This window comes from Girardinichthys multiradiatus, chromosome 19, assembly GCF_021462225.1.
Source record: "Girardinichthys multiradiatus isolate DD_20200921_A chromosome 19, DD_fGirMul_XY1, whole genome shotgun sequence".
Lineage (NCBI taxonomy): Eukaryota > Metazoa > Chordata > Actinopteri > Cyprinodontiformes > Goodeidae > Girardinichthys > Girardinichthys multiradiatus.
The window spans coordinates 41,524,308-41,668,486 of NC_061811.1; the positions used below are offsets into that span (position 1 = coordinate 41,524,308).

At 42.2% G+C, this 144,179-nt stretch overlaps 1 protein-coding gene across 6 annotated transcripts; it reads left to right on the forward strand.

Annotated features, from left to right (window-relative positions):
- Nucleotides 1-5,834: 5,834 nt before the first annotated feature.
- Nucleotides 5,835-106,679, forward strand: prkd1 (protein kinase D1). 6 transcript variants are annotated; one of them, XR_007042560.1, is made up of 22 exons: nt 5,835-6,560; nt 24,979-25,117; nt 35,167-35,298; nt 35,409-35,578; nt 35,683-35,706; nt 36,418-36,625; nt 36,900-36,977; nt 43,442-43,628; nt 43,704-43,827; nt 44,598-44,675; nt 46,720-46,887; nt 49,024-49,135; nt 51,547-51,599; nt 55,176-55,248; nt 67,551-67,657; nt 73,400-73,561; nt 75,985-76,083; nt 76,944-77,104; nt 77,328-77,434; nt 91,513-91,598; nt 97,063-97,148; nt 105,658-105,791. XR_007042560.1 is itself a non-coding variant. In XM_047393108.1 (22 exons), exons 3-22 carry the CDS (start codon nt 25,003-25,005, stop codon nt 105,886-105,888), a joined length of 2,475 nt encoding a protein of 824 aa, XP_047249064.1. In that variant the 5' UTR covers nt 6,450-6,560; nt 23,840-24,002; nt 24,979-25,002; the 3' UTR covers nt 105,889-106,679. The 6 variants fall into 6 exon arrangements, 5 of the variants coding, with proteins under 5 accessions (XP_047249060.1, XP_047249061.1, XP_047249062.1 ...); XM_047393108.1 differs by lacking the exon at nt 91,513-91,598 and adding an exon at nt 23,840-24,002 and having other exon boundaries at nt 6,450-6,560; nt 105,658-106,679; XM_047393104.1 differs by lacking the exon at nt 91,513-91,598 and having other exon boundaries at nt 105,658-106,679.
- The last annotated feature ends 37,500 nt before the right edge of the window (nt 106,680-144,179 follow it).

Genomic DNA, 144,179 nt, shown 5'->3' on the forward strand with positions numbered 1-144,179 from the left:
TCCAAGTATATAAGAAATTTTAGCATCATCATGGGGAAAGCTATCAGGAGAACGGTTAAAGACGAGAGTACATTGCAACAAAAAACCCTTACAGTGATCAATGTCACCGGAGAATTTCTCCGGAATAGGGGAAGGGACATCACGAGAGTGTGGAAGACGTTGAGAATCAGGAACTGCCACAGCACCCTCAGAGGACTCGGAGGTCTGAAGATTTAAAGAATGCTGGAGTAAAGAAACAATATGACTTAGTTGATGATTATTCTGTTGGATCTGTTCAGAAAGTGAGCGGAGAGCTGAATCGCGTGAGTGAATCTGGTGAGAATGTTCAGACAGAGTTCTACTGAGACTTTCTGCTGGGTCTGTCTGGCCTGAGTGTTGTGACATCATTTTTGACACTGATCTGACCCACATACAGAAAGAACTCATAGTAGAGAAATCTCATGGTGAAAAGAAGTTTATTATCTCCTAAAATCCTACAGGGAAGTGACAGGAGTCTGGTCTCTCCAACTGTGCGAGGGGAAAGAGCAGGTAAGAAACAGTGACGGTAATATATATATATATCATAAATAATGATTATTGTTCTTACTAGAGGGAGACGGGATCCGCCAGGGGAGACGGAGTTAAGGAAACTGGAAGCAGAGTTCACAGCACTCATACTTTCTGTGAGGAGTGAGAAGAAGATGAAGCTGAAGTTGCGTTGGAGGGTGGACAGGTCTGCAGGAGGAGTATGCTTGTCGTTGAGTTGCATAGGTCCAGGGAAAGACTGAAGATTGCTCGGTCCTGGAGTGCACGCAGAATCTAAACAGGAAATCGAAAAGCTCCAAGCGCTAGACGAACGATTGGAGGATTGTCGCACACACAGGAAACAGATACCTAAGGCAAAGACACATGCGTCAGAAAAGACCGAAAACAGACCGATCAAAAAACCAGAAATCTGGCTTGAGCTGGTTACCACGTAGGCTCAACACTCAGGCGACGAGTTGCAGGCAGCCACGGCTTAAGTAGCGTTCACAGCAATCAGAAGATGGAAAACACCTGTCCACATTCCTCCTGTAGCTCCGACACCCTCTGCTGGACGAATAAGGTTAGCAGCAAGCAAAAAACAGACAGACTCCCAGATCCCGACAGGAGGTGCTTTGCTGGTGACACTGTTGGGGATTTCAATTTATCTCATTTGAAGGCATACTGAACATGCATGGCTACCACAGCATCTTGCAGCGGGATGCTATTCCATGCGGTTTGCGTTTTGTTAGACCATCATTTATTTTTCCACATGACAATGACCCAAAACACACCTCCAGGCTGTGTAAGGGCTATTTGACCAAGAAGGAGAGTGATGGGGTGCTGCGCCAGATGACCTGCCATCCACAGTCACCGGACCTGAACCCAATCGAGATGGTTTGGGGTGAGCTGGACCGCAGAGTGAAGGCAAAAGGGCCAACAAGTGCTAAGCATCTCTGGGAACTCCTTCAAGACTGTTGGAAAACCATTTCAGGTGACGACCTCTTGAAGCTCATCAACAGAATACCAAGAGTGTGTGGAGCAGTAATCAAAGCAAAAGGTGGCTACTTTGAAGAACCTAGAATATAAGACATATTTTCAGTTGTTTCACACTTTTTTGTTCAGTATATAATTCCACATGTGTTAATTCATAGTTTTGATGCCTTCAGTGTGAAGCTACAATATTCATAGTCATGAAAATAAAGAAAACTCTTTGAATGAGAAGGTGTGTCCAAACCTTTGGCCTGTATTGTATAATATAATATAATATAATATACACACACACTGGAATATATATATACAAAAAGTGTGTGTGTGTGCGTTTGTGTGTGTGTGTGTGTGTGTGTTAATTGATACTCTCATCTGTGGCCCCCTCGAGATCTCTCTCTCAGCAGAGTCCAAACTCAAACTAATTAAAACATATCAATATTTTATAAGACAGAAATTAGAATCACTTGAGACAATGTAAAATATTTCAATTGTTATAGAACTTCAATATATGAAAAAATGAGACACCATTTTCTGAAGCATAACTTTTCATCTACAGTTTCCATCTTTTCTTTTGAACAAAGAAGTTATCGTTCCCTGCATTGTGGTCAAGTTTTGATTTCATTTAAATAAAAAATTTGACAGTTCGGTTGTTTTCGCGGTTATTATTTAAAGGTCTGTAGATGTTAAAATTAAATTAAATCATCTTTATTGGTCATTGCACATGTATATTACAATGAAATTTGTCCACTGCATTTAACCCATCCCTTATAGGGAGCAGTGGGCTGCTATTGTGCAGCGCCCAAGGAGCATTCTGGGGCTAAGGGTCTTGCTCAGGGACCCAGAGAAATTAAAGACTGCAGACTTTTCATTTTATTGAGTTGTCTTTATTGCCTGCAAGTGAAAATACAGTCCTGTCCAGGGTGTACCCTGCCTCTCGCCCATAGACTGCTGGAGATAGGCACCAGCTTCCCCGCGACCCACTATGTAATAAGCGGTAGAAAATGACTGACTGACTGAAAATACAGTAGTTATTAATATTTTCCTGAAACATAATCATCCATCACTGTAATTAAATTAAATTAAATTAAATTTATTTATATAGCGCCAATTCACAACACACGTTGTCTCAAGGTACTTCATAAAAGTCAGGTTCATACATTCCAATTAATCCTAACCATTGAACAGTTCAGTCAGATTCAGTTACTTTTCAAAGTGGTTAAAAAGTTTTTCTATCTAAGGAAACCCAGCAGATTGCATCCAGTCAGTGACTTGCAGCATTCACTCCTCCTGGATGAGCATGTAGAGACAGTGGACAGTCACTGGCGTTGACTTTGCAGCAATCCCTCATACTGAGCATGCATGTAGCGACAGTGGAGAGGAAAAACTCCCTTTTAACAGGAAGAAACCTCCAGCAGAACCAGAACCAGGCTCAGTGTTAGCAGCCATCTGCCATGACCAACTGGGGGTTTGAGAGAACAGAGCAGAGACACAAAGAGAACAAAGAAGCACTGATCTAGGAGTACTTTCTATGGGAAGCAAAAGTAAATGTTAATGGATGTAGCTCCTTTAGTCGTTTCACCTAGAAAGAAAGAACAGATAAACTCTGATCCAGTTTTCAAGGTTAGAGTCTGAAAGAGAGCACATAGAGTTAGTCACAGTAAAAGCTCAGTCAATTGCTAACTGCTAATTTAAAACTAAGGATTAAATATTCAAAAGAGTTGTAGCTATTGATTGGTCTGGGACTAATCAATAAATCGGACTGAAAGATGGTTGCTACTCCTCCTCCTCGCCCAGTATTTCGAGGAATGTGAAAATTTAAATAATTAGTAGGAGTTGACTCATTTATAGTAACATAATCCTCTTGCTGCAGCCAGGTTTCTGTGAGGCAAAATAAATCAATCTGACTGTCATAAATCAGGTCACTAACTAGCAAAGTCTTTGAAGAGAGAGATCATGTTCAGTAAGCCACATTTAATTGTTTTATTTTTTTTTTTAGTCTGAGTTGTGTTTATTTTTATTAGACTTTCCTGATTTCCTCGTTTTAGATTATTTTTTAATCTATTCAATTTTGGCCATGGGCGAGACACTGTCTTAATAGGGTAATGGGTGGGTAGCAGTACAGAAGCTGCAGAGAGGAGTGTTAAACTACGACCCTGCTTCCTGGTCTTAACCCTGGGTTGTCAGAGGTTTGGAGAACTTATAAATTCGGCCAGATTCCTAGAAAGAAGAGCTGCTCCATCCAAAGTGGGATGGATGCCGTCCAGGCACGTAGGTAGACCTGAGGCTTCTGGGGCGGAAGCCCCGGATGTTTTCTGAAAAGCCTCGGACTTCTTGATAGAAGAAATTTAGAAGTAAAAAGATGCAGCCACAATATGGTATTGGACTTCACATTTTTATTTAAAAACAATCAGATTTTTTCAATTGTGTTCCATATATTCGCCTCCCGCTCCACCTAACCTGACAATGAGTTAAAAGGAGAAGACAAAAAATAGTTATTTGCGCACTCGCGGCACCGCGAATGCGCAACTACGCGCCAGCAATTAATCACAGGTGGACAATTGATTAGTTAACTTTTTTATTTTTCTGAATTACACATCTAATATTATATAAACTAAACTAATTAAACAAGGATACAGTCTTACTGAAGGTGAGACATACATACTATATGTATACAGTTATTAATAACTGTAATATTAGTACTGATAAGGTCCAGGATGAGACTCACCACAACTTAACACCCTTTCCTCTCAAAGTTTTTAATAGGAAGAACTGCACTAATGTCTCACATGCTCAGTGCAGAACAAAAGACTGTGTTGAAAAATTTTTAATTTATTATTTTTGGCTAGCCAAATTTCTCCAGAAGTGGAATGAAGGGCTGAAAAGATGGTGATACAATAGAACAGGTTCATAAAAAAAGGAACAATTAAAAAAAAAAATGTTTCAAAAGCTCTTGGCATGATAAAATAAATGTGTTTTAGGATTTTGCTAATTGGCTAAGATTTAGGAAAATCAACTTTATACCACTTTCCTTTTTTGAAATATAAGAATAAAGACAATGGAGCCTCAGGAGTGGAACACTTTGATGAGAATGTAACGTTTAAAAAGGTAATTTATGTAGATGACAAAAGAAGCACATTTATCTGGCCCAAAGTGAACATCTCTGAGTTTAAGAAAAAGTTTTGTCAGCAAAAATTCATATTAAGTTCTTTTCTAAGTACCTCAAAATGGGTCATTATTTGCTTCAGCAAAATGGTTTTTCATCAGGCATAAACTCTGTTTCTCCTTGTCCTTCATTCAGCTTCTAACAAAAATAAAAAGTAAAATTATTGCAAACCTTTTTTGTTTGATTCACAATAATTTACATTCAGTCTAACACCAGCCGAGATAGAGAACTGGTACAATATGTCCTATATTATTTAAATTTTAAATTACCTATAAATTGTCTTATTGGAATCTAAATATTTCGGATTTGGGTTAAAGCCCCCAATGTTTTGAGATCCTAAAAACGCCCCTGATGCCGTCTCTCCGAATCAGACCAGGTTTTCCGCAAAATGTTTGCCAATTATCAATGTAGCCCACATTGTTTTCTGTAGGCACCTCAGCCACATTTAACTGACGCTCCAGCCGTTGTATTTCAGTTTGTGTTTACTGCAGCTGTATTTTTGGGTATTCCTTTCTGATTATACATGTTTCTATGTTTTCTTGTAAGTACAGCTGTTTCACAGGGAGCTTTGGGGACAGAACAATATTTCAATTTCAGTTGCATGTCTACTCGTTTTCATATTAAGTCATGAACCAACTTTTAACTTTTTAAATGTTATTACTTGAAATTGTTGAATGTAGCCAGTGAGTGCTGTCTAATTCAGTTGGTAAAGGTTAAACATAACTATAGCTTATAACTGAACCTTATCTGATTGACTATACATATATATATATATATATATATATATATATATATATATTTATCTTAAATAACAAATAACATGCTAGTGGTAGCCTACATGCTCATATTAGCATTTAAGTTCATTTTAGTGTACATTTTGTCGTTAGCATACTAAATGGACTAAGGTAATGTTATCCTACTGCTATTGTTTCCTTCATCTTTTTCTGCATCTTCAAATCATTTAACTGTTCACCATTTTCACTTTCAGATTACTTCTCACATTTGAATGTGTTCAGCTAACTTTAGCTAATTTTTTCCAGTTTATTCAGCATCTTCTGCTGCGTCCATTCAGCTGATCAGCGTTCGCAGGAACAACAGTTTTCCAGTATTTATTTATTTATTTTCAAAAGTTTCCATACTGGTAAAACGTGCTTCTCATGTGCACCAGTTGATGTATTTTCGAAATTGTCTCGTACGTGAAACTCCGACTTTCTAAGGTAAAACAGCTATACTTAAAAATCAATATCTCAGTCCATCAGCACAGGAGATTTCCTCTCGTTCTCTCCTTCTCCCCCCTCCTCTTCTCTTTCCCGTTTTGACGTCTATGACTCTGTCACCCGCCTCACCGGTTTTCAGGCAGCTCTCTGGTCCAGTCATGTAGCCATTCTCCGTTCACATACGCCCTCTGTCTCATCGTGCCGTATCTGTGAATTTTTAGACTACTTAGTTTTACTGTAGTTGATTAATTGTGTTTTGTGTCTTAAACTCTTTTTGCGCTTTTCCGACGCGTTTCTGACGCTTTGGTGAATTCCGTGCGTCAGGGCATCCCACAATTTCCACACTTTAAATCTCTGGTTGCGCTCTCGAGTACCTTCCTTTTATTATCCCGGTTGAACGTCGGGCATCCGTCACCGCCGTGACCTCTTATTGTTTCTTTGCAAAGTTGGAAACCACAGGGGATAAGGCTTCCATGAGTGCTCCTCCGTTGATCCGGGCGCCCAGCCCGCTGCCGTTTTTGGGAGGAACGAGCAGCCCCAACAGCGAGGGAGGAGGTGGGGAAGGGGGGGACAGTGTGATCTCCTTCCAGATCCAAATAGGCATGAGCCGGGAGCCGGTGCTACTAGATATCTCGGAGCTGAACCTCAGTCAGGTCCGGGAGGTGGCGTGCTCCATTATCAACCAGAAGGTAACCAGCAATTTGTTCGATGCTAAACAGAAGTTTACACACACACACATCCATATTTTATTTGACCACATCTCAAACAAACTACATCAACTTAACATATGAACATTTTTCATAATTCCTTTGAATTATAATCACAGCATGATCCCTTATTTATTTATTTGTTTTTTTTCTGTTTCTATGATCTTTATCAGTATAAGCAAACGTTCTGAAATCTAGTAAATGCAGTATAACAAAGTCAAAACCTCAAAATCTTTAAACATGCAGATGGAGTCATTTTTTTTACAACTTTTCCTCCTGAAGAATGGTTGTTTTTTTCAAATGTTCTAGTTTTCCTACAAAGGTATCAGAACCAGATGAGCATAAATTTAAATAGCACTCTGATCTGATACTGACAGCAGTGCAGTTGGAACACTTTGGACCACAAGAAAAGAAGAATTATGTAGGAGCAGTTGAAAGTGAGATAAAGCTTTACCATATGAAAACAAATAACTAAAAATTGCATGTTTTGAAGCAAATAGTGTGTAGTACATGTTGACATAAGCTGGCTGAAATAATGCTCCTGCACATTCCCTCTTTCATTAGGAAGACACATTTGTCTGTTTGTAAATATTTCCAGTTATGTAAAGCACAGTCATTGTGAACAAACTAAAAGTGTGCAACCCATCACTCTCTTTTTAAGGTAAACACCCTTTGCAGAAATCCGGTTCGCAAGATATGAGCTGCATGTCTGTTAAGCAGCTGACTGCAGGCTCTACCCAGGCAGATAGCCTAACTAATTAATCAGCTAGTTTCTGCTTGTTAGAATGTTATTATGCTATAAAGGAAACAGGTAGTCTATTCTATGCAAAGTGAGAATTATTTTAGCAGTCTATCGAAATAAAAAATCAGAATAAATGTATTCTACAGATAATATCATTGTAAAAACAATGTTATTTTATCATAGCAATAGAAGAAATATTTTTGCTTAATTATCTTCAATAAATGTAATTAGACCATGTTTCACATTATTGTTACGTAAATATTGTGATAACATGATACTTTTACTCTATATCAGACAGTGAAAAATCCATACTTCCTTAACAAAATACGTCCATGCGGATCTAGTCTTAGGCTTGGTTTGAATTATACCTAATGTTTTAGGGTCAGCGCATGTTAACAGTGGGGTAAATATGCCATATGACATTTGAAACTGAAAGTAAATGATTCATCCTTTTCAGTAATATATCAAATTAAGATCTTAACAGAAATCAAACTTCAGATGCTTGACAATAAGACAATGTGATCATTTTTAAGTTACTGGGTTGATTCAGCAAAAGTTGACTGGTTTTGACACACCATACACAGCTGGAAGGCACATACAATGCCATGAAAAAGTACTTGGCCCCTTACAAATTTGCCCTGTTTTTGCTTTGCTGACACCTTTACATTTACTAAAATGATAAATGGCCTCAACTTGTATAAGGCTTTACCAAGTCCCCAGATACCCCAAAGTACTTTACACTACAATTAGTCATTCATCCACACATTTACACACTGACAGTAGTAAGCTGCACTATAGCCACAGCTGCACCGGGGCAGACTGACCGAAGTAAGGCTGCCATACACAGGCACTATCGAGCCCTCTGACCACCATCAGATGGCAAGTCAGGTGAAGTGTCTTGTCTAAGGACACAACGACTGAGAAGTACAGAGCGGGGGTTCAAGCATGGACAGCCTGTTTAAGTTCAAACCACATAATTTCAATTGGATTGAAGTTCTGACTTTCATTAGGTCATACTAAAACTTTGATTTAGTTTTTATTAGCCATTCAGAGGTAGACTTACAGTGTGAAGCCTCTGTGCATGGGTGGTGCGCTTTACCCCTGTGCCACTGCTGCGCCCTTCACCATCTTCTTTTGAGGACTACATTTCCAGAAAAGAAAAGCAAATAAATTTTTTTTTTATCAAATCTTAAATGCCTTTTCATTTATTTTCCACTTTGGACTTTTACTGTCTATTAAACACCTGATTCATAAAACATCATGCTTGTTGTCTAACTATCCCAAGATAAACTGAATGTTTTGGTAAATGCACAATTCAGTAATATAATATTTAAAATAGGGTACAATGAGAAATATGTTGTGACTTTAGCAAATTAACTAAAGTAAATGTAAATATTTCAGCGCTGGCCCGACAGATTTTTTAACTGGTGTCCATAACCACTGTTAACATCCCTGATCTGAGCAGATGTTGTCAAACTCAAATATTTTGCTTTGATGTTAAACACATCACCTAAGTGAGTCTGGTGTTTATTTAGTTGGTGCACTTGCCAAGCATGTATTCCCTTTAGAATCCATTGCTATTCATGTGAATCGATTTCCTTCTTCTTGCCTTTTTAAAGCCTAGTTTATCTCTCTGCAACAGGGAATATTCCAATAAATATTATAAGAGGTTCTTCAGCCTTAAAAAAAAGAAGACACCATGATAATCCAACACAACTTCAGCATATTAAACCTGATGATGACTAACATCTTTAGTTCCATTATGTAAAAATATAACAGAGCTAACCTCTCCTAAGTAACTACAACATGAAGACAAAGGAAAATAAAAAAACAAACTAAAGTGATATCTCAGAAAAGGTAATTTAAAACATGAAAAATCAGTCCCCATTGATGCCAGTTGACCTCGGAGGAGTTGGAACTGTGACCCTAAACTGGCCTACTGGTGCTAACAGATTGCCAGAACAACCTCTTACACCTCTGCCATGAGAGCGACCATAAACCTCTAAGGTTCCAAATGCCTTGGTAGAGGACCCAGCAAGAAGTGGAACCTATTGGAAGGGCAAGTTTATGAGGGGTCAAAGTAACAAAAATTAACTTGAAATTAATTGAAGGTGTGAAATAATGAACATAGTTAATTGAGTGCCGTAGAAACCAACATGTGATTAATTTTTGCCTCTGAAAATTAGAATCCGAGAATTTGGAGGTCATTAAAATGATGGTAAAACATGGAAAAAATATTAATGTTACAAATATTACGGTTTTCAAATTTAACGGTGCCTGTTTCCATTTACTGCCCTAATTTTAGCACCTCCATTTTTACCGCTTCAGTTTTATCATTCATCATGCTCACAGTGTAATTTTTGTTACTTCCGGTAGGTCGGAATATGGCTGCAGCCCTGCAGCGACATGCAGGTGTGGATTTCTTTCTGTTAAATTTATTCAGAGCCTTTATGCAGTCAGGCCACAGACCTCAAGAATTCTTGCCTAGTAAAGGAAACTGGGCATCCTTCTACAATTAGACGTATCAGAGGAGCTTGCCAGCAAAGGCCTGATGGTTGAGCCTTGAGTCCTGGGACTGATCGTAGCTGGGCCTGAAAAAGGCCCTCCATGTGGGTCCACCCTCTTGATCGTAAAGATATTAAGGTTGGTTGCCATGTGGGATACATGGCATAAGGCAAGGCAAGTTTATTTTTATAGCACATTTCAGCAACAAGACAATTTAAAGTGTTTTACAACTTTGAGTGGCAAACAAATAACATAAAAAATTACATTGCAGTGGCATAATAAATGAAGGTAAAGAAAAGTTGTACTACAAACTAAAATCAATGAATTTTAATATTTTATGACTGAACGACTCCCCTGTTGGAAAAATGCAATTCTTTAACTCATTTATTGATGCACTCAGTGCTTTTAGGTTCATAGTTATTATCATAAAGTCAAAAATGTCTCCTTGGGAAGACAGGGGCCTGGATGTGCTTATTTCTGGTATAAATAGCTGGCTGTAAGGACTTGGACTAGTTTCACTACAGTGACTGACAGAAGCAAATGCACAGCAAACAACTAAACTCGCCATAAATGGCAAAAACACATGAATGTTCAAAAACACAGAAACCAAAAAAACTGTGCAACAGAAAAATGCTGCAAATATGAAAACATCAAACAGCAAAAAACACAGCAAGTTAAGAAAAGCTGCAAACTCGCTTCACAAAACTGAAAGACCAGTAGAGGGGAGTCAACCACCAAGTCACATTGGGTCAGACCCTCAGTAAAGACATTATTGGGAATGCCTAGAAGAAACTTGGAGGGAAGAAAGAAGAGGTACGTTATCCTTCATGTCTTTTTTAAACAAGTGGTCGTAATATTTTCAATATTATAGAACAGAACGTGGTCGACTACCTCTAGTGGTCTGCTGCACTTCTGTTTTGTGGAGCGCGATTGCAGCTTTTTTAACACTTACTGTTGTTTTTGCCATTTGCGTTTGTTTTCATAAATGTAGCATTTTTCTTTTTGTTTTTTGTGTTTGTGTGTTTTGGAGTTTGCATCATCATCATCATTTGGCATTTGTGGGGCGTTTAGCTCTTTCCACCTTTCGGCCACCATACTTCACTGGTAGGAAAAACACTGGAGCTAGTGTGTGAGGTCAAAATAATAAATGTAGTTGGACTCTTCCCCATACCTTGTTTTGCTTGTGTGCCTTAACTCAGCTCCTGGATAAAGAATGTACTCTCTCCAACTTTAGGTTGTCCACCGAAAGAGACATAGAGTAGGTAATGAATGTGGATACTCAAAACTCCCTGGGTTAGTGCCTGTATGTTAGATTTAAATTTGTTTAGTGAAATAATAAACTTTTCTTCCTTGCGCCTTTTGCGGGTGTGACCAATGAAAGGGATGGTTCTGACTTAGTTACGCCTATGTGCCAAACAGCAGTTCAGATTATCCAGACAATTTCTGAATGGTGACCTGGAGGCAATGCCATCTGGGTACTTCATTGTACTCTGGGATTCATGAGTGTCCATGTGGGAACGATGGAGGTATGTATTAGAATGTAATTGGGTAGAACAGTTTTGAGCTATGTTTTTATGCAGTAATACTGTGCACGAGATTGGTTGTCTATAAGAAACACTGTGTTTAAGCATAGCGTGGTCCATAGGTGTACGTAGTAGCTTGGGGTAAAGGTCACTGATAGGTCTGTAATCATATAATCTAATCTGTGGACCTATGTCTTGTACGTTTATGATTCATGTAAAAAAGGGGCAGAGCTGACAACTGTGCACAATATGTTGAGTTTGATCCGGTGGCAGGAGAAGCTGCTGGACAGACCTAGTTGCCGTTGTGGTACGTTTAGAGCGTCTACTGAAGGACCATGTCTAGGTGATTTACAACTCAGGTAGAGCTTCAACATAAGTAAGAAGGGCTTTAGTGCTTTGCTTGAATGATTTAAGAAATGAGACAGCAAGCTTACAGTAGAAAAACCAGGAGAAATAGGACACAGAGTATTCGCAGAGTATCAGGCGATGTAATAAAAGAATACAGCAATGAGTGAAAACAACTAGACAGCTTATATACTGATGGAAATGTGGAGAAATACATAGAATGCAGGGGTGTGCAATCAGAGGATATAGGAAACAACTGAGGAGGGTGAAAGCAGGGAACTGAGGGAAGGAAACTAATAAGCACAGAAGCTGAACAGAAATACACAGAAACACTAGGGAGAATCTAACAGATAATAAATTCACTAGCAAGGCCCATGCCTCAAGGATATGAGTTTAAAGGTTTATTAAAGAAAGAAGTTGAAGGGATGGAAGAACTGGAAGTAAGGATGAGATCATCTGAGGAGACAGGTCTGAAGGCCTGGGAGGAAGATACTCCACATGGGGGTACAATCTTCTGGATATTGCCTTACTTGGAGCTACAGGCTCATACAACAGAAGAAATGCACATTTAACAAGGTGATTATCTCTCTCTTCTCATCATTCTCAGTTCATGCAGTTCTTTCCTTATTCACTTTCCCGGTTACTGACTCCTTTCTGTAACTTTCATATGTCCATACTGAGTGGAAAATACCCCTCAGCCTGAGTGCACAAATCACTATAATAAATTAGCAAAACAACTAATAACTATTCTGGTATAAATACTGTTTGTGACTTTTGTTCGTTGCCCTGTTTCACTGACTAAACTCTGTGACAGAGTCTTCAAACGCTGAAATGCTTACTTTGGACGAATCCTTGTTGACACTGTAGCTCCATATTCCCAAATCAGGGATTGTGTGCTTGTCTTCCTATTTGCTGTTCTGTTCGTTCATAAAAACTTGGTTTAGCATTTGTGTCCTCACCTTTGGTAAAACAAAACACATCCAAGCCATTTGTTTTTTTTTACCACTTTTTTGGTGTTGACAACACTAGTAACGTTTCCAACCGTGAAACAAATCTTCAACACGGCCAGGATCAGCCCAGTCCAAGGCGGTGCACTCAACTCTTCTTCTTCTGCTGAGTCTAACGTAAACAGCAGCGCGACCAGCTACCATAACAGCAGTTGTTGCGTGCAACATGCTCACTTGGGCTTTCTACCCCCGGCTACCGTAGTAAGTCTACACACAAAATTTCTCATTCACAGAACGCTAAAATTGGGGACAATTCCGGGAACAGCTTTAGCCGGCGACAGGCCGTCTAAATTGGGGACGTCTGGTCACCCTACACTACAAGACACTTGGTTTTATCTAAGACGCAAATTAAAAGTAATTCCAATTTGGACTCTGGCGCTTTATCCCAAGTTTTGCTGACATGATGCTAGGTGGGGACGGACCGCAAAGATGACTTGACTGACGTACCCGTCATCTGCTGGCATAATGCGGCACAGCAAAAAAAACAAAAAAACAACAGCAACCCGAGACTAGACTTCATACTTATGCATGAGACACACAAACGAAAACTAAGCACATTATCTCTATAAATGTTAGTTAGTTTTGTGAACACTCATTACAATTTCAGTTAGTCTTCATTTTTCTGCAAAGTCTGGTTTTTAGTTTTATTTCAGTTAATGAAAATGTTGTTTTACTTCTAGTTTTCATTATTTAGGTTAGTTTTCGTTAACGATAATAACCTTGGTCGAGGATGAGTAAACCATGAAGAGAAGGGATGCTAGCTGCTTTAGACAAGAGATTAGAAATGAAGGATTTTCCTTGAGGAATGATACAAATGGCATAATTAAGATGAACGAGAAGTGTTAACAACTGTTGTTTGGAACATCTGTCAATGAGCAAGAAGTTTAAGAGGAGCAGAGTAATGCGATGAATTTTCTCCAGAGGCAATGATGCTTGAAAAGAGGATAAGTCCAGAATAATACCTAAGAACTCGACTGAGTTGCATAAACCGATAGTTTCCTCTTTTAGAGAGAATGACGCCCAGGCCTAAAAAGACTTTGGTTAGAGCAAAGACCTTGGCCGGGAAGAGATAATGGTGAGGTTACGATCAGGAAGTTGTCAAGAAGGTGCAAAACATAAGGGAGTTTGTAGTTGTTAATGAGGATCCAACATAATGCTTCTGACTGAGTCAAATATTTTTTGGGCTACTTCTACAGTCGAAGGTGAGCTGTAATGCAAAGTACTAAGCTCCTTTCCAGAAAACACCAAAGAAGCGGTAGAAATCAGGGTGGATAGGGAGGACTTTAAAGGCGCTGGTGTTGTCTGCTTTGGAGAGCCAGGCTCCTCGGTCGGCTAACCGAATGAGTGCGATGGCGTGATTAGTGTTTGCATATTTCATTGAAAAATCTGGGAACGGAATAGTGCTGTTGATAAGAGGAATGTGAGATCCACGAGGAGCTGACAGGTCTATGATCAATCTTTTCTTACCGGAATATTTGTGGGTGGCGATGCCAATGGGATAGGAAAGGGTGGCTGACTGAATGGGCATATCATATATCCTTCCTTGACCTCTTTGGCTAAAAGAGTATCCACGGTATATGGTTCTGAAAGAGCAGTTTGGAGATTGTGACATTGGTTGGTGGAATGACTTCTATGCCCATGAGAGCATTTACCTTAATTGGTGTGGAACGTTGCCAGCTTAGTCAATCCGCCTGTGACGTGGGATTGTGAGGGCATGAGTTCCTGGCGTGGGCACCGTCACAGAAAGTGCAGGCGTGTAACAGTCTGCATTTGGAGACTGAAGAGCCAAGGACATTGAAGATTTTGCAAATCATTCTATCTGCCTGATACAAAATAGAGACAAAATAGTGACTGAATAATTGATTGAAGGCGTGTGTCACTGGGTTTAAGACTAATGGGTGGAGGAGGGGCGATGGATGACACCCAATCCAGAACTGAAGAGCTGCGAGATGATGGACGAGAGCGGAGAGGGATAATAGCGGTACATGTGGTGTCTGGGTGAGAAGGAGCATCACAAACACTGCATGATAAGGAGGAATGAGCAGCGAAAATACGGCAGTATAGTTCAGAATCAAGAGAACCCCAGGATGTGCCCTGATTAAATTGCTGTAAGTGACCAGCAGCCTGGGTAGCAAAGAGGATGTGATATTGATAAAAACTATTACCTCTGAAGCGGACAGCCATGTCAAGAATAATGGAAAGATGGTCATCCAGTTCTGGCCTACAGTCTGGATAGACCGAGCAGATAATGTCATTGTATAGTGAAAAAGCCAGGGCAAATTCTGTAGGGGTAAGACCCTTAGAGCGAGAACCTAGTGGGTGGCTTAGCTGCATGACTCCTAAACTAGTCTGCAATTCCCTGGACTGATCTACATAATTTCCATGAAGGATTTGTTGACCTTAGATCTCCTTCCACTTCTGAGAGCATTGCGGCCGCTGGTCTTGGACTTTGATGAATATAGAGAGTTGATTTGTGGTTGAGGCCAAGGTGAAAGAGTTGTGGAGTGAAGCTGAGATTGAGGATTAAGGCTACGACAAGAAACTTGTCTGATGACTGGAGGAGGAGAGGTTTCTGCAATGAACGGATTGTTGAGAATGTCATTTTCTGATTTGGGTGGATTGAGTTCAGAGAGATCGGCGTCCATGGTGAGTCAGAAACGTAGTTTGAGCACTGTAAAGCACGGAGGTAGTCCGTCAGTTTAAAGAATGTAACAGACTGTGAATGTAGGCTGAGCTTGGAATAAGTAGACAGTTGGGTAATTAGAGGTGTGGTTGAGGCATGGCCCTGCTCCCAAACCTAAGTTAACATATTAACCCAAAAAACACAAACATCTGAGAATCCAGTTGGTTGGTGAGGTAATCGAAGGAGTTTCACTGTTTGGGCTACATGTGATATGTGAACTTAGAGAATGCTCATGACATGTCCCGTGATCCATTTGTAGTGGGTACTGGAGGAAAATAATTTGTTAGGCATACACAGAGCAGTAGCAGAATGGCCAAGCTTTATCATCCAGGGGGAGCTCTGACTCCTTTCGATGCTCGATTGTTGCCATCAGAACTACTGTATTAGGAAGGTTTTCAGGGCACATCTTACAAGGAAAAGATCCTGGGGCAGATACAGAAGTAATATCATAACTAAAACAACTTTAACTCACGCAGCAATCATGTTACAGCCTCACATAGGCTGTGAACACACATATACTCACACCTCTGCCCCTCTATGACAGTAAAAATGGAACTGTGTGGAGTGCGTATCAGTTAGTAGTGCTTTCTCTTTGTTGCCTGGCAACTGATGATGATTGGGACTGTGAAGTGTCCTTGTTAGAGCCATTATTAGAGACACACACATATAGACAGACCACTGCTTTCCAAACAAATCACAAATGATGAAGATGTGTCTTTTGTTGGTCATATCTTTTCCTGCTTCTATTATGTCCTCATTTTAATCCATTGCCTTTTTCAACTCCCTTTCTATTTAACACCCTTAAATGCTATGGATAAGTGTGGTTGCACTACCTATTTTAACATTTGTAAGGCAGGAATAGCCTATCACTGGGAGTTCAAGAGACAGTTACCCACATTTGTGAAGTCTGGTTGTTGGCCAACACTACAGTACTTGGTGCCCAGTGACTCTTTTTAACCTGTTCTATTCAGAAATGTCAACACCTCTGATAAATAAGTCTTTGCCAAAGTTCTTTAATTTGTTCTTTCTTGGTGCATTTCAGCATGCAATGTGTTAAAGGCACCTACTGATATGATTGTGTATTATTTTGAATAAAGCACAATACTGTAAAATCACAATCTGAGGTCATTCAGACTGACAGCTATATGACAACAAAGTGCATCCAGTATAATCCTTGGTATGTGAAGAACAAGCGTCAGCAGACAGCTTGGGTACACCAAGAACAGAAGCAGTTTGAGGCAGTGAAAACTGAAGAGGTACCCTGTTCTGCTTTGTGTGTATCCTTGACATAGTCAGTAAAATCAAGGGAAATGCAACAGTTACTCATGTTTCTCAGGTTTCTGCTATGAAACTGTTAATCTTTACTTTGGGTAAATGCTGCCCTAGGGTAAAATTATTTTTGTTATTATGATGCTAAATTATTCTCTGAAGCAAGATAAATACAATCATGTATACAAATTACAAGCTTGTTTTAAAGATGTAAAAGCCTGGATGACTTAATTTCTCACAAGATGTTTATTGTTCACTTTTGGATTATAGGAACTAGACTGGCTTACTAAAACTTTGGAGTCTGAAAACAGCACTCATTAAATATTTTAAAGTAAACAACTGATAAAAATTATTTGTGTTAATTTTTGCCTCTGTTTGTTATAATCATTAAGTTTAAATTGTTACAATAGATCAGCTGTTATAGGTGGTAGTGGTTAATACTGTGTACAGTGGTCACATTTTTGTTTTCAGTTACTTCAGAGCTTGTGAGGAGGAGTGTAACTAACATTATGCAGTAACCATGTCTAATGGCAAACACTTTGATCATAGACCGTACAACTTAAATTTTTGGTGCGTTAGTATTATCTAAAGTAGATGAAATGAAGCATCTTCAAGACCGCGATCATCAAGACTTTATGTGTAGAAAAAAGTCTTGAAGCTGAATATAATAAAGAAAGATTGGAAAGATGGAGAGGAATCAGCCGTGTGTTTTTGTCTCCATGACAACAAGAGCTGCACTGCTGCTATGGTGACAGCACAAATAAAAAAATGTATCTATGAAGTGTATCATCTGAGTAGAGAGGAAGGTGAAGGTCTGAACAATGAGGGTGCTCAACCTCATATACTTTCTTTTTGTGATCATTTTCTGCTCACGTCACTCCATCTCCTCTTCTCATTCATTTCATATTCTCCACTTTGTTTATAGCAAGACATTTCACATATAAATGTAATTTCTATATTTCAGAGTTAAATTTTTTTCATTCATTTTTTGTATAGTGGATTAAACAGAAACTACTTAGTGCTACTAAGTACTACTACAGCTAAATAATTTAAATGATAAATTACTTTACAGAATGTGGTACATTATAAATTAGCCTCCAATAAGAAAACAAAATGTATCTGCACTTTTTCTCTCAATTCTAACATTTATTGCTGAGGCGCAATGGGCAAAGAGCTTGCCAACTGTCAGCAGAATCACTAACTACAGCTTTCCAAACTTCATGTGGCCTTCAGATTATTTCAAGAATAGTGTGTAAAAAGCTTCATGGACTGAGATTCCATGGCCAAGCAGCAGCTTCGAATGCTTACATCATTAAGTGCAATGGTGTTAAGCATGCTGCCACTGGATTCCAGAGCAGTGGGGACCTGTTCTCTTGAGTGTTGAATCCAGCCTCTCTGTTTGTCGATCCAAAGGATAAGTCTTGATTTGGCAGTTACCAAGTGAATAGTACTTGCTGTTGGAATAATTGAATATAGATTTATCTTATATATTTTCCTTTTCTTTAACTTGACTATTTGATCTTTATAACCTTTCATGATGTATGTGTGAGTAAGGATGTGATGAGTTTGTCTGCAGGCAAGGATCAAAGGTGGAGCTGAGAAGGAAGCAGTCACAGTTGAGGAGGTCATAAAGATGAAGGCTGATTGTGCTGAACAGAAGACACACTGATCTTAAGATGATGGAGACTGTGGAAGTGTGTTGTTACAAGATAATGGTGTTTATGACCTGTATATGATGCAGCTGTTTTTCCCATCCTTAGAGAGCGACATTCATTGTAACTAGGGAACCCCCAAAGATAATAAAAAGAGAGGTACGGACAGATGGTTTTCAGAGCGGTAGGAGATTTGTAACTGAAAGCACATCCCTGTCCGTTCTTTTTGCAGCGAGTAAAGTAGCTAATTCTTTGTCTTTCTCTTCTTTTTGTTAGGATTATAAGTATTTTAGGTTGTTTAAACCTGACACTTTCCTGACTGCATTATGTCAAATGTAAAGTTTGGCACAGAGGTGATTATGGAGTGAGGTACGAGTTGGGATCAGACCCTAGTTCAAGGATATCTCAGAAAAGGAAATTCAGACCCCAGTCAAAAGAAGACTTAGTGCTTCAGCAGAACAAGTCATTTTGAACAATTTCATGCTCCCAACTTTGTAGGAACAGTTAGGAACTTATTCTTCCAACATAATTGCGCACGAATACACAAATCAAAGTCCATCAAGTCATGAATGAACCAGTTTTGTGTGAAAGAACGTGACTGTCCTGCACAGAATCCTGACATTAACCCAAAGGAACACTGCTGGGATGACAAACAGGGGAGACGGTGAGCCAGGCCTTCTCCAACATCAGTGCCTCACCTCATGAAAGCACCTTTGGAAGAATGGTCAAAGATTCCTATAATTACACTCCTAAATCTTGTAGAATGTTTTCTGCACACAGTTGAAACACTTGTAGCTGCAAAAGGTGGGCAACATATGAAATCGTATAAATTAGAAATGTTTGTACAGTTTTTGAAGGGAGACTTTGGGTAATTTAAATGCAAACCACATATGGCTTCGTGATTTCTTGTGTATACCAGTCATTATAAAGGTTGTTGAAATATAATTAAAAATATTTTTTTTGCAAACACAAGGTAAATTCCTTAGCTCCCTCAGGGGCAGTTTTTCAGCACCAGGTCATCAGTGTGTGATGACCAACTCAGTCACATAGGTGCTGCAGTTATACAAGGCTATTGTAGTTCTGCTTGGAAATTACGAATTATGCTGAACAACTGGCCTTTTCTTTCATGGAAACAATCTTAACCTTGTCTCTGGTGATATATCTTGTGGTCGGTGCACATTTGTTTTGCTTATTATTATTTTTCACAATTTTACAACTGAAAAAAAGATTAAATTCATTCATATTGAGTCAAGTATAAATATTGTCATTGTTTTCTTAATTGTTTTGACCCATATGCAGAAAGACACTCAGGAGGCAGGAGAAAAGTTTCACAAGTTTATTTTTACAGGAGTGAGAATGGAAGTGGAAACCAGGACTGGAGGCACCAAACTGTACGGAGAAGGAGATCAGGTAAGTTACGCTGGAGTTGGATGGGTAATTACTGGAAACAGAATTTGAGTCTTTGCTTACAGTTGGCGGAGAAGTTGATGGAGAACGATGTGGAGCCTGGGAGGACGGCCTATATGTTGCTGCAGAACCAGGGAGTTAGTCCAAGGAAACGATGAATGCTCTGATGAAGCTTCAGGTGAGCACTTGACAGTTGAATAATCCAGACTATTGTTTATATGAACGGAGTTTACCTGGTGAGGTTTCAATGGAGTTAATTGGTGGAGGGTGAGCAGGGTTCGCTTGCCTGAGGACGAAGGATTTGAGCTGTCAGCTGGAACTTGAACCAATCAGGTTTCTTTGGAAGCTTGAGTTCTTTGACTGAGGCAGGATTCAAACTGAGAACTTGGAGCCAGGACTGAAAGTCACAGGAGCTTGAGGCTAGGACTGTAGGGTTCCTTGGAAGGAGCACACGAACAGGTAAGTAAACTGTGTGCTTTAGCTTAGACATAAACAATACAGCGTGGCCAGGAGAAGTTACCACAAAGGCAAACACCGAGGCACTGGAGTGCTGACAGCTCCACCTTCTTATACTCCTCCATGTTGATGGAAATGAGAAACACCTGCTACCCCCGGCACCTGAGGTTCTTGGCGGCATCTAGTGGTGAGTAAGTGTTAGCAGCAGGCAACTAACAATACATGAAAACTCCCAGACTCCGACATCATCCCCCCCTCAACGGTTGCCTCCTGGCGGCCGAGAGGAGGAAGAATAAGGCAGAGAAGCAAAATAGTCGGTGATCAAAGAAGGGTCACAAATAAACGACTTGAGGACCCAAGTACGGTCCTCCGGACCATAACACTCCCAATTGACAAGATATTGCCACGCCCTACCCCGCCGACGGGAGTCTACGATCCATCGGACCGTGTAGAAGGGATGCCCCTGGAAGTATGTAGGGGGCTCGGCTGGAGGGCACAAAGTGCTGGTGAGCACAGGCTTTAATTGGGAGACATGAAAGGTTGGGTGTATACGAAGGCTGGCAGGAAGACGGAGATGGACTGAGGTAGGACTGATTATGGACTCAATTTCATAAGGACCTATAAATCTGGGTGACAGATTGAATTGAATTGAATGAATTGAATTGACAGTCTTCTGGACATTGACTTCAGGGGAATGTCTCTAGAGGATAGCCTAACCTTTTGTCCAGGCTGATAATGAGGAGCAGGTAATGTTTTTCTGTCAGCAAACGTTTTGTTCTGCTGGGCGGTGCGATGAAGTCCTTGGATTGTAGACCTCCAAACCTGTTTACAGCGGCGGATATGATGGTTTACAGAGGTGACAGCTATATCTTTTTCATCGGCTGGGAACAGAGGGGGCTGGTAACCCAGCGAGATCTCAAATAGTGAGAATCCTGTGGCTGATGAAATGTGAGCATTGTGGGTGTATTCAACCCAAGGTAAATATTTGCTCCAATCAGCTGGGTTAGTGGAAGTAAGGCATCTAAGGGTTGATTCGACTTCTTGGTTCGTGCGCTCAGTTTGACCATTGGACTCAGGTGATAACCTGATGTGAGTAATACCTTGGCTTCCAGCGCTGCACAGAACTGTTTCCTTACTTGCGAGATGATCTGGGGTCAACGATCAGAAAGGATATCCTGAGGGATGCCGTGCAGCCGAAAGACATGCTTGATCAGCAACGGAGCCCTTTAGAATGCCGAGGGAAGTTTCCTGAGAAGGATAAGGTGACAAGATTTTGAGAAACGGCCTATTATGGTTAAGATTGTAGTCATACCTTGTGAGCAAGGGAGTCCAGTGACAAAATCCAAAGCTATGTGGGACCAGGGCCTCTTGGGAATACTGAGGGGTTGGAGATAACCTGCTTGGGGGTTGGTTAGTGGATATGTTACGAGCACTAACTGAACAGGCTTTGACATATTCTTTAACATTCCTATGTAACTATGGCCACCAAAACTTCCTAGAGATGAGGGCTGTGGTTCGACTGGTTCCAGGATGGGCAGAAAACTTGGAGGTATGAAACCAATGGATGAATTTAGAACGGACTGCTGATGGTACATAGGTATGATTAGGTGGACCAGTTCTGGGGTCCAGTTCAGACTGTTGAGCCTGGACCACCATGCTCTCGATCTCCTAAGTTAGAGAGCCTGCAATGCAACTAGAAGGGAGTATAGTGGTTGGTTGTTCCTGAGTCGTCGAGTGAATACTGGCGAAACAAGGCATCTGGCTTCACGTTTTTATCCGCTGGTCTATATGAAATGGACAGGTTAAACCGGGAAAAGAACATTGACCAACGAGCTTGACGGGAGTTCAGTCGTTTAGCTGATTGGATATAGGAAAGATTCTTATGGTCAGTCATTACCAGCACAGTGTGTTCTGCACCCTCCAGCCAGTGGCGTCACCCCTCCAAAGCGAGTTTGATAGGCAGAAGTTCTCGGTCTCCCACATCAGAATTGCTTTCAGCACTGGAAAGTCTGCAGGAGAAGAAAGCACATTGGTGAAGTTTGCCATCCAAATCAAAGTATTGAGACAACACAGCTCCTACTCCTGTGTCTGAAGCATCCACCTCTAAAGTGGGGATCAGGGTGAACGAGGATGGATTCTTGGGAGAATCTCTCCTTTAGTTGAGAAAAGGCTGTGTTGGCTTCTGAAGTCCACTTGAATTGTTGTTTAGTTGACGTAAGTGCAGTTAGTGGGACTGCAATCAGACTGAAGGTTCTTATGAGTCATCGGTAGAAATTTGCAAATCCCAGGAAACATTGAAGTTGTTTTCGTGAATCGGGAGTGGGCCATTTGAGTATTGCTTTGATTTTTTCAGGATTTGAGCGAACCAGCCCACCATGTAATATGAAACCCAGGAAGGTGACTGATGTCTTGTGGAATACGCATTTTTCAGCTTTTATAAAAAGCCTATTTTTGACGAAACGTTGAAGAACCTGGCGGATGTGATGTTTATGTTCAACAGGGTTCTTTGAATAAATGAGGATGTCGTCGAGGTATTAAAAAACAAAGATATTCAGGAAGTCTCTCAGAACGTTGTTGACTAAGGCCTGGAATACAGCGGGGCATTGCTAAGGCCATATGGCATTACGAGATATTCGAAGTGGCCAAGGGGGGTCTTAAAGGTCTTCTTCCATTTATCACCTTGGCGTATCTGAACCACGGTGTAGGCGTTTAGTGAATATGGTAGCTGCTTGTACTGGTTCAAATGCAGATGATAACAAAGGGAGAGGGTACTTGTTCTTAACCGTGATTTGATCGAGTCCCCTGTAATCAATACATGGGACTTTCCCACAAAGAAAAAAAACAGCTCCTAATGTGGAGGATGACTGGCGGATTATTCCAGCTGCTAATGACTCAGAAATATACTTCTCCAAGGTTTGTCTTTCAGGGCGTTTAATATTGTACAAGCGACTGGACGGGAGCGGTGCCCCCGGAAGGAGGTCGATTGCGCAGTCATATGGACGATGGTGTGGAAGTGACGAAGCCTTAGACTTGCTGAATACTTGTTTTAGATACAGATATTCCTCAGGTACTTGTGATAGATCTGACAGTTCAGGTACCACAGAGTCAATAGGGGAGGAAATGGGCGAGGCAGCACACTGGAGACAAAAAGACAGGCATTTAGTGGACCAGGATTTGATGCGACCCTCTGACCAGATCAAATGGGGATTATGTTCATGTAACCAAGGGAATCCTAACACTGAAGAGCTTTGTGAAATGGGGAAAATGAAGAACGTGATTTTCTCATGGTGGTTACCTGAAATGATGAGTTCAACAGGCCTGGTGCGATGGTTAACTCGGTGGAATGTCTTCCCATGCAGTGCAAGGACTTGATGAGGTGGATCTAGAGGTTCTACATCTATGTTTGCTTGTTGTACTAAGGACTGATTTATGAGGTTCTGTTCACATCCAGAATCAATAAGCGGTGACAGACTTAACTGATCTGTGTTGAATAAAAGAGTAGCTGGCAAGGATAATCTAGGGGTTTTTAGGCTTATCTTTTGGTCCACCCACTCCCCCTTTAAAGGTGACGGACCCTCTCTTTTGGTCGAATTGGACAAGTTGCAACGGAATGATCTGGTGATCCACAATATAGACATTGATTGGACTGTCTGCATCGCTGTTTTTCTTCAGGGCTTAATCCGGTCCGTCCCAGCAGCATGGGTTCTGGTTTCACAAAGGCAAACACTCAGGCACTGAAGTGCTGACAGCTCCACCTTCTTATACTCCTCCAGGTTGATGGAAATAAGAAACACCTGCTACCCTTGGCACCAGAGGTTCGTGGCGGCATCTAGTGGTGAGTAAGTGTCAGCAGCAGGCAACAAACAATACCCAAAAACTTCCAGACTCTGACAAATATATTTAAGTTTCAGACATTTTTGTGCGATTAACAGACTTTTTTGTAAATCTCCGAATCTTTGACTTGAAATTTTTAATTTCACAATTAGACCAGGCAGTTTTTTAAATGCTTGATGGACTGAATTAATAGTACTAAGCTAGTCATACTAACCACTCAAAGTGTTTTACATTAGAGACACATTCACCCAGACACACTAACAAACAAGCACTTATTCACAAACTGTAAGCAATGTTTGGTAGGCAAATTGAGGTTAAGTGCTTTGTTCAGGGACACATTGACATGTGGCAAATGGAAGCTGGAATAAAACCCACAACTTTCAGATTGTAGAAGGACCACTTTACCCATTGATCCAAAAACAATGTGTTTGGTCTTATCCTAGATGAAGTATGTCTAAATCTGAACTATGCATAAACTTGACCTAATGTCTAAATGAGTGTCTATATGTAGCCTCAACATAAAAATGAAGTCTGTTGCTCAGTGGGTTGTTCCCTTGTTAGGCTTACCTCCCACCCCTAGGTCATGGATTTGTGGATCTACATTACTTGCTTTGAATTTTCTTCTTAGCAGCAATTTGAATAAAGAATCTAACATACAGACATACAGTGATAACAACGGTATGGGCTATTTTTGATAAAAGAAATAAATATGTGGCCATGGATGACTGAACTAATTTTTTATATTTATGAGAAAGAAATTGGGTCAAATATTGTTTTAATCCATTACTATAGGGCAATGGGAATCTTCCCTATCAATAATTTACCTTTGGTAGGACAGTACAGCAAGGCTAGAGCAATTACAATTAATGATGATATTTGTCTTATGTAGTTTGCAAAAAAACACCAACAACCCCCACCCTGCTCAACAGCTGACATACTCTTCTTGGCTAAAAATCATAAATACTTCTCTTTGTCAGTTGCCAGAGTGTGGATTCTATGGGATGTATGAAAAGATTCAGCTGTTTCGTCATGACCAGACATCAGACAACATGCTCCAGCTGCTGCGCTCTGCCTCGCAGATCCAGGAGGGCGACTTGGTGGAGGCCGTTCTGTCAGGTGAGAAAGGTGGAGAGGTGACATGGTCTGCATGTGTCAGTGTACAAACATGCACAAATTTGGGATATACAGTACTGTGCAAGCGTTTTAGGCTAGTGTGAAAAAATACTGTAAACAAAGAATGTTTTCAGAAAAATAAATGATTATTTTTAACAAGTTACAAAATGCTAGGTGAGCAAACCCAAACATACAGCCAGAATCAGAATCAGCTTTATTGCCAAGTTCGTACATACAAACAAGGAATTTGACTCCGGTACACTTTGCTCTTTGCTCTTTGGTTTTGTTTTTGTATTACAGAATATACATATTTACAATGTACAATATACACATATATAATAAAAAGGTTATTTGCAACATCTGTATGCTGTTGTTTTGTACTCTATTGAATGATCAACAGAGAAACAGCCTGGGGGAAGAAACTGTCGCTGTGGTGGCTGGTTTTAGTAAACAGTGCTCTGTAGCGGCGACCTGAAGGTAAAGCTCTGAACAGTTTATGTGCAGGGTGTGTGGGGTCTGCAGAGATTTTAGCAGCTGTTTTCCTGACCCTAGACCTGTATAAGTCCTGGATGGAGAGAAGGTCAGCCCCGATTATTCTCTCTGCATTCCTGATTATTTGTTGCAGTCTGGACTGGACCTGTCCTGTTTTGTGGATGAGCCAAACCACACTGAGATGGCTGAAGACAGGACAGACTGAATGATGGCAGTGTAGAAGATGACCAGCAGCTCCTGTGGAAGGTTGAACTTCTTGAGTTGCCTCAGGAAGTACAGTCTCTGCTGGGCCTTCTTTCGAACAGTGTCTATGTGTGAAGAACATCTCAGGTCCTCAGAGATGGTGGTTCCAAAGAACCTGAAGTGGTCCACGGCCGATACAGTGTTGTTGAGGATGGTGAGGGGGGTGTATGGGGGTGGTGTTCTCTGAAAGTACACCACCATTTCCACAGTCTTGAGTAGATTCAGTTCAAGGTAGTTCTGACCGCACCAGTGTACCAGCCGATCCACCTGGTGTCTGTATGCAGACTCATCACCGTCCTGGATCAGTCCAATGACAGTGGTGTCATCTGCAAACTTAAGGAGTTTCACGGACGAGTCAGATGAGGTGTAGTCATTTGTGTACAGGGAGAAGAGGAGTGGGGATAGAACATACCCCTGGTGGGCACCAGTACTTATTGATCTGGATCGGGAGAAGATGCTCCCCAGTCTCACCTGCTGCTGTCGGTCCGTCAGGAAGCTTTTGATCCACTGACAGGTGGAGGCTGGGACGTTGAGCTGGGTGAGCTTCTGGTGGAGGATGTCTGGGATGATGGTGTTGAAGGCCGAGCTGAAGTCTACAAACAGGATCCTGGCGTACATCCCTGGGTGGTCAAGGTGTTGCAGGATGAAGTGTAGACCTAAGTTAACAGCAACAGCCAAAGACATTAAGAAATATCTTCAGCATAAGGAAGAACACGATTTACTGGAAGTGATGGTATGGCCCCCACAGAGCCCTGATCTCAACATCATGGAGTGTGTCTGGGATTACATGAAGAGACTGAAGGATGTGAGAAAGCCTACATCCACAGAAGATCTGTGGTTAGTTCTTCAAGATGTTTGGAGCAACCTATCAGGTGTGTTCCTTCAAAAACTGTGCAAATTTACCTAGAATAAATGATGCTGTTTTAAAGGCCAAGGGTGGTCACACCATATTTTGATTTGATTTAGATTTCTCTTTTTTTTTTTTTTTTTCTTTCTGCTCTCGGTGGAGGAGGACGCTTGTGTTTGTCGATAATGTCAGTCGAGGATATGGAAGATATGTGTATAATTGGATGTTTGATATCAGGATTTCTGCTTTTTGGAGTCAGCGGTTACCTGGGATATCGAGAAATTCGGAGATTGTCAGCAGCTGTTCTGGCAATTTTGAGGCTGCCTGGCATGTGTGATGGGATCTTCAGGGCGATCAGCACTCAGACTGAGATGTTACGTGAGCTGAATCGCAGACTGGATGTGATCCTTAGGATCGCAGGCAGGTTGCGGTTCCTGGACTCAGGGGTGAAATGGGATAAATCTTGGAGAAAGTTGTTCGCTCGGATCTGGCGAAAGGCCAGGAATTTGGCTGTTTGGATTTGCCTTTGAGAAGCACCAGCGAGACTCTCAAGGCTGACGGAAAATTAAGAGTCAGCCTAACCCAAATAATTATTGTTTTTTTTAATCTGGCTCCGCTGCACGACCTTGATGGCTGGCTATCTTCAGCCTCTCCTGGAAGTTATGTAAACATGACACTCTGCTCCCTCTGCCCCCTCCGTTCCCAGAGGACATCTGTGGACCTGCTCAGAACTTTGTGGCCGGTTGATGAACATTCCAACGTACCATCAAGGACAATGGCCTCTGGGATAGTGCTTCATGGACTTACTTGCACACACTCACTTGCACACACACACATGCTCAAGATAAACATATGCACCCCTCACACCACCTTCACCGTTCCCGGCATGATGTTGTTTTGTAAACTTGTTGCTTCTTTGTGCTGAGGTTTCTTTGCAATCTCAAACTGTATCCTGCTAAGGATAAAATGTGAAATATGATTTTGTCCCTCTATTTACCTAATGTGGCCTCTTTTCTCATCTAGCAAGGGCTGCGCCTGTGAGTGGGCAGCAAAGCCTCGGTGACCCGTCCTCCCCTTGTCTTGTGTCATGATGTATGTTTGGATGGGTTGTACTGGAATTCTAATTTCCCCTCGGGGATCAATAAAGTATCTTTGAATTTAATTGAATTGTTCATTCACTGCATTTTTATATTGATGAAAATAAATGATTAACACTTCCATTTTTGAAAGCTTCCTTTGTTTACAGCATTTTTTCACACCTGCCTAAAGCTTTTGCACAGTTCTGTATATATATATATATATCCAAAGGAATTACAACTCATGTTAGATGTTTACACTCTTCTGTGTACCTGTTGCACTCTATTAGGACATGTTCAATGGTTTCTGACTGACCACATTTACTGCATGCTCCCGTGGATGTTTTCCTATATGGTAGAGAGATCTGTTGAGGCCTGTATGGCCAATTCTCAGAAGTGTCAATAATCCCTCCACCTTCTGGCTGCCATCCCTAGACCTATTACCCCCCAAATTCTTTTGGCTATGACATTGATGTCTCCCGGTGTCATCATTATCCCATTGTTCCTGCCACATGGTAAGGACCTTATTCTGAATGATAGATTTCCTCTCAGCTTTACTCAGTGGGATGCTTATGTCAGTCACATCCAACTTCAGAGCCTGTTTAGCCTAAACATCTTCATTACCCTCAATGCCTACATGGGCTGGGATCCAGACAAATTAAAGATAGGCCATTTTACTACACACACCATTTTACTACCACATATGTAACATATTTTAATGAAAGATTAACTCTGCACAATTTGCCCAATTTTATGCTCAACAATGCAGCTTGGCTATCTGATGCAACTACAGCTTTCTGTATGTGCGCAATGCTATCAACAAGCAACCAATTAAAAGCTAACACAGTAGCAGTCATTTTAACAGCATTCACGGCAAGGTAGTCATATGTTCTTTTTATCATAATGCAAGATGTTTACTGCTGCTCCTGTCTTGCCACTGTTTGGGTCCTTAGACCATCCGTGTACAACACAAGGCTCTCTTCAAGCCGCTCAAAGTTTTTGAACAATGACCAATCTGGAGTTCTTACACTCTTCTTTTTCAATGTCTGCTAAATTCTGAGCTTTTATATCCCCAACCCACCCAAGACTCCTAGTGTTCCCAACAGTCCTGCAGCGCAGCCTTTGCTGGGTGAACGAGGTTATGCCCTTGGAGGTTGATCCAATACATAAGCATTAGCTTCTTCTTAACTGTAGCAGGAGCTCTTCAGCATCAACCTGCAGCTGCAGGAGATTACCTAAAACATACAGTACAGACCAAACGTTTGGACACACCTTCTCATTCAAAGAGTTTTCTTTATTTTCATGACTATGAATATTGTAGATTCACACTAAAGGCATCAAAACTATGAATTAACACATGTGGAATTATATACTGAACAAAAAAGTGTGAAACAACTGAAAATATGTCTTATATTCTAGGTTCTTCAAAGTAGCCACCTTTTGCTTTGATTACTGCTCCGCATACTCTTGGCATTCTGTTGATAAGCTTCAAGAGGTAGTCACCTGAAATGGTTTTCACTACACAGGTGTGCCCTGTCAGGTTTAATAAGTGGGATTTCAAGCTATATAAATGGGGTTGGGACCATTAGTTGTGTTGTGCAGGAGGTGGATACAGTACACAGCTGATAGTCCTACTGAATAGACTGTTAGAATTTGTATTATGGCAAGAAAAAGCAGCTAAGTAAAGAAAAACGAGTGGCCATCATTATTTTAAGAAATGAAGGTCAGTCAGTCCGAACAATTGGGAAACCTTTTTAAAGTGTCCCCAAGTACAGTTGCAAAAACCATCAAGCGCTACAAAGAAACTGGCTCACATGAGGACCGCCCCAGGTAAGGAAGACCAAGAGTCACCTCTGCTGCGGACAATAAGTTCATCCGAGTCACCAGCCTCAGAAATCGCAGGTTAACAGCAGCTCAGATTAGAGAACAGGTCAATGCCACACAGAGTTCTAGCAGCAGACACATCTCTAGAACAACTGTTAAGAGGAGACTGTGTGAATCAGGCCTTCATGGTAAAATAGCTGCTAGGAAACCACTGCTGACAGACAACAAGCAGAAGAGACTTGTTCGGACTAAAGAACACAAGGAATGGACATTATACAAGTGGAAATCTGTGCTTTGGTCTGATGAGTCCAAGTTTGAGATCTTTGGTTCTAACCAAAGTGTCTTTGTGCGGCGCAGAATAAGTGAACGGATGGACTCTACGTGCCTGGTTGCCACCGTGAAGCATGGAGGAGGAGGTGTGATGGTTTGGGGGTGCTTTGCTGGTGACACTGTTGGGGATTTATTCAAAATTGAAGGCATACTGAACCAGCATGGTTACCACAGCATCTTGCAGCGGTATGCCATTCCATCCGGTTTGCGTTTAGTTGGACCATCATTTATTTTTCAACAGGACAATGATCACAAACATACAGGGGTTGGACAATGAAACTGAAACACTTGTCATTTTAGTGTGGGAGGTTTCATGACTAAATTGGACCAGCCTGGTAGCCAGTCTTCATTGATTCCACATTGCACCAGTAAGAGCAGAGTGTGAAGGTTCAATTAACAGGGTAAGAGCACAGTTTTGCTCAAAATATTGAAATACACACAACATTATGGGTGACATACCAGAGTTCAAAAGAGGACAAATTGTTGGTGCACGTCTTGCTGGCGCATCTGTGACCAAGACAGCAAGTCTTTGCACCACTCAAGGTGGCAGCAGGTTGCAGTAGTTCTGTTACTTTTGATTCTGATTTATTCTTTTTTGGGAACTATTTCTCTTGTGGTGGATACAGATGATTTTTTTTTTTGGACGATTGTCAACTCGGATGCTGTGCAGCTTGGAGGATTTTTCTTAATGCTTTCTAGTTTTGGACATTTGTTATGATGCATTGCCATGGCAACGGGGTTGTTTCTTACAACCGGGAGCCGCTGATTAATATCTCAAAAGCTCAAATAATACTTCAACTACAACCCCAAATCCCTGATGAGTTGAAAAGGAGATGCCGTGGATGCAGAGCAGGAGCTAAGAGAAGAGAGAGAAGGAGGAAGTTCAAGCCATCTCTTCCGTCGATTATGATGGGCAATGTGAGATTGTTGGGAAACAAGTTGGATGAACTCCAAGCCCTACAAAGGACCTAGAGTACCGGGCATGCAGTATTATGTGTTTTACTGAGACATGGCTGCAGGATCATATCCCCGACTCCAGCGTCTCTCTGCCGGGCTTTTTAACCATACGAGCAGACAGAGATTTAAAGAGGAGCGGCAAATGTAAAGGAGGTGGACTGGCAGTACTTGTGAACAACAGATGGTGTAATCCAGGACATGTAACTGTGAAGTGTCATCTCTGCAGTCCAGATATTGAACTGTTGGCAGTAAGTTTCCATCCATGTTATTTACCCAGAGAGTTCACCAGTGTTATTTTGGTAACAGTTTACGTTCCACCTTCCGCTGTTGTCGACACTGCATGTGATGCCATCAGCTCAGTTGTTGCTAAGCTACAGACACAAAACCCCAATGTTTTTGTGGCAATTTCTGGTGATTTTAACCATGCTTCACTCTCTGCTACACTTCCAACGTTTCAACAGTTTGTCAGCTGCTCTACCAGAGAAACATTGGATTTGTTTTATGCAAATGTCAAGGACTCATACATCTCTACAGCAAGACCTTCTCTAGGCAAATCAGATCACAATCTTGTTTTTCTCTGCTCGAAATATAAGCCCCTTGTTCAGAGGCAACCTGTAATAAAGAGGTAATAAAGAGAAAATGGTCACAGGAAGCTGAAGAAGCTCTGTAAGGTTGCTTTGAGGCTACAGACTGTGCCAGCCACATGGAGAGGACATCAATGCCATGACTGAGTGTGTAACCGACTATATAAACTTCTGTGTGGATAACATCATCCCCACCAGAACTGTGAGATGCTTCCCCAATAACAAACCTTGGATCACCATTGACCTGAAGGACCTGCTTAACAAGAAAAAAAGAGCCTTCAGAGAGAGAGACAGAGAATTATTGAGGAGTATACAGAAGCAACTTAAAGTCAAGATAAGAGACTGCAATGAGGTGTACAAGAAGAAGCTGGAGAGCAAGCTCCGGCAAAACAATATCAGAGATGTGTGGACAGGGATGAAGAAGATCACAGGCTTCAAGCAGAAGGATGGTCAGACCGATGGAGGTCTGGACAGAGCCAATGAACTGAACACATTCTTCAATAGGTTCAGTTCAGAAAACAAGCTCAACATCTTCCTCTCCTGCTCACAGCCAAACAGACATTCCACCTTCCTTTGACCCACAGTTGCCATCATCTGCTGGGGAAGCAGCATCAGAGCCAGGGACTTAAAAAAGCTCAACAAGGTGATAAAAAAGGCTGGCTCTGTTCTGGGGAGTCCTCTGGAAACTCTGGAGATCATTGTGGAAAAACGGATTCTTCATTAAATGAGGAACATTATGGAGAACCCTGAGCATCCTCTTCATGAGACTGTCCTACAACAACAGAGTGTCTTCAGTCAGAGGCTTCTTCAGATCTGCTGTAAGACGGAGCGCTACAGGAGATCCTTCCTGCCCACAGCCATCAGCATCTACAACGGCTCTTTGAGGAAACCCTCATAATGAGCTACAACAACATTTAATTTCCCTTTGGGGTTAATATTATTATTATTATTATTTGTGAATTGAATTGAATCAAGAGCCACGGTATCCAGAGTAATGTCAGCATACCACCAAGAAGGATGAACCATATCCAACAGGATTAACTGTGGACGCAAGAGGAAGCTGTCTGAAAGGGATGTTCAGGTGCTAACCTGGATTGTATCCAAAAAAACGTAAAACCACAGCTGCTCAAATCACGGCAGAATTAAATGTGCACCTCAACTCTCCTGTTTCCACCAGAACTGTCCGTCGGGAGCTCCACAGGGTCAATATACACGGCCGGGCTGCTATAGCCAAACCTTTGGTCACTCATGCCAATGCCAAACGTCAGTTTCAATGGTGCAAGGAGCGCAAATCTTGGGCTGTGGACAATGTGAAACATGTATTGTTCTGTGATGAGTCCACCTTTACTGTTTTCCCCACATCCGGGAGAGTTACGGTGTGGAGAATCCCAAAAGAAGCGTACCACCCAGACTGTTGCATGCCCAGAGTGAAGCATGGGGGTGGATCAGTGATGGTTTGGGCTGCCATATCATGGCATTCCCTTGGCCCAATACTTGTGCTAGATGGGCGCGTCACTGCCAAGGACTACCGAACCATTCTTGAGGACCATGTGCATCCAATGGTTCAAACATTGTATCCTGAAGGCGGTGCCGTGTATCAGGATGACAATGCACCAATACACACAGCAAGACTGGTGAAAGATTGGTTTGATGAACATGAAAGTGAAGTTGAACATCTCCCATGGCCTGCACAGTCACCAGATCTAAATATTATTGAGCCACTTTGGGGTGTTTTGGAGGAGCGAGTCAGGAAACGTTTTCCTCCATCATTATCACGTAGTGACCTGGCCACTATCCTGCAAGAAGAATGGCTTAAAATCCCTCTGACCACTGTGCAGGACTTGTATATGTCATTCCCAAGACAAATTGACGCTTTATTGGCCGCAAAAGGAGGTCCTACACCATACTAATAAATTATTGTGGTCTAAAACCAGGTGTTTCAGTTTCATTGTCCAACCCCTGTAGTTTTCCCTCTTGCTCAGGACCTTTTTTGCAAGTGGGAATACACTCATGCAAACCCTGATCTTAATCAAACAAGCAGACCGAGACCCACTTTTTGAGGTGGTCTTGGTCGACTTCCAAACAAATTGTAGTACGGTTCACTACCGATGTGAACATGAAAAAGCCTTAATTCAACCCAACTACAGGAAACTTCTTTTTTGGATTTAAGAAGCAGGACATCATGGGGAAAAATGTACCTCTTAGTTTTGCTGGCACTACTACTGCATGGATGCAATAAAAAAATGGGCTGTGAAAAGATCTGGAGCAACAAGAAGATACAGTGCTCTTCCATATTTAGGCAGATGCACGCATAACCACAAAGACTAGTCATATTCATTATTTCTAGCGAGAAAATGAAAGAGAAGGGGGTTTGAGTGGTCTCCCGAACAATGCTGCATTAAAGTGAAAAAACATATCTAAAGTTATCTAAAGGACACATTAAACAGGTTTTGCTCCATTTCAGGGTCTTTGCTCTGGCCAGGTCATTTATGTCCAATGGAATCAACGATCACCACATGCATGGCTTTGGTTATAATTAATAGTTCACTGGCAAAAAGTACAAAAGTACAGTTTATAATATCTACATTAACTGATCATGTCAAAAATGTCTGGTGAAAAATATTATATATTATTATATATATTATTTTCTATTTAATGCCTGCAGTTATTCATCACATACCTACTAAACACTTTTTATATGCTTTTGGCCACCATAAACAGATAACATGTAGCAGGAAATGAGTGACTGGCTGAGATAAGGTAGCACTTTGTGAAGTGCCTTGAGATGACATGTGTTGTGAATTGGCGCTATATAAATAAAACTAAATTGAATTGAAAGTTAGTGGAGAAATCCTACTCCAATCGCCCAGTTAACTGAGCTTAGCAGCCAGATCGGTCTGTATACAGAGCTCTGCTGCTCCGAAAACTCTGAAACAACATTTCAAAGTTGGCTCATTCTTGATGAACTAACTGCACAGATGAAGTTTTTAGGTATCCTTTCTTGCTTAAAAACATCTTAAAATTACTTTTTGTGACAAATTGATGGTATAAAAACAATAAATTTGGACACTCACCTCCTTGATTACCATTGCTGGTGGCTCAATGCCTTGTTGAACCTAACCCTGCCTTTTAACAATCCCTGGGTAATCTGAAAAGTCCAACCCCAGACAAAGACCTTTTTTGAAAGCAAGGCTCAGAGAAAGGGAAATTATTCAGGTAGATTTATATCATAATGCACTCTGGGTATTTCAAAAGCAATGGAAAGTAGGCTTATTTGCTTGTTACGAAAATTGTTTATGACCGCTTGAGGTAACACAGGATTTAGGCATAATGTGAAAACAATTTATTAAATTAATTTTGCCCTGCACTTAAAGTTCAACTCATCTGGTGCCTGTTGCTTATACCTAGAAACTGTACCCTTAACGGGGAATTGCACCGAAAATACATATCCACATTAATTACCGGAGTTTGACAAACTCAAAAACAATGGACGTTTTCCATAGCAGAGAGTGCTAAAATCTCAGCTGTTCATAACTGGGAAAGTTTGTGTTTTAATCACCAGCCATTCAAATATCAAAATAGCCTTGGCAGAAGTACTGAGCTGGTGTTTCTGTTAATAATATAACCCAATCTGTCCTCTCTAAGAAAACAAATGAATTCACAGTTATTCATCTCCTAATATGATATCATCTTCTGCAGCTTCAGCCACAATGGAGGACTTCCAAATACGTCCACACAGCCTGTTTGTTCATTCATACAGAGCTCCAACTTTCTGCGACCACTGCGGTGAGATGCTGTGGGGACTTGTACGGCAGGGGCTCAAATGTGAAGGTAAGAAGGTTTTAAACTCCAAAGGCCTATACTGTATATTTATTAAAGAAGGCTAAATGTGGGTGTACTAACTGAGTAAAACAATTAACACTTCGACTCTTGTTCTCCAGGATGTGGTCTTAATTATCACAAACGCTGTGCGTTTAAAATCCCCAACAACTGCAGTGGGGTGAGAAGGCGTCGCCTTTCAAATGTTTCCCTGACAGGAGGAATAGTTAATCTGGGCCGCCCCCTCTCAGCTGAACCTTCACCTCCCCAGTATACAGATGATGCTTTACTGGTTAGTGTTAATATAATAAATAGAGAAAAAAATTAAAAGTGAAAATCATTTAAAAAAAACACAACTCATCGCATTTTTTATTGTGTATTTTCTTTATGACACAGTCCCCTGTAAGTCCCAATTTTGAGGTAAGTCCCTCCATATTTTATAGAAATTCCTTAATTTAGTAAAACTAGGGAGTGTAAATCTGTGTAATCTCTGTAAGCTCGGCATGAATGCTCTTAGTGCACTGATACAATTACAGGATTTTAGTATTTAGTGTTCATTTTTGTGTCCAGATTTATTTAGTTTTCACCTAAACTTACTATGTGTTTACATTGTGTTTAACATAAGAACAAAGATTTTGATCTATAAAACCTTTTAGAGTAATATCTGTATTCAAATATGGATTTGTCATCACTAATTAGGAATAGAAATGCTCATTTAAGTATTTATAATGGAATGTAGATGAACTTGAAAGTAAAAAATAAAGTCCATTATTACTGTTATTGGCTTAAGGTGTGGTTGGATATGTAGTTTTAAGCTTGACAGTTGTGAGTTTTACAATTCTTCAACAGAATATAGGTGTGGAGTGTTTGCCTTTGCAAATAGAAAAGTAAATATCAGATTTTGTTGTTATGTTGGATCTGTTGAATAGAAAATTAACCTAAGAACAGGTAAAATTTAGTCTTTTAGGATACAGTACTTTTACCCCGTTAACAAGTGATGATTCCTGTACTTTAGTAACAAAGTACAGGAATCATTCCCTCGCTTTTGTTTCCTGGAGTGTGTACGAATTCTAATTGCTTTAAAAATGTCACGTCACCAGCCAGTTTCTTGGTTGTTTCTCTTTGTGACAGAAGAACCAGTTAGATTATTACTCTGGCAGGGAGCGACGAGCTAGCACCCAATCATACATTGGACGCCCCATTGAGCTGGACAAAATCTTACTGTCAAAGGTCAAGGTCCCCCACACATTCCTAATTCACTCATACACCAGACCAACTGTATGCCAGCACTGCAAGAAATTACTGAAAGGCCTCTTCAGACAGGGCCTTCAATGCAAAGGTAAGTACATTAAGGTTTCTTTAAATCTTTACCTTTATTGTTGCTCTCAAACTAACAGTGGTACTTAAATGACCTAACATTTAGTACCTTAATACAGTGGAGAATCGGTAAGAGTAACTACCTGGCTCAGTTACCGAGTTACCCAACAGTGTCCTTGGCTGTTTCGAACTCATATCACATGACGCCTATCAGCAGAAGATCAATCATAAAGAAACCATGTTATTTTTAGGAAATCTTCTCATGTTGACCTTCTCCTTTCTTGTGTCTTTCTCAGATTGTAAATTTAATTGTCATAAACGTTGTGCTCTGAAAGTGCCAAACAACTGCCTCGGAGAAGTTTCCAGAAACGGAGGCAAGTTTTAACACACAAAACCATCAGAGCTCATTACATTGTTACTTATGGCACTAATAGGTGAATAAATTTTCTTGCTAAAACAAACATTTCTTTGGAACAACCCTAACAGAGCAGATTAAGAATGCACAATAAATTGACCAATGTAAATTATTTTGTAACATATCGGTATTGGTCCAATAAGTAAAACTGGGCCAATATTAATAACCGATGTTTGTTTCCATCTTGTTGTCGTTTGTGTATGTGTTTCTACAGTGGGAGAGGAGGGGGTTAGCAATGTGGTATTTATTTGGGTGTGTGACATTGGTTGTGATGCAGTGCAGGATTGGGGGATGTTTAACTCAAGCAAAGAAGCAATGTCAGCAATGTGGTAAATTTTTTTACGGTGTCGAAAGGATAGCGGACTATATATAATATTGTTAAATATTGGTTTTTGGCTATTACAGCATCATTACTATCAAAATCCATATGCATTACTAGCCTAAACTGAAACTTTGAAACAAAAAAATATATTAAAAAGTAATTCCAGGGGTATTTCTGGACATGCACTCTATAACCAAACTTAGTTTACAATTTTTTTATACAAAAATGAATGGGACAAGTTGAAATGTAAAAAACACAATTTAATATGAGCTAGTTTTTCTGGCAAAGTAGACTATTTCTATTAATACATCATATTCAGCTTTTATAAAACATCAGTTGAACTCAAATAAAGACATTATAATTAATGACAGTCTGTTAATTAGGACAAAAACTATAAAATAATGTAATAAGAAGAAATAGATAATGAAGTTATAATTTGTATCTTTAGTGCAGCTCTTGTTGATCACTTGAAACTTGTCGGGTCTGGGAGACTTTGTTTCCTCTTTTGCCTGCTGCTTCATTATTCCTCCCCTATGTGGCGTCTGAACATGGTGGCTGGGTGCTTCAACCGGTGTAGACACATCAAGCCTCGTCAGGAGAGGGTTAAGAGGAGTCTGCTGCCGGCACTTCGATGCCTGAGTCTCCGGCTGGCAGCGTACTGACTCCTCCTTCCTTGGACTCTACTGTGATCGAACCCTGCTCACCCTCCACCGTGTTCACCTTCCAAGCCACTCTGCAAGAACCCATCACACTGTGCCAAGCTCATCTTCCTCCTGGATCAAACTCTCCTCCCGAGAAGCAGTTCATGCAGCACAGATCAAATTTACCTTCCTCTGGCTGATCACAACTCTCAGACCCCACTCACTCCTCCCTGGCGTTTCATCCTCTCATCCTCTGTAAGCAAAATTTCCCTTCTCAACTTCCAATATCCTCCAACAGTATAATAATTTTACCAGTCCTCTTCCATGTGCAGTTGAAGACTCGTACTGTGTTCCTGGTCCCAGACCCCTGACTTAACTTCATCAGATCTGTTACAATAAACATTTTAAACTTCTTCCTGTCTCCTGAGTGTGTTCTGCATGTGGGTCATATCGGTGGCAAAAACGATGATAGAACGCTCAGGCCATTCTGACACAGCAGACGTACTCAGTAGAGTTCTTTCAGATCAACAACATCAAATTCCGTCTCAAGTGTTCACTTGTGTTTAACCACTCACCTCAAACCTTTCCTCACGATAATGCTAAGATTTCATTCATTATTGGTTAACTGACAAGGCGCTTAAGATGGGCGGAGGCCCGCTTTACTGATTATAATCAGTTTGGTTGCACATTTGATGAGTTTGTAAAAGAATTTCAGCAGACTTTCGCTACAGAAATTGACCACAGGTGTATCTCGCTGTTTGTGGTCGCTTAGAGAAATTAATCTGTTTCTGAGTTCTCTATCACGTTTCGCACTCTGGCAGCCGCTTCTGGCTAGGATACGTGTGCATTCAAAGCAGCCTTTCTTCAAACTCTAGATAAGTCTTTAAAATATGAGCTTGCCGTACTTGATGACTCTTAATGAACTCATCTCTTTAGCTGCCAGAATAGATAACAGAATTAGAGAAAGAAAGAAGTCTAGACTAGAGAGATCTGCTGTGAGACCCCATTTGGCTCTTATGACTACAACCTCTCCATGGCCATTTTCCAACCTATCTGTCCCAGAACCCAGGCAAGTTGGGTGGACCTGTCCATCCCCCGAGCTGTAGAGAATCCAATCAATGCATTTATTGTGGTTCCCCAGATCATTTCATCACCTCTTGCCAGATCCGGCCAAAAGAGAGGGTCTGCCATGTCTGCCAGTTATAATAAGGAAACTGGCAGACCATCACATCAACTCAAAGACCCCTCATTTCATTCTACCTGCTACACTAATTTTCAACAATGACAATCTCAGTCTCTCTGCTCTAATCCACTTTGCATGTGAACAGAACCTTATTGACCTGAACTTAGTTTCCCAAGCCAGGATCAAAACTGTGCCACTTCCCACACCTCTCCTTGTTGCCGCCCTGGATGATAATGCTCTTTCAAAGATCACACACCAAACCAAACCCCTTGAATTAATCATCTCAGCTTACCAAAGAGAATAGATTTCCTTTTTCATCTTCCCCATTACACAGTCATCTATTGTGTTAGGTTTTAACTTGTTACAGCAGCACCATTCACATCTCAACTGGTCAGAACTCCGCATTGACTCCTGTTCCACAAACTGTCTCTCTTCCTGTTTTCAGTCTGCCATTCCTCCAAGTCTGCCCCCGGTGACACCAGAGGAAGCGGAACCCATCGATCTCTCACAGGTACCAGAAGAGTATCATGACTTGAAACAAGTTTTCAGTAAGAGCAAGGCTTTATCATTACCCCCTCATTGCCCATACGATTGTCCCATAGATCTTTTTCCTGAAGCCCCATTACCTTCTAGCAGACTGTACAACATCTCCCGTCTGGAAAGACAAGCCATGGAAACGTACCTCAATGATTCACTAACTGCTGGTCTCATTTGTCACTCATTGTCACAACTGGGGGCAGGCTTCTTCTTTGTGGGTAAGAAAGACGGGTCCCTCCGCCCATGCATTGACTACAGAGGTCTCATTCAGATTACTGTAAAGAATAAATATCATCTTCCCCTCATCTCATCTGCATTCGAACCTGTTCATGATTCAGCTGTGTTCACTAAACTGGATCTCCGCAACGTATACTACCTTGTCAGAGTCCGCCAGGGGGATGAGTGGAAGACCGCCTTTAAGACACCATTAAGTCACTTTGAATATCTAGTTATGCCTTTTGGTCTTTACAATGCTCCTGCAGTCTTCCAAGCTCTAGTGAATGATGTCCTTCAAGATTTCCTCAACATCTTTGTGTTTGTGTATCTTGATGATATTCTCATCTATTCCAAAAACATCTCTGAACACCGTTGTCATGTCCGGTTCTCCAACGTCTCCTGGAAAAGAGATTAGTTGTTAAGGGAGAGAAGTGTGAGTTCCATAAACTATCTGTAACCTTTTTGGCTTTATACTCGGGGGTGGGCAGGTGCGATAAGACCCGGACAAGATCGAAGCAGTCCTTCATTGGCTCGTTCCTGACACCCGTAAACAGCTCCAACGATTCCTGGGTTTTGCCAACTTCTTTTGCAGGTTGTACGCAACTACAGTCAAAAAGCCAGTCAAAATCACATTCATTTGGACCCAAGAAGCTAACTCTGCCTTCTTAGCTCTCAAGGAGAAGTTCTCTCAAGCACCCATCCTCATCCAGCCAGATCCACTTAAACAATTCACACTCAAGGTTGATGCTTCCACCACAGGGGTGGGTGCAGTATTGTCTCAACGTTCTGACTCTGATGGAAAGCTTCATGCTTGTGCCTTTTTCTCCCATGCTGGTCTGGACCGATCACAAGAATCTTTCTTACCTTCAATCTTCTAAACGCTTGAACTCCCAGCAGTCCCGTTGGTCCTTGTTCTTCTCTCGGTCCATTTCCTATCGTCCTGGCTCCAAGAATATAAAGCCTGATGCTCTCTCACAACAGTTCTCATCCGACGACTCCGACAAGGGACCAGAACCATCTTACCCCCGGTTGCACCATCGGATCCCTCACATGGGAGATTGAAAAGCTTGTTCTCCAAGTCCAACAGAATGAATCAGACCCAGGTACCGGTCCACATAATAAAACCTTCGTTCCATTCTCAGTTCGTTTCCGCCTCCTCCATTGGTTTCACTCCACAAAATTCTCCGCTCATCCTGGTTCTAGTCGCCCCATTGCACTCATTTCCAGACGCCTTTGGTGGCCCTCAATTCAAAAGAATGTAAAGGAAGATGCTGGTCAGGACAGGCTTAATCTGGGAAACATGGAAAGTGGGATGGGTACGAAGGTTAGAAGGTAAACGAAGATGGACTGCGGTGGGGCTAAAAAGTGACTCACTCTCATATGGACCAATAAAGCAAGGAGCATGTTTCTTGCACATGGATCTTAGAGGGATATCATGGGAGGAGAGCCAACCTTTAACACCGGGAGAATACTGAGGTGCGGGTGTATGTTTCCTGTCTGTATGTCATCGATTTTATTCTGCTGTACGTTGGAGGGCTTTGACCGTGTCAGACCAGACATGTCTGCAACAGCAGATGTGATGGTGGACTGGTCAGGACAGGCTTAATCTGTGTTCTCCCTCAGGTTGCCCCTGTGTTCTGGATCCCGTTCCAGCTCGTTTCCTGGTTCCTGTGCATACCTGCATGAATTCAAGTTGTCTCATTTGGACTGAGGTTTCCGGCTGGCAGCGTACAGACTCCTCCTTCCTTGGACTCTCCTGTGATTGAACCCTGCTCACCCTTCACCGTGTTCACCTTCCAAGCCACTCTGCAAGAACCCATCACGCTGTGCGAAGTTCATCTTCCTCCTGGATCAAACTCTCCTCCCGAGAAGCAGTTCATGCAGCACGGATCAAATTTACCTTCTTCTGGCTGATCACAACTCTCAGACCCCACTCACTCCTCCCTGGTGGTTCATCATCTCATCCTCTGTAAGCACGATTTCCCTTCTCTACTTCCAATATCCTCCAACAGTATAATAATCTCACCTGTCCTCTTCCATGTGCAGCTGAAGACTCGTTCTGTGTTCCTGGTCTTGGGCCCCTGACTTTACTTATCAGATCTGTTACAATAAACATTTTAAACTTCTTCCTGTCTCCTGAGTGTGTTCTGCATGTGGGTCAAATCTGTGGAAAAAACGATGAAAAAACACATTATTTGAGGTATGTACTTCTTCATAATTAGGTAATGTGTTTCATCTATAGCTGGAGCTATTCTAGATGGATCTTTCAGCAAGTGAGGTCATTGTATTTTCCTCTTTCTATTCAGTTCAAAGAACTAAATTCAGTTCAGTTTATTTATGCAGAACCAATTAAATACAAATGTAATCTCAAGGCACTTTACAAGACGAAAAGATCCAGAGATGCATATTAAAGTCAAACTTATCAATTAAGATAGATTCCACTTCAGTTCATTCATTGACTTTGTAGGAAGCCCTCATACTGAGCAAACATGTGGTGACAGTGGAAATAAACAATTAAGACCTCGAGCAGATCCAGGCTCAGTATGAGAGGCCATCTGCTATGACCAATTGGGGGTTGAGATGGAGCAGACAGTAAAAAGCACCGAAGCACAGATCCAGGAAAACATTTTATTTTGAGCAAGAACATTGTACACACTTGTAGAGGACTTGTCAGTCATCCATCTATTCATTCACACATTCACACACTGACAGTGATAAGCTACATTGTAGCCACAGCTGCCCTGGGGCACTGTGGCTGCCATACAATTGGCGCTTCTACCACTGTTGCCACCGTCACCCACAAAAACAGTTCTACGATATGGCTGCAAAGATGCACTTTAAGCTGTTCCTCAGAGGGTGAGAGCAGCAGTTTGAATTCAGCCCCCTTGGCACCCCATAGTTCTAGTGAAAAAGGCTTCTTACACCCAGCTTTCAGTATTTTGTGGAAGATATTTGACAAGAAATGCTCCTTTGAATGGTCCTTGATGTATAATAACAGTAAAATGTCTTCATCATGATCAAATCTACTATTTAATGTTTGAAACGTAAATAGCCACAATTCCTTATAATTTCATTGGTCAGCGCAGACTGGTGATTACTGAATTCTGCTTTCATCTAATCACTTTTTCTCCTGTAAACCTATTAAAGATGCTTTAAGGTTTTGTTTCCACAATTCAGTTTCCTTCCACAAATTCTAGAGTTAACTTACTACAAGTACTGGTTTCTACTATTTTTTTCCTTGAGTATATCCTTCCTATGTCTACAAGTACATTTTATCTATCCATTAGTTCTGTACGTGGTCCAAATTCCACCATTGAAACTCTACACATATCTGTATTAGATCTCTAGATATAATTGTTAAATTAGAAAGTCATTCCATCATTTCTTTTCTTATAGGTTGGTAATTTTTTGGAGTTCCTTTACAGTTTTTCTTTTTAAATGCTATTAATTACAATTTGATTTAATAATATCTTTGAGTTGAGTTACATTATTTATATTATTTTACTTTAATTGTTGTTTTACAGACCTTCTGAGCCCTGGAGCAGAGTCAGATGTGATGGTAGAGTGTTGTCTTGATGACCGACGTGGTAGCCTACTTGATGACATGGATGAAGCACTAACTTCAGAAGGGGGATTGATGCTGGAGACTGGATCCGGTGACCTTAGCGACCTGCGTGACCCTGACCTAGATGATTCTAACCGTGCCATCAGGTAAACGTTCATGCAATTTATCCACAGAAGTTCTAGACCAATTTCTGAGGCTGTGCTTTGTATGTCTTCCTGCAGCCCATCCACCAGTAACAACATTCCGCTGATGCGAATTGTTCAGTCTGTCAAACACACCAAAAGGAAGAACAGCAATGTGATGAAGGAAGGATGGATGGTTCACTATACCAGCAAGGATACTCTCGTATTTACTTTTTAACACTCCTACTTTTCTCCTAACAAACTGTGGAATCTTTCACTCAGTTAATAGCTGTTCTTTATTTTTTTTTAACCAAAAGGCATATTTTCCTTGGTAGCCAAGTTTGAATATCAAATGATCCATAGTGTTTGCTCCTTGTTGTAAGAGGTTTTTAAATTTTTTAGTAAATCAGGGCCACCGTGTGGTTCTGACAGCTTTCTCATGAAACCATAATCAGACAATTTACCTTTCATAGATACAATAGCTTTTCTTTTACTGGCTGTGCAGACCGTCTTTCACTTCACACGAACACCTCTGGTAGGTTGAAAACACTCAAGACCAAAAACAAACCACAAGAGAAGCTGGAGTTCTGAAGATGATTATTACATGTTCAAGCTTACATACTGTTATTATAAATACAATGGAGGTCAGAAGCAGTGTGTATATGGGCTGCCCAATATTTCCTTCCAAGTTTCCTTCCAAATAAATATTCATTGTTTACTTTATCCAACCTATCAGTGAACATTTAGCTGTTGTAAACGTAGCACCTTAACTGAATTTCTACAACTGCATCTTCTCCCCCAAATATTTTTGGATTGTACATGTTCATTTTCAAGTTTTTTAATTTTCAAAACACGTTTTCCATTATTATAACTTTTGTTTTCTATTTAAATTATTAAAACCAAAAAAGGCTTCTGATACAACAATTTCTTAGTTATTGATGGTCATGTCTACATTTTTCTAACATTTATTTTCCTCCCCTCTTACCGTTTCAGAGAAAAAGACATTACTGGCGGCTGGACAGTAAATGCATTACGTTGTTTCAAAACGATACCGGAAGTAAATACTACAGGGTAAGATGAGCTCCTTCAGCAGTTTTTCCAAGCTATTCATGAGAAGGAAACAGCCTCTTCATGACAGTAATATGTGTTGAGTATTTATGTTGAACCCTAACAGAATTCAAAAGGATTTGTAATGAGAATTTTTTGCATGTTTTATCACCACAGAGTCTTTGTGCCTTAAGAAATATAAAAATGATCTACATATACCTCAAACTAATAACAATTCTTGATATCTTACAGTGTGACATAATCAAGTTTTAAAAACACAAGCCAAAAATGTGCTGCAGTTTCTGGAAAACTCGATTAATAGAAAATTGAGTGGAAGAAAAAACTGTGGTAGAAAAGGGTGGACAGGAATCACTGAAACAAAGGTGTTTGATGGAGATTGATAATGTGTTGACTGCAATCAACACACAGACGTATCCAGTACATGTACTACAATGGTAGCGTTCCTTGTGGTACACTACCCTTGATCCAGAGAATGTCAAAAGTGTCTTAAGGGGGCTAAGGAGAAGGCCTGGGATGTTGTTCAGTGGTCCAAAGTCAGTTAAAACTTAACGCCTAATGCCTCCTTTTGCTGGCAAGCCTTAATTAGATATGATTTCATTTTCCAGCATTACTTGGCACCTGCCCACACTGCCAAAAGTTCTAACACCTCCTTTAATGATCATGGCTTCATTGTGCCAGGGTCATTAAAGGAGGTAATTAAAGCAAATTTATTTGGGATTTTGTCAAGAAGATGATAAGAACCTGACCCAAAAGTGCAAAAAAGCTGATTATCGCTATAGCTACAGACTGATTGCCTCTATGCTGTACTGGGTTGATGCAGTAAGAAGCACAACCAGTTATTGAGCACATATACTACACTGACTTTGGTATATTGCACAGAAATATACACTTTTAATCTATCCAAATTTAGTTTATGTGTTTTATGTGTTTTTTTTTAAAGAATTACTGAAGACTTTAACTTATATTTACATATTTTAGATGCACCTCTACTTAATTCTTAGCTAGGTCAGGTCTACTTTTAACTAATAAATAACACTTTAACTAAATGTCATATTTTATTTAGTTCTTACCAAATGCAACAGTTTTAAATACAAAAAAATCATAAGTCTATATTGCGTATTTTGATGGGCCACAATTTTCTTGCTGCTGCCTCATCAGTTTTTCATGTAATATCTTAAATATGTAGTAGATTAAAACTTACTTTGGTAGATTAAGAGGCATACTATTGTTTTTATCATGTGAAAATGAATTCTGTGTAGATTGTTCTGGGCGAAAGGAAACAGTCTTTCTGAGCAGCATGTAAGGCCTGTCTGGGAACAAGTTTAGAGAAGGAAAAGTTCTGAGGAAAGACTAATGGACTTGCCATTGTAGAAGCGAACATGTAGGCTGGATAGAAACAGTCCAGCTGGAAAGAATTATATCTTGAATCCTGCCAAGTCGCTTTGAGATTAGAGTTCAGTGTGCCGAAACATGTGCGTAAATAGACTTGGTAAATCGGATTTGTCAAAGGTTTCACATACACAACAATGATATGACTTCTGTATATATACACCCTGACTTATGTCAGGGATTTGGGATTCTTTGGGATTTTGTATTATGATGTATTCAGAGATGTTTTCTCAATAAAAGTTCCCCCATGTTGGCTTTGAGAGGAACCAGTTGTCTTTTCATCACTTTTATAATAATAAAGTTTATTCTCCTACAATATCTTTTGAAGTGGAATCTGCAGCACTTGGGTAAAATAGCTTAATTTTTTTTTCCAGTGGTTGCCATGGTGAATAAAGATGTCAAGGCTTACTTGCAATGGCTTTGTATAGCTAATGCTCATGCTCACTCTAAACTTGAAAATACTCAGAAATGAATAATTTCAGATAAAACGTTTTCACATTTCTAGTAAATAAACTCAGATCATGGATAATCCTAGAAATCATAGAAGCTTCTATCTGAATTAGCCCTCTCCCAAGGGTAAATTCAAGAAAGGCTAAACACCACTTTGTATCTTCATAAACTGCACTCCATTTACTTCCTACTCTTCACCTGTCTTCAGGAGATTCCTCTTTCAGAGATCCTGTCTCTGGAGGCAGCTCAGAACTTCTCTCTGCTTCCTGATGGAGCCAGCCCTCACTGCTTTGAAATCACGACAGCATCGTTGGTTTACTATGTCGGAGAGAATCTAATGAGAGGCGAATCATCCATGACTGGCAGTACCATTTTGGTAACACAGATTTTGATTCTGTTTAATGTGATACAATGCAAAATAGGCTGTCAGTGTTTGCCTGATTTGTCAGACTGGGACTTACGGTAGATTTTATTAGCATTGCTTATTTAATCTTGTGGCATAATAGTCACCGTGTTTTTGCATTTCTGGCATTCTTGACAGAGAGGAAGCTATATTCTTCTTTAATTTTTGCCAATAAATCAATCAATCAATCCCAGTGCTACATTTTCATAACTTTCAATAATAATCATGTTAAATATAGCAAGTTGTTACGTTGCTCTTAATAGCACTTAAGAATCTCTATAGTTCTTCGTACGTTTGAGACCGAAACAATGTCATCAGTATGTAACATGAGGCCTAAAATTGACAAAGAAAACAGATGAATGTAGAAAAAAGGTCTGACCATTTTAGTGCTGAGAAAATTTGCCTAGTATCAATTTCTCATGTTTGTAAGAATGAAGAACCCAAATGCAGAGTGTGGCTGTGGCAAAAAATATGCTTTTAATCACGAAAATATAAGGAAGCTTACAGGGGGGATGGCAGGACGAATAAATCATGGAGCATAGGTACAAAAACAGGCAGTCAAACGGGCAGGGTAATGGAGAGACTAACGGAGAAAGCAAAAAAATTGTACAAAAAAACAGTTCTATGATGTGGCTATAAAGATGCACTTTAAGCTGTTCTGGGGTATTCATTAATTACAGATTTAGTCTGCTTGATCTTACAAACTAACAAGATTTTGTAAATTACGTTGATATTGTGAAACCAAAGAAGTCATTGATGGAAGATTAACTCAGTTGAAATAAATACAAAACAGTTCTTCTTAATCTGTTGATACATAAAGGATGTTTTTCTAATAATGCTGGACTTATAAACTACACATCGTAACATCACACTATAAATTTGGCTTAAGGAAGAAGAGAAAACGTAGTTGTTTTACTTAGAACTGCAAGAACGAGAAAAAAAAAAAAAGTTTTTTTAGTCCAAGACATTTTATTCTTCCTTTGTACTATGTTTATACTATTTTATACTCCAAGTGCAGAACTCCTAGGGAATCTTCATAGGTCTCTGCCACTACAGCACAACCACCTTATATTTTTGGACAACACACAAGAAAAAAGCTCTGCCCAGAACATCAAGAACAAGCTCCAAGTACTTCTCAGTACTTCGCTCACTAGTATTTTATGTATTTGTTTGTTGTTTCCTGCTGCCACTTTTATAAGAGAGCAACTCCTAAGCATCAGGGAGCCCTCTCTGGACAGTTTCTCCCCAATCTGCATCAAATCAGAGTTTTTTGGAGATCCTGGTTGGAAGTACAGAAGCTTAAAAATCCTACAAAGCAGGTTTACTGAACGATCTGTGTAAGCTGGTGTCAGGAATTTGTGGAGAGGAAAACTCCCTTTTAACAGGAAGAAACCCCCAGTTGGACCAGGCTCAGTATGAGCGGCCATCTGCCACGACCGATTGGGGGTTTGAGAGAACAGAGCAGAGACACAAAAAAGAACATAGAAGCACTGATCCAGGAGTACTTTCTATAGAAAAGAAAAGGGAAACATTAATGGTTACAGCTCTTTTAATGGCTTCATCTAGGAGAAAGACAGCTAAGCAGAGGAACCCTGAGCCAGTTTTCAAATCTAGAGGATAAAGAGAGCACATACAGTTAGTCATAGTAGATGCTCAGTCAGTAGCTATGTCTAGGAGAGAAGGGGTTAAACACTGAAAGACAGGGCCAAGTGTATCATCAAAAGAAAACCAAAACCCAAACAACTGTGGATAATGACACAAATACCTATAAGGGACAACAGTGCAGCTTTGATTTCAGGATATTTTCTGTCCCCCTGTGCAACAATTATGCTACAAGATTCTGTTTTACCATTATTGGTAGGACTGCGTGCTGAATTCCATTTTGTTACCTGGTCTCTTAAAGGTAAACTTATGAAAAACAGATTACACAAGTTTAAGAGAGGTGGCATGAATTTATTAATATTTTTTATGTCTAGTGTTTTTTGGCTGATTGGAAGGATAACATTGATCTTAAATGTTTAATGCCCATGCAGGCCTTGTGGTTATAGACTTGGATGGATGGATGGATGGATGGACAAACTGTTTAAGCTATCCCATTTCTACAAACAGGTGAGTGGAGTGGGGCTGGATGTAGCTCGGATGTGGGAAATGGCCATCCAGCATGCTCTTATGCCAGCTGTCTCTACAGGAATTTGCCACAATTCCCACCGAAGTGGGCACAGTAAGGCATTGACCAATATTACATCTGCTCACCTGCATATATTGGAAGCCGTGAACTGAACTTCCCTTGTTCTTTTAAGTTAAAAAATTCTGGTTGATGTACAAGGTAAATCTCAGGTAAAGGACAGGATATGACATTTCACAGTGTAGCATTTTTCTGGTAACAAAAATAAGCCAAGACACAAAGAAATGGGTGTGAGGAACTTTACCTCACTGCTTCTCAAGGAATATAAAGTTGGCCAAATGTTATTCATTAACAGATCATCATCAAGTTTAAACACTTTCACATGTAGTAAACTGTTCTGAAGCATTAATGTACTGGATGTGTGGACAAATTACAGCAAGGAACTGACATTATCAGTTTTCCTAGTAAAGCAGTTATTGTCTTTCATCATCAATCTAAAGAGGCAATTTTAAACAATTTGGAGCAACGTACGTTGAGAATGCACATGTCCCAGAAAGTTCAGCAAACAATTCCACTCTGCAACACTCACTTAAACTTAAAAAAGCTCAACAAGCTGATAAAGAAGGCTGGCTGTGATCCGGGGACTCCTCTGGAACCTCTGGAGATCATTGTACAAAGAAGGATTCTTCATAAAATCAGAATCAGAATCAGAAAAGCTTTATTGCCAAGTACGTTTTTGGACATACAAGGAATTTGTTTTGGCGTAGTCGGTGCAATACAGTACAAATTAAACAGTACAAACATATCTACAATAAAATATAAATATAAGTGCACAGTTTTAAGTGAGTGAGAGTAAATATAGAGCAGTATAAGATGCAAGAGCAATACAACAGTGCAGGTGATCATTGTGCAAGTAAAGCAGTGCAAGTAAGCAGGAGTCCAAGCTGAGCGTTAATGTAACGCATAGAGTTACAGGTTACAGGTGTCCTGTCAGCAAAAAAAGGGGGGGTGTGGGGGAAAAGGGAGAGTGTCAGTGTGGTTTTCCGGCAAGAACACTATGGAGAACCCTGAGCATCCCCTTCATGAGACTGATGTACAACAACAGAGTGTCTTCAGTCAGAGGCTTCTTCAGATCTGCTGTAAGACGGAGCGCTACAGGAGATCCTTCCTGCCCACAGCCATCAGCATCTACAACGGCTCTTTAAAGAAACTTGTATATAATGAGCGACAACAAAACTTAATTTCTCTTTGGGATTAATAAAGTATTTTTAATCATGTTATGGCAATATTTTTTTCTAAATATTACATTTAGGTTAAATCCAAATTTACCTCAATCCTACATTTCTCATCAGTGACAACAATGCATCTAGTATTCTCTGTGACTATTTGCATCTTGAGCACCATCATCTGTATCAGTGAAGGGTATTAATACCGTAAGAGTCCATCTGACAGGTTGAATATACTGTTGGCAAGCAAGGCATTCTGACACTTGCAAAATAAATTGCTAAAAAATATTGCATGCCAACTTTTCCTTTGGGATATTACGATTGCACATACTGATATTGTTATGATGATATATATGCAGTATGTTGTAACATCGTAAGTAACTAAGTAAAATGCTAATGTGAGCTAAAGAGAGCTGTGTGTGAAAGAAACCTCACTGAACTAAAGAATTAGCCAGACTATCTCCAAAAGGAGACCAGTAAGGAAATCAGGAAAACATTAGTTCAAATTGCTGCTTATGGTTGCTTCTGAAAACTAATCAATGATGGAATCTTTTAGTGACTTACACAGGGACACTGGCACATGTGTTCTACTGAACCTGTGATATTTTATCTTTTTGCAGTAAGGTATATTGTTTCTTTTGAAAAAATGCTTGCCAGTCTCAGTAAAACGTTTGCTGTGAGTCCATCTTCTTTTTTAAAGCTGGAGAACCCAATTCTATTTTCTGCTAAATTTAGACTAAAAACTAAACCAAAGTTTGAGAAAATACATGTAGAATAAAGCTTTATTTTAATGCCTCTGAGGTAAAATAATGTAGCATTGAGGGCAACAGACATTCCATTATACAAATATAAAGTCATATTTCTGTAACTCATGACACATTTCCTGCTTAGATATAACTGTTTTTGTTCAAGCTGAATCCCACTGCAGGGTCTTAGCTCTCCTTAGACTGACAGTGCCCACTCAAAGCCCATCAGAGATATTTACAGCTTCTGTGACGTCAAACTGATCATGACTAATGCTTCCAAAGAATCACACAGTGGTTGCTTGTCTGACTACCGTAACAGTCGTCTACAGGGTTCAAAAGTATGACTTAAACAGATTGAAATACTGATTTAACATCAGATCATTGCTAAAGAAAATGAGAAAGAACAGTTTAGGTAACAGAGAGTTTGAGTACTTGGTCATACTTCCATTTGTGACTGTTATAAAGTGTTTTCATTGATAATGAGTCAGTGTTAATATCTTGCTTCATTTTATGTTTCATCCTCTTTGATCAACAGAAGAAATTTCAATAAGTATTTCAGTCTCCAACTGCCAGATCCAAGAGAATGTGGTAAGAAGACACACACACACACACACACACACACACACACACACACACACACACACAAACACAAACACACACACACACACACACAAGTATTTGCAAGGTAACAGAGTTGATGGATTTAAATGAATTATGCTTTTTGCTTGTTTGCATTTGCAGACTTTGTGTAGGTTGATATAACTGAAATAAATAGATATACAGATTATCACAACGCTTAAAAGCTGCCAAGAACATCAAGTCATATTTCCATGCAGACATGCACCCTACCATCTCCAAGGTGAGCAAGTATCAAGCACATGGAATGGAGATTACTGTGATTACTCACTCAGCTACATGGTTTCCATAGAGATTATGGTAATTAGACCACAAACTATGAGGAGGAGGAAGAGGTTTATAATATTGTATTCCTGTCCTCTGCTGAGTTGTGATATTAGAGTTCCTGTGTACATGGGATAAAAAGAAAGTGATGGACAGAAGAAGTAAGAAATATTTTGTAGTCTCAGATTTAAAGTTGTTATTGGTACTCTGTAGTGAAACTGTGTAAAGCACACTGCTGGCTTTGGGGCTCAACCCATTCCTGAATTCCTTCCTAATTTCATGGAGCTATCTTTACTTAAATCCCTTTTTATTAATTTTTAACTTGTGAAATTCTTGAATGGTTTAAAAATATAATATCTATGTCAAATTTGGTGATGTTGAATTTAGGGCTTTGAGATATAGGCTAAAATGAATCTCACAATATACACTGCTCACTTAAACATTTAAACACTTAAACAACACAATATAACTCCAAGTAAATCAAACTTCTGTGAAATCAAACTGTCCACTTAGGAAGCAATACTGATTGACAATTAATTTCACATGCTGTTGTGCAAATGGAAAAGACAACAGGGGGAAATCTTTGGCGATTAGCAAGACACACTCAATAAAGGAGTGGTTCTGCAGGTGGGGACCACAGACCACTTCTCAGTACCTATGCTTTCTGGCTGATGTTTTGGTCGCTTTTGAATGTTGGTGGTGCTTTCACACTCGTGGTAACATGAGACGGACTCTACAACCCACACAAGTGGCTCAGGTAGTGTAGCTCATCCAGGATGGCACATTAACTTGAGCTGTGACAAGAAGGTTTGCTGTGTCTGTCACCCACCAACGTCACGTTGCACCACAGACTGTCCAGGAGTTGTCGGACGCTTTAGTCCAGGTCTGGGAGGAGATCCCTCAGGAGACCATCCACCGTCTCATCAGGAGCATGCCCAGGCGTTGTAGGGAGGTCATACAGGCATGTAGAGGCCACACACAATACTGAGCCTCATTTTTACTTGTTTTAAGGACATTGCAGCAATCCCTCATACTGAGCATGCATGTAGCGACAGTGGAGAGGAAAAACTCCCTTTTAACTGGAAGAAACCTCCAGCAGAACCAGGCTCAGTGTGAGCGGCCATCTGCCACGACCGACTGGGGGTTTGAGAGAACAGAATAGAGACACACAAAGAATACAGAAGCACTGATCCAGGAGTACTTTCTATGGGAAGGAAAAGTAAATGTTAGTGGATGTAGCTCCTTTAGTCGTTTCATCTAGAATGAAAGAACAGATAAACCTTGAGCCAGTTTTCATAGATAGAGTCTGAAAGAGAGCACATACAGTTAGTTACAGTAAAACCCCAGTCAATTGCTATATCTAGGAGCGAGAAAGGGTTAAACACTGAAAGACCGGGCCAAGTGTATCATCTGTAGAAGGTGAGCATTTAGCTGTTGCCAGCAGAAGCTTGGACGATGCCCCTCTCCAGAAAGGTGTCACAGGTAGACACAGAGTCAGGCCAGGTGTAGCTTCTAGGAAGAGAAAAAAGGGAGAACATAAAGTTAAAAACTTAAATAACAGCAAATAATGCAAAATTGGAGAGTAGTGTGAGAATGTAGCGAAGAGGGTGAAAGTGGTCATTATGTCCTCCAGCAGCGTAAGCCTATAACAGCATAACTACAGAGATAGTTTCAGTTTATGTGTTTATATAGCGCTTATTTACAACAATGTCGTCTCAAGGCACCCCACAAAGGGTCCAGAATGGCGCAGGGCTGCCGGGGAGGCCAGACCGAACCACTGAGTGCCAGAGCCCGGCCGCCAAAGAACGGGGCACATGTAGGGGTACTAAGTAAAATAATAAACTGATTAAGTTTGTCCATCTAGAGCCCACTGATGGCCATTGTTATACTAAAAACCACAAGGATCGGGATACCTCTCTTTGTCTGACTGATTATGACCATTGGAAAAGAGAACAGGTCATACAGGTAGCAGAAATGGAACAAAGTATTCAATGAGAATATTTCATTCATTCAGATCTAGGAAGTGTTATTTGAGTGTTCCCTTTATTTTTTTGAGCAGTGTAGTTTGGATTATATCCATATATTGTCAAAATTCATTAATTCCTCCATTATAGTAATGTGCCACCCACTGATGCAGCTGCACATAGAGACTTAGACTGATCTTTTTTCCAACGGTAGGACCAACAACACATAATTCAAGGGTAGAAGTGATTTTATTCTGAAAAAAACAAAACATTAGACTAACAAACATATCTGCAAAAACAATTACTCATGACAAAAATAAAACTGTCTGACTAATAATTAGATCGTACTGAAGCTTACCAGTGACAAAACTACAAAATTATCTGCCAAACACACAAGTGAATGAAAGCAGTTGCACAGAATGAAAACACAGAGGAGCAGAGCACCCTAACCCATAACATACCATAAGATCAATGTTTAGTGTTCCCTTACTGGAAGGTAAGCTTTTTCATTAGAGAAAGAATACATTGCACAAAATGAATTGGAACTTTGTTAAATGATAAATATTTAGAGCATTATGAGTCTTATAACTGCTGTTCCAAAATGAGCTCTGACATAAACTGGAAGACAGTAGCACCCTGTTTAGGAAGGATCAGTTAGAACAGCAGTAAAATTGGCAGTAATTAAACAGACCAACCCCATGGTAACAATCCCCATCCCTGCAACCACAGTAACCACCACCCTGTCCACCAACTAGTCCACCAAAACCCCCACTCGATAACCAAAATAAATTTTTGTTTTGTTTTTTTGGTAGTTTCATATCTGCATACATATATATTTACCTACTTAATCTTATCCACAATGATTTAAATTTGTGCTGGTATTTTTCCAAACCCTATAGACACTGGACTAACTCATTTTGGCATATTTCTTTTATTTTCTACATCTTTATGCATAAGTGCAATGTTTTTATAGAACAGAATAAATGTTAAAAATAGATGGCAAAATGAGACAAATGAGCCTCATCGGAAGGCATATTCTAATTTATTGAATAAGACTGCAGATGAAATTGGTTAACAAAAATTAAAGTCTAATTAAGCACTCATACCTTCTCGTAAAGACAGGAATTAAATGTTTTAACCCAGTAAGACCACCTTCAGTTAGTCGTTTTGAATGGTTTTTGATTGATTGTTATTGAGTTTCATACAGTTCTCTTCAATTATTTTACATATATTTGTATTTTGTTCATTGTTTTTATTTATGTAATTTATATGGCACTAATCTTATATATTATTTCTCTAGGACATCAATTCAGTTTATCAGATTTTTCCAGATGAAGTTCTTGGTTCTGGACAGTTTGGTATTGTTTATGGAGGTAAGATCCACATTTTTAATCAGGCCCTTACTATCATTATACATAACTGCATATTTTAATTAATTGTTTTCACTGCAACAAATTGGAGTTTAATGGGGATTTGTTTGGATCATCTCTAGTACAAATTACATTTTATAAAAGTGAAATTATGAGAGAAATAAGTGACCTTTTTTAAGTTTTCTATCTACTTATAGAAGCAAAAGGGTAATTTCCCTAAATTATGAACACCAAGCATAAACCAGGGAGGTTTTATCGAAAGAAGTCTCAACAGACTCAGACTTGGTCGACTAACCATTATAATTATACAGCTAAGCGCAATATTATTATTAATATTAATATTAATATTATTACACCCAAGCCCAAAATTATTTGTACCCCTGGCTGATTTATATTTAAAAGTATTTCCCTTCAACCATAAAGTTTGTTTCTGATTAAGAAGGAACAGTCATCTCTCAAAAGTTGATAAAGCAATATAAAACACTGTTGAACCATTGTTTTGGCCATGAGCCCTTGTCAGATGCTTGCTGAGGGCTGAGCACCACTGAAGGTCAATCCATGATCTCTGAGTTTACTTTCATTTAGTAGGAAAACACATTTTTTAATACCAGAACAGGTGCTATCAATAAATTCAGTCAACTCTGAAGTCCGAGTAGTGATTAAATGAGGCTTTGATGAGGAGGGGTAAGCTGATTGTGCTAAAGTAATAAAAATGGCTTACTGTTCTTAGTCTGTGGGGACTTGGAAGCAGGGTTGAGTTCCTGGTTGGAGTTTGATAGACAAAATAGATAGTTGGAGACAGAGAGCTACAGTGGATGATCGTTGATGATAAGTGATAGTGTTGTAGCTCTTTATAAACACAGCCTGAAAAGAGATTGCACACAGATCTTTAGGAGGAGGGGGAACTCACACACACCAACAGACCTGCACACCAGGATCATAACATATATAGTGACATCAGATTGTATTATAAAGTTTGCCTTGATAACAGTTGTTATGCAGTTTGCTGTGTAGCCCCTGTAGCGTTCTGTGCTGCATTCACTGACCTCTGATATTAAGTAATTTAAATACTAGGTCAGATGGTATATTAATTAAATAGGTTGTTTATATATACACACAATAATCTTCAATGTTGCATGTGTTTAATATGACAGGAAGTAATATTGAGTGTTAGAGTGGCCCAGAGGGTCCACCAATTTCAATTTTGTGAAATGGCAGTAAAGGTTTTTGAGAAAGTTATGAATAATTTTCAAACTGAAATTTTTAATTTGATTTATATTAAAACAGAAACATTATTTTTATTTTTTTATTTTTACCATTAACATTTTTGGTCACCAGCCACTGTGGCTAGTGGTTTTCCAAAGTTACTTGTCACTCAGCATTTTCACCAGCCACAATTTTGTTGTTAGGAATTTATGTTTAATATGATTAAAGCTGACTACAGCGTGCTAAAGTTTTCTCAAACTAGATTTACACGTACTCGTACTCGTCGTCTTCCGCTTTATCCGGGACCGGGTCTCGGGGGCAGCAGACTCAGCAGAGACGCCCAGACGTCCCTCTCCCCAGACACCTCTTCCAGCTCCTCAGGGGGGAGCCCAAGGCGTTCCCAGGCCAGCCGAGAGACATAGTCCCTCCAACGTGTCCCTTGGGCCTCCTCCTGGTGGGACATGCCTGGAACACCTCCCGAGGAAGGCGTCCAGGAGGCATCCGGTATAGATGCCCGAGCCACCTCAACTGGCTCCTCTCGATGTGGAGAAGCAGCGGCTCTACTCTGAGCCCCTCACGGATGGCCGAGCTCCTCACCCTATCTCTAAGGGAGTGCCTGGCCACCCTACGGAAGAAGCTCATTTCAGCCGCTTGTATCCGGGATCTCCCAAAGTTCATGGCCATAGGTGAAGGTAGGAACGTAGACCGACCGGTCAGCTCTCTCTTCACCACAACGGACCGGCACAGCGCCCCCATTACTGTGGCAGCTGCACCGATCCGTCTGTCGATCTCCTGCTCCATTCTTCCCTCACTCGTGAACAAGACCCCGAGATACTTAAACTCCTCCACTTGAGGCAGGAACTCCCCTCCAAACTGAAGAGGACAAGCCACCCTTTTCTGGTCGAGAACCATGGCCTCGGACTTGGAGGAGCTGATCTTCATCCCAGCCGCCTAGAAATCCTGTCCATAAAAGTTATGAACAGGACCGGTGACAAAGGGCAGCCCTGCTGGAGTCCAACATGCACCGGGAACAGGTCCGACTTAGTGCCGGCATTGCGAACCAAACTCCTGCTCCGCTTGTACAGAGACCGGGTGGCCCCTAGTAAAGAGCCACCGATTCCATACTCCAGGAGCACCCCCCACAGGGCATCACGAGGGACACAGTCGAATGCTTTCTCCAGGTCCACAAAACACATGTGGACCGGTTGGCCAAACTCCCATGAACCCTCGAGTACCGTGTAGAGGGTATAGAGCTGGTCCAGTTTCCCACGGCCGGGACGAAAACCACACTGCTCCTCCTGAAGCCGGGGTTCGACTATCGGCCGGACTCTCCTCTCCAATACCCTGGCATAGGCCTTACCAGGGAGGCTGAGGAGTGTGATCCCCCTGTAGTTGGAACACACCCTCTGGTCACCCTTCTTATGAAGGGGGACCACCACCCCAGTCTGCCAATCCAAAGGCACTGTCCCCGTCCGCCACGCAATGTTGAAGAGGCGTGTCAACCATGACAGCCCCACAACATCCAAAGACTTGAGGTACTCACGGCGGATCTCATCCAACCCCGAAGCCTTGCCACCACGGAGCTTTTTAACCACCTTGGTGACTTCAGCCTGGGTGATGAAAGAGTCCAACCCCGAGTCCCCAGCCTCTGTTTCCACCAGGAATGCGTGATGGCAGGATTGAGGAGATCCTCGAAGTACTCCTTCCACCGGCCAATAATGTCCCCAGTCGAGGTCGGCAGCTCCCCACCCCCACTGTAAACAGTGTTGGCGAAGCACTGCTTCCCCCTCCTGAGGCGCCGGATGGTTTGCCAGAATCGCTTCGGGGCCAACCGGTAGTCCCAGGTCCGAGTTTTTGCCTCTGCCACCGCCCGGGCCGTGGCACGCTTGGCCCCACGGTACCCATCAGCCACCTCAGGAGTCCCACAAGCCAACCACAACCGATAGGACTCCTTCTTCAGCTTGACAGCGTCCCTTACTGCCGGTGTCCACCACCGGGTTCGGGGATTGCCGCTGCAACAGGCACTGCAGACTTTACGGCCTCAGCTACGGGCAGCAGCATCGACAATAGATGCGGAGAACATGGTCCATTCGGACTCTATGTCTCCAACATCCCTCGGAATCTGGTCAAAGCTCTCCCGGAGGTGAGAGTTGAATACATCCCTGGCCGAGGGCTCTGCCAAACATTCCCAGCAGACCCTCACTATGTGCTTGCGCCTGCCAAGTCTGTCTGGCTTTCTCCCCCTCCAGCGGATCCAACTCACCACCAGGTGGTGATCAGTGGACAGCTCAGCCCCTCTCTTCACCCGAGTGTCCAAAACATGCGGCCGAAGGTCTGATGATACGACAACAAAGTCGATCATTGACCTCCTGCCTAGGGTATCCTGGTGCCAAGTGCACTGATGGACACCCTTATGTTTGAACATGGTGTTCATTATGGACAATCCGTGACTAGGACAGAAGTCCAATAACAAAACACCGCTTGGATAAAGATCGGGGAGGCCATTCCTCCCAATCACGCCTCTCCAGGTGTCACTGTCGTTTCCCACGTGGGCGTTGAAGTCCCCCAGCAGAATAATGGAGTCCCCAGGAGGGGCACAATCCAGCACCCCCGACAGGGACGCCACAATTTTGTTGTTAGGAATTTATGTTTAAGATGATTAAAGCTGACTATAGTGTGCTAAAGTTTTCTTGAACTAGATTTACAACATTTGTAAATGTTCAATTCAATTCAATTCAGTTTTATTTATATAGCGCCAATTCACAACACATGTTGTCTCAAGGCACTTCACAACAGTCAGGTACATACATTCCAATTAATCCTAACAATTGAACAGTGCAGTCGGAGTTAGCTTTTTATTCAAATTGGATAAAAAGTTTTTCTATCTAAGGAAGCCCAGCAGATTGCATCCAGTCAGTGACTTGCAGCATTCCCTCCTCCCGAATGAAATGTAAATGACCCTGTTACAAAATCATATCAAGACATAAAATTAATACCACTTCAGGTCATTATCAAGTATTCAACTCCGATAAGGTTCTGCGTAAAGCTCCTTTTTATATGAAAATGTGACTAACATAGTTTCCTCACAAACTTTAATCAACAAACACAATTATCGTTTAATAAAACATGTCTAACGTTAATACTTACTCGCACATCCACACATAGGCCCTGACCTAATACCTACCTACTACACCCTATGCCCCTCTATGAAGTGTGTACTTTGCGGTCTTGCTGCTAAAACGTATTTTGAAACTCCAACAACCAATCGTTTTGAGGAGAAGAAATCGCAGGAATCTGAGGAGGCTTATACACCAGACTCTTGCCACGGGACCAGTGTTTGTTCGAAATTAAGTTTGTGTGTTTTGGCCTAATGACTGCCCACAATCACCCTGAAGTAGGTGGCGTCTTACACAACAAGCCGACAATATATATTTTTACTGGTTTTCCAGGCTCAACATTGTTATGGTGCGTTCACACTGAACACGGATTCTGCGATAGGAGCGGGTGATTTACATGTTATCCCTATGTAGAGGCACGTTCAGGAGCGGAGCGGCAAGAGGCGGTGCAAAGGAGACGAAGGACGCGGTGCGGAAGGCGCGCCGAGCGAAGTGGGAGCGGAGCGAGAGCGATGGACGAGTTGAAAAATCTGAACTTTTTCCTAAATTCGCGTCGCGTCAACCAATCAGGGACTGGATGTGGTGTGACGTAGGGTGAAAGACCGCAGCGGAGAAGAAGCGGTTGTCAGTGAAGATGGAGGACCAGATCATAGTGGCGATGTGCGGCAAGCCAGAGTTGTATGACTCAACTAATTACTTTTACCAAGACAAGTACAGAAAGGACCTGGCCTGGTTATGTTTAGGCACAAATATCTTATATTTAGGAGATGTGGACATTAAAAATCGGCTGTTTTTTTATTGAGCTGAGATTTATTTACTCACCAAAGACAGATGGACAGGTGTTCAGCAACAGGGATACAGCGCCGGTAGTTGGTGTCCCGGAGGCCGATTCGTCTCCCAACGCAGGACAGCAGATTTTCGAACTGGGTCCTGGATAGACGGAAGTACCGCTGAAATCGAACGTCATCCAGACGCATCTCCTGGAGTAGGTGGTGGTACTCTCCGAACTGTTCCCGTCCCTGAAGAATCTGGTGAACCCAGGGACGTCGACGTCAGCGGTGTTTTTCGGCTCTCCACAGGTAAAACACTGTAATTAGGTCTGTGAAATCCATGTCCGCCATGTTCAGTTGAAACCAGCAAGCAGCACATAGAAGCTCCTCCTATTTGATGACGCAGCGAAGCGTTGCTGTTTGTTGCCATTTGGCAACGTGGAGTTAACGCGGAATGTTATTCGAACAACAGCACACAAATGACGCAAAATATTAGCAGAATCCGCGTTCGGTGTGAACAAACCAGTAAAAATATATGTCGTCGGCTTGCTGTCTAAGGTTTACACAGTTCTTATTATTCTGATTTGATGGTTGATTACATTTATGTTTGTGATTGTTTTTTACTTAAAATCACACATGCAGCAATGAATTGTGGGTAATATACTTTGGCGAAGTTCGCTTAGAGTCCTTTATCCTTTCGACTTTGAAATTGTTTGTTCCGACTAAAAAGGAGACCCCCTTCATCTTTTCATCGCTATACATCCTACTGTCAGTGCAGTACACGACATTCTCCCCTGGGTCATATACCAACCATTTCTGACCTGCTGTCTTACACTTTTCGTCAAATTACCTTTTTTTTCTGTGTCTCCCCTTCCTTCTTTTCGATGTCAAGTTTTCTTTTTTCTGCTCTCCGGGTTTTCTGACACCTTGAATGTGCCGCTGCGTTATCGCCCCCATGGCTTTACAACTGTGTTCTCCACAGTGACCACCTGTCTAAAGTGACAGTAGTCATGAACGGACCAATGAACAAACACTGCATACTGACATTGCTTATGGGACTTGTAGTGTCGTAGTGTCACATTTCAATTTGTTTATTATTTTAGATTCCATTTGAGAAAACTATAATTAAAAACCGCCAAAGTGGCTAGTTGGAGGGGCTGTGTTACCCGCCACTGCTAAAATGCACCGGCATTTAGCACGTTGGCGGGCCGTGGGCATAAGTAATCAGAATAAAATGGCTGATCAGACTAAAAATGTATCATGTAAACTTGCTGATTGGAATATTCTGTTAGCTAGCCAGATCAACAAGCCATTCAAGGTGGAAATATGCCACATTGACGCGGGGTGCACATGCACACTCAGGTCAGTTTGCCTCATTCAGAATAATTTGAGCCTGTCAAGGGTTTACATGCATGTCAATTGGATTGTCAATCAGCATAAACCATCCCTCTCAATCGGCTCACAATTTTATTACGATCATGCCGAATCCGATCCTGAATATTCTGACTGACATGTTTACATTACACATTTTTTGTCCAATTGGCCATTTATTCTGATTACTTATGTCCATGTAAATGTACAGTACAGACCAAAACGTTTGGACACACCTTCTTATTCAAAGAGTTTTCTTTATTTTCATGACTATGAATATTGTAGCTTCAAACTGAAGGCATCAAAACTATAAATTAGCATGTGGAATTATATACTGAACAAAAAAGTGTGAAACAACTGAAAATATGTCTTATATTCTAGGTTCTTCAAAGTAGGCACCTTTTGCTTTGATTACTGCTCCACACACTCTTGGCATTCTGTTGATGAGCTTCAAGAGGTAGTCACCTGAAATGGTTTTCCAACAGTCTTGAAGGAGTTCCCAGAGATGCTTAGCACTTGTTGGCCCTTTTGCCTTTACTCTGGGGTCCAGCTCACCCAAAACCATCTCGATTGGGTTCAGGTCCGGTGATTGTGGAGGCCAGGTCATCTGGCGCAGCACCCCATCACTCTCCTTTGTGGTCAAATTGCCCTTACACAGCCTGGAGGTGTGTTTGGGGTCATTGTCGTGTTGAAAAATAAATGATGGTCCAACTAAACGCAAACCGGATGGAATAGCATGCCACTGCAAGATGCTGTGGTAGCCATGCTGGTTCAGTATGCCTTCAATTTTGAATAAATCCCCAACAGTGTCACCAGCAAAGCACCCCCACACCATCACACCTCCTCCTCCATGCTTCACGGTGGGAACCAGGCATATCAGAATCAGAATCAGAATCAGAAAAGCTTTATTGCCAAGTACGTTTTTGGACATACAAGGAATTTGTTTTGGCGTAGTCGGTGCAATACAGTACAAATTAAACAGTATAAACATATCTACAATATAATATAAATATATGTGCACAGTTTTAAGTGAGTGAGAGTAAATATAGAGCAGTATAAGATGCAAGAGCAATACAACAGTGCAGGTGATCATTGTGCAAGTAAAGCAGTGCAAGTAAAGCAGGAGTCCATGCTGAGCGTTAATGTAACGCATAGAGTTACAGGTTACAGGTGTCCTGTCAGCAAAAAAAGGGGGGGTATGGGGGAAAGGGAGAGTGTCAAGGTGGTTTCCGGGCTTTGTTAACCAGGCTGGTGGCAGATGGGAAAAAACTGTTCTTGTGGCGTGAGGTTTTGGTCCGGATGGACCGCAGCCTCCTGCCAGAGGGGAGAGTCTCAAAGAGTCTGTGACCGGGTTGGGAGGGATCAGCCAGAATCTTCCCGGCCCGCTTCAGGGTCCTGGAGGTGTACAGTTCCTGGAGCGACAGTAGACTGCAGCCAATCACCTTCTCAGCAGACCGAATGACACGCTGCAGCCTGCCCTTATCCTTGGCTGTAGCAGCGGCGTACCAGATGGTGATGGAGGAGGTGAGGATGGACTCAATGATGGCTGTGTAGAAGTGCACCATCATAGTCTTTGGCAGGTTGAATTTCTTCAGCTGCCGCAGGAAGAACATCCTCTGCTGGGCTTTCTTGATGAGGGAGCTGATGTTTGGCTCCCACTTGAGATCCTGGGAGATGATGGTTCCCAGGAAGCGGAAAGATTCCACAGTGTCAATTGTGGAGTCACAGAGGGTGATGGGGGCAGGTGGGGCTGGGTTCTGCCTGAAGTCCACAACCACCTCTACTGTCTTTAGAGCGTTGAGTTCAAGGTTGTTCTGGCTGCACCAGTCCAACAGATGGTCCACCTCCCATCTGTACGCAGACTCGTCACCATCAGAGATGAGTCCGATCAGGGTGGTGTCGTCCGCAAACTTCAGAAGCTTGACAGACTGGTGACTGGAGGTGCAGCTGTTGGTGTACAGGGAGAAGAGCAGAGGAGAGAGAACACAGCCTTGGGGGGAACCGGTGCTGATGGTCAGGGAGTCAGAGACGTGCTTCCCCAGCCTCACGCGCTGCTTCCTGTCAGACAGGAAGACAGTGATCCACCTGCAGGTGGAGTCGGGCACACTCAGCTGGGAGAGCTTCTCCTGTAGCAGAACTGGGACGATGGTGTTGAAGGCAGAGCTGAAATCCACAAACAGGATCCTCGCGTAGGTTCCTGTGGAGTCCAGGTGCCGGAGGATGAAGTGAAGGGCTAGGTTGACTGCATCATCTACAGACCTGTTGGCTCTGTATGCAAACTGCAGGGGGTCAAGGAGGGGGTCGGTGATGTCTTTTAGGTGTGAGAGCACAAGGCGCTCAAAGGACTTCATCACCACAGAGGTCAGGGCGACGGGTCTGAAGTCATTAAGCCCTGTGGTCCATCTGTTCACCTGTTCTGCGCCGCACAAAGGCACTGTGGTTGGAACCAAAGATCTCAAACTTGGACTCATCAGACCAAAGCACAGATTTCCACTGGTCTAATGTCCATTCCTTGTGTTCTTTAGCCCAAACAAGTCTCTTCTGCTTGTTGCCTGTCCTCAGCAGTGGTTTCCTAGCAGCTATTTTACCATGAAGGCCTGATTCACACAGTCTCCTCTTAACAGTTGTTCTAGAGATGTGTCTGCTGCTAGAGTTCTGTGTGGCATTGACCTGTTCTCTAATCTGAGTTGCTGTTAACCTGCGATTTCTGAGGCTGGTGACTCAGATGAACTTATCGTCCGCAGCAGAGGTGACTCTTGGTCTTCCTTTTCTGGGGCGGTCCTCATGAGAGCCAGTTTCTTTGTAGCGCTTGATGGTTTTTGCGACTGCACTTGGGGACACTTTCAAAGCTTTCCCAATTGTTCGGACTGACTGACCTTCATTTCTTAAAGTAATGATGGCCACTCGTTTTTCTTTACTTAGCTGCTTTTTTCTTGCCATAATACAAATTCTAACAGTCTATTCAGTAGGACTATCAGCTGTGTACTGTATCCACTTACTGCACAACACAACAGATGGTCCCAACCCCATTTATAAGGCCTGAAATCCCACTTATTAAACCTGACAGAGCACACCTGTGAAGTGAAAATCATTTCAGGTGACTACCTCTTGAATCTCAACAGATTTCCAAGAGTGTGCAGAGCAGTACTCAAAGCAAAAGGTGGCTACTTTGAAGAACCTAGAATATAAGACATATTTTCAGTTGTTTCACACTTTTTTGTTCAGTATATAATTCCACATGTGTTAATTCATAGTTTTGATGGCTTCAGTGTGAAGCTACAATATTCATAGTCATGAAAATAAAGACAACTCTTTGAATGAGAAGGTGTGGTCAAACCTTTGGTCTGTACTGTAGATATGCATTACTGGAACCATGTCCTGTGTTGATGAGACCAAGATAAAATCATTTGGTTCACATTGTGTCAAGCATATGTGGTGGCAACCAGGTGAGGAGTACAAAGACAAGTGTTTCTTACCTACAGTCAAGCACAGTGGTGGCAGTGTCATGGTTTTGGTGCTGCCAGCTGTGGGAAGCTACAGTTCATTGAGGGAACCATGAATGCCAACACTTACTGTGACATACTGAAGCAGGTTATAATCCCTTCCCTTCTGAAACTGGGCCGCAGGGCAGTGTTCCAACTTGATAATGACCCCAAAAGACACCTCCAAGATGGCCACTGCTTTGCCAAACAAACTGAGGGTAAAGGTGCTGGACTGGCCAAGCATGTCTCCAGACCTATTAAGCTTCTGTGGGGCATCCTCAAATGGAAGGTGGAGGAGCGCTAGGTCTCTAAGACCCACAAGCTCTGTGATGTCGTCATGGAGGAGTGGAAGAGGTTATCATTGGCAACCTGGGAAGCTCTAGTGAACTCCATGCCCAACAGAGTTAGGGCAGTGCCAGAAAATAATGGTGGCCACACAAAAATATTCACACTGAGAGCATAATTTTATACTTGTTTATACTTGTTAGCCAAAAATCTTTGACATTTTCATCATAGTTCTTGTCATTCTACAGGTCCTTCTCAAAATATTAGCATATTGTGATAAAGTTCATTATTTTCCATAATGTCATGATGAAAATTTAACATTCATATATTTTAGATTTATTGCACACTAACTGAAATATTTCAGCTCTTTTATTGTCTTAATACGGATGATTTTGGCATACAGCTCATGAAAACCCAAAATTCCTATCTCACAAAATTAGCATATCATTAAAAAGGTCTCTAAACGAGCTATGAACCTAATCATCTGAATCAACGAGTTAACTCTAAACACCTGCAAAAGATTCCTGAGGCCTTTAAAACTCCCAGCCTGGTTCATCACTCAAAACCCCAATCATGAGTAAGACTGCCGACCTGACTGCTGTCCAGAAGGCCACTATTGACACCCTCAAGCAAGAGGGTAAGACACAGAAAGAAATGTCTGAACGAATAGGCTGTTCCCAGAGTGCTGTATCAAGGCACCTCAGTGGGAAGTCTGTGGGAAGGAAAAAGTGTGGCAGAAAACGCTGCACAACGAGAAGAGGTGACCGGACCCTGAGGAAGATTGTGGAGAAGGGCCGATTCCAGACCTTGGGGGACCTGCGGAAGCAGTGGACTAAGTCTGGAGTAGAAACATCCAGAGCCACCGTGCACAGGCGTGTGCAGGAAATGGTCTACAGGTGCCGCATTCCCCAGGTCAAGCCACTTTTGAACCAGAAACAGCGGCAGAAGCACCTGACCTGGGCTACAGAGAAGCAGCACTGGACTGTTGCTCAGTGGTCCAAAGTACTTTTTTCGGATGAAAGCAAATTCTGCGTGTCATTCGGAAATCAAGGTGCCAGAGTCTGGAGGAAGACTGGGGAGAAGGAAATGTCAAAATGCCAGAAGTCCAGTGTCAAGTACCCACAGTCAGTGATGGTCTGGGGTGCCGTGTAAGCTGCTGGTGTTGGTCCACTGTGTTTTATCAAGGGCAGGGTCAATGCAGCTAGCTATCAGGAGATTTTGGAGCACTTCATGCTTCCATCTGCTTAAAAGCTTTATGGAGATGAAGATTTCATTTTTCAGCACGACCTGGCACCTGCTCACAGTGCCAAAACCACTGGTAAATGGTTTACTGACCATGGTATCACTGTGCTCAATTGGCCTGCCAACTCTCCTGACCTGAACCCCATAGAGAATCTGTGGGATATTGTGAAGAGAACGTTGAGAGACTCAAGACCCAACACTCTGGATGAGCTAAAGGCCGCTATTGAAGCATCCTGGGCCTCCATAAGACCTCAGCAGTGCCACAGGCTGATTGCCTCCATGCCACGCCGCATTGAAGCAGTCATTTCTGCCAAAGGATTCCCGACCAAGTATTGAGTGCATAACTGTACATGATTATTTGAAGGTTGATGTTTTTTGTATTAAAAACACTTTTCTTTTATTGGTCGGATGAAATATGCTAATTTTGTGAGATAGGAATTTTGGGTTTTCATGAGCTGTATGCCAAAATCATCCGTATGAAGACAATAAAAGACCTGAAATATTTCAGTTAGTGTGCAATGAATCTAAAATATATGAATGTTAAATTTTCATCATGACATTATGGAAAATAATGAACTTTATCACAATATGCTAATATTTTGAGAAGGACCTGTATATACATTTATTTGGTTACCATCTAGTTTTCAGATGTGAATAAAGGCCGTTGACAAAATACTTTCGTTACAGTTTTAGAAAAAAAAATTAAACACAACCCACTTTCTGGAATACTAGCCAAGTAAAATCTATAATAGGTGACTTTGAAGCAGCCCCAAGTATCTCAAGTGCTTTATCTGTGTAATTAGTAAAAAAAAATATTGTTATATTCCTCACAGGTAAACATCGGAAGTCTGGTCGAGATGTTGCCATCAAGATAATTGATAAACTTCGCTTCCCTACTAAGCAAGAAAGCCAACTGCGCAATGAGGTGGCAATCCTGCAGGTAACCTCCCAAACAGAAGACAAACAGCAGACAAACACACGTTGGCCCTGTTCAGACCTGCAATGAATGTCTGCCCTGAGCAATCACTTGAATGGGTCAAAATACCTGACAAGGAACTGATCTGGGGCACTTCAGTCTACATCCCCACTATGTCAAGGATTATTATCTGAATATCCCACAATTATCAAAGAAAAAAATAATTCTATAAACAGAATTATTATGCTGCCAATTAATTTGAACCCCTTAAATTTATATTCTGCCAGACCATCCTGAAAGTGTTTTTGTAAGACAAAGATGTAATTTTATCCAACCTAAATGCCCTTTCAACGTTCATTACCGTCCCTGTTGGGGCCCCTCTGTGTTTGTGTTAATTATTTACATTCTTGATATCTACAACTTATTCCAGAAACACAATATTAATTTTCACTGCTAAAGGGAAGACATGCAGATCTATATCTCTCAAAACCTAATTCCATCCTTCCACCTCCCACCCATTCTGACTGTATTTGAGAATAAATTATTGCTCTCTGATTTTCTCAAACTTAAAAGTAAAAACGCTAAACCTTCCCTTGTTGAAACAACTTCAGCCCAAACTAAATCCACAGACCACAACAGGTGAGGAGTTTGGGTGTCATCCCTTAATAGTACTCTGTCATTTCAGTCTCAAATCTATAACAACACCCCATCCGCATGACTCATTGAATCATTAACTTTGCAGCTAGGCCTCTTCTTCAGCAAGCATGTGGTGACAGTGGAGAGGAGTGATTCCCTTTTAACAAGAGGAGACCTCCTGCAGAACCAGGCTCAATATTAAGGGGCAGGTAGAACTACTATTGCACATAGATACATATCTGTATGCTTTTGACTAAGAGACTGTCACTGAGAGCCAATCAGACTGATGCTCTGAAGTCTGAAGTTAGTTTTTGAGTCCATGCTTTGCATATTTTTAAGAAAAATTCCACTGTACCACTGACTTCAGCTGAAATCCAATAAGCTTCCAAAAAGGCTTCAGGCCCAGATGGATTCCCAACAGTTCTACAAAGAATTCTGGAATATTTTGTCTCCAACATTCCAAAGAATGTTTGCAGGAAACCGAAGAAAATGGCATACTTCGCCAAATATAAATTCTGCCAACATCACTGTCCTGTTAAAACTAGGAAAAGACCCAGTACTTCCTACCAGCCACCGTCCCATATCCCTTATTAACGTTGATCTCAAAATAATCTGTAAAGCCCTTGCACAAAGAATAGAAAAGGTAACAAATAACTGTTCTTTCCACAATTCTCTTAATACACAACTACAGTCAGGGAATATTACATAATTGGGTATCAATGTTTCAACTAGATTGGCAGACTTAACAAAACTAAACCACCAAGATGATCTCGCTAGATGGAAATCTCTACCCATATCACTCATGGGCAGGGCTGGTTCAATAAAAATGATGGTCTTGCCAAAAATCATTTACTCATTCTCAATGATCCCAAATAAACCATCATCTGACTGGTTTAGATCTCTGTACTCCTTCATCACTAAATAACTTTGGAAAGATAAACCCCCGCGTATTAGCTTAAAAACACTACAAAACACCAAAGATAAAGGTAGACTAGATCTGCCTAACTTTCATCATTACTTCTTAGCCAACAGGCCACAATACATCTCAAAATGGTTTAAACACAGCCCTCTAGATGAACCCTGGCTAGACGTAGAACAGACATTATGCAATAATATTAAGATCTCAGATCTACCATTTATTAGCTCAAATATAAAACGAAATGAATTCTTTAAAAGCCTCAATATTAGCACCTCTCTGACAGCATGGTGGGGATATCTAAAAATGACAGGGTCTTCACTAATCCCATGCAGAAGTACACCCATCTGGAGCAATCCTGACATCCTACAAAAATATAATATGATAAACTTTCCAGGGGTAAAGGAATTGAATACCTGGAACATATATTTGAAGGAATTCAGTTTATCCCATTTAACAGATCAATTATACAATATGGGATGGACAAGAATACATTTTTAGAATATCAACAAATTAAGTCTATCTTTAAAAATAAATTTAGGCTTAAAAACATTGTGTTACAAATGCCATGAAGTGTACTAGAGTTCCTAAAACTCAACCCCCCCAAATTAATGTCTAAAATATACAGGATACTGTCTAATATAGATGAATCAATTTCCCTTCCTATTATGAAATGGGAGGTGGATTTATCAGTCAACTTTGACCAAACATTCTGGTCTCAGATATGTTCCAGAGCTTTTAAAATGACTAATAACACCAGTTTCCAATTAATACAATATAAAATCCTTCATAGAGTATACTGTACCAGTCAACAGATGTTCAGGATGGGTTTAATACCTGCTTACACTGCACAAGCAATATATCTGACAATTACACCCACACACTATGGTTATGTACACCTGTTCAGGTGTCTGATATGTGAAGACTTATCAAAGTGTCTGAGATGTAGTATTTCACCTTCACCCTCAGTTTGCTTGTTGGGCAACTTAGATGATGTCAGCATAGAGAAAAATTCAGTTCACATAGTTTTCTGGGTTCCTGGGGCTTGTTGCCGTCGGGCTGGGGTCCTGGCGGGGTCAGGGGGGCTTGGGTATGTTGCCAGGTTTTTGTGCCGGCACATGCTCTGGCACCCAGCACCGGCACGTGTCTTTGGTGCGTCGGTGGGCGTAGGGTCCTCCTAAACTAGGTACCATCTCATTGCAGGTGCCCTCTCCTTCAAGTAGTGCATTCTGCTGGCTGGGGGGAGGCTCTTCGGGAGGGAGTGGGGCAGAGTCAACCTGGGTGTCTATTGTCTTATGTGTTCTGGGAGTTGTTCGAATCTTGGGGAGGGTGTAAGTTTTCTTCTGGGGTGGAGGTGGGTGGTTGGCCTTGGGTGGCGATGGTCATTGTTTGGACCTGGGTGGTTCCGGTTCGGACTCTGGTACCTTGCCTGGATTCCGGTTCCTGACGTCGGTCCTGGTTCTGTTTGGGGGCGGAGGGTCAGAGGGGTCTGCATGGTTTGGGTGGGCAGGCTGGCAGGGGGTTGATCTCGGGGTGGGCTGGTCTCGGCTTCTTGGTGTGTTTTGGTTTTGGCTCTGTGGGCTCTCTACCTTTTGTGGGCTTTGGTTTGGGTTTTCTCGCAGGGCTACTTCTGGCAGAGGAATGGGTGTCGGGCATGTTTTTGGACCTGGATGCTGTGGGTCTTCTCTTCGTGGGGGTGCCCTTTCCCAGGGGGATTTGTGTTTGGAGGGTTGGTGGAGGTGCATTTGCACAGTGTGGGCTTTGTGCACAGTGTTTGCTTTGGGTGCTCTTTGCTGCATTCCACTGTATGGAGTGCTGTGGTGTTGGGGCGGTGGTCCTGTTTGCGTCGGCTCTGACCTCCGCATTTGTGTGCTGCAGGGCGGGCATTGCTGGGCTCGGTGGTTGCATCGGGCTTCTCTGCCTTAAACTGAGATGGGGTTTGCTTGTCTGCTGGGTGGTTCCTGGTGAGTGATGTGGGCTTGGGGTTGGTGGTCTTCACCGTGCCCCTACCGATGTATGGTAGGATGTGTGGTGTTGCTGTGGCATTGGCTTGGGGGTATCTGTGGCTTGGCTTGGCTTGGCTTGGCTCTGTTGTTTTTGCTTGGCTGGCAAGGGTGTTAGTGGTTCTGCATCTCGGGTGGAGTGCAGCCTCTTTGCTGTGTGTGATGTGGCCCTTCTGTGTTGTCTTCGGCTTGCTGGGCTGGTGTCTTTTCCTTGGGAACGGTGGTGTGCGAGATGTTGCATTGCAGGGTCTGCATGACTGCCTGGCTGGCCCTGGAGGATTCGGTTCGTTTGTCTATGCGGGTTGCATGTGCCTATGCTGGCCCGGAGATTGCATTTACCCGTGGGCCATGCCAATTTGGGTCGGGTGTGGCTTATTGGTGGCCTCGATGTTGGTGTGGGATGTATTTTGTTGCCCCGCTTGCCTGGTTGTGGCTGCGGTCTGGTGCCAGGCATCAGGGACTGATTGGCTCTGTTGGCTCTCCCCCGTGGGTTTGGGGGTAGTTTGGCATGTTGGTCATGTGCCCTCCTTTGTGTGGCGTATTGTGGTTGCGCTGGGCCAGCTGGTCTGGTCTTTTATTTGTGGTGGGGCTGCAGTCTTGGTCATTTCTGCATGTTTGGGTGGTTCCGGGGGGTGGGCTGGGGCGGTTGGTCCTGGTTTTTGGTCAGTTCTAGAAGGGGGCGTTGGGGGGCTGCAGCGTATGGTTGTGTCCTCTTCTTGGATGCGGTGTCACTGGCATTTGGATCAGTTGAGCAGCGGTGAAAGAGCTGAGCTGGATAATGTTTCTCCCTGGGCTATTGTTGCAGTGACAGTGATGTGGTGTGTCTGTGTGGTTGTGTCTGGGCACCTGAACCTGGGAGTACAGAGTCTGTATGGGGAGTGTGAGTGAGTGTACGACATCCATTGCTGTTTGTCTCTACGTTGGGTGTGTGGGTGTGAGTGTTGGCTCACTCCCAGCGAGGCCTGTGGGCTCGTCGCTGCAGCTCCCAGGGGCTTCTGCACTGTGGCTGCTGGGTGGTTCCCCAGGGTCTCTACCCTGCTCTTCTTTGGGGGGGTTGCAGTAGTTCCGTCAGTGGTTCTTCTGGAGTTTCTGTGCTCTGGGGGGCGTTTGGATGTCTGTGGCTGGGATCTTCTCCGTATCTGTCCTGGGTGTGTGGCTCCTCACACTCGCTATTGCATATTTTTATATACACAAGCGTGCTCGCACTCAGACCCACAGACGTTAACAGATACACAAATGTTCTATATTAAGCCGCATTTACCACTAAGTACATCTTGCATTCATAAGTACCGTACCGTGCACTTTTCGGTAAAAAAGCTGGGATTATGTATGTTTCTGCAGGTGTAGAAGCAAGCAGGGTGTTATCTTGTGTTAATCTCTTCATCCTTCCCTCTCTCCTCCATGCTTTTCTCCTTCTCTCCTTTTTTTGCCCCACCTCTCTCTCTCTATTTTTTTCTTTTCTGTCTCCTTGTCCGTAACAGTTGAAATAATCCAAAAGCAGTTTCTAATAAAGTTTATTTTATAAATGTCAAGCAGAGCTTTAAAGCTTTAGCTGCCATGCTCCACTTGAGACAGTAAATCTGTTGGGCTTTTTCTTGGCACTCAGACAACAATTCCGAGCACTACTCTACCAGACAGGACATGGTTAAAAAAAAAAAAAGACAGAAATATGAAACATGAGAGCCACTACTCATTATTGTGGGCATGATAGGGTCATAGCATCGGCACTGGGCCAGCATAGCCAGTCTGGTTTCAAATTATCTTATGACCTAATAAAACAAGTGAGTCTGTACCAGAGTTCTAGGATCAGCTACCACTGCAGACAGGACTAAGATATGTCACCAGCATGACAAAGCCCTGCGATGGACTGGCGACCTGTCCAGGGTGTACCCCGCCTCCCGCCCATAGACTACTGGAGATAGGCACCAGCTTCCCCGCGACCCTCTATGGAATAAGTGGTAGAAAATGACTGACTGACAGACTGACCATCAAGACCTCCTTGTGGAAGTTTAGTGCATGTTCTGAAGATTCTCCATGATTGCCTCAGGTTCCAACCCCATGTATATTTTCTGTTGCCTGTTTCTAAAACACACCAGTGTCCTACATGTATGGTGGAGAAATTATTGGAATAAACTTATGCCTATTAGTGGGGGTTATGGGTGGGTTATTCCCAAAGGGGGGTTTAATCTAATTTGTCTCCTTTATTGTTAGAGTTTGCACCACCCAGGCGTGGTCAACCTGGAGTGCATGTTTGAGACACCGGAGCGAGTGTTTGTGGTGATGGAGAAGCTCCATGGAGACATGCTTGAGATGATCCTTTCCAGTGAGAAAGGTCGGTTGCCAGAGAGAATCACCAAGTTCCTAGTCACACAGGTAATACTTTAGTTGCTACAATTTAAATTAACCATAATAATAAGCAATAAATTACTAAACTAAACTCTATTGAATAAAAACAGTATTTTAAACTTTAGTATGATGGAATCCATGAATCAACCCCCCACCATCCCCTCCTGGGTCTGGTTCTTGCTGTTGAGCCTGGCGAATACGATCTTCCAGATCCCAGGAGAGGGCTCCAATGATACAGGACTGCGGAATGATGGATTCTGGATGCTGAGTCCCCTCTTCTGGAGAGCATCTGGCTTGGCGTTTTTGGAACCTGGGCAACAAGTGATGGAAAAATTGAAACTGAAATTCAAAAAATAATGCCCAAGAGATTGATATGAATTTAGCTGCTTAGCTGATTGGTGATAGGTGAGATTTTTGTGGTAGGTCGAAATGATGATGGGTATGGTGGTGCCCACCAGCCAGTGACACCATTTCTCCAAGGCCAACTTGATGGCCAGTAGTTCTCGGTCTCTAAAATCGTCATTCCGCTCTCAGGGAGAGAAGCATTTAGAATAAAAGGCACAAGGATGGACCTTAAAATCTGTGGAGGACGTCTTGGACAACACTGCTCCAACTCCTATGTTAGAAGCGTCCACCTCTAGGACAAACCGGACCTTGGTATCCAGGTGAATCAAGATGGGGGAGGAGGTGAACTTCTCCCTTGAATGCATTTAGGGCCTCAGGAGTCCAGGTAAAGGTTATTTTGGTAAAAGTGGGGGCTGTAAGAAGTGATGCAGTTAGACAGTGGTTCTAGATGAACATGTGGAAGAAGTTAGCAAATCCTAGAAAACATTGAAGTTTCTTTCTGGTAGTGGAAGCAGGCCAATCCATGATGGCCTGGATCTTGCTGGGATCTGACTTCACCTGTCCCCTCAAAAACAAAACCAAGAAAGCTTAATGAGTCCACATGAAATTCACATTTTTCAGCTTGACATAGAGCCGGTTTTCCAGAAGAGTTGGAGGACCATCCCAACTTGTTGCTTGTGGGTCTGAGGATATTTAGAAAAAATGAGAATGTCATTGAGGAACAGAAAGACAAAAACGTTGAAGAAATCTCTGACAACATCATTGACAAGGGCTTAAAATACTGCGGGGCATTTGTGAGTCTGAGGGGCATGACTAAACACTCATAATAACCCATAGGGGTCTTGAAAGCCATCTTCCTTTCATCCCCTTCTCGAATGCAGACAAGGTGGTAAGCGTTGCGAAGGTCAAGCTTAGTGAATATGGTAGCTCCTAACTAACTAGCTAACCGAATCAAAAGCTGTGGCTAGTAAGGGGAGAGAGTACTTGTTTTTTATGGTTATTTGGTGTAACCCTATGTAATGGAGGCAGGGTCTGAGGTTCTTATCCTTCTCAATAAAACAAACCCTGCCCCAACAGGAGAGGATGATGGCCGAATTATTCCTGCTTTGAGTGATTCGTTAAAGTATTGTTCCACTGACACATGTTCGGAGTTGGAGATGCACAATTGACCAGAGGGCAATGGTGTACCTGGAAGGAGATCAAAACAATGATAATAAAGGGCAATGAGGAAGAAATGACAGTTGTATATCCTTGCTGAAAACTTTCTGAAGGTCATGATAATCAGATGGAACATTAGAAAGATCTGGAAGATGCTCAGAGTTTCCAGGGCTGGTGTGACTATAGCTGAATGAAGACAGGAACTTAGACAAAGAAAACCTCCATGATTCGGTGCGGGATTCAGCCCAATTTATTTGTGGATTGTGGGCCTTTAACCAAGGATGACCTAAAATAAAATGAGCTTCTTTACCGGGAAAGATGAAAAACAGGTAAATGTAATCCTTGTACTAGGGCAGGGGTAACTAGGTTCTATTTGTAGCTGGGGTCTAAAAGGGCTACAACCGGATGTTGCTCTTGGTTGAAAAAGATGGTGGAGTGTAAATGAAAGCGAGGATATTCAGGTGTTGAGTCGTGCCCACCAGTACCAGGATGCCCTGTTGGTAAGGGCCATCTGTAATTGCGCCACAGGGTCAGATCGGTCAGATTGTTCTGTCATAATGGCAAACCAGGCAACAATTACGGAGACTCGACTTGTGTTAAACAGGTTTATTGAAACACAAAATAAAGAAAGAGAGATGGGAGAGTAGGGATGACAGGAGTGAACGAGAAGCTTGAACTGATGATAAGAATGCTCCCTGATGAGCTTTGATGAACTGCAGCTGTACATCTGTGAGGTATTAAAAAGTGTGTGCAAATTGCACTCTTGTAGACTTGTATTAATCCTTCATTTATTAATACAATCTGGTTTTGTAGCCATTTAAAAAATAAAGCAAATACGTGGAGATAAACAGTTGATACCGCAATGCTTCATAAGTTCCTCCAGAGTGTTTTAATTTGTCATGTGATACGTATGTACTCTGACAAGTGCTATTGTGCTTTATCTTTAGATTCTAGTGGCTCTGCGTAATCTCCACTTCAAGAATATCGTCCACTGTGATCTGAAGCCTGAAAATGTGCTGCTGGCCTCTGCAGACTCTTTTCCACAGGTACTCTGTGTATATATATATATATATATATATATATATATATATATATATACATATATATGTACATATTGCATGAGTGTAAGTTATGCTTAGGCTCCATTTGTCTTTAATTACCTTAATTCAATTGTATAAAGCAAGTAACAGATCAATAGTGGACAGTATTAAAGTTTTACAATATTAATATAAATTATGATGGGGAAAATATATAAAGGGAAAATGATAATACAAATCCATTGTCTATATTTTACAAGTTTGATATTGCTTGGCAATATAGTACAATCAAAGTGTAAGCTTCTAAACATTTTTATTTTTAGCAGAAATCTGCATGTTTCTCAAGAAACTAGTCCTGCTTTTTAGTTTTCCCAATTAAAGAACTCATCACAACAGAGTACTACTGCAAAGGGTAGAGAGAAAATGCTTCCTGTGCCCTTTGGCCGAATGCTTGTATTTTACAATAACTTTATTACATTAACATCCTGCAAACATTTCTAAAACCTCACAATACTCCAATCACCCCCACTCTACACAAACTTACAAAATGGACCCATGCCAGAAAAACCAATCAAGGAGTGATCAAACATCCAGCCAGAATAATGGTGAAAACTTGTTGGTGGCTTTAAGTCTGACAAAATTATTGGTTGAGATGGATACTTAAAAGCCCAAAATTAATATTTAATCCCATGGTGAATGTATGTAATCTTGTCCAGATCACCATGTTACATTTAAAGCAACACATGCCAATGTGCTCTGAGAAGAGAGCCTGAATGCACTCATCATGCCCAATCACTTGTCAGAGGGAAAGAAAATTGCTGAGCAGTGGGATCTTGTTAGACAACCCTCATCTCCTTGTCCTACTGCAGGTAAAGCTTTGTGACTTTGGGTTTGCCCGGATTATTGGGGAGAAGTCATTTCGACGCTCAGTGGTTGGCACACCAGCATACCTTGCTCCTGAAGTCCTGAGAAACAAAGGTTACAACCGTTCTCTGGACATGTGGTCAGTGGGAGTCATCATCTATGTCAGGTAGAGCATCAGAGAAATTGCAAATCTTTGTTTTAGGAGATTACACTTGTTGCTGTTTGGAGTCCTTGTGCTTTTCAGTTTCTTTATTCTCTTTTCTTCTTTTATGTTAGGTTTGTATAAGGGGAAATTTGAAATGGATCTAATGTAAACAGCATATTTACTGAAAGAAAGTATTTGTCATCATAGATGTGTTTCATCTTGTCACTATATTGTGTATCTGCAGTCTCAGTGGGACATTTCCTTTCAATGAAGATGAAGATATTAATGATCAAATCCAGAATGCGGCCTTCATGTATCCTCCCCACCCATGGAAGAAAATCTCCCAGGAAGGTATGTGATTCTATGTGTAGAGGCAAAAAAAGAGAGAATTAAATTGCTTCTATCTATCTATCTATCTATCTATCTATCTATCTATCTATCTATCTATCTATCTATCTATCTATCTATCTATCTATCTATCTATCTATCTATCTATCTATCTATCTATCTATCTATCTATCTATCTATCTATCTATCTATCTATCTATCTATCTATCTATCTATCTATCTATCTATCTATCTATCTATCTATCTATCTATCTATCTATCTATCTATCTATCTATCTATCTATCTATCTATCTATCTATCTATCTATCTATCTATCTATCTATCTATATATATATATACGTTTTTGAGAGAGGTACCCCCAGTCCTTTTGGCTTTTAGTATAACAATGACCATCAGTGGGCTCTAGATGGACAAACTTTATCAGTTTATTATTTTACTTAGTACCCCTACACATAGCCCATTCTAAAATGGCCAAACTCTCAGTACTCAGCAGTTTATTCTAACCTCCCCAACATTCCCGCCCCATTCCAAACCCTTTGTGAAGTGCCTTGAGACGACATGTGTTGTGAATTGGTGCTACATAAATAAAACTGAATTGAACTATATAAATAAAACTGAATTGAACTTTAGGTAAGCACAGTGAAGTAGAAATAAGCAGAGTTAAACGATAATTACAACTCCAGTAATTTTTTTTATGAATCCACAAATTATACAGACAAGGTTTGCTAATAATACTACCAGAATGTCAATACAAATGATACAATTACCTGGGAGAAAATCTAATTTATTCAAAGCCAATTTAAAAGTTATTATAAATAACAGGAACATTTTTGAAATACTGCACTAGCACACTTCACACTTCATTTGTCATGATTTGTGGGTGTTTTTGGTTTATTATTATTATTATTATTTTTATTGACAGATTTTGAACCATGCTTCTGGTCATGCTTTTGGTTTTGTCTTCTTGTTCATGTTTTGTCAAGTTAGGTTTTTTGGATCTGGTTATGCTTTAGTTTCATGTTTTTCCAGTTGTATTTCTATTAGTTCGTACCCTTGGATTTCCGTTCTGCTCAAGCCACGTTTTGTCCTGTCAATCAACTTTATTCGGTTCACCTGCACCTAGCTAATCTGTCTTCTTGCTTCACCTGGTTCACGCTCCATAAATACACACCTGTTCTGTCATTCGTCGCAGAAACATTTCAGATCATGTCACCTTGCTTTTTCCGATCATGCCATGCTTGTCTCGCCTGCCTGTTACTGTTTTGTTCCTGCCTCTTCCTCTGAGTGAATATTTGTTTTGTCCACAATTAAATATTTTTCATCTACCATCATGCTCCCTGCTTGTCTGCATTCCGGGGTCCTCCGTAGCACTCAGCCTGACAATATTCTTATGTCAGATATTTTGGGTGAATACACAATTCAGGTAATCGACAATTATGCTCCAACAAGGCTGACATTATATTCTGTTAACCTATGTATATATATATTTGATTTTGATATTTTTCATATCTCACTCATCTTCAAGAGCATGAAAGGTTTCTCTTGCATGCAACACATGTTGTCTCAAGGCACTTCACAAAGTCAGGTACACACATTCCAATTAATCTTAACCATTGAACAGTGCAGTCAGATTTAGTTATTTATTCAGATTGAATAAAACATTTTTCTATCTAAGGAAACCCAGCAGATTGCATCCAGTCAGTGACTTGTAGCAGTCACTCCTCCTGGGTGAGCATGTAGAGACAGTGGACAGTCACTGGTGTTGACTTTGCAGCAATCCCTCATACTGAGCATGCATGTAGCGACAGTGGAGAGGAAAAACTCCCTTTTAACAGGAAGAAACCTCCAGCAGAACCAGGCTCAGTGTGAGCGGCCATCTGCCACGACCGACTGGGGGTTTAGAGAGAACAGAGCAGAGACACAAAGAGAACACAGAAGCACTGATCCAGGAGTACTTTCAATGGGAAGGAAAAGTAAATGTTAATGGATGTAGCTCCTTTAGTTGTTTCATCTAGAAAGAAAGAACAGATAAACTCTGAGCCAGTTTTCAAGGTTAGAGTCTGAAAGAGAGCACATAGAGTTAGTCACAGTAAAAGCTCAGTCAGTAGCTATTTCTAGGACAGATAAAGGGTTACACACTGAAAGATAGGGCCAAGTGGATCATCGGTAGAGGGTGAGCATTAAGTTGTTGCCAGCAGAAGCTTGGACGATGCCCCTCTTCAGAAAGGTGTCACAGGTAGACACAGAGTCAGGCCAGATGTAGCTTCTAGGAAGAGAAAAGAGAGAGAACAAAGTTAAAAGCTGAAATAACAGCAAATAATGCAAAATTGGAGAGTAGTATGAGAATGCAGCAGAAAGAGTGAAAGTGGCCATTATGTCCTCCAGCAGCCTAAGCCTATACCAGCATAACTACACAGATAGCTCAGGATAACCTAAGCCACTCTAATTATAAGCTTTATCAAAAAGGAAAGTTTTAAGCCTAGCCTTAAAAGTAGACAGGGTGTCTGCCTCACGGACTAAAACTAGGAGCTGGTTCCACAGGATAGGAGCCTGATAACTAAAGGATCTGCCTCCCATTCTACTTTTAGAGACTCTAAGAACCACCAGTAAACCTGCAGTCTGTGAACGAAGTGCTCTGTTAGGAACATATGGACCAATCAGATCTCTGATGTATGATGGAGCTAGATCATTAAGGGCTTTATATGTGAGGAGGAGAATTTTAAATTCTATTCTGGATTTAACAGGGAGCCAATGAAGGGAAGCTAAAATAGGAGAAATATGATCTCTCTTTTTAATTTTCATCAGAACTCTTGCTGCAGCATTTTGAATCAGCTGAAGGCTTTTAACTGCATTTTGTGGACATCCTGATAGTTAAAGACATCACCAACCCCCTCCTGGACCCCCTGCAGTTTGCCTACAGAGCCAACAAGTCTGTAGACAATGCAGTCAACCTAGCCCTTCACTTCATCCTCCGGCACCTGGACTCCACAGGAACCTACGCCAAGATCCTGTTTGTGGATTTCAGCTCTGCCTTCAACACCATCGTCCCAGCTCTGCTCCAGGAGAAGCTCTCCCTGCTGGGTGTGCCCGACTCCACCTGCAGGTGGATCTCTGACTTCATGCTGACAGGAAGCAGCGCGTGAGGCTGGGGAAGCACGTCTCTGACTCCCTGACCATCAGCACCGGTTCCCCCCAAGGCTGTGTTCTCTCTCCTCTGCTCTTCTCCCTGTACACCAACAGCTTCACCTCCAGTCACCAGTCTGTCAAGCTTCTGAAGTTTGCGGACGACTCCACCCTGATCGGACTCATCTCTGATGGTGACGAGTCTGTGTACAGACGTACAACAAGATGGCGCTGCAGATGGTCGCCTCGGCGTGTTGGTGCGCATTGTTTTGTTTTGTTTTTTGCTTTAAAACGGTCTTCTGTGATGGTACCCGGAGCTCTCTCACCAGAGAAGAACTCATGAACATCAGGGCTACTACACCAGAGGAGTTATTTCCAACATTTCTACCTACTGCTCTGGAATATTTGGACATTCTGGTCAAAGGTGCGCTCACCTTTGTTCACGCGGTGAAACGCCGGAAGAGAGGGAAACGGGCTGGGGTGCTGGTACGTCTTCGCCAGCGTGGACTACGAACACCGTTACCTGGAATATTTCTCTCTAACGTGCGCTCACTTCCCAACAAAATGGAGGAACTACAACTGCTGTTGGGGAAAAACAGGGACTTTTATTCATCGGCAGTTTTGTGCTTCACGGAGACGTGGCTGTGTGGATTAATACCGGACTCGCGCTGCAGCTGGCAGGATTCCAGCTCTACAGAGCGGACAGAGACACGGAACTCTCCGGCAAAGCGAAAGGTGGAGGAATCTGTTTTTACCTCAACAGTGGTTGGTGCAACGACGTGACAGTGATTCAGCAGCACTGTTCTCCAGACCTGGAATCCTTCATCATAAACTGTAAGCCTTTCTATTCCCCCCGTGAGTTCGCTTCGTTCATCCTGGTTGGTGTTTACATCCCGCCGCAAGCTAACGTGCAGGTCGCACAGCGCATGCTCGCCGACCAGATACTGAGTGTGGAGCGGACCAACCCGGACTCCTTAGTAATCGTCGCTGGTGACTTTAACAAAGGTAATCTGACCCACGAACTCCCCAAATATAGACAGTTTATAAAATGTCCGACCAGAGAGGACAACATTCTGGATCACTGTTACACCACCATCAGAGACGCTTATCACGCCGTCCCACGTGCTGCACTGGGCCAATCCGACCACATCATGGTCCACCTGATTCCTGCATACAGGCAGAAACTAAAGCTCTGCAAACCTGTTGTGAGGACGACAAGGAAGTGGAGCAGTGAGGCTGTGGAGAATCTCCAGGCGTGTTTAGGCTGTACAGACTGGGATGTGTTCAGGACTACTACCAACAGTCTGGACGAGTACACAGAGGCTGTGACTTCCTACATCAGCTTCTGTGAGGACAGCTGTGTACCATCATGCACCAGGGTGAGTTACAACAACGACAAACCCTGGTTCACAGCTAAACTCAGAAGGTTAAGACTGGATAAGGAAGAGGCCTTCAGGAGTGGGGACAAAGACATATACAGAGAGGCCAAGTACAAGTTTGGCAAGGCAGTGAAAGAGGCCAAACGACTGTACTCTGAGAAGCTCCAAATCCAGTTCTCAGCCAACGACTCTGCGTCTGTCTGGAAAGGGCTCAAGCAAATCACCAACTACAAGCCGAAAGCCCCCCACTCCATCAACGACCGACGCCTCGCCAACGACCTGAACGAGTTCTACTGCCGCTTTGAAAGACAAAGGGACAGTCCTGCAACCATCTCCCACGACGCCCCCCAACAGCTGCAGCCACAATCCACCACCCCCACCTCCCCAACCTCAAGAGGGGCCTTGGCACCTCCAACCCCCACCAGCCCCCTACCCACGCCGAGGACGGCTCTTTCCATCCAGGAGAGGGACGTCACCAAACTCTTCAGGAGACAGAACCCCCGGAAAGCTGCTGGTCCGGATTCTGTCTCACCAGCCAGCCTGAAGCACTGCGCTGATCAGCTGTCTCCAGTCTTCACAGACATTTTTAACACCTCACTGGAGACATGTCATGTGCCAGCCTGCTTCAAGTCCTCCACCATCGTCCCTGTTCCCAAGAAGCCAAGGACCACAGGGCTTAATGACTTCAGACCCGTCGCCCTGACCTCTGTGGTGATGAAGTCCTTTGAGCGCCTTGTGCTCTCACACCTAAAAGACATCACCGACCCCCTCCTGGACCCCCTGCAGTTTGCCTACAGAGCCAACAGGTCTGTAGATGATGCAGTCAACCTAGCCCTTCACTTCATCCTCCGGCACCTGGACTCCACAGGAACCTATGCCAGGATCCTGTTTGTGGATTTCAGCTCTGCCTTCAACACCATCGTCCCAGCTCTGCTCCAGGAGAAGCTCTCCCAGCTGAGTGTGCCCGACTCCACCTGCAGGTGGATCACTGACTTCCTGTCTGACAGGAAGCAGCGCGTGAGGCTGGGGAAGCACGTCTCTGACTCCCTGACCATCAGCACCGGTTCCCCCCAAGGCTGTGTTCTCTCTCCTCTGCTCTTCTCCCTGTACACCAACAGCTGCACCTCCAGTCACCAGTCTGTCAAGCTTCTGAAGTTTGCGGACGACACCACCCTGATCGGACTCATCTCTGATGGTGACGAGTCCGCGTACAGATGGGAAGTGGACCATCTGTTGGACTGGTGCAGCCAGAACAGCCTTGAGCTCAACGCTCTAAAGACAGTGGAGATGGTTGTGAACTTCAGGCAGAACCCAGCCCCACCTGCCCCCATCACCCTCTGTGACTCCACAATTGACACTGTGGAATCTTTCCGCTTCCTGGGAACCATCATCTCCCAGGATCTCAAGTGGGAGCCAAACATCAGCTCCCTCATCAAGAAAGCCCAGCAGAGGATGTTCTTCCTGCGGCAGCTGAAGAAATTCAACCTGCCAAAGACTATGATGGTGCACTTCTACACAGCCATCATTGAGTCCATCCTCACCTCCTCCATCACCATCTGGTACGCCGCTGCTACAGCCAAGGATAAGGGCAGGCTGCAGCGTGTCATTCGGTCTGCTGAGAAGGTGATTGGCTGCAGTCTACTGTCGCTCCAGGAACTGTACACCTCCAGGACCCTGAAGCGGGCAGGGAAGATTCTGGCTGATCCCTCCCACCCCGGTCACAGATTCTTTGAGACTCTCCCCTCTGGCAGGAGGCTGTGGTCCATCCGGACCAAAACCTCACGCCACAAGAACAGTTTTTTCCCATCTGCCACCAGCCTGGTTAACAAAGCCCGGAAACCACCCTGACATTCCCCCTTTCCCCCACACCCCCCCTTTTTTTGCTGACAGGACACCTGTAACCTGTAACTCTATGCGTTACATTAACGCTCAGCTTGGACTCCTGCTTACTTGCACTGCTTTACTTGCACAATGATCACCTGCACTGTTGTATTGCTCTTGCATCTTATACTGCTCTATATTTACTCTCACTCACTTAAAACTGTGCACTTATATTTATATTATATTGTAGATATGTTTGTACTGTTTAATTTGTACTGTATTGCACCGACTACGCCAAAACAAATTCCTTGTATGTCCAAAAACGTACTTGGCAATAAAGCTTTTCTGATTCTGATTCTGATTCTGATTCTGAGATGGGAGGTGGACCATCTGTTGGACTGGTTCAGCCAGAACAACTTGAGCTCAACGCTCTAAAGACAGTGGAGATGATTATGGACTTCAGGCAGAACCCAGCCCCACCTGCCCCCATCACCCTCTGTGACTCCACAATTGACACTGTGGAATCTTTCAGCTTCCTGGGAACCATCATCTCCCGGGACCTCAAGTGGGAGCCAAGCATCAGCTCCCTCATCAAGAAAGCCCAGCAGAGGATGTTCTTCCTGCAGCAGCTGAAGAAATTAACCCTGCCAAAGACTATGATGGTGCACTTCTACACAGCAATCATTGAGTCCATCCTCACCTCCTCCATCACCATCTGGTACGCCGCTGCTACAGCCAAGGATAAGGGCAGGCTGCAGCGTGTCATTCGGTCTGCTGAGAAGGTGATTGGCTGCAGTCTACTGTCGCTCCAGGAACTGTACACCTCCAGGACCCTGAAGCGGGCAGGGAAGATTCTGGCTGATCCCTCCCACCCCGGTCACAGACTCTTTGAGACTCTCCCCTCTGGCAGGAGGCTGCGGTCCATCCGGACCAAAACCTCACGCCACGAGAACAGTTTTTTCCCATCTGCCACCAGCCTGGTTAACAAAGCCCGGAAACCACCCTGACACTCTCCCCCCCTCCCCTTTTTTTGCTGACAGGACACCTGTAACCTGCAACTCTATGAGTTACATTAACGCTCAGCTTGGACTCCTGCTTTACTTGCACTGCCATACTTGCACAATGATCACCTGCACTGTTGTATTGCTCTTGCATCTTATACTGCTCTATATTTACTCTCACTCACTTAAAACTGTGCACATATATTTATATTATATTGTAGATATGTTTATACTGTTTAATTTGAATTGTATTGCACCGACTACGCCAAAACAAATTCCTTGTATGTCCAAAAATGTACTTTGCAATAAAGCTTTTCTGATTCTGATTTTGATTTTAAAGAATTACAATAGTCCAGCCTTGAAGTAACAAATGCATGGACTAGTTTTTCAGCGTCACTCCTGGATAGGATATTTCTAATTTTGGCAATGTTCCGAAGGTGAAAGAAGGAAATCCTAGAAACCTGTTTAATTTGGGATCTAAATGACATGTCCTAGTCAAAAATAACACCAAAGTTTTTACTTTATTACTGGAGGTCAATTTAATGTCATCCAGGTTGAGTGACTGACTAAGCAGTTTTTTTTTTCAAACACTCCGGTCCAAAGACGACAACGTTTGTCTTGTCTGAATTAAGAAGCAGAAAATTTAAAGAAAACCAAGTTTTTATGTCTTCAAGACATGCTTGTAGTCTATCTAACTGGTGGGTTCATCAGGATTTATGGATTAATAAAGCCTTTCCACCTGTCTCAGTCGTTGGGTCCTTGAGCAAGACCCTTAGCCCCAGAAAACTCCCCAGGCACCGCACAGTGGTAGCCCACTACTCCCTAAAGTGATGAGTGATGATTATTAATCAAAGCAAAGGGTGGCTATTTTAAAGAATCAAAAATTTAAAAATGTTTAGAGTTACTTCACACTTTTTGTTTACTATATAATTCCATATTTGTCAATTCACAGTTTTGTTGCCAGTCTTCATTGATTGCACACTCCACAGGGTCAATATACACGGGCGGGCTGCTATATCCAAACCTTTGGTCACTCATGCCAATGCCAAACGTCGGTTTCAATGGTGCAAGGAGCGCAAATCTTGTGCTGTGGACAATGTGAAACATGTATTGTTCTCTGATGAGTCCACCTTTACTGTTTTCCCCACATCCGGGAGAGTTACGGTGTGGAGAAGCCCCAAAGAAGCGTACCACCCAGACTGTTGCATGCCCAGAGTGAAGCATGGGGGTGGATCATTGATGGTTTGGGCTGCCATATCATGGCATTCCCTTGGCCCAATACTTGCACTAGATGGGCGCCAAGGACTACCGAACCATTCTTGAGGACCATGTGCATCCAATGGTTCAAACATTGTATCCTGAAGGCGGTGCCGTGTATCAGGATGACAATGCACCAATACACACAGCAAGACTGGTGAAAGATTGGTTTGATGAACATGAAAGTGAAGTTGAACATCTCCCATGGCCTGCACAGTCACCAGATCTAAATATTATTGAGCCACTTTGGGGTGTTTTGGAGGAGAGAGTCAGGAAACGTTTTCCTCCATCATTATCACGTAGTGACCTGGCCACTATCCTGCAAGAAGAATGACTTAAAATCCCTCGGACGTCACTCTCCTGCGCCGCTTGGAATTGCGAAGTCAAATGGAATTATGAAACACTTTTTGCAGGGGCAAGCATGAAAACGAAAAATCATTTTCCTCTTATTATTATTTCTTTAGTTGTGTCACACGATGAGCAGTCTTGAAGAAGAAAATTAACACATTGTAGATCTGAATGAATGAAATATTCTCATTGAATACTTTGTTCTGTACAAAGTTGAATGTGCTGACAACAAAATGACACAAAAATCATCAATGGAAATCAATGTATTAACCAATGGAGGCCTGGATTTGGAGTCACACACAAAATTAAAGTGGAAAAACACACTAGAGGCTGATCCAACTTTGATGTAATGTCCTTAAAACAAGTCAAAATGAGGCTCAGTATTGTGTGTGACCTCCACGTGTCTGTATGACCTACCTACAATGCCTGGGCATGCTCCTGATGAGACAGCAAATGGTCTCCCGAGTGATCTTCTCGCAGACCTGGACTAAAGCGTCTGACAACTCCTGGACAGTCTGTGGTGCAACGTGACTTTGGTGGATGGAGCGAGACATGATGTCCCAGATGTGCTCAATTGGATTCAGGTCTGGGGAATGGGCGGGCCAGTCCATAGCTTCAGTGTCTTTATCTTGTAGGAACTGCTGACACACTCCAGCCAGCTGTGAGCATAACCCCCATTTGTGGACGTCAGGCCCTCATACCATCCTCATGGAGTCGGATTCTAACCGTTTGTGCAGACACATGCACATTTGTGGCCTACTTTTTGCAGGGCTCTGGCAGTGCTCCTCCTGTCCCTCCTTCCACAAAGGCGGAGGTAGCTGTCCTGCTGCTGGGTTGTTGCCCTCCTACGGCCTCCTCCACGTCTCATGGTGTACTGGCCTGTCTCCTGGTAGCGCCTCCAGGCTCTGGACACTACGCTGACAGACACAGCAAACCTTCTTGCCACAGCTCGGATTGATGTGCCATCCTGGATGAGCTGCACTACCTGAGCCACTTGTGTGGGTTGTAGAGTCCGTCTCATGCTACCACGAGTGTGAAAGCACCACAAACATTCAAAAGTGACCAAAACATCAGCCAGAAAGCATAGGTACTGAAAAGTGGTCTGTGGTCCCCACCTGCAGAACCACTCCTTTATTGAGTGTGTCTTGCTAATCGCCAAAGATTTCCCCCTGTTGTCTATTCCATTTGCACAACAGCATTAGGAGTTATATTGTGTTGTTTAAGTGTTCCGTTTAGTATTTTGAGCAGTGTATTTAACCCCTTCGTTACTTCACTCCTCACCCTATTGTTTGATTTCTTTAAATGTCTAAAGTCTGCTAGAGCCATTATTGGCAGCAGAGTGACTCATATTGATGTCTCTACATGTGTCTGCACTGTGTGTTAACTGAAATTGTCAAGTTGACACTAAGACTGTTTTATCAGTGACTCACTCACTCCCTAGCCAGAAACCTGAAGCAGTTTTCTATCCATCTCTTCATCTTGCCAAAGTGACTTAAGGTGCTGTTTAGAAATAAATGCAGACATGCTCTAGCAGATTAAATGTCAGAAGGAAGTCTTTCAACAGATCTGCATATCTAAATATCAGGTTAAAGGAAGGCTCCTTCCCACACAACATTCCAGTTTAGAGATGAAAGAAAAAGCTTATTGTTTGACTTGTTTTATAATTAACTCAAAAAGACTTTAGACCAAAGCTGTATTCATACGTTTTCCTACATATGCTGGTGTTTTAAACGTATGTTGAGGATCATCTAATCTTAACAAATCCTTGCACTTCAACATGCTTTCTAACTTTGTCTGTGGTCTCTGTCTGCCTATAACGAGGAAGAAGTCAGAAATCTTCCCCTATTCTCCTGTCTTGTTGAGACCCTAAAATCATACAATATCACTGTCCTGTGTTTTTAAGTTATTCATTGGTTTTTATTTTCTATAGCAATCTCACTGTTCTCATAACAATAAGGGTTAAAATAAAAATAACCTTCCTGATCTGCTTTATGCTTTGCTCCTCTCCGGCATCCATAACATGTCCATTTGAAATGGTCAGGGACTTATTCTGGGCATTAGTTTCAGTGCTTTGAGAAATTAAATCAGCTTCTCATGAGTGTAAATAACTCACAAAACAGTCAGAAGAAATCATGTAAGCATCAAATTCAAAAGGGAAACTCCTTCAAAAAGTTTCTTGCAAGACAAATATGTATTTTAATATATATTTATTTGTTTTCATTGAGAAAATTTTAGTGGTGACATTAAAATAGCAAATAAAAAACATCATTCATGTTATTTGCAATTCATAACAATTACTCAAAGAAAATATTAAATAAATAATGGCAGAAAGAATCACAAACACCTATAGAAAGTTGCAGTAAAAGTGTTTAAGCATTGGATTGGATGAACCATTCCTTGATAATGTCCATGAATTCCAGACTTCATAAATAAAAGGTTCTGCAAAGATTTCTCAGTAGTCTGGAAAATTAAGGTTAAAAATTGTAATACTAGTGCATGGCAGACATGCAGTTAATAATGTACAATGCAATGTTAAATAATGTAATGCAAACACTGAAAGACTTAGGCTCAAAACATAGTCTGCTCAGTTCCTTCTGTGACACAGCATCTCTGTAGCATATCCAGTCTGCGATCCAGTTGAGCACCACAGTATTTATACTTCTTCACTTCTTCTAGCAGATGAAAAGGTGTTAGACATATTATGGTTTCTTCTGAAATCTACAATCATCTCTGATACATCAAACAACTGTAGAGTCATTCTAGTATTTCTGTACATGACAGGACCCTGACTTGTCCTGGAAGTCAGAGGCTTACAGAGTGAAAAGGAATAGTGAGAGTACAGTCCCCCGTGCTCTGCCTGTGCTGCTGATAACATTGTCAGACACAAAGTGTGGTCTTTTTCTCAGGTAATCATTGATCTAGGTGACTGTGGAGGCCACTTGTGTCTTTTGGAGTTTGTTTACACAGTAAACAAGGTGTTGTGTTGTGTTAAATGCACTGAACAAAACCAAAAAAAAATTATGTTCACAGTCCTGCTTGCTTTGTCTAGATTTCCATAGGTTCGATGGGGCAGATGTTTGAATTCATCTTAAAATCCATTCCCATGAGGATAAGCTGTCTGCAAGGGGTCCTGAAACCAGTTTGCTTACTCAGATGGGTGTCATAGTGTTTTGAATAGATTTGACTCACATGCAGAAAACAATTCAGGAGACAGAGTTTTAATGGTAAGAAGTTTATTAAACGTATGTAGATATGTGCAGGAGACTGGAACCGGGGCACCAACTGTAAAATAAACAGAACTATAAGCAAGGGGAAACTCAGGACCTATATTCACAAATGATATTTCTGCCTTACTGATTTGAGGGAGAGATCCGCCAGAGGGGGGTGGAGAGACCAGGAGGTTGTTTACCCGTGGGACAGGCGACAGTGAACACTGGTGTGCCAGTATGATTGATGGTCCAAGAGTTTCTGTAGTTGGTGCAATGGAAGGAGGAGGGTGGACAGGGTTCACAGAGGTAGATCCACGGAACGAAGGAATCAGGAGACTGCCAGCTGGTTTGATCCAATGAGGAAACAGGAGGCTTGAGTCTTGGTTCATGGAGCTGGATAGCTTCTTTCCAGAAGATGGTAATCCAGGCAGGGTTCGATGCTGAAGGCAAAGTCAGGTTCAGGTGATCTGCAAGGCACTAAATCCAAAATTACACAGAGCAGAGCAAGGTCAAGGCAAAGGCAAAGTAATGTGGCTTGAGCTGTACCACAAAGGGCAACACTCTGGCAGTGAGTTGCTGGCAGCCTCCTCCTTAAATACTCCTCAGTAGATCATCAAGGAGAACTCCTGTCACCTCTCCTCTGGTTCAAAACGCCATCTATAGGCTAAGAACGGAAAAGCACCAAAACAGACAGACATGGCACAGATCCTGACGATGGGCTGATGAGAGTCTCTCTAGCAATTTTATGATGTGTGATGTTGAGCATCAGGTCTACATACAGTTGACCATAACACTCTTGATTGACAGATTGGAAAAGTGGGCACATCCTTGAGTAGATGGGTCAAAATTTCCTCCAGCTGTCACAATTAGGTTTATGAAGGACCCAAATGCAGAGACTGAATAATGTCAAACAGAGTTCTTAAATAATATAACAAGGATAACTCGCAAAGGGGAATAGTAGGGAGAGCAGGTCAGAGAACACAGGCAGATAAACAGAGATCAAAGGTATGATAATGGAAGAATCCTGTCGGGGTATTGGGTTCTGTGTGTGTGTTTTGTTTTTGTCTGCACTTTTGTTTTCAGTTTCCAGATGGTGCTGGAGTTTCTCAAGTGTGCTGGGTGACAGGTGCAACTGATCTGCTGATTGCAGTGGAGGAGTATTTAAGCAGGAGGCTGCCAGCACTTTGATGCCAGAGTGTTTGCTTTCCGTGGCAGAAACCTGAGCTTACTGATCATTCTTTGCTGAACTTTGGCTTCTGTTCCAGAAGTTTTCTGGACAATCAAGATTACCTATGTTTGGTGGATTTTGTTTCCAAGTATTAAGCTGGCAGCTTCCTGTTCTCCTCCGTCTCCTGAACCAAGGCAGAAGCGTAACCTGTCCACTCTCCCACACAAGTACCTGAACATTGGATTAACTCCTGAACTCACCAGAACCCACTCTTTAGCTCAAGTAAAACCATCTGGCTTTCTCTGCTACGCTCACCTGGGCCCTGACTCCCTCTACCCCCGGTGACCTGACTACACTCACTTAGTAAGCCGTTTAACTGTCAATCATAATTACTTCTCGTTTATACCGCAACATTATAGTTCTTGTATTCACCAGTTCTCTTCCCCCTCTTTCCATACAGTTGGCAATTCTACCATTCACGTTCCCGTGTCACTACTTGTAAATAAAACACCTTTTACTGATTCAGTTGTCCTTCTGAGTGTTCTTCTGTATGTGGATCAGATCTATCTCGAGAAAAATGATAGAACACTTTTAACCAACAAGACCCAGTAGAAGCCATCCGAAGAACATTATCTGAACACGCTAACCAGATTCGTTTTCATGACACCTCTCTTCGTTCCCTTTCGGAGCAACAGTGCCATACAAATCAATAGTTAGAACAGATTACTTCCCTGCTTCAGCAAACCTTTAATTCTCAGTCCTCCATTCATGCAGATGGCGCTGCTGCACCACCACCATCCCAACAACTTCCTCATTCAGGTGACGTCATCTCCCTTAACCCAAAGAAATTCTCTGGCGAGGTTAGTAACTGTAGGGGATTTTTGCTCCAATGTACTTCTGTTTTCAACCGCTCACCACGTTCCTTTCCCCATGGCGTTGTTAAGATTTTGTATATACTAGGATTATTAACAGGCAAGGGCTTACAGTGGGCAGAGGCCCGTTTCTCTGATTGCAGAGATTTTGGTTGCATTTTTGAAGAATTTGTGAATGAATTTAAGCAAGCTTTTTTCCCCCGTGATTGACAAGACTAGTACTGGTTGACTATTGAGAGCCTTGAAACAGCGTAATAGGCCTCTCACTGAATTTTCTATTGAGTTTCGCACCTTGGCTGCTGCTTCTGGTTGGAATAATGACGCTATAAATTCAGCCTTTTTTCACGCTTTAGACGACCCTTTGAAGGATGAGTTGGTCCTAATTGATGAACCACCTATATTAGACGAAGCAATTTCATTAGCTACTAAGGTTGATAATCGAATAAGGGAGAGAAGAAGATCCAGGGTTGAGAGGTTTAATTTAAAACCACAGTTATCCACTAGCTCTCTACCCACAGCTAAGACACCGCCTCAACAAACAACAGTTGATTCTGAGCCCATCCCGGTTAACCTTTCAGGAAAGACAAAGATGCAAACACACTAAGCCGTGTTTTTAATGCGGCTCACTTGATCACTTCGTAGCAACTTGTCCTATTTGTCCCAGGCAGCCAAAAGACAGGGTCCATCAACTATGAAGGGGTGGTTGGTGGACCACTTACAGAGTTGCAAAGCCCCCAGATTCTGCCTAGTTAGTCAGCAGAGCAGGCATTGAGGTAGAACAACTTGCATCACCTCGTTCAGTTCAAGCCTTAGACGGTAAGAGATTGCAGCAGATAACCCAACATACTAAACCACTGGAGCTCTTGCTGTCAGGTAACCATAGGGAAGAAATTTATTTTTTCGTGTTTCCAGTGTCTCAGGGTTCCATAGTTCTAGGCTTCCCTTGGTTACATAAACATAACCCTCATTTAGATTGATCTTAGTGTCGCATCGAGTCCTGGTCCACTAGTTGTCATTCATCTTGTCTACAGTCAACTTTTTCCCCAAGATTCCCCGAACAGATTAACACAGAGAAAGAGGTTATAGATTTGTCTCATGTGCCCACTGAGTACCATGATTTGAGGAGAGTATTTAGTACGGATAAGGCCCTGTCTTTAACCCCCCATAGACCTTATGACTGCGCGATCGATCTTCTTCCTGGTGCCCCCCTGCCTTCTAGCAGGTTGTATAATATCTCTCGTCCAAAACAGAAGTCTATGGAGAATTATATTAATGATTCCTTGACTGCAGGTATTATTCGGCCTTCCTCCTCACCTCTTGGGGCAGGATTTTTCTTTGTGGGTAAGAAGGATGGTTTGTTATGCCCATGCATTGACTATAGGGGCTTAAACCAAATCAGAGTTAAAAATAAATACCCACTACCTCTCATGACCTCAGCTTTTGAACCAGTTCATGGTGCAACAATATTCTCCAAGTTAGACCTTAGAAATGCTTATCTCGTCAGGATCTGCCAGGGGGACGAGTGGAATATGGCCTTCAAGACACCGTTGGGCCATTTCCTGGACCTGGTCATGCCTTTCGGACTATGTAACGCACCTGTTGTTTTCTAGGCTTTAGTTAACGATGTTCTCAGAGACTTTTTAAATATTTTCGTTTTTGTATATTTGGATGACATTCTCATTTATTCTAAAGACATTGAAGAACATCGCAGACACGTTCGCCAGGTACTCCAGCGCCTCTTGGAAAACCGTCTTATTGTGAAAGCCGAAAAGTCCGAGTTTCACCAGCCATCCGTCACTTTGCTGGGCTACATCCTTGAGGGTGGACAGGTATGTTCTGACCCAGAGAAAATCAAAGCTGTCCTGGAGTGGCCTGTCCCAGACTCGTGCAAAGTACTCCAGTGTTTTCTTGGATTTGCAAACTTCTACAGACAATTCATCAAGGACTATAGTTTAACAGTTGCACCTCTCACTGCATTGACTTCTTCCAAGGTCTCATTTTCCTGGACGCCTGAGGCTGAGACCACCTTCCAGGCGTTAAAGGCGAAATTCTCTCAGGCCCCCATCTTAGTTTACCCCGATTCTTCCAAGCAGTTTATCCTGGAGGATGCTTCAGACACCGGAGTTTGGGCCATTCTGTCCCAGAACCATTGCATTGGTTCAGAGAAGGTTTTGGTGGCCGTCAATTCATAAAGATGTTAAAGATTTTGTTCTAGCCTGCGCCACCTGTGCCAGAAACAAATCCAGCAACAAGCCTGCTGCAGGTCTTCTCCAACCCCTCAGCATCCCTAATCGACCATGGTCTCATGTAGCTCTGGACTTTGTTACCTGATTACCTCTCTCGTCAGGTATGACTATTATCCTCACGATAGTTGATCGTTTTTCTAAGTCATGTCATCTCATGCCCCTCAAAAAACTTCAGTCAGCTCTACGAACTGCAATGCTCCACACCAAGCACGTCTTTCGTCTATATGGAATACCTCATGACATTCTGTTGGACCGAGGTCCACAGTTCATCTCTCAAGTTTGGAAATGGTTTTGTTTAGCCCTAGGAGCAAAGGTTTCACTAACTTCTGGCTATCACCCTCAGTCCAACGGTCAAACAGAGAGGTTAAATCAACAACTGGAATCCACTCTACGCTGCCTCATATCCACAAACCCCACTGATTGGTGCTCGTACCTACCTTGGGTCGAGTACGCACTCAATTCACATCTCTTCAGCTACTGGTCATTCTCCTTTCGAAGTATCTATTGGGTATCAGCCTCCTTTGTTTTCCGCTGACGAGAAGGATATCACGGTTTCATCAGTCCATCAACATGTCCGCCGCTGCAGAACCATCTGGGACTCAACCATTCAGGGCCTTCACCGAACTGCTGGTCAGAACAAGCATTTTGCTGACCGGAAACGCCGACCTGTACCTGAATATCAGCCCGGTCAAAGGGTATGGTTATTGGCACCTGTTGTGCCATTCAAGTCCATGTCTCGGAAACTTTCGCATTGTTTCATAGGACCGTACGAGATCGAGACTGTCATCAGCCCCTTGGCGGTTCGCCTTCGCCTTCCGTTAAGCCGTTGGATTCATCCTATGTTCCATGTGTCGCAAATAAAGCCTGTGGTCGATAGTGCTTCTTGGGTTAGGGTTAGGGTTAGGGTTAGTTTTGTTTTTGTCTACACTTTCGTTTTCAGTTTCCAGATGGTGCTGGTGTTTCTCAGGTGTGCTGGGTGACAGGTGCGACTGATCTGCTGATTGCAGTGGAGGAGTATTTAAGCAGGAGGCTGCCAGCACTTTGATGCCAGAGTGTTTGCCTTCCGTGGCAGAAACCTGAGCTTACTGATCATTCTTCGCTGAACTTTGGCTTCGGTTCCAGAAGTTTTCTGGACAATCAAGATTACCTCTGTTTGGTGGATTTCGTTTGGATTTCGTTTCCAAGTATTATGCTGGCAGCTTCCTGTTCTGCTCCGTCTCCTGAACCAAGGCAGAACTGAACATTGGATTAACTCCTAAAACTCACCAGAACCCTCTCCAGCTCAAGTAAAACCATCTGGCTTTCTCTGCTACGCTCACATGGGCCCTGACTCCCTCTACCCCTGGCGACCTGACTACACTCACTTAGTAAGCCGTTTAACTGTCAATCATAATTACTTCTCGTTTATACCACATCATTATAGTTCTTGTATTCACCAGTTCTCTTCCCCCTATTTCCATACAGTTGGCGATTCTACCATTCACGTTCCTGTGTCACTACTTGTAAATAAAACACCTTTTACTGATTCAGTTGTCCTTCTGAGTGTTCTTCTGTATGTGGGTCAGATCTACCTCGAGCAAAATGACAGATCCAGCAACAAGCAATGACAACCAGTGAGCTTATATACTGAGGGAGAGGAGAATTGCATAGAATGCAGGTGTCTTAACCAGGGGACAATGTGGAGCAGCTGAGGCAGAAGGAAAGCAGGGAGACTGAGGCAGAGAAACCAATCACAATGGATGGAGCTGAACTGAAACACAAAGAAAAGTCTAACAGAGATCTAAAAGAAATACATCCAAATGTACAAAGGGCAGAACATAAGAATAGGCAAATAAACTAAAAACAAAGTAATGAACTAATATAGCACCACAAAGAGAACATTAAAAACAGGGAAATCATTAAAACAGAGGCACAATAGAAACACCTTTGGATCATAACACCAGCTCAATGCAGAAAATACAGAAATCATAATTTTTGGTCCCAAAAAGAAAGAGATGCAAACTGACCTAGAATCCTTGGGGCCACACAGCAAGCATAAATCCATGTGTCATCATGGACTCAGACCAACTTAAACTTAAACAACTAAATAAAATCGTTCAACAAATCAGCCTACCAGCGCCGTTAAAACATTGCCAGGATTAAGGGGTTTCTCTTAAAACATAGAATCTACAGAAATGTATTTTTAGTAGATTGTAAAAAATGTATCAGGCAGCTGCAGTTTATGCAAAATGCTGTTACCAGACCATGACCAAAATCGAGACAATTGATCACATCGCACCAGTCCTTAAATTACTGCATGGGCTCTCCGTTCACAAAAAGATGCATTTTAAAATCATGTTGAAGGTCTGTAAGGGAGTTTTTGGTCTTGGGCCAAAACACATCTCACAGATGCTGGTCAGATATAAACCATATAGACCCCTCAGGCCAACGTACCGTATTTGTTTAGAGTAGCCTTTGACTGTCCTACCTAAACATTATTAGTTACGTTTATCATTAATTCAACATTTTTTAAATATTTTTTATTATCATCTTATCATTTTAATTATTTAGTTTTATTCTCTTTAATTATTTGTGTTCAGTCAGTCAGGCAGTCATTTTCTACCGCTTCTTCCATAGTGGGTCACGGAGAAGCTGGTGCCTACCTCCAGCAGTCTACGGGCGAGAGGCAGGGTACACCCTGGACAGGACCTGTGTTCGTTAATTATTTAATTACCTTTATGCCACTGTTAGGTACTTTTGCTATAATGTCTCTTTTTTCATGTACAGCACTTTCTGTTGTCTTGCTACTGAAATGTGCTATACAAATAAATTTGCCTTGTCTTCCCTTGAACCTTCTCCTGGGTCAGGTCTAGGTGGAAGTGGTGCTGCAGAATTCCACATACCTGATCCACACAGGCTTTCAGAACTGTGGTGCTGATCTGTCCCACAGCCTTGTTCCAGTTTATCATGTAGTTCAGTTGGCTATTAAAAAAGTTATGACTTTTCCTAAAGGCTTCGAGGATGTCTTTGATTGTAGCTCTTATGAAGCAATAATAAATAAAGTAGAGGACAACTTGAGCCAAATATTCTTGTCATAAAATAAAATAATTTTTTTAATTAATTAACTCATTACGTCGGTTTTGCTTTGCAAATTAAATTATTTTTTGAAACATTGAGACAAAATTGAGAAGTGAAAAAATACTTTACTTTGGTTCTGTTGCTTGCAGCAATCGATCTGATCAACAACCTCCTCCAAGTGAAGATGAGGAAGAGGTACAGTGTGGACAAGACTCTCAGTCACCCCTGGTTACAGGTAGGAAATCAGTAAATCAATCAAAAATTACAAAAAAGATAGTGCACAACACATTTTAAAACTAAAGCAATTATTATTTTAGTGAAATAACTCAATAGAGTTATTATTGTTCAGTATTTTTTGCTTGCATGTTGTTACTGTGTTTTTTGTGGGGGAATACATAATGCATTTATTTATTGAATTGTGTTATATGCATAATGTACATACATGAGAAAATTTGGCTGTAACAAAAAAAGTGTATGTTAGCTTTTGGACCCATGTCAGATTTTTATTTTTATCCAATGTCTTTACCTACTATTTCTCCAAAAGTCACTGGATGGGAGGTGGGGTACAGAAAAATGCTAAAGTTCTGGGCCAGCTCCCAAAGTATCGCTAATAATTTACTTTGAATTTATGAATTAAGAAAGTAAATGTTTGTGGTGCAAGTTGTCTTTTACTGCATAACTTTAAAAATGCTGAATAAGAGATCTTGTGCTTTTCTAAAAGTTCTAAGGGACACTTGACAGTTTAAGGAGACCTAAATCTAAGGTTCTTCAAATTTCTTTGAATTTAATTTCCTAAACAGTAGGATAAAGGATGGACCAAACATAATTAAAAAGAGGAGTCCATATATTTGTTTTTTTTAGAAAAAAACTGTGAAGTAACAGGAATGAGCACTGGGTAACATGACTGAACAATGTAGTAAGAACAGGTGCCAGATGTGCAAGCATGTGTGGATGTAATTGTGTGTGTGTGTGTGTGTGTGTGTGTGTGTGTGTGTGTGTGTGTGTGTGTGTGTGAGAGAGAGAGAGTTTTACATGAAAATAAAATTTTGTGGACGTGGACTTTTCTAAGTGGCCCTCTCTAGTTTAGCCCAGGCCTCGTTTGCAATTTCCATATAGCAAGCTGTGACTGGCTTCAGGGGTGGGATGATACTCAAAATGTCCTCAAAGAGATACCACAGTATGCCTTCACGCACTGGCTAGAAGAACAATTGACCCCAATTTTGACCTCAACATGCATTTCATTTGTATCTATGATGACACTTGGGTTAAGATCACCACCATACTTCACCACACACCATTTGCCAACAACTTCGGGACTTTGCCACAGAATTTCTGTGGCTGTGGTTGCTGTCTGTTGATGATTGAATGTAAAATGCTTTGCATTAAAGAATTCACATTTCAGAAATTTTTTTGTGGTTGTGCACAAGCAGCTGACATCCCTGTATGTCAGTTATCCTTGGTCAAGGGTCACTACCTGATGTATCCTCATATTGGTATGAATTGATGGCACATCTCTGGGCATCTCCTGAACTGCTTTCTCTACTGCTTCCTCATTGACAAAAAAACAACTTGATTGCTGTTTCTGTCTTTTTCAACGCAGCAAACAGTTCTGAAATATCAGGAATATCTGTACCTTTGCTGACCAGACTGTCAACCTTCCTCTTGAGGGCTCCTCCCACACCATCCGGTGCACCCTCTCCGTGGCTCGCTTCAAACAAGTTCCATATCCCAACAGTGAATCCTCGTTAAAAGCACAGAATCATATAAACCTGAGAAAAAGACGAACATGAAAAACTGTAGCCATCTCTACAGTTGAGCTGCTATATGATTAGGCTGCTGCAGGACTTACTGACCACTTTCCTTCACTTTACTTTCTTATCCTAATTTCCAAATATGCACTATCTGCATTTATCGTTGCTATTTACTACATTTTCATTCTCCATTGTTCTCTTCATTATGTTACATCTGGCCTGTTTCTGTTTAGATGTAAAAGCTTCCTGGAGGGGGTCATCAACTGAGTTATTGTCGTCAATAATAGATAAAACCCTTAATTCTATCTTTCTTTGTCTAACTCTGTCTCTCTCCTAGACAAATCATTTGGGGGAGTTATTGCTGCTACTAACTACAGTGTATATATACTCTGTTTTTCATTCCATATATTTTACTACTCACTTAGAGCTAATTTGTTTAGCTATTTTTCTCTCCTCCATGAAGCCACTAAAAGAACTACTGCTGCCGTTAACTCTTTACTTTTTCTAGAAAGCATTCCAAACTAGTGTGTTTGTGTGTCTGCCCTGTCTTCTGAAAACTCTGGTAGATTGCAGTAGATGGCTGCTAACACAGGACCAGGACTGGATGGCCCTTATTATAAGGGTCTCATTCCTTTCTGCTGTCACCACACGCATCCTCAGTATGAGGAATTGCTGCAGGGTCCAGGATGTTTCTTTCTTTTTTTACCAACTGGCATAATAAACCACACTTGACTGCATTTAGGATTGGCTGTCTATATGTTTGAATTGACTTCACAATATATTGTGTATATAATTTGTTTGTGTTGTAAATTGCCTGGAAAAAATATTTATTGTGATTCAGCACTATATAAAAAAACTGAATTTAATTTAATGATATCATAAAGGACATTGTGGCTATGCTAAAAATAGATGAGATAGCAAAGATACAACTCTGAATTTGCAAAGTTATATTATTGTGCTTCATTGGTTACTGGAATATTTAGAAAACAACACACATAAGGCAGCACAGGACAATGCATTCTTGGGTACCAAAGTAATACACTATATTGTCAAAAAGCATTTTTGTGCTGCATTCATGCACGTATAATTTTGAGTGAATCCCATTCTTAATACATTGAGTTTGATATATTGGCCCACCCTTTGCAGGTATATTAGCTTAACTCCTCTGGGAAGCCTTTCTACATGGTTTAGGTATGTGTTAATGGGAATATTTGAGAAATTCTTCCATAAGCACCTCTGTGAGGTCAGACACTGATGTTGGATGAAATGTCTGACTTTTAAATCCAGAACTCCATATAAGATTTTCCTAATAATCTCACAAGACAACAATATGGTCAAGTAGTGGAGATCATGTTTCATTTCAATCAGCCAGGTGCCCCAGCTTGTTATAGTCTGCAAAGGAAATAAGCTTTTAAATGAAATTTCTTTGTGTCATATTGAAAGTCAACAACTGATCAAACATGCTTAGTTCAATAGTTGTTTACATAATGGAGTTTTGACAAAAATACATACTGCAAAACTCGCCCTCACCACCTACTCCATCACTCCTCCATGCGTCTCCTCTCTATCTAATCAGCGTCAAGTCCGCATGCCTCTTCAGCCAATCACCCTCTGATGCTTCGCTTTTAAGGACCAGTCATGGATCTCTCCTGCTCTTCAGTCAAGCTCGACCCTCCTCCACCCCACCTCCACCATCTTCCTTCCAATCTCCTCCCCTCCTCTGGCCTTCACCCCACCACCAGTCGGATCCCAGGGGGGAAGACATCTCTAATCCTAAGCCTAAAATGTCCATTCAAGCTCATGATATTCTCAGCATTCATGTCTTCCGCCGAGGTCCGAGCGCCAAAGAAATAATCATTTGTCAATAAACTTCTCTAATCACCATCTTCATGGTTCTTATTGTGAGTTTTCAGATTGAATTAGATGTGAATCAGAAAAGAGCACTAAGGAGGCAAACGGGACTTGTAACATTTGTTGACACCAAAGGAGCACGGTGTGTTGGGTTCATGCATGTTACAGAGGCTTGTGAAGTTCTGTCATGAAACTACTTTTCAAGCTGAACATCTGACAATGTTACTTTTACCTAAACTAACAGATCTTCATCCTCGATAACATGGATAAAAAAACAATGCACAGCCTCTGAATGTTTAACTACACTCATTTTGATTAAAATGCAAGTTTTTTTTAGCCATCTCATAATATTTACCATTATACCCACAAATAAACTTAATTCACAATGGTAATGCATCCATTGATTTTATAACAGGAATATGACTGTCAGGATCTGGAGTCATCTGGTGCCTGCTACTAACACCATTCCAACACTAGGTGCCACCAGCAGGAGAGTGTCTGAGGCGACAGGTGTTGCGCATCAATTCATCAGCTGGGAGGCATAAAGAGGATGGATTGCCAACACTTCGTCGCCTGAGTGTTTTGCCCTCCGTGGTGCAATCTCTGGCTGACCTGTTCCAGTCCTCCGTTTGTGGTGCTGACTCCTTCCTGGATTTGAACTGAACCTGGCAGACTGGGCTCCTCTCCTGACACGAATCATCTCCCTGGCAGGTTCCACGATTTCTCCAGTAAGAAAACCTTACTGTCAGGCCACATTCTGAGGTTCAGTCTCTAATATTTACCTATTGTGTTTTTCAGTGACGGAGATTAGGCTCGCCGCTTCTGTTTGTGCCTGACCAAGTTTCCAATAAAACTTCTTAAACTGATCTTGTTCTCTAAGTGTCTCTGCATGTGGGTTAAGTTGGCTGTTAAAATCGTGACAGAACACTCAGGCCAGCCTAACCCAGCGGAGTCCCTTCAGAGAACATTAGCTGACCATAGTCAGCAGATCCATGCGCACGGTTCCAGCCTCCAAACCCTCCTAGATCGGCAGCGGCAGACTAACCAGCAGCTAGAGCACTTGGCATCTCTGTTCTGAGGGGCCTGTAGTCCCGAGTCTGCCGCACCCATTGGGGGCGCAGCCGAGCCCCTGGCACTCCAACAACAGCCACATTCCCGTGACGTTACCGCCCCTCATCCCAAGAATTTCTCCGGAGAAGTGGGCGGTTGTCGTGGGTTTCTACTCCAGTATAAACTGGTGTTCAACCGGTCACCCTGAGAGTTTTCTCATGATGAGGGTAAGATCTCATACATCTTGGGTTTGTTAACCGGGAGGGCGCTCCGTTGGGCGGAGGCACGGTTCTCCGACTGCAGTAATTTTGGTATCTCTTATGAAGATTTCATTATTGAATTTAAACAAACTTTTGATGTAGACTCTGATCAGCCCTGTATTGCCCGCAGACTGTGGGCGCTAAAACAACGGAGTCGCCCATTAGCCAATTTTTTTATTGACTTCCATACGTTGGCCATGTCCTCAGGCTGGAACGTAAGCGCGTTAAAGGCGCTGTTTTTCCAGTCTCTGGACGAGGCCGTTAAGGACGAGTTAGTGCTGGTAGATGAGCCCGATGGGTTAGATAAATACATTGATTTGGCTGTCCGCATTGATTCCCGCCTACAGGAGAGGAGGAGGGATCGCTCCGAGAGGGCGGTGGGGCGGTCTCAGCCACTTTCCTCGTCCCCGTTGCCAGTTCCACAAGATCCTCTGATCAGCCACCCCGAGACCGAGCCCATGCAGGTAGGGAGAGCCAGTCTCTCCACCGGCTGTGAAGGGGCAGCCAATGGACCAACCCTCCAGTTATAAGACCCCTCGATTCACGTTACCGGCCACTTTGTTTTTGAACCTGGCCTCAGCGTCATAATCCCCATATTAATTGGGTGGATTTACATATTGAGGCTTGGTCTGAGGGATGTCTCAGCTCTTGTTTACAGTCTGCCGTCTGCCCTAGTACTCCTGTGGAGGAGGATAAGGAGGAGGAGCTCCCAGATTTGACCAGGGTTCCCTCCGAGTACCACGACCTCAAACAGGTATTTAGTAAGTCTCGGGCTCTGTCTCTGCTGCCTCATCGACCTTACGACTACGCCATTAACCTCCTCCCAGGCGCTCCGTTGCCCTCCAGCCGGCTCTATAGCATCTCTGGGCCGGAAAGACTCTTTAGCTGCTGGGATTATCCGCCCTTCCTCATCTCCGTTAGGGGCAGGTTTCTTTTTTGTGGGCAAAAAGGATGGTAGTTTACGTCCTTGCATAGATTACAGAGGCTTGAACGCTATTACTGTAAAGAATAAATACCCCCTTCCATTGTTAGCTTCTGCGTTTGAACCCATACACGGCGCCATAATTTTCTCAAAACTGGACCTCAGAAATGCCTACCACTTAGTCCGAATCTGCCAGGGAGACGAGTGGAAGACAGCGTTTAAAACTCCTCTGAGACATTTCGAATATTTTGTCATGCCTTTCGGCTAAAGCAATGCCCCAGCAGTGTTCCAGCCACTCGTCAACGATGTTTTGAGAGATTTTTTGAATATTTTTTTGTTTGTATACCTGGACGACATTTTGATTTTTTCTAGAAGCCTCGAGGAACACCGCCGCCACGTTAGGCTGGTCCTACAGCGCCTCCTCGAGAACAGACTGTTTGTTAAATTAGAGAAGTGCGACTTTCATCAGTCGACCGTCAGTTTCCTGGGATTTGTGTTGGAGGAGGGACAGGTTTGCGCTGACCCAGGGAAGGTTCGAGCAGTGGTGGACTGGCCAGTACCTGACTCCCGGAGGAAGTTGCAGCAGTTCCTGGGGTTCGCCAACTTCTACCGAAGGTTCATTAGAAATTACAGCCAAGTGGCAGCTCCCTTGACTGCGCTGACTTCCACCAAGATGACCTTCAGCTGGGGGTCGGAGGCCGAGACCGCCTTCACCCGGTTAAAGAGGCTGTTCTCCTAAGCGCCTGTCCTGATCCATCCTGACTCAACTAAGCAGTTCACACTGGAGGTTGATGCCTCGGACACCGGGGTGGGAGCGGTCCTCTCTCAGCTTTCGGACCAGGATGGGAGGCTTCAACCCTGCGCCTTTTTCTCTCGTCAACTCACTCCTGCTGAACAGAACTACCAGGTTGGAGATAGGGAGCTGTTGGCCATCAAACTGGCCCTGGAGGAGTGGAGGCATTGGTTGGAGGACACCCAACACCCCATGCTGGTCTGGACAGACCATAAGAACTTGTCTTACATCCAGTCAGCTAAGCAATGCACGCCAATCACGTTGCTCACTTTTTTTTCCCATTTTAATCTGTCTATTTCTCTGCGCTAGAAGCAAACCCTCCAATTGACCCTCTGCTGGCCTGCTCCAGCCTCTCAGCGTCCCCAAGCGACCCTGGTCCCATGTGGCTTTGGATTTCGTCACCGGCCTGCCAAGCTTTCATGGAATGACTGTAATTATGACCATAGTCGATCGGTTCTCCAAGGCCTGCCACCTGGTTCCTCTCAGGAAGCTACCATCAGCCCTCCAAACAGCAAGGTTGATGGTTAAACATGTCTTCCGCATCCCCTGTTGCCTGTTGTCTGACAGGGGTCCTCAGTTTACTTCCCGGGTCTGTAAACGTCCACCTGTCCCACGGAATGGAGTGACCACTTGGGTGGATCGAATATGCCCACAACTCCCACGTCTCCTCAACCACAGGCTACACTGCTTTTGAGGCCTCCTTGGGATACCAGCCACCGTTGTTCCCGTCGGAGGAAAAAGACATAGCTGTTCCTACAGTATGACACCACATCCGGAGATGTAGGCGGGTGTGGGATGTCGCCATCCGGGCACTTCACCGGACAGCAGCCCAACCCAAGCGCTACGCAGACCGTCGACGTCTGCCCGCTCCCAGTTACCACCCTGGTCAGAAGGTTTGGCTCGCCGCAAGGGACATCCCACTTAAGTCCATGTCCAGAAAGCTCTCTCCCAGGTTCATTGGACCATACGTGATTGACTCACTTGTTGGCCCTGCCTCTGTTCGCCTTCGTCTGCCTCCCAGTCTCCACGTACATCCTGTCTTTCACGTTTCTCAGTTGAAGCCTGTCCAGACCAGCACGCTCTGCCCTCCGGCCTTGCTCCCTCCGCCCGCCCGGGACTTTCAGGGCCACCCTGTCTAATCTGTTCGCCGCATTGTGGCCTCTCGACGGCGGGGACGTGGATGTCAGTACCTCGTTGTTTGGGAGGGGTACGGTCCGGAGGACCGCTCCTGGATTCCTGGGTCCTTCATCGTCGATCCCTCCCTGGTCCGGGATTTCCGGGCTTCCCAGACTGCTTCTTCTGGGCCGCCAGGTGGCAGCCGTTGAGGGGGAGGTGGTGTCAGTGATCTGGAGTCATCTGCTGCCTGCTACTAACACCATTCCAACACTAGGTGCCACCAGCAGGAGAGTGTCTGAGGCGACAGGTGTTGCGCATCAATTCATCAGCTGGGAGGCATAAAGAGGATGGATTGCCAACACTTCGTCGCCTGAGTGTTTTGCCCTCCGTGGTGCAATCTCTGGCTGACCTGTTCCAGTCCTCTGTTTGTGGTGCTGACTCCTTCCTGGATTTGAACTGAACCTGGCAGACTGGGCTCCTCTCCTGACACGATTCATCTCCCTGGCGGGTTCCACGATTTCTCCAGTAAGAAAAGCTTTTACTGTCAGGCCACATTCTGAGGTTCAGTCTCTAATATTTACCTATTGTGTTTTTCAGTGACGGAGATTAGGCTCGCCGCTTCTGTTTGTGCCTGACCGAGTTTCCAATAAAACTTCTTAAACTGATCTTGTTCTCTGAGTGTCTCTGCATGTGGGATAAGTCGGCTGTTAAAATCATGACAATGACAACTGAGAAAAAGATTACATTCAGTAATTCAGAATCAAATGAAGTTGTTTTTAAGTTTCAGTTTATACTTTTATGCATGAAACCAAAAAAAGCAAGACAAGCTGCTACAAGTGTGTACACATGCTGTCATTGAGGTAAATGGTCATTTTTGTCAACACTATAGTAAACACTATAGTAAAGTCAACTTTTAGTTTTTTTTTTTTTGTTGTTTTGTTTTTGCTAATTAATTGGATTTAAAAATCTTAATCTTAAGGTGTGTTTGTTTTCTTCACTAGGATTATCAGATGTGGCTAGACCTAAGAAATTTAGAGGGTCGAATTAGCGAGCGGTACATCACCCACGAGAGTGATGACCTACGTTGGCACCATCATGCTCAGCTCACCGGCGGTGACTACCCCTCGAATGTTATCAATACCCCTCTCAACGATGTGGATCAAGCGATGGAGCGTTACCACGAGAAGGAGGAGGAGCTGGAGACCCTCAGTGAGAGGGTTAGTGAACTCTGAGGACAGTGTCACAGAGTAAAATAAACCTGAGGAGTTATATATGAACTTTTCCAGAGGAGCATTATTAAACATTTACAAATATTTTTAAAGCAGATATTATCTTTCATTTCATTAAAACCTGTTTTTTTCATATGAAAACAGCTTATGTTCACTAATCTGCACAATGGCAACACTGACACCTCAAAGCTAGAAGGTTCAAATGCTGGAGTTTCAAATGCTGGCTCCCTCCTACATTCCAACAGCAAAAAAAATTGCCTTAAGTGCTGTTGCTAAACCTAAGAATAAGTATGCCTCTGGTTTTGCCCTTTGATGGATTTGTGACCACTCAAAATTAAAACTGGTTACATGTAACATAAAAAGCTAGATTCCAATCTGCTGTGACCCTTTAAAAAAGACAGCTCATATGAACAAAAGGTCTTCTGATCAGTTGGGGTAAAACCAAAAGAAAAATACCCATTTTTCCAAATAATAAATATCAGTTAAGGGTAACAAAGTGAGGAAGTTATATATAAGAAATGTGAATTATGTGCCCGTAAAGTCAGATTGCAAGTTTCTCAACATACTAGTCAAAAAGTATTTCCCCCGAGATTTCTAATGTTTTGTTTTTTGTTTTTTTTTTGTCACTCTTAAGTGTTTCTTTAAACAGATTTTAAATGATGGCTTAATGTATTAAAGGAAAAGAGCTATCCAAACTGCTTGTATCCGGGATCTCGTTCTTTCGGTTATGACCCAAAGTTCATGGCCATAGGTGAGGGTAAGAACGTAGACCAGCCGTTAAATCAAGAGCTTCGCTTTTCTGCTCAGCTCTCTCTTCACCACAACAGACCGGCACAGCGCCCCCATTACTGTGGCAGCTGCACCGATCCGTCTGTCGATCTCCCGCTCCATTCTTCCCTCACTCATGAACAAGACCCCGAGATACTTGAACTCCTCCACTTGAGGCAGGAACTCCCCTCCAACCTGAAGAGGACAAGCCACCCTTTTCCGGTCGAGAACCATGGCCTCGGACTTGGAGGAGCTGATCCTCATCCCAGCCGCTTCACACTTGGCTGCGAACTGCCACAGCGCATGCTGTAGGTCTTGGCTAGGGGGGACCAGCTGGACCACGTCATCTGCAAAAAGAAGAGACGAAATTCACTGGTCCCCAAACTAGACCCCCTCCGGGCCTTGGCTGCGCCTAGAAATCCTGTCCATAAAAGTTTTGAACAGGACCGGTGACAAAGGGCAGCCCTGCCGGAGTCCGACATGTCCCGACCCCAGGCCTGGCTCCAAGGTGGGACCCCAGCTCCGCCGTTACGGGGGTCCTCATGAGGGTGTCTTGAACCACCTGAGCCACCTGGACCCTGTGCCTCCTACCGGGCGCCATCCCCCTGGGCCTGGGACGGCCCAGGACAGGCTGGAGGCATGGAGCCACGCTGGAGACACTATGTCTCTCAGCTGGCCTGGGAACGCCTTGGGCTCCCCCCGGAAGAGCTGGAGGAGGTGTCTGGGGAGAGGGATGTCTGGGTGTCTCTGCTGAGTCTGCTGAGTCTGCTTCCCCCGTGACCCGGTCCTGAATAAAGCGGAAGATGACGAGTACGAGTATGAGTACAAGTACGACCTATCCAAACCAACCTACCACTACGTGAATATAACAATTTCCCTTTAAAAATAATGAAGAGAACCTGTCTGAAAAAAGTAGTATGAAAGATCTTAAGATGCAATACACCCTGCCATGATCTAAAGATATTCAAGAAAAGATAAAACAAAGTTGTTGATTTCTGTCAGTCTTAATGGGTCACAAACCTATTTCTGGCTGTAGGACTCCAGTGGACCACAGTGAGAGTCAATAAGCACACATGGAGAAAACACTCCCAAGAGCACATCAAAAACCCATGGAGGAAGTCACAAAAGATCCCAGAATAATATCTGAAGTACTGCATGTCTGACTAGTTTAGGTCATTGTTAATGATTAAACAATAAGAAACAGACTGTAAACAATGACAAACATGGGAGACCTCCAAAGTGAAAACCACTGCTGACCAATAAGAACACAAAATCTCATCTCACATTTGTCAAAAATCATCTTAATGATTCCCAAGACCTTTGGAAACATATTATGTGGACTGACAAGGCAAGGAACAAAATTTACTTTCTGGTCCTCAACCTGTTGCATCTGGTTTGAAATGAACACATTGTTTGAGAAGAACAGCATCATACCTATAGTGAACAAACAGGACTGAAGTACACACAGAGAACAAAATAGTCTAGTAAAGACTCTGACACTTAATTTCTACCAGTTCATTTCCCAGGCTGAAATTAAGACAAGTTGCCTGAACCTGGCTGCCTCAGCTCATGCTGGAAAGAATCTAAAGAAATTATAGTTTCCATGAGAGACTGTGTCCCTAATTACGTAGACGAAGCAATTTTCCCCCACTGCCTAAAGACGATGGCCTTTAAACTGCAGCTCTGCACGCCAGACACATGCGCCAGTTCAAGCAGATGTTCATCTAAGCCTCCAGACTGAGAGCGGCCACTACGCAACTCACTGGCCTCCTGTTCATCAGAACAGTTAACATAAGAGGTTGTGTCTGAAAATTGTTTAGGATAAAACAATTGAAAAATTGTTCAACATGTTTTGCTTTGTTTGTGGTACTTAACTGCTTGTGTGACAACAGTCCACTGAGCCTAATGATACAAATTTGTTTTGTAAAGTTGAGCGGTAAAGAGTCACTTTACTCCAGTACTGTTTTGCTTTATCGGTGTTTTCCCTTAATCTCCCTTTACTTACCTGCATACAATATTTCCAACTGTTCCTTCTAAACATGCTAAATTGTCTCCATTATTCCTAAAGCTAAACGTGTGCTAATGTTAAAATGGTAGCCACCATAGTTCTGCTGTGTTTGGTACACAGCTTATTCTGTTCATGCTGCGATCCGCCGTAGCACGCCGACAGCGCCCATACACACATTCATATTTGTATTAATGGTACTTAATTCTTTAACACCTTAGCCTGAAAATGACCTGTGAGTTTATGGTTTTACAGATTTTTCTAGAATACATGGAACTTTGAATATTTGGCAGTTATATACAATTTACTGTATGGTAAAAAAGTGGATTAAATGAAAAAAATACAAAAATGTCCATTTAAATGTAGGGTTTTAGGGAAAAAACACTACAGATGTACATGAACAAATAATTTTGTATTTTAAATTTAAGGTTTTAACAGTACAGAATATATTTTAAAAAAAAGTATTGGAGTATTTGTCTTTCAGTGTACAAAGACAGGCCAAAATTAAAAAATATGTAAAAGTCTATTTTCTGTCATTTTCTCCTGTGTGTCTGTAGACTCAGTTCCATTGCATTTCAGATTCCTATCAGAATCAGAATCAGAATCAGAAAAGCTTTATTGCCAAGTACGTTTTTGGACATACAAGGAATTTGTTTTGGCGTAGTCGGTGCAATACAGTACAAATTAAACAGTATAAACATATCTACAATATAATATAAATATATGTGCACAGTTTTAAGTGAGTGAGAGTAAATATAGAGCAGTATAAGATGCAAGAGCAATACAACAGTGCAGGTGATCATTGTGCAAGTAAAGCAGTGCAAGTAAAGCAGGAGTCCAAGCTGAGCGTTAATGTAACTCATAGAGTTACAGGTTACAGGTGTCCTGTCAGCAAAAAAGGGGGGGTGTGGGGGAAAGGGAGAGTGTCAGGGTGGTTTCCGGGCTTTGTTAACCAGGCTGGTGGCAGATGGGAAAAAACTGTTCTTGTGGCGTGAGGTTTTGGTCCGGATGGACCGCAGCCTCCTGCCAGAGGGGAGAGTCTCAAAGAGTCTGTGACCGGGGTGGGAGGGATCAGCCAGAATCTTCACTGCCCGCTTCAGGGTCCTGGAGGTGTACAGTTCCTGGAGCGACAGTAGACTGCAGCCAATCACCTTCTCAGCAGACCGAATGACACGCTGCAGCCTGCCCTTATCCTTGGCTGTAGCAGCGGCGTACCAGATGGTGATGGAGGAGGTGAGGATGGACTCAATGATTGCTGTGTAGAAGTGCACCATCATAGTCTTTGGCAGGTTGAATTTCTTCAGCTGCCGCAGGAAGAACATCCTCTGCTGGGCTTTCTTGATGAGGGAGCTGATGTTTGGCTCCCACTTGAGATCCTGGGAGATGATGGTTCCCAGGAAGCGGAAAGATTCCACAGTGTCAATTGTGGAGTCACAGAGGGTGATGGGGGCAGGTGGGGCTGGGTTCTGCCTGAAGTTCACAACCATCTCCACTGTCTTTAGAGCGTTGAGCTCAAGGTTGTTCTGGCTGCACCAGTCCAACAGATGGTCCACCTCCCATCTGTACGCAGACTCATCACCATCAGAGATGAGTCCGATCAGGGTGGTGTCGTCCGCAAACTTCAGAAGCTTGACAGACTGGTGACTGGAGGTGCAGCTGTTGGTGTACAGGGAGAAGAGCAGAGGAGAGAGAACACAGCCTTGGGGGGGACCGGTGCTGATGGTCAGGGAGTCAGAGACGTGCTTCCCCAGCCTCACGCGCTGCTTCCTGTCAGACAGGAAGTCAGTGATCCACCTGCAGGTGGAGTCGGGCACACTCAGCTGGGAGAGCTTCTCCTGGAGCAGAACTGGGACGATGGTGTTGAAGGCAGAGCTGAAATCCACAAACAGGATCCTGGCGTAGGTTCCTGTGGAGTCCAGGTGCCGGAGGATGAAGTGAAGGGCTAGGTTGACTGCATCATCTACAGACCTGTTGGCTCTGTAGGCAAACTGCAGGGGGTCAAGGAGGGGGTCGGTGATGTCTTTTAGGTGTGAGAGCACAAGGCGCTCAAAGGACTTCATCACCACAGAGGTCAGGGCGACGGGTCTGAAGTCATTAAGCCCTGTGGTCCTTGGCTTCTTGGGAACAGGGACGATGGTGGAGGACTTGAAGCAGGCTGGCACATGACATGTCTCCAGTGAGGTGTTAAAAATGTCTGTGAGGACTGGAGACAGCTGATCAGCGCAGTGCTTCAGGCTGGCTGGTGAGACAGAATCCGGACCAGCAGCTTTCCGGGGGTTCTGTCTCCTGAAGAGTTTGTTGACGTCCCTCTCCTGGATGGAAAGAGCCGTCCTCGGCGTGGGTAGGGGGCTGGTGGGGGGGAACTTCAGGGTGGGGGTTGGAGGTGCCAAGGCCCCTCTTGAGGTTGGGGAGGTGGGGGTGGTGGATTGTGGCTGCAGCTGTTGGGGGGCGTCGTGGGAGATGGTTGCAGGACTGTCCCTTTGTCTTTCAAAGCGGCAGTAGAACTCGTTCAGGTCGTTGGCGAGGCGTCGGTCGTTGATGGAGTGGGGGGCTTTCGGCTTGTAGTTGGTGATTTGCTTGAGCCCTTTCCAGACAGACGCAGAGTCGTTGGCTGAGAACTGGTTTTGGAGCTTCTCAGAGTACAGTCGTTTGGCCTCTTTCACTGCCTTGCCAAACTTGTACTTTGCCTCTCTGTATATGTCTTTGTCCCCACTCCTGAAGGCCTCTTCCTTATCCAGTCTTAACCTTCTGAGTTTAGCTGTGAACCAGGGTTTGTCGTTGTTGTAACTCACCCTGGTGCATGATGGTACACAGCTGTCCTCACAGAAGCTGATGTAGGAAGTCACAGCCTCTGTGTACTCGTCCAGACTGTTGGTAGTAGTCCTGAACACATCCCAGTCTGTACAACCTAAACACGCCTGGAGATTCTCCACAGCCTCACTGCTCCACTTCCTTGTCGTCCTCACAACAGGTTTGCAGAGCTTTAGTTTCTGCCTGTATGCAGGAATCAGGTGGACCATGATGTGGTCGGATTGGCCCAGTGCAGCACGTGGGACGGCGTGATAAGCGTCTCTGATGGTGGTGTAACAGTGATCCAGAATGTTGTCCTCTCTGGTCGGACATTTTATAAACTGTCTATATTTGGGGAGTTCGTGGGTGAGATTACCTTTGTTAAAGTCGCCAACGACGATAACTAAGGAGTCCGGGTTGGTCCGCTCCACACTCAGTATCTGGTCGGCGAGCATGCGCTGTGCGACCTGCACGTTAGCTTGCGGCGGGATGTAAACACCGACCAGGATGAACGAAGCGAACTCACGGGGGGAATAGAAAGGCTTACAGTTTATGATGAAGGATTCCAGGTCTGGAGAACAGTGCTGCTGAACCACTGTCACGTCGTTGCACCAACCACTGTTGAGGTAAAAACAGATTCCTCCACCTTTCGCTTTGCCGGAGAGTTCCGTGTCTCTGTCCGCTCTGTAGAGCTGGAATCCTGCCAGCTGCAGCGCAGAGTCCGGTATTAATCCACACAGCCACGTCTCCGTGAAGCACAAAACTGCCGATGAATAAAAGTCCCTGTTTTTCCCCAACAACAGTTGTAGTTCCTCCATTTTGTTGGGAAGTGAGCGCACGTTAGAGAGAAATATTCCAGGTAACGGTGTTCGTAGTCCACGCTGGCGAAGTCGTACCAGCACCCCAGCCCGTTTCCCTCTCTTCCGGCGTTTCACCGCGTGAACAAAGGTAAGCGCACCTTTGACCAGAATGTCCAAAAATTCCAGAGCAGTAGGTAGAAAAGTGGGAAATAACTCCTCTGGTGTAGTAGCCCTGATGTTCATGAGTTCTTCTCTGGTGAGAGAGCTCCGGGTACCATCACAGAAGACCGTTTTAAAGCAAAAAACAAAACAAAACAATGCGCACAAACACGCCGAGGCAACCATCTGCGGCGCCATCCTGTCAAGTTAATGAGTGGTACATCCAGTAAATAGTAAATGGACTGAACTTATATAGCACCTTTCCAGTCATACAGACCGCTCAAAGCACTTTACACTAGAGCCACATTCACCCAATCGCACTCACTAACGCTCCCACATTCATACACTGATACACAGATCGGTAGGCAACTTGAGGTTAAGTGCCTTGCCCAGGGGCACATTGACATACAGCAGGAGGAAGCTAGAATTGAACCCACAACCTTCCGATTGCAAGACAACTACTCTTCCTACTGAGCCACAGTCGCCAGTGACAGTTCCTTTCTGACTGCAAGCACATGCCCACATCACAGTCACTACCATGCTTGTATCCGGGTGTGGTGACACCCCAAAGTAGCTGTCTGAGCTTTTCTCTGTCCACTGCAGGTAGGGACAGGTAGATGTTCATCAACTGGTGAATACTCATTTGTCAGGCTAATGTTTCTGAAAAAAACTCCATGAAGGTGTGTAGCAAGCCCCCACTGAAAAGGTTGACATGTCAGACACAGGTTTCTGCTACATGCTGGTACTTCCATCTTGTGGGATGACATAGGGGTTTGTCACAGCAATGACAACTAGATGCTGGAAGACAGTGTTGGACTATCTCCAGGTTTAATTTATTTAGTGAGCCTGGGAACAGAAATCTTTTGTTGTGACACATCATCTGTCTTTTGCTGGTGCTGCATGGTGCACCCACGATACACTGGGTGGATAGTGGAACACAAGGATACTTCTATGCTTCTACAGACAGGCAGACTGACAATAGTTGAGAAAAAGATTCAGCTAGTATCACACACATTTTATATAGAACAAACAAGACATGGTGCATTTTGCAGACATACAGTACAGAACTAAAGTTTGGACACATCTTCTCATTCAAAGAGTTGTCTTTATTTTCATGACTATGAATATTGTAGCTTCACACTGAAGGCATCAAAACTATGAATTAACACATGTGGAGTTATATACTGAACAAAAAAGTGTGAAACAACTGAAAATATGTCTTATATTCTAGGTTCTTCAAAGTAGCCACCTTTTGCTTTGATTACTGCTCCGCACACTCTTGGCATTCTGTTGATGAGCTTCAAGAGGTAGTCACCTGAAATGGTTTTCACTTCACACGTGTGCCCTGTCAGGTTTAATAAGTGGGTTTTCAACCCTTATAAATGGGGTTGGGACCATCAGTTGTGTTGTGCAGGAAGTGGGTACAGTACGCAGCTGATTGTCCTACTGAGTAGACTGTTAGAATTTGTATTATGGCAAGAAAAAAGCAGCTAAGTAAAGAAAAACGAGTGGCCATCATTACTTTAAGAAATTATGGTCAGTCAGTCCGAACAATTGGGAAAATTTTGAAAGTGTCCCCAAGTACAGTTGCAAAAACCATCAAGCGCTACAAAGAAACTGGCTCACATGAGGACCGCCTCAGGAAAGGAAGACCAAGAGTCACCTCTGCTGCGGACGATAAGTTCATCCGAGTCACCAGCCTCAGAAATCGCAGGTTAACAGCAGCTCAGATTAGAGAACAGGTCAATGCCACACAGAGTTCTAGCAGCAGACACATCTCTAGAACAACTGTTAAGAGGAGACTGTGTGAATCAGGCCTTCATGGTAAAATAGCTGCTAGGAAACCACTGCTGAGGACAGGCAACAAACAGAAGAGACTTGTTTGGGCTAAAGAACACAAGGAATGGACAATAGACCAGTGGGAATCTGTGCTTTGGTCTGATGAGTCCAAGTTTGAGATCTTTGGTTCCAACCACCGTGTCTTTGTGTGGCGCAGAAGAGGTGAATGGATGGACTCTTCATGCCTGGTTCCCACCGTGATGCATGGAGGAGCAGGTGTGATGGTGTGGGGTGTTTTGCTGGTGACACTGTTGGGGATTTATTCAAAATTGAAGGCATACTGAACCAGCATGGCTACCACAGCATCTTGCAGCGGCATGCTATTCCATCCGGTTTGTGTTTAGTTGGACCATCATTTATTTTTCAACAGGACAATGACCCCAAACACACCTCCAGGCTGTGTAAGGGCTATTTGACCAAGAAGGAGAGTGATGGGTTGCTGCACCAGATGACCTGGCCTCCACAGTCACCGGACCTGAACCCAATCGAGATGGTTTGGAGCTGGACCGCAGAGTGAAGGCAAAAGGGCCAACAAGTGCTAAGCATCTCTGGGAACCAAAAAGAATCTTTAAGTGGGTTTTACTTAATTTGAGAACAAGAAGAAAGATTTTAAGTTGGAACAGGTGATAGTAGTGAAAGAGCCAATATCTCTGAGAGCAGAGACATAGTTTAGAGAAGAAGTATCTATGTGTCACCTGTGTTCTCTGTATATTGTTTTATTTAATGTTTATTGTCCTTACCTGCCTTAGGGCAGCAGATGAAAACTAGCTCTTTTGCTAATTCCCGCATATTTACATTGATGCTTGAAGCTAATATGTTAATTAATGTGCACTGTCCTAATTTAAATAAATAAAGAAAAGAAAAGTAGTGGTACATGTTTGCACAAGGCAGAATTGTTTTAATTTCTAATACATTTATGGTAACATTATTAATGGACTTAATAAACCAGAGGAACTGGTCTCAAAGTGACACTTTGTGGACTGGCATTGTGAAGAAGTAAAAGGTAGTTTCTTTGGTCTATATTTTACATTGTATTTGTTTAACATTGACAGTAAGTCATGTTGGGATCACAGCCATGGATTGCAACATGAAAACTCCGGTACAGACTTTTCTGGAACTTTCAAAATAAATTGCATTTAACCGACTTCCAGCACAACTTCAGAAAGGGAAGGGGGATAACAGCGGACTTCCCATGATGCCACTGCCCGTATAAAACCCCCACTTTCCCAATGGTCCGATCTCTTCCACCCAGACTCCGTGTGAGGCTGGCCAGACAGACAGTGTGTTAATGTCTCTTTGCTGGAAAACAGACATAAACTCTTTAAACTGGATCCAAGGGTGTCCTATGATCATCGATCATATACACTGAGTTAAGTACGGATGAATTACTGTTTGTGTACCTGGTATTCATTCATATAAAAGGGAAATTAAGGTATAACCATTGTTTGACTTTCTCCCGAGGCCTGCAGAAGCAAACGGTGTTTCAGAGAATTCCCTGTCTCTACGAAGCCGAGTGGAGCGGTTTTCCCAGTATGGAAGGAGGACAACCGAGACCGCATCACTGTGGTAACGTGCAGCTTGGTCGGCTCAACAGCGAGCCCCCTCCCACAACAACTTCGGAGGTTAGCTGAAGTTAACCTTCGTTCAAAGTGAATGTTTCGTCAAACTTCGTCGATGCCCGGACACCTCCTCAGCATGGTTCATACGTGGTTAGGGTTTGGGCAGAGTAATAGAGAAAGATTTATGATCTGAACGTTTTTCATTTTATGAAGTTTGGTTTTGTTTGTGTTGAACTCAGCTATCTTAGTGCTAGCAGGCTATCTGCAGCACACATGCTCAGTTTTGTGTTCTGTGTTTGTGTGTTTTTAAAGTTCAGACAAACTTTACTTGAAGGGTGATTTTAAACACAGAAGATTGATCATAACGCGCCGTCTACGCTTATGCATTTTAACCTTTTTATCAACGGTATTTTAAAGGTGTGTGTTTGATTCTGGGGCTAAGCTATCAGCTTCTTTTGTTAGCTTTAACTGCTAACAGCTAATGAAACACCATTAAGCCCCATTTCTCCAGAAAGATTTGGCTCTGTTCCAAAATATTCCCTTAATAATATTTATTTAAATATTATTTTCATAAATAAAGGCAGCTAATGAGACACCGTTGAGAATTACTCATCCAGAAGGTTGGTTTCATTCAGCAGATCATTCTTTAAAACATTATTTTAATAAAATAATATTTTATCTGATCTTCCACTGTGAATAGTTGTCTGATTTATTAATAAGTTAGTTCCAAAACTAACTTAACTTCACTTCCAGATACTTCAAGATAATCCTTGGTTCTCAAACATAAACATTGCATGGTAATGTTGCATTACTCTTTTGGTCATGGTTTTAACCATTTTTAATCAACTTGTTTATATTGTACATAGCCTATTAGTCTCCCCTATTCTTTAATTCTGCTTGGTAGTTTAGTTGGATTGTTTTAGCATAGTAAAGAGTTTGTTGATTGAAATATGTTTGACTTTGAGTTGACATATTTTTGTTAATAAATTCTTGTATTTTAAGAAATTGTGTGAATTCATTCCATGTGTGTGCAGAGTTTTGATGTTCAATAATTGTCAGAGCTTGGCTCACCCTTTTGATTTTGTCCTATTAGAATAGTCCCAAATACTGTGTTTAAACAATCAACCTCCCTTTATTTTCCTGCTTAGTGTGGCTTATTTGAGCTGATCTGAAAAATGTCAGTCAGTGATCTTATCAGATGTTTCACCAGGGTCTGAGGCTAAAAGGTCTTGCACAACTTCTTAGTTTTCAAATGGAATCCTAAACAGTTGACCAGGGATCTAAGGTCTATGACTACTGTATGTCTTTTTTCTTTATTTATTTTTTCCCTGTTAACAGAAGAACAATAAGACACATGTTTCATTGTTTGGGGGTAATCTGATGTATGAATCTCCAAATGCCTTTATTCATAACTGTGAATTCCTTTGTTATATCAGGAAATGCTTGGTGCCATACTTGTTTTATGGTTCTAAAATGTTTCTATACCCATCTCTTCCCAGGCAACCATGAGCTTCAGCTTGATGGATGGGTGATTTCCTGCAATTGGAAAGTAAAAATATTTACTCCTAACTCTTTCAATTTACTTTACCATAGACCAGGCAACAAAATGACTTTATCATACACAATGTTAACCTGCTAAAAACAGCTCTTAAAAAATATTTGTGCAATAAGTGGTAATTATACATTTTAAACGTTTCATCACTAACTAAGATGTATTATCATTAACTTGATTCTATTTATTTATGTTAAAAATTAAAAGGGACAAAATTAATTTTGATGATTATTACTTCTTTTAATATGAGGACTCATAAACATAATAAATACATAGCTTCATTAAGCTGCTCTACCCCATTTCTATATAAAAATACCGTCCTATCAGAGAGCACTGAATACAAACAGTGATGTGTACCATTGCAGATTTCTTCTTATTTTGCTCTCTTCACACAAACAATAAAGCTTTTAGTATCAGACAGAGATAAAAGAAAACCAAAGATAATCAATTTTCAAATAGGAAAGAAAGCTTCCAAGCCAACCTGGGCCAATGTGATTAACTGCCTGCTAAACGTATTGTCTGTGCCACCCTTGGCAACAACTGCCATAATGGGTTTGTGATAACTGGCAATGAGTCTTATATCACTGTGGACAAATGTTAGTCCCCTCTTATTAGTAGATTTGTTTTAATTTAGCCACAGTTTGGAGTTTGACAAGGCCACTTCAGGTCAGTCATTCCTTTATTTATTTTTGTGAGCCATTAAGAGGTGGACTTAATGGTGTGGTTTGGAAAATTGTGCTGCTGCATTACCTATGTTTGCTTGAGCTTCAGCTCACACATTGACATTCTAGTGTATTTCTTCCTGAAAAGCAGAATTAAAATTAATCAATAAAATGATTTGCATCATCTAAATAATTTATTGTAACAAAAACCCAAACTCAGAAGAAATCTATATACTTTGTTGCACCATTGTTAACTGCCTTTTTAACAGTTGGCAGAGCCCTTGATGTGATCTTGCAGTAATTTTGGGAAGCTGGCCACCCCTGGGAAGGTTCACCAATGTCCTATGTATTCTCCATCGATAATGATCTTAGAAATGGATTTATGCTACATCCTTAGGAATGTCTTTGTAACTCTGAAGTTGTTGGGTTTGTTGTTGTGTCTGTGTGGTGATTTTTTCACTTAGCTGAAACATCCAACTCTAGGGTTTAAGTGGAGAAGGCTACACCTGATGCACCTTTTCCCAATCGGGATGCATCAGACCTGTCGAATGTAAGAAGCTACCTGGCGGACCTTCAGTGCCTGAGTGTTTGACCTAAGTGGTTGCTCCAAGCCTTTTGTGAATCTTTGATATATGTTTTCCTCTCAAAGACATACCTGTCTTATCTCTGTGTTTACTCCATGATCAATTTGTAAAACTCCTGTTATGAAGCTGCCAAGAAAATCCCAGTGCAATCATCAAGAATACTAATAGCACTACTCTTACCTGGATTCTCACCCATTCTTCACAGCCATCCTGTGGCAGCTCAAATCCTCATTTCAAAATGGCATTTTGCATTTACTTTGGTTGTTTTTGTCTGATAGTAAAAATTCTTAGAAAATCTGGAACTTTTAAGATGGGACAAAAAGTAGTTTTACTGAACTGTTGCTAATAAAAGAAGTAAAATTGCACAGACTGATAAAGACGAAATATACATCACATGACTATGAATGGAACTACTCGTACTCGTCGTCTTCCGCTTATCCGGGACCGGGTCGCGGGGGCAGCAGACTCAGCAGAGACGTCCAGACGTCCCTCTCTCCAGACACCTCCTCCAGTTCCTCCAGGGGGAGCCCAAGGCGTTCCCAGGCCAGCCGAGAGACATAGTCCCTCCAGCGTGTCCTGGGCCTTCCCCTGGGCCTCCTCCCGGTGGGACGTGCCTGGAACACCTCCCGAGGAAGGCGCCCAGGAAGCATCCGGTATAGATGCCCGAGCCACCTCAACTGGCTCCTCTTGATGTGGAGGAGCAGCGGCTCTACTCCGAGCTCCTCACCCTCTCTCTAAGGGAGTGCCCGGCCACCACACGGAGGAAGCTCATTTCAGCCGCTTGTATCCGGGATCTCGTTCTTTCGGTCATGACCCAAAGTTCATGGCCATAGGTGAGAGTAGGAACGTAGACCGACCGGTAAATTGAGAGCTTTGCTTTTCGGCTCAGCTCTCTCTTCACCACAACGGACCGGCACAGCGCCCCCATTACTGTGGCAGCCGCACCGATCCGTCTGTCGATCTCCCGCTCCATTCTTCCCTCACTCGTGAACAAGACCCCGAGATACTTAAACTCCTCCACTTGAGGCAGGAACTCCCCTCCAACCTGAAGAGGACAAGCCACCCTTTTCCGGTCGAGTACCATGGCCTCGGACTTGGAGGAGCCGATCCTCATCCCAGCCGCTTCACACTCGGCTGCGAACCGCCAGAGCGCATGCTGTAGGTCTTGGCTAGAGGGGGCCAGCAGGACCACATCATCCGCAAAAAGAAGAGACGAAATCCACTGGTCCCCAAACCAGACCCCCTCCGGCCCTTGGCTGTGTCTAGAAATCCTGTTTCCTAAAAGTGATGAACAGGACCGGTGACAAAGGGCAGCCCTGCCGGAGTCCAACATGCACCGGGAACAGGTCCGACTGAGTGCCGGCAATGAGGACCAAACTCCTGCTCCGCTCGTACTGGGACCGGATGGCCCCTAATAAAGGGCCCCCGATTCCATACTCCTGGAGCACCCCCCACAGGGCATCACGAGGGACACAGTCGAATGCCTTCTCCAGGTCCACAAAACACATGTGAACCAGTTGGGCAAACTCCCATGAACCCTCGAGCACCCTGTAGAGGGTATAGAGCTGGTCCAGTGTTCCACGGCCGGGACGAAAACCACACTGCTCCTCCTGAAGCCGAGGTTCGACTATCGGTCGGACTCTCCTCTCCAATACCCTGGCGTAGGCCTTACCAGGGAGGCTGAGGAATGTGATCCCCCTGTAGTTGGAACACACCCTCCGGTCCCCCTTCTTATGAAGGGGGACCACCACCCCAGTCTGCCAGTCCAGAGGCACTGTCCCCGACCGCCATGCAATGTTGAAGAGGTGTGTCAACCATGACAGCCCTACAACATCCAGAGACTTGAGGTACTCATCCACCCCCGAAGCCTTGCCACCACAGAGCTTTTTAACCACCTTGGTGACTTCAGCCTGGGTGATGAAAGAGTCCAACCCCGAGTCCCCAGCCTCTGTTTCCACCACGGAATGCGTGATGGCAGGATGGAGGAGATCCTCGAAGTACTCCTTCCACCACCCGATAATGTCCTCAGTCGAGGTCAGCAGTCTCCCGCCCCCACTATAAACAGTGTTGGCGAAGCACTGCTTCCCCTCCTGAGGCGCCGGACGGTTTGCCAGAATCGCTTTGAGGCCAACCGGTAGTCCTTCTCCATGGCCTCACCGAACTCCTCCCAGGCCCGAGTTTTTGCCTCTGCCACAGCCTGGGCCGCAGCACGCTTGGCCTCACGGTACCCGTCAGCCGCCTCAGGAGTCCCACAAGCCAACCACAACCGATAGGACTCCTTCTTCAGCTTGACAGCATCCCTTACTGCTGGTGTCCACCACCGGGTTGTGGGATTGCCGCCGCGACAGGCACCGCAGACCTTACGGCCACAGCTACGGGCAGCAGCATCGACAATACATGCGGAGAACATGGCCCACTCGGACTCTATGTCTCCAACATCCCCCGGGATCTGGTCGAAGCTCTCCCGGGGAGGTGGGAGCTGAATACGTCCCTGGCCGAGGGCTCCGCCAGACGTTCCCAGCAGACCCTCACTATGTGCTTGGGCCTGCCAAGTCTGTCCGGCTTTCTCCCCCTCCAGTGGATCCAACTCACCACCAGGTGGTGATCAGTGGACAGCTCAGCCCCTCTCTTCACCCGAGTGTCCAAAACATGCGGCCGAAGGTCTGATGATACGACAACAAAGTCGATCATCGACCTCCTGCCTAGGGTGTCCTGGTGCCAAGTGCACTGATGGACACCCTTATGTTTGAACATGGTGTTCGTTAAGGACAATCCGTGACTAGCACAGAAGTCCAATAACAAAACACCACTCGGATTCAGAACGGGGAGGCCATTCCTCCCGATCAAGCCTCTCCAGGTGTCACTGTCATTCCTCACGTGGGCGTTGAAGTCCCCCAGCAGAATAATGGAGTCCCCGGGAGGGGCACTATCCAGCACCCCAGACAGGGACGCCAAGAAGGCCGGGTACTCTGCACTACCACTCGGCCCGTAGGCTGAAATGATAGTCAGAGACCTCTCCCCAACCCAAAGGCGTAGGGATACGACCATCTCATCCACTGGGGTAAACCCCAACACGAGATGGCTGAGCTGGGGGGCAGCAAGCAAACCCACACCAGCTCGCCGCTTCTCCCTGTGGTCCACTCCAGAGTAGAAGAGAGTCCAACCCCTCTCAAGGAGATGGGTTCCAGAGCCCACGCTGTGCGTGGAGGCGAGCCCGACTATTTCTAGTCGATATCTCTTGACCCCCCGCACAAGCTCAGGCTCCTTCCCCCCCAGCAAGGTGACATTCCACGTCCCTAGAGCCAGCCTAAGCATCCGGGGATCGGGCCGCTGAGGTCTCCACCTTCGTCCGCCACCCAATCCTCTTTGCACCGGTCCCTCACGGTTCCCCCTGCAGGTGGTGGGCCCACTGGGGGATGTCCTCGCGTCTCTCATTCGGGCTTGGCCTGGCCGGGTCCCGCAAGGAGCAACCCGGCCACCAGGCGCTCTCCGACGAGTCCCGACCCCAGGCCTGGTTTCAGGGTGGGACCCCGGCTCCGCCGTACCTGGCGACGTCACGTGCCTCGATATTTTGTTCTTCATGAGGGAGTCTTGAACCACTCTTTGTCTGACCCATCACCTAGAGCCTATTTGCCATGGGAGACCCTACCAGGGGCATTTAGGCCCCAGACAACATAGCCTCTAGGATCATTTGAGCACTCAAACCCCTCCACCACGTTAAGGTGGCGGTTCAAGGAGGGGCGCCATGTAATAGAATGGAACTATTAACAAGAATATGTGAAGGTTTGGATTACAAGCGCAATTATATAAAGAATGAATAACATAATTGAAAGTTTGAACATAAATGATTTTTTGTTTTTTGTTTGGTTAGAGCATATGATGTTTTTAAATGCCAACATTTTCTGAAAATGCATGTTTACTGTTTTGTAAATAAAGTCTGTCAGATAGATACCAGTGTCAAAATAGAATCCTATTAAAAATCATTTAAAATGTTGCTGGATTGAGGCAAGTGTTCAAAAACCTTTTAGTCTAACGACAAATTTAGGGCTTAGATTTAATCTGTAAATGATAATTAAGAATTTAAAATACTCTACAAACTCTGCAGTACGAACATCAAGTGGAGGTTGTTCCAAAATCTGGGGGCTGCCACTTCAAAAGCTTGATCCCCTCTATTCTTAAATTTGGGCCCAGGCTGCACTAAAAGCACCAGATGAACTCAGTGCTTTGATATATGCGTTGCACCGTTTAGTTAAATAAAGGAATGCAAAACCGTTTAGGATTTTAAGGGTAAGTAAATAACTTCTGACAAAAAGGACTTTTGACAGAAAAAGAGGTTTTGCTTGAGAGATTTTCCAGACCACACCCATTTTATTCATAAAGTGCTTTAAAACCACAGCTGAACCAAAGTGCTGCACAAAACTGCAAATTATACACATACATTAAAGACAAATATATAAATATGACACAAGAACAAAACTATTAAACACAATGTATCTATTTAAAACAAACACAGTCAAACTAAGCCTTGGTGATGTTGAAAGCCTAAGAATAAAAATTTGCAGGGGTGGTAGATAACCAGGTTTGTACAACTTACCTCAAACAAGGTTAGCTCAAAGCTGGAAAATAAAGGATTTGACACTGCTTACATTTGTAGTCCTTTTTGTAAACGGCTGCTTTTCCTCCTTCTCCCCATGAAATTGATGACGAGTTAAAGTAGCAGCAATCCACTGGTAAAAGTTTTGACAGAGGACTGTTCTTACCAGCATTCAACCACGGCTCAGTGACACACAGAATATACAACTTAAGAGAGCTGAAGAATTCTCTAAGAAAAGTCTTATTTACGAGATATTTGATCTTCACCAGACCAACCCTGACAGGAGCTGCAGCTAATGCATGGGCTTCTTCGAATCGGGGACAATGGCCCAGCAGCCTCGGGTTATAGAGATTTCCCCAGCGCAGGCTGAGTTGGAATGGGCACACGCGATGAATCAGATGAGCCTCGTCTTTACCAAACCTGACCAGGATCAACTGGATACAGGAAACAAGGAGCCGATCCTCCCAAAAATAATCCATTCGATAGCTGATAACCAGGGTGAATTTCAGTTTTACCATCCATTCACTTTGTTTACCATGGCATCAATAGTGCTTCTGCTGTGAGGGTAGTTTAGGAACACAGCTCAAATGAGTAGGAATTCTTGACAAAAGCATAGGCAAGCTTTGATCTCATTATTAAATATGGCTAGGTTACAGGGATATCATGATCTTTTTATAAGTGAGGGGAAAATGGAACCAAGATTGACAGACGGTCCATTGTGGTGCAGACAGAGCTGACCCAAAAGGTGAAAGTTTCAACATATCAGTCTGTCTACAATCCTACCCTCACCTGTAGGCATAAACGTTGGGTATCGACCAAAAGAATGAGATCACTTCACATTGGCGGTTTTATAAATACTTTAAATGAAGAGCCAACAGCGTGCCAGAAGGTCATTCCAAGACCTTGCAAAGACCTAGGGATGGAGTTTGACATTCAGACTCAATTTGCACTTAAATCACACAAATAAAAGAATGTGCAGCAATGCAGGGTTAGAGGTGCACTAGATGTTGGGGATTTGATGAGAAAATATTTATTTCAGTCTCTTGAGACTTGGACATGCAACTCAACAATTTGAGACTCAATTTAGACTTGGATAAAATGGCTTGTGAACATCTCTGCAAATACCTTCCCTGTTTTGACTGATTGTAGACATTGTAGCATACTCTACAGGACCAAGGATGTGACATTTTCCTTGCCTGACTGTTTTTAAATATTATCACAAGCTAAAGAGTTTACCTGATTATTTTTCTGTCCAGGAGCCTGAACATCATCTGAAAACTACTGACAGCTCTACAGATTATTTTCTTATTAATATCAATATTTTCATATTGGTATTTTTGGTACGAATTTTAAGAAAAACAGAAGTTATAATAGACATACACTGAATGTGATTTAACTTTCTGTAACTGTTAATTGTACTTTTGAGCCTTTCGTGTTTTATTTAAGGATATATTTTAGAATTTGTGACTGATATTTGCACGTGTCCACATCAGAATTTAAGGTCCTGTCCATAATTACATGCGAGGTTGGTTAAATTTGTCATTTTATGCCACTTATGTACCTCATATCTACTTAATTTTCTTTTTTTTTTTTTTTTTTTTTTAAAGAAAACAAAAAGAATACTGTGAAGGAAAGTTGAAATTCACTCATTGAATTAGACCTCAAAAAATTTCTTGGACACTTTCTAAAATCTACAATTTGACCTTTTTGGAAATTGTATAACATTTTATAAGCACAATATTAGATTTTTGGCAGACCTTTGTCTTCAGTTTATCCTGTGACTTTCGGTTTGCAGGTGTGTTTGAACGCTGTTGCTGGGATTTGTTAAATTTGATGGTGTGATCAGCAACTACTCTCTTATGGTCTCATATAAATGTCCTAAAATAACAGTTTGTTTTGGTTGTTACTTTCATTGACAGTTTATTTGTTTGTCCCACTTTTAACAGGTTCAGTAAAGCTGCAAATGTGAACTGAAAATTGTTCTAACCGAGAGGGTCTGAAATGTTCTGAACTTAAATAGTACTTTTCTAGTCATACTGACCACTCAAAGGCCTTTTACACTTGAACTACTTTCAGATCAGTATGCAACTTTGGGTTTAAGTGCCTTGGTTTAGAGCATATCAACATGCAGTGGCAGAGAAAGCTGGAATCAAACCTACAACTTTTGAATTTCAAAATAACTAATTTTGCCACAGGTACCCAAAGTCATAATTGGTGTCAAAGAAATCATGAGTGACAATTGTTCTGGACAATCTCTGGCTCATAATTACTTAGGTCCTAGGCTTTACTTTTTTATTTTAAGGCGTGATTAAGTCACTGATGATATTCTTATGTCCTCAGATGTCTGTACTTGCGCTGTTAGATCTCAGTGCTGCGTTTAATACAGTCCATCACAATAATATCTTAGAAAGGCTGGAATATGCTGTAGGGATCTATGGAACAGCACTAGGTTATCAGGCTCCTCTCCTGTGAAACCAGCTCTCTGTAGTTATGCTGCTATAGGCTTAGGCTGCTGAAGGACATAATGACCACTTTCACTCTCTTTGCTACATTCTCGTACTACTCTCCAATTTCTGCGTTATTTGCTGTTATTTCAGCTTCTAACTTTATGTTCTCTCTCTGTTTTTTCTCTTTCTAGAACTACATCTGACCTGGTTCTGAATTTAGCTGTGGCACCTGCTTGAAGGGGGACATCGGCAGAGCTGCTGCTTCCAACAACTTATACAACACCTTATACAGATGATACACTTGGCCCTGTTTTTCAATGTTTAACCCTGTCTCTCTCCTAGACAAAGCTACTGACTGAGCATCTACTGTGACTTTCTTTGTGCTCCCTTTCATACTCTAGACTTGAAAACTGGCTCAGAGTTCATCTGCTTAGTTGTCTTTCTCTCCTAGATGAAGCCACTAAAGGAGCTATAACCATTAATGTTTCACTTTTCTTTCCTATAGAAAGTACTCCTGGATCAGAGATTCTGTGTTCTTTTTATGTCTCTGCTCTGTTCTCTCTAACCTCCAGTTGGTCATGGCAGATGGCCGCTCACACTGAGCCTGGTTCTGGTTCTGCTGGAGGTTTCTTCCTGTTAAAAGGGAGTTTTTCCTCTCCACTGTCGCTACATGCATGCTCAGTATGAGGGATTGCTGCAAAATCAACACCAGTGACTGTCCACTGTCTCTACATGCTCATCCAGGAGGAGTGAATGCTGCAAGTCACTGACTGGATGCAATCTGCTGGGTTTCCTTAGATAGAAAACATTTTAACCAATCTGAATAATAAGCTGAATTTCACTGCACTGTTTGATTGTTAGGATTAATTAGAATGTATGTACCTGACTTGGAATCTGTATGATTCATTGAATTGACTTTGTAAATGGCCTTGAGACAACATGTGTTGTGAATTGGTTCTATATAAATAAAACTGAATTGAATTGAATTTAGGGCTGTACGGTGGTGCAGTTGGTAGCGCTGTTGCCTTGCAGCAAGAAGGTCCTGGGTTTGATTCCCGACCAGGGGTCTTTCTGCATGGAGTTTGTATGTTCTCTCCGTGCATGCATGGGTTCTCACCGGGTACTCTGGCTTCCTCCCACAGTCCAAAGACATGCTTGTTAGGTTAATTGGTCTCTCTAAATTGACCTTAGGTGTATGAATGAGTGTGTGCATGGTTGTTTGTGTGTTGCCCTGCGATGGACTGGCGACCTGTCCAGGTTGTACCCTCCCTCTCGCCCATAGACTGCTGGAGATAGGCACCAGCTCCCCTGCAACCCATTATGGAATAAGTGGTAGAAAATGACTGACTGAATTGAATTTAATTAACTTTGATGTACCACCTACTGGTACAACACTAGTATTTCAGCTCCTTTTACAAATATAGCAAATTTGTTATCTATATTAGTGGAAATAGGGATATAGACAATGTAAAAGGAGTATCAAGTTTAAAATAAATTCACTGGGTTTATTTGCATTACACTAAGAAATTGCATATTTAAAAATTAGTTATACCTTTCTTCATGATCAATAAAAGAAAATATTTATAGCCATTACACCAATCAACTTATTCTAATTGTTGACCAACTTTTTGCATGCTGCAACTGGTATTTTATGAATTATTTTGTCTTCAAAAACTTTTTATCAAGGTATTTAAAAATATATTTTGGAGCAGATTTTCAGGAGAATGCTGTCTTAAACCCAGTGTAGCCTGAACATTATTTAACAACAAATCCCAGGATTGTTTTTGCATCTTACAATGATCTTTTTCTAGAAAGATAATAACTATTTATGGGCTTAGTAGCCCATAAAGTAGCCCTTCTGAAACAAAAACAAAAAAATAGTTAGTTATGGTCCTTGTTTAACAAATAAAGAAACAGCTAAATAAATAAAAAATCAATTCAATTTAGTTTATTTATATAGCGCCAGTTCCCAACACATGTCGTCCCTCGGCACTTTACATAATCAATTAAATCGACTCATACAGATTTCATGTCAGGTACATACATTCCAATTGATCCTAACTATCAAACAGTGCAGTGGGATTCAGTTTATTATTCAAATTGGCTAAAAGGTTTTCTATATAACAAAACCCAGCAGATTGCATCAAGTCAGTGACTTGCAACAGTCACTCTTCCTGGATGAGCATGTACAGACAGTGAACAGTTGCTTGCATTGACTTTGCAGCAATCCCTCATACTGAGCATGAACTCTGAGCCGGTTTTCAAGTCTAGAGTATGAAATGACAATCTTGTAGACGAGAAAGGAAATGTAATAATTTGTCTGTGTTAGGTGTTTGAGTTTCCTTCTTGTCTGTTTCTTTTCACTTCCCTGTTTATTTTATTTCATCCCATTGTTTACTTATTTCTTGTATTTTTCCACCCCGCCTCTGTATTTAAACTTTTTGGTTTTCATTTCTCCTCACTGGATCCTAATGTTTTCCTCCCTGCTCATTCTGCCCATGCTCTGTGCTTGTGTTCACTGCTGTAAGTTATATTATCTGTCATCTGTTCTGTACAGGTCCTTCTAAAAATATTAGCATATTGTGATAAAGTTCATTATTTTCCATAATGTCATGATGAAAATTTAACATTCATATATTTTAGATTCATTGCACACTAACTGAAATATTTCAGGTCTTTTATTGTCTTCATACGGATGATTTTGGCATACAGCTCATGAAAACCCAAAATTCCTATCTCACAAAATTAGCATATCATTAAAAGGGTCTCTAAACGAGCTATGAACCTAATCATCTGAATCAACGAGTTAACTCTAAACACCTGCAAAAGATTCCTGAGGCCTTTAAAACTCCCAGCCTGGTTCATCACTCAAAACCCCAATCATGGGTAAGACTGCCGACCTGACTGCTGTCCAGAAGGCCACTATTGACACCCTCAAGCAAGAGGGTAGACACAGAAAGAAATTTCTGAACGAATAGGCTGTTCCCAGAGTGCTGTATCAAGACACCTCAGTGGGAAGTCTGTGGGAAGGAAAAAGTGTGGCAGAAAACGCTGCACAACGAGAAGAGGTGACCGGACCCTGCGGAAGATTGAGGAGAAGGGCCGATTCCAGACCTTGGGGGACCTGCAGAACCAGTGGACTGAGTCTGGAGTAGAAACATCCAGAGCCACCGTGCACAGGCGTGTGCAGGAAATGGGCTACAGGTGCCGCATTCCCCAGGTCAAGCCACTTTTGAACCAGAAACAGCAGGCAGAAGCAGCCTGACCTGGGCTACAGAGAAGCAGCACTGGACTGTTGCTCAGTGGTCCAAAGTACTTTTTTCGGATGAAAGCAAATTCTGCATGTCATTCGAAAATCAAGGTGCCAGAGTCTGGAGGAAGACTGGGGAGAAGGAAATGCCAAAATGCCAGAAGTCCAGTGTCAAGTACCCACAGTCAGTGATGGTCTGGGGTGCCGTGTCAGCTGCTGGTGTTGGTCCACTGTGTTTTATCAAGGGCAGGGTCAATGCAGCTAGCTATCAGGAGATTTTGGAGCACTTCATGCTTCCATCTGCTGAAAAGCTTTATGGAGATGAAGATTTCATTTTTCAGCACGACCTGGCACCTGCTCACAGTGCCAAAACCACTGGTAAATGGTTTACTGACCATGGTATCACTGTGCTCAATTGGCCTGCCAACTCTCCTGACCTGAACCCCATAGAGAATCTGTGGGATATTGTGAAGAGAACGTTGAGAGACTCAAGACCCAACACTCTGGATGAGCTAAAGGCCGCTATCGAAGCATCCTGGGCCTCCATAAGACCTCGGCAGTGCCACAGGCTGATTGCCTCCATGCCACGCCGCATTGAAGCAGTCATTTCTGCAAAAGGATTCCCGACCAAGTATTGAGTGCATAACTGTACATGATTATTTGAACGTTGACGTTTTTTGTATTAAAAACACTTTTCTTTTATTGGTCGGATGAAATATGCTAATTTTGTGAGATAGGAATTTTGGGTTTTCATGAGCTGTATGCCAAAATCATCCGTATTAAGACAATAAAATACCTGAAATATTTCAGTTAGTGTGCAATGAATCTAAAATATATGAATGTAAAATTTTCATCATGACATTATGGAAAATAATGAACTTTATCACAATATGCTAATATTTTGAGAAGGACCTGTATATCTGTTATTAAATACCTCAACTCACCATACAGCTGCCAGGCTCCTGTCTGCATGCTGGTCCTATGAAATACCCTCTCATGATAACAAGATCTGTTTATTCACTATTCTGTGAACAACTGACAACCTACAATATGGCAATTAAAAACGCAAATCAAATTGATTTTGAAAATCTATTAACTAATAGCTGAAATAACCAAAAGGTTTTATGTTGTTCCACTGGTCCCTACTGTCCATCCAGACACACTCAAATCCCTCAACCCTCCTCTCAGCCACAGCTCCTATTCTGTCCTCCCCATGGCCCAACACCCCTAGTCCACCAAGCCCCAACCACCACGGCTTCCGGCCCACCCGCCAGACCAGGGACACCGAGGAGGCACCCTTAGCCAGCGCACAGGTAGCCACACCACCGGGAGCCACAGCAGGCCCCAAACTGCCCTGGGACCCAGCCCCGGACCCGCCGACACCAGCCAGGAGCAGAAGCAGGCCTGACAGGAGGCTACAACAGCCCAGAGCCCAGCCCCGCCTCAATGCCGGCAACTGCAGCACCCCCACCCCACCACTGACACGTCGATGCCAAACCCAATGCCACCCCAGGGCAACACCGAAATGCTCAGTCTGCCTAGAGACAGCACCACCCTGGCACCAGCATTCCTGTACCCTCTGGCCCCTAGTGCTGAGATGGTGATGCCCATACCCCCTGTGCCATCAGGTGATGTATTCAATTATTGGACACCGAAGCAATTCAAAGTTATTCCGTTGGTTTTTCTTACAAGAATACCTCTCCATAGAAATATTTCTAATTACATATTTAGCAAAATACGTTTTGTTTAAACTAATTTCAGTATTAATTTAAGGTGCTTAGGTGTGCTGTCTTTGTCATATGTTTTGCTTATGATTTCTTTAACACATTCTGATCATAATGTGTGATCTAAAATCATAGCACTGAAGGCATTGTTTAGAATACTTACGACATTTCAAAGAAATAAACAAAAGAGACAAGTGAATGCAGAAAATTGATCGATAAATCACTGTACATCCAAAACATAAAAATGGTCTCAGATGTTTAAGGAACATCTGAGAAACTTGGCTGAATACAGCATGTTTACTGTATTCAGCCAAGTTTAAAGAATAGGTTCACCCAATTTTATCATTAAGGAATAGTTGCTGGATTTGTGGTCCTACGTACTATATGAAGATAAAAGCAAAAAGCCAACACTTTGTGTTTTTTCCTGCATTTTACATTTTAACAAGATTTACATTTGTCAGAGTGTTCTGGCAAGCCACGATTGTACCTTGAATTGCATCTGGGGCTGCACAACATAATTCCTAGGCCCACACTTTGGACACCCCTTGTCAAAATTAAACCTGCATCTCATCCATTGAACACTGCAGATAGACAACAAGACAATCACCCACTGCCCGCAAAGCAATTGTAAAAATGGAATAAAGGTTAATTTTGACTAGAAGTGATGTAATTACAGATATGACTGTGCATGAAATAGGTTACATTGGGCTCCCAAGAGTATTTTAAAACCAGATGTCCTAAATGGCAAGTTTTAAAGGTAGCTTTAATCACACAGGTGGCCACAAATGTTTTATAATGAAAAACATGTACAATGCACTAACTTGGGTACATTTCTTGTACAAAGGTAGGAGACGTACCCTCAGAAATGAGAAAAAACAAATTATGGTCTCAAAATATACAAGCTCTTTTAATATTATTGATTGATTTTACTCCCAAAAGCTGAACATCTGCAGCTGTCGATCCCAGATTTTTTAACAGAAGTATAAGTATAAGCAAAGTGGATGTCTCTTTGTCTATACTTTGAAGCTGGTCCAGATTCTTTCATTTGATCCTTTCATTTGTGGCCTTTGTTTAAAAGTAAGTGAAGCACAATTTTTTTTCTTCACAAAGCATACTGCACAACAATCCATGAAGATGCACACACATGCCTACATATACTTTACATGTATTGTCTGATTCAGGATGCTTAATCTGCCTGGTGGTTTCATAGGAAACAGTAAATATGTTTGCAGGGAATTTACAGTGAGCTTTTCTTGATATCATCATCATGTAGAGATTCTACATGTTTCTTGGTAAAAAGCATCAGGTTTTTAGGTATTTATGTTTATTTATTGTTGCTTTTGTGTTTTAGTACTGTACACATTTACTGTAACAAAAACAGAAATTATTTTCCCTAAATGAAACAATTGGTAGTTTTACAGGTGTCCGATGTTTTTACACTGCCACTAGATGGCGCCATATGAGAGCAAATGTTTTGGTCTTTGTTGCTTCAGATCATGAATGTGTGTGTGGCTAGTGTAGGGTTTTGTTTTTCTTTTCTTATCATGGTTTCATGTGCATATTTTTGTGTTTTTGTGCCTTCCAAGCGTTTTGTGGCAGATTTGTGTTGCCTATTTTTGTCTTTGTCGTGTATATTGTCATGTGGATCTCTGTGGAGAATTTCCGCGTTGTTTTGTTGTTGTGTGTTTGTTGCCACCAATAGTGCCTCCCAACACCTACCGCAGTGCTTGTTGGGACACCGGGGGCCACATGAGCATGAACACACACATTTAAGAAACAGCAGACAACAAAAACAAACAAGCCTCCCTATATGCCAATTAAAAAATACAGAGATGGAGGGAGAGAGGGAGGCGGCTTTAAGACAGAAACAAATATTTTTTTAGAGACTGCGAGAAGCTAATTACAGGCAAACGACAATTAACAGACAAATCCTCCAACTATTTGATCAGAAACATGAAATGACAAACTGTACAATGTGTAAAATCCAACTGCGCGCAGCTAATTTAGTTTTTTTTTTTTTTTTCCGCAGCAAAGCACACATTGTTACCTGGGCATCCTGCTTTTACACACAAATGCATGAACACACACACACATGAACCACGGCAGTGAAACCTGTCGTGTGTAAATGAGCTGTCAAGTCAAAGCAGCTGCAGGAAAACTGAACTGAATCTTCTTTGTCTTCTTCTGCAGAAACGGTGTGTCTTCAGATCTGATCAACATGTTACGTGACACGTTGTATTTGTATTTTTTTTTATTTGCCAGCTAAACAAGTCAAATCATTAGAATTTCAAATCACGAAGTCTTTATTGTTTACTAATTTTCTATTCTGGCAGGATGAATCTAGCTGATACTTACTATTTTATCCTGATAATCTTTACTGATATTTTGAAAATAACTACAATTTTCCACAACAAAATATAGACATCTAAAACACATGTATTGAATGAATATTATACTTAGAAAATAAGTATTATTTCCACAAACTGCATGTTTGTGAAACACTGGCATTACTGAAGATTCTGGAGTTCTACATAATATTAGTCAATTACTTTAGTGCCCTGAAAGAAGCAGAAAAACATTTTTAATGAATGTTTTTATTCAGTAACTCATATCTCTATGTTTTTATGTTGCAGAAATACAATATTCTATTGCTTACGTGTTTCCTGTAAAATTATTCTCTGTCTGTTCTGTCAGGCCGATTGTTTCTGCTCTTCTCTTGCAGGAGAAAGAAGCTTCAGTCTGTTCGCTTGGCGGGAAACATTCTTTGTGTTTCGATTCTCTTTAACAACCAATTTGCTGTAGCAGCAACCAAACAATAAAGAAAACCCACAAAAAACAGCTTGGCAGATTTTTTGATTGCACAGCTGATGAATCCACCAGCCTAAAATAAACAACGAGAAACTTCAGGTGGGACAAAATAAGATCTGTAAAGCTTTACTCTAGAGAATGATCCAATTGCCTGAGCATTAAATACAATTTTCTCTTAAAATTTTTATATTAAAAAAGAAAATCTATTAAAGACAGTATTTTACTTCTCTGTATATATATATGATACATCTTTTTTAGAAAACTTAATAGTGTCTTTTTAGATGTAATGTGAATTTTTATGTGTACCGTGATTTAATATTTACTAAGCTGAATTGAATTTGCAATATATAACCTTTGAATTTAAAAACTGAACGTCGGGCCAAATTCAGCAGTAATTTACAGTTTGCTCCTTTAATAAAAGATACACAGATAAATATATTTCGTTTTTTGCCTTGCTTAATTATTATTTATTTAAACTACGTGTTTTTAAATCTAAAATAAAACTGAATTGCATAATTATCTTATTTTATTCCGTCTCACTGACAATTTACTTTTCTGCTGTAGTTTTATATTTTTTTGCTGTATTTGTACAATAATAATAAAAAGAAATACATACTTTGTCTATGCTTTATTTTCTGTATCTATACTTTTTATCCATATTTATTATTATTATTATTAATTATCCATTATTTGTATTTTTTTATTCATTTATATTTTCTGTATTGTTAGTGGACCTTACGAATTCACAGCAACCTAAAAAAAAAAAAAGATAGACTGCGGTGGAGAGCTCTGGGACCCCCAGAGGAAACTGTGAAAAGACAAGAGGAACAGACTTTTTAACATCATTGACAAAAACCATCTTCACATTTTCAGGATTGATAAAAAATGTCTTCAGTCTAAGCCTCTTTTACCTCTGCTTTTCAAAGAGGCTGTACTTAGTATTCATTGTACACCCATTAAAATGTTTAATGACTTTGATTTTACTATTCATCTATTCTATTTCATCATAATTAGAAATTTTAGTGGAGAAAACAATTGAAAATAAAACAATTTTTACTTACATGCTAAATGTATTTAGATTGCTTTTGTATTTCGCTGTATTTCTTTTTTAGGTTTAGCTCCTTATTTTCTTTCCTAATTTCTTTTCACTCCTGCTGGGCTGTTTTGTTAATTCTTCTTTATCTGCCTTTTTTTCAGCGATAATATTTTAGAGTACAAACACAGAATGAGATGCCATTAATCTGTCAGACATTTATTTGTGGGGGAGCTTGCAGTGCTCTGTCTCAGACAAATGTTCTCGCTTTCTCTAGCTGGCATTATATTCTGCTCACACAGCCCAGTAAATACGTTCACCCTTCGCTCTGCATTCGTGTCCATTTGCTTCTGCTTTACTTTGTCACTCCTGCCTGATTCTATTGTCTCTACCTTTTCTTTACCTTTCTCTATGTTGTATTTCTGTGTTATTCATGGGGACGAAGCGAGCTGTCAGCTCGAGGCCATCAGGCGGAAAAGTCTGCAAACCACCAGTCGCCATATGTCTCTCACTCCCTTTGCCATTTTCTCACTTCATTACTCCCTCCTTTCATTCACTTGTCTCTTTTGCAATCCATATTTGCTGTCTTTCCAGCACTTTAAAAAAATAATTTGAAGTCTTTCTTTGATGTCTTTCTTTTAGACCTAATACCGAATAACCAAAACAGTCTATGAACATTATAAAGGACTCAACATATGTCTGATCAAACATCGCATGATGTTTATAATCCATCTGAAAGAACTTCAGCATCCTCCCACCTCTCCAACAAGAGTGCACAGTTAAAAACAAATAATTTAAGGGATTTGTTTTTACGTTTCTATCTTAAAACGTAGTACAGTTTCAATGCAGATGGTAAAACTGCTTAAACACGGTTCTGATACTGGGCCAGTACTGATGGTACTGGATGACTCTGGATTCCAACTGGTTGCTGTTTTGAGGCGACTGTGGCTCAGTAGGAAGAGTAGTTGTCTTGCGACCGGAAGGTTGTGGGTTCAATTCCAGCTTCCTCCTGCTGTATGTCAATGTGCCCCTGGGCAAGGCACTTAACCTCAAATCTGCATATCAGTGTATGATTGGGTGAATATGGCTCTAGTGTAAAGTGCTTTGAGCGGTCTGTATGACTGGAAAGGCGCTATATAACTTCAGTCTATTTACCATTTGTTTTGCAGTTATGTATTTTTTAGACATATTTTTAGATTTGATTTGTGCTATTCCTCCTGCATGGTGTTAACATTCTTTGACCTCTTTATCTCTCACCTCATCATCTAAGTGCGTATATATGATGAGACATATGTGCACATATGTTCATATTTATCTTGTCTAAGGTAGACCAAGACTGACATGTTCTGTGTTTGGGTCCTATTGGATCTGTTTCCAGTACCTGTCACCCTCTCCCTTTTGTATTGTTGTATTATTTTCACACAGTTTTTCCCATCTACTGTCTTTTTATCTTTATCTTATATTTCCTCTTCCACTTCCTTATCCTCTCACTTCCTTTACTTTTTTCCCTCCCTCTGAATATTCAATCCTTTCTTGGTGTCTATTCTCTTTCACTCTCTTTCTCTTCGTGTAGTGAGAGGGATGATGGGTTTGTTGCCGTAGTAACTACTTCATTCAGCCTCTCTCTGTTGAAATCAGAAGCATCACCCATGACGACATTCATATACAACCATTTTCCCACATCGAGGTGATTTAGTTGTGTGTTAGAAAATAAATGAGACCAGACAACATGGCAGCCCTCCCTCTGACAATCCCTCCTTCCCTTCCCCTTCCATCCGTCTGTCTGCCATGCTCACTCACATGTTGACTACACAAAGTGGCAGCACAGACAACAGACGAGGAAAAACAAATGAATCGTGCCTCACAATTTTTGCCTTGCTACCAACTAATTTTTCATCTCATAGCATCTCCTCGCAAATGTTTGTTGTTTTAATGGACTGATATTAAGCATTTTTGATCGCTGCAGTCAGATGAAATAAATGACTTAGTATTCATGAAAGAAATAAACATGGACGCCACAACTCAGGAATTCTTTCTCAACTCATAATTTTGTAAAACTAGGTTTAATGGATTCAAAAACCTCTGTTAGACCTTTAGTGGTTACTTCTTATTAGTAAAGATGACTGCTGCAGGTAAGTCAAAACATCCTGACAATTCAACCCCAAAGCCAGATTCTTTTCCTATTATGGCAACACCTCAAACATACTGCTTCTTTGTGTGACATCAGACTCAAGATAATTTAGGAAAGATATCAGGATTAGAATTGCGGATATCCAGAAGTCTGGTTAACTTCATGTACAATTTTAGATGCCAGACCGTGCCATGTTCATCCGTTAAAACAATTATTTGTACAAATTCAATGGGAATATCCAGCAATTATACTGTTGAAGAAGGAGACAGGTTCTGTCTCCCAAGGATGAACATGTTTTGATGGGAAATGTGTGAATCAACCCCAGATTGTAAGCATAAACCCAAGTAAAGACGCAGATGAAGCTGGTAAGAAAGTGTCATTCACAGTGAAATGAGTCCCATATCAACATAGGTGTTTTGCTGCAGGAGGGACTGGTGCACTTCAAAAAGGAAAGAACAACATGTGGAAATACTGAAGAAGTGTGGGGACAAATGGTTCTTCCAAATGAACAATGAACCTAAGCATAGCATGAAATTTGTTACAGTGTGGTCTTTGTTTTGGAGTGTCTGTAACTAATCAGAAATGGGCCAAAATCCGAGCAAAATACTGAAATTTTGGAAAGTCTCCCAAAATGTTTGACCCAAATGTTTGACCCAAATGTTTGACCCAAGTGATCCAGTTTAAAATGCAATTCTATTAAATACTAAGGAAATTAATTTTAAACTTCAGAAATCCTCTGAAATCATTTTGCATTTGCTAAAAGTCCTTATTCTGCTATTTAGCAACTATAAATAACTCTGGCAATTCATACTGACCCAAAGTTTAGTCTGATTTAGTGTTTGAAACCTAAAAAAATGCTTATGTCTGGTTTCCACTGTATGTATTTATCTATCAAGACATTTTTGCTTTCATTTCTAAGAGATTTTAGACTTTTTGTTTGTTAGACTATGGACAACTTTTGTCGTAGTTATCCACAGGCAATAAAGGTATTAAATGTATTAATAGTTGACACAATTATACTCTACACAATAATGTATAAAGTTAGTACATTCTCTTTATGTTGAAATAACATTCAAGTTAATATATGAACAGATTCTATGATAACACGATTTGATTTTCCTAATTTGCAGTCTTTTTGATTTGTATCTAGGCAAAACCTTTAGCTTATTCTCCACCTTAATATCGAATTATATTTGGTCAAACTTGCCTTTGGAGTGAACATACCAAACCAACGGAAACCATGGGAATAGACAGAGTGTAGTGAGTTGCTGCCAGGATAGGTGCTGCTGCCTACAGTTGGCTATTTGAAGTAACTTTCAGTATCAACGTATATTTACTTCTTTAATTTCAGATACATTACAATAACAGGACTGTGGCTCAATGGGAAGATTAGTTGTCTTGCAATCTGAAAGTTACAAGCTCTGCAGACTATAGTGCTGTTGGCTCCCTGCTTTGCTTCATCTTTTTCAAAGAGTACTTTCAAATACGGCTGTGGTTGTTGAGGGGTGCGTGAACCCAATCATTTTAATTATGTTTCATGCCATTAATGTGGACTATATAAAAAAGTTATATTTTTATCAGAGTTGAAATTTATGTATGAATGCATGTTAATATGAACAATTTGATGTCCAGTCTCCGCTTAGTCTAAAAGTATTATTGTGTGCAGGGTTTTTAAATGTTCACTGGCACAACTCTGTGTCTGCCATTGAATGCCTGAGCCCAAATCTCACTGGACATCACTGGTAGAAAGACCCAGAGGTTAAAAACAGACCAAATGATGAACTGTGCAAGATACAAAATAACTGCAGTGGAAAGACTGATTACAAATTCCATCTGTTTGAGCAGGCAATTTTGATCTTAAAAATGTTAATGTGGAAACAAGTTTTCACATCAAAAATAAGCTGAATTAAAGGAAATATTCCAATCCCTTATAAAGACATTAATCATATATAACTTTGCTAGAAGCACTGTATAGTGAAATATGAATATGAATTCATAAACATTAGAGACACTCAACATAGTTGCTGTGGACGTTCACTTGGTTGACATCAACATTTTTTGAAAGGAGAAACTACTTAAATTATGACTTAAGGGAAGACTTTGGGTGCTCTCCATCCTGGAGGATTTTGCACTGGACCGATAAGCCAACACAACCCCCACAAATTTCAGCAGCACTGGCACCCTGAACGTCACTGTCTTTAGAAGTGCTGGCAGCACTCACTTCACTGAATTCAGGCTTGCAATTAAAAAGAAATCTGTCCATAGAGACTTATCTCTGTCTACACATTTTAGAAAAAGTGCCATTACATTGTCACTAAACAGTTATGCTTAATGAGACAACACAGTTTTGTGTGGATGATGCTGCACAGCAACACTTTGCACCTCTTCCCCAAACCTTTTTGATTGCCTTATAAGAGAGCACCTCTACCCCACCTTGTGTTGCATGGTGGTACCTTGCAGTGGAAAAGCAATCAAAACAACACATGAGAGACTGTGTGCATTACTAACCATAGTCATGGTCATTAGAGGCACACAGAGGGCTGGTTCCTGCCAAAGCCAAATCACTCTCATTAATGTGCAAAGGAAATCTATGTTTGGAATATACATGTGCACTTCATGTTCTGAAAAAAATCATATTCTGATGTCTTGTCACATTACTCAAATAGATATAGGTCCACTTCAATTTCTTGATTGAAGCACACCATGCCACTCCAAATCCTCCATTGTTGCTAAAGAGCTGAATTGATAGTTCCATCAATTACCACAAGTCATCTAGCAGTGCCAAAACAGGCCCAGACCATCACACTACCTCCACCATGTTTAACTGTCAGCATTATTTTCTTTTTCTTAAATGCTTTGTTAGTTTATGCAAGAATGGACATACACCTTCCAAAAAGTTCCACTGCTGTCTTGACTGTCTACAGAATATTTTCCCGAAGTCCTAGTAATCATCAAGAGATTTACTTTAGCAAATAGGAGTTAGCTATTTGTGTTCTATTAGGTCAACAGTGGTTTTGGCCTTAGAATTCTCCCATGGTACCAGGACCAGTGTCTTTCTTATTATTGAATCATGAACTCACCTGAACTGACCTTCTGAGGCAAGTAAGCCCTGCCGTGATTTGTTTTTCTGGGTTGGTTTGTGACCTGGATGAGTTGTCAATGTGCTCTTGGAGAAGTTGTGGTTAGCATAATAATACCTCTCACTGTGGTTCATTGGAGTCCCATAGCCTTAGAAAAAGCTTTGCATCCCTTTCTAGACTGATAGATGTCAACGACTTTCTTTCTCAGCTGTTTCTTAAGGGTTAGGTTTAAGCATATGAGTTAGATAGGGAAAGGATGTGTTGGTATTTGAGATCAAAAACCAACTCATCATCCTCACATAAGACCCAGGTTGATTTGGATGACTTTTACCCTCAACATATGAAATCATCACTTTAACAATAATTTTTTATTTTTTTTTATCCTTGTCTGAAAATAAATAAAAAAACACACAATACAATAAAACCAAGAACATGAAACAGTTAATATAAATAGTACTGTAATAATTCTAGGGGTGTAGCGATACACGTATTGGTACTAAAAATATCCGGTACAGGTCTGTCGATTTGGTACACACATGAACCAAACAAATACATTGTTGTTTTTTTTAGCTAAACAACAATGTATTTGTTGTTTACTTCCACACATTTATGTGTGGAAGTAAGTGCGCAATGCATCATTCTGTAGCACAACCTGACACCAAAATGACACAAAAACAAATCAGAAAGAACTAGAGAGTTTAGATATCACTTAACGCTAAATATTAAGGATTTTCATGCAGCTACAGTGGAGAAAGAAAGGTGGGCTGGACCAGAACGTTATATATAATTGTCTGCATTTTTCAACAGCAGTAAGATACATAGTTTGCTCTGCACTAAAATGAATAACTCACCTAAAACAACATCAAGCTGAATGTAAAGGCTCAATAAACATTCGTAAACAACAATATGGACCACTTTCCATCCATCCATCCATCCATCCATCCATCCAGTCAGTGGATGGATAAATGGATTGATGTAGTTACCAGCTTATCCTTGGTAATAAAAGAAACAAAAAACAATCAAACAAAATCTCCATTCAGTTCTGCAGTGGCCACCTATTGTTTCTCTTGATTGAAGCACACCAAAATGTACTGTAGTGTGATTTTTGTGTACCTTTACACCACTACAAAAAATATTTCTTTCCCTTTATTGGTAAAAAAAATCTGCTTAGTTGGGCAATATTATATGTTTCAAGTGGGATGTATTACTTAATTTTTTTAGAAATAAGATTTGTCAGTTAAACATGTTTTTAAACAACAAAAAAGTCAAAACACATGTCAGCTTTATTTAAAGACAGACATTTTTCCCAGAAAGGACAAAACTGAGTGAGTCTTTCGTATGCTACCACTCTGCTTTTAAAATGTACAGCCTGTTATTTTCCATCAGCCCACTTTTGAAGCGATTATTTCTACTGAAAATTCCTGAGTCATTCCTGACGGGCAGTTCCCCTGTCTTTCTTCTTACTTGCGTCCTTTCATCAGCTGGATCGATTTTTGTGTCGCCGCTGCAGTTCTGCTCCCATGGGAGAATTTGAAAGGAGTTTACAGGCTCTGAATACAAGCCTGCAAACCGCTTATGCTGTTTACTTGCCACTTACACTCCACTGCAAACCTACACATCTGTGTGAGAGTGTGCAGGAGAAACAGAAAGACAATCAACCACTCTATAACAAAGGTATTGTACTGTTGTGAGTGCAGATTTAAAACTATAAGAAATGTACACAGTTTTATAAAATGCAATAGAAGAATAGACAAAACCTTGATAATTCAGCAAAAAAAAGAAAATAATCGAATCAAAATAAATTTCAGTTTAACTTAAACTTGTTTTATATTTTTCTTAAGCTGACTTGGTCCTAAACAAGAGAATACTGTTTAATTTAATCTAAAAAAAAAAAAAAAAAAATTCTTATGATCAGTCTCAGTGTGTTCGGTGCTAATTATGGGGCTTGGTTTGAGCAGAAGGTGTTGGAAGAGTTACCACTGGGACAACTGGCTTTAGAGAGCCAACACTGGTTTCTTATGAAGGTAATTTTGGGGCAAAAGTATTTGTGCATTGTAAGTGTGAATTTGAACTCACAAAGAGAAATGTTATAGGAGTTTAGTAATTATAGAATTTTTTTCAGTCTTTCACAAATACAAAACAGCAGTTACACCTCTTCAGTTTCTTCAAGTACAAGTGCACAAATTGTATTCTTTGAGTTACACAACAAAAACCTCTTACAGTCACAGTTTTGCTACACTTGTTCCGAAACAAATGTTGCAAAATAAATTCACACACCTGTATTAATATCTTGTCACAAACAGTTTTTTTCATATTTTAACACAAACACAAATCTGTGAATACAACTGCAGGAATCTGTTGCTGTGAGTCACAAATTCTGCTTTACAAGTTACACCTTCTTTTTGACGTGCTTTCATTTTTGCCCCAATCATAATGCTGCTGGTGGAGCAAAACAATCTTCTGGGTAATTCGCATGCTCATTCACCAGAGGGCGCTGCCTGCTCCAAACTCAGTAGGTATGGGCCAACCGGAAATACAAATACCTCCATGTTGAAGACTATGGGGACACAGAGGCTGCATTCCTCACAGGCCACATTTGTAGGACGATGACATAATACTGAGACTACGAGGGCTGTATAAATTCGAAGGCATCTCCAAATGTGTCCCTCTTTTCCCCAGATTTGAAGGATGGCTCCAGTATTTCCTTTGTGGCCCACCCAATCCTATGATTAATTGTGGGTCGAAGTGGATTGTTCAAATGGAAGTAACAACGGTGGAGGAGACAGAAAAGCTGTGAATAAAGTTGGATAAATTTCAGGCTTTCTGTAAGACATTATTAACTTTTAAAATGTTTTTAGGCGAGAATATAGCTGTGCGAATCTTAAGTATATGCTTATCAAGATAGCATTTAGTTGCAAAAGCGTTCTGACGTGTTTGGAGATTTCTGCTACACTAACAGCCTTCTCGCCTCGCAGCTGACCAGGTGGTCGAGGCACGGCAACCCCAAGCGAACAGCCAACTCCTGGCACATGGTTTTCAATCTGCCGCTGGGTTTTCCCAATGGGTGGAAATTAAACACAGATATAATTCAGTCACGTTATATGTAATGTTAATGTTTGTTTTATTTTTTATTATATTCACAACAAAAAAAATATTTCAACTTTGTTCTGAAAGTTCATATGTGGCGTTTGTCATCATTTAATGTTCAGTGTTACAGTACTGTGCAAAGGTTTAGGCAGGTGTGAAAAATGCTGTAAACAAAGAATGCTTTCAGAAATATAAATAATGATTGTTTATTTTTATCAATTTGCAAAAAGGTAAGTGAGCGAACCCAAACATACAACCAAAGTCATTAAAAACTATCTTCAGCGTGAAGAAGAACAAGACTCACTGGAGGTGATAGTATGGCCCCCACAGAGCCCTGATCTCAACATCATGGAGTGTGTCTGGGATTACATGAAGAGACAGAAGGATGTGAGAAAGCCTCCATCTACAGAACATCTGTGGTTAGTTCTCCAAGATGTTTGGAACAACCTACCAGCCGAGTTCCTTCAAACACTGTGTGCAAGTGTACCTAGAAAAATTGATGCTGTTTTGAAAGCAAAGGGTGGTCACACATAATATTGAAGAAGAAAATTTTAAAGAAATTAATGTAAGCCATCTGGAATATGTAAAAGGGAAAAATAAAAACCATGCGCAGTTATTTACAGTGGAGAAAGCGGGATTAACCTTCAGGCTCCATTTGTACGGCTTCACAGCTTCGTGCTGTGCTTTATGTTGTCGTGGTTGCTAGGCGACATATGTTGCACTGAGATAAAGGCAGGAACAGCTGGTAAAAGCTAGACCATCTAAATTCACAGCCAATCACTATCGGCCGTTTTGGCCATCAAAGGACAAGGCCCACGTAGACTGATCCTTCGAAGGATGCAGCCTCTGAATTTGGACACAGCATGTGTTGGAAGTCTACAGGTGAACGTCAACCATTCAGTGCTAATTAAATCAAACAAAAAAGTTCCAATAGCTCCTTAAGAGACAGAAATTAAAGCATTGTGTAATGAATAATTATTTAATGAATATTTAGCAGAACAGCAAGCACGTTCTGAACCTTCATAAAAAGCGTGGTCGTTTGCATAATTTGAACGGATCAATAGACATCTAAATTTTGTTTTCAATACACCTGCCAGAAACTTGTTGGACAATCATTTTGTTTGAGATGTCAGTGAGCGTGAAACGATCCAAATACCATGACTGTTACACATCACACAGTGTTGAAAGTTAAGACTAAGGATTTAGTACATGCCAGGACACGATTGTTAAAATATAAAAGATAAGTGCATGTGTTCGTTAAAAAACAGGCTGGCTGGTCATCAAAACAGTAAGTCTCCAACCGACTGACTTCAGTGATTATGATACCCTGCGTACCTAACAGTAAATTATTTTGGCTAATGAGAACACTTGACTGGGTTATTTTGAAAGTAGGTGGTCTACTTGTTTCTGTCTTACATCAGA

What these genes read in the sequence shown, in the direction of transcription:
- prkd1 (XM_047393104.1), top strand. Translation starts at nt 6,345, where the DNA reads ATGAGTGCTCCTCCGTTGATCCGGGCGCCCAGCCCGCTGCCGTTTTTG. An exon ending in CTGTAAGTCCCAATTTTGAG is followed by an intron (nt 35,707 to 36,417) that starts GTAAGTCCCTCC and finishes TCTTTGTGACAG; the next exon opens with AAGAACCAGTTAGATTATTA. An exon ending in ATGAGGTGGCAATCCTGCAG is followed by an intron (nt 67,658 to 73,399) that starts GTAACCTCCCAA and finishes CTTTATTGTTAG; the next exon opens with AGTTTGCACCACCCAGGCGT.